The sequence below is a fragment of the Macaca nemestrina genome, chromosome 7, assembly GCF_043159975.1.
Source record: "Macaca nemestrina isolate mMacNem1 chromosome 7, mMacNem.hap1, whole genome shotgun sequence".
In the NCBI taxonomy this organism is placed as follows: Eukaryota; Metazoa; Chordata; class Mammalia; order Primates; family Cercopithecidae; genus Macaca; species Macaca nemestrina.
The window spans coordinates 137,954,160-138,097,533 of record NC_092131.1 but is presented as its reverse complement, the minus strand read 5'-3'; the positions used below and the strand labels follow the sequence as shown (position 1 = coordinate 138,097,533).

General features: G+C 45.2%; 3 protein-coding genes across 9 annotated transcripts in view; 1 reads left to right on the top strand and 2 right to left on the bottom strand.

Moving 5' to 3' along the window:
• LOC105488766 (death associated protein kinase 2) overlaps positions 1-34,101 on the bottom strand; it is a 141,458-nt gene extending 107,357 nt beyond the window's left edge. For 3 of the 4 annotated variants that reach the window (XM_011753188.3, XM_011753224.3, XM_011753171.3), the window contains exons 1-2: positions 33,969-34,101; positions 27,861-27,958 (exon numbers count right to left, since the gene is read on the bottom strand). In XM_011753188.3, the coding sequence (XP_011751490.2) occupies positions 27,861-27,952 (92 nt within the window). In that variant the 5' untranslated portion in view covers positions 27,953-27,958; positions 33,969-34,101. Of the gene's footprint in view, positions 1-27,860; positions 27,959-33,565; positions 33,822-33,968 lie in introns of those variants that run through there. The other variant, XM_011753178.3, reaches the window with a different exon arrangement.
• A 25,964-nt stretch (positions 34,102-60,065) lies between these two features.
• CIAO2A (cytosolic iron-sulfur assembly component 2A) lies at positions 60,066-87,127 on the bottom strand. Of its 2 annotated transcripts, none has more exons than XM_071099361.1 (5): positions 86,595-87,127; positions 81,369-81,533; positions 73,735-73,784; positions 66,056-66,101; positions 60,066-60,474 (listed from the first exon to the last, which is right to left on the bottom strand). In XM_071099361.1, exons 1-5 carry the CDS (start codon positions 86,716-86,718, stop codon positions 60,461-60,463), a joined length of 399 nt encoding a protein of 132 aa, XP_070955462.1. In that variant the 5' UTR covers positions 86,719-87,127; the 3' UTR covers positions 60,066-60,460. The 2 variants fall into 2 exon arrangements, with proteins under 2 accessions (XP_070955462.1, XP_011751426.2); XM_011753124.3 differs by lacking the exon at positions 60,066-60,474 and adding an exon at positions 60,569-61,032 and having other exon boundaries at positions 86,595-87,124.
• LOC105488745 (sorting nexin 1) lies at positions 86,984-134,499 on the top strand. 3 transcript variants are annotated; one of them, XM_011753145.3, is made up of 15 exons: positions 86,984-87,122; positions 104,155-104,266; positions 109,710-109,837; positions 110,378-110,444; positions 115,400-115,443; positions 117,577-117,718; positions 118,656-118,734; positions 119,201-119,276; positions 121,376-121,489; positions 121,684-121,777; positions 123,141-123,346; positions 126,423-126,566; positions 128,410-128,490; positions 128,944-129,015; positions 129,653-130,099. In XM_011753145.3, the coding sequence occupies exons 1-15, from the start codon at positions 87,108-87,110 to the stop codon at positions 129,701-129,703; spliced, it is 1,425 nt and encodes a 474-aa protein (XP_011751447.1). In that variant the 5' UTR covers positions 86,984-87,107; the 3' UTR covers positions 129,704-130,099. The 3 variants fall into 3 exon arrangements, with proteins under 3 accessions (XP_011751447.1, XP_011751462.1, XP_011751438.1); XM_011753160.2 differs by lacking the exons at positions 86,984-87,122; positions 129,653-130,099 and adding exons at positions 88,993-89,181; positions 130,127-134,499; XM_011753136.2 differs by lacking the exon at positions 86,984-87,122 and adding an exon at positions 88,995-89,181.
• The last annotated feature ends 8,875 nt before the right edge of the window (positions 134,500-143,374 follow it).

Here is a 143,374-nt window from a genome sequence, read left to right as displayed (position 1 = left end):
ACCCATTAACCACTGAGAGGCTGGAAAGAGGTGACCATACTGTGGGATGGAAGAACATCCACTGATTTATCAAACATTCAGCAAAATAGTCTATGTGCCTTACATGCCACATAAATTCAAGAAATGTCATAAATCGATGTGCTAAAAATTCCATTTCCAGAATTTCTCTGACAATTTTACCAGTACAAGGGTGACACAAGAGTTTGTCTTGTTCACAGTTAAACCTTTAGTGCCTAGAACCATACTTGGCAGACAGCAGATGAGCAAATGAGGTAGGCAGATGTATGTAGAAAGATGCGCATTTCAGCAACAACCTAAATGTCTATCGAGAGGGCACTGGTTAAATTACTTATGGTCCATCCATAATAGGTGGTCTATGCAGCTTTTAAAAAGATACACATACCCTGGTCTGGGAAAATATACAAGATTAAAATACGAAGTTACAGAACAACATTCTGATCCCATCTAAGTATATAGTCTGATCTACCTTTTTGAAAATATAGACTATGCATATGTATGTTCATATATACATTGACAATTTCTGGAAGGATATACAAGAAACTTAATGATCACTTCTGAGGAATAGGACTAGAGAGGTTCAGGAGGATGGTGGGAGGGAACTTTTAAATGCACTATTTGATTTTTTTATTAACTGATTTTCCTTCTTAACTATATAAGTTAAACACGATCATGTTAAACATTCTATCTGGGGCATTGCATAGCCAATGAATACATTTATATAGGGAATGACAGTAAAATGTTTACACTACAACATAATTAGGGAAATGGGATATAAATTGTATCTTTGATATGATCATGTCAAACAGACAAGAAAGAATTCACAGAAGCAAAACTATGACAGTCCCTACCAGCCTAGTCCCTGAAAGGAGGCCTGAGATCCCTGCCTCCCCACGCCCCCAGACAATCCACAAGGTGGCAACCAAATCATTAAAGAGCCGACTCATTCCACGGTGCAAGTGCACAAAGCAGTCACAATAACATTTCAGTTGTTCTGTAAAATGAGACCAGTCTAACACCCTTGTTCTGCACGGGATTATGGAAATGGGGTAACCTGCCATTACCTTTATACAAGGGTTAAGACCTTGTTCTCCATTACTGAGATTTTAAGCTGGGAGGCTGCAAGTCAGAAGACATTAAGTGAATCAGGGCAGTCTTAAGAGGCCAGGAACTAACAGCTTAAACTATACTACATAACTTTAAGACTTAGTAATTGGGCAGAAAAGTGAAACCAGGAGAGAAGCTTTCAACAGCTATGTCTGATTACCTCGCATTCAGTCCTATGGAAGCAAATACCTTAAGAAAACATGAGGAGAAGGGGCAAGAATTTTAAAAGCAAAAAAACTTAAGGGCTAGAAAGGCCCTGAGATACCATCTAGCCTAACCCCCACACTGCCAGAGAAGGAACTGAGCCCCAGATAAGAATGCATTCCTTCTAAAACGATTGCAGACCTGGGAAACAGGGTGCTATTAAGTGACCAGAGTTATAGGTTTCCTGGCAGCGGTGACTGAGAAAGCAAGCTGGATTTGAGAAATTATTCATTCTGGAAAACTACAGTTGGCTGCATATCACATCAAAGCCACAGGAAACATGGGCCCTGTCCTTGTAAGTGGTCCAGGCTCACATGAATAAATCATGATGCCATTATGAGCAGATAGAAATCTCCTGCTTCAGGACTAATTAGTCATTTCACTTAGCAAATGGGAGAGGCCTCAACCTTCTCTGGGTGTGGCTGGCAGCTGTGCCAGAAAGAAACACCTTCTAGCCAGGGCTCTGGCCAGGAGGTTAGGCTGCCAGAGGCCTTGCTGAGGTTGCACCAATACAGGTCAAGTGTTCATTTACTTGGTTTTCCTCCAACTAGGCTCCCAGATGGACTTCACCTACCCACGGAGAATCTGATCCTCGGGAAATGGGGTTATCACAGAGAACGCTTTACAGGGAAAAGCGTGGTCCATCCTGCAGTTTGGGTTTTTAGGAATACTACCTGTGGAGGCAGCACTGCTGGGGCCAGGATCAGGGAATGGGATCTCTGACCCTACCTTGGCCACAGGGAGAACATTCATGTTGGTCCAGGCCCTGGCCTTATCAGACATGCGCCTTCAGAGACCTGAGAGCTGTTGGGACAATCACACAGCATTCAGCCTGAAAAGGACCTTTGATAGTATCCAATAGTCCAACATTCCGGCTTCCCACAGGAAGAGATGAAAACCCTGGGAGTAGGTCACTTGTTCAAAATCACCCAACAATTTAGGAACAGAGGAGACGGGACCAAACACTTTCCTATGCCAGGTGAGCAGCCAAGGAGGCATTGACAGGTGTTTACCAAAGACTGCATGGTACTGCAGGGGGGCTTACATCTAATTGGAAAAACAAGGCCTGATCCCTCAGAAAAGTTAATATTATTACATAAAAATAAGACCTGGCCGGGCGTGGTGGCTCACGCCTGTAATCCTAACACTTTGGGAGGCCAAGGCAGGTGAATCATCTGAGGTCAGGAGTTCGAGACCAGCCTGGTCAACATGGTGAAACCTCGTCTCTACTAAAAATACAAAAATTCGCTAGGCATGGTGGCGGGCACCTGTAATCCCAGCTACTTGGGAGGCTGAGGCTGGAGAATCACTTGAACCTGGGAGGTGGAGATTGCAGTGAACTGAAATCGTGCCACTTCACTCCAGCCTGGGTGAAAGAGCGAGACTCCATCTAAAAACAAACAAACAAACAAACAAACAAAACTGACATTGTTGAAGGACAACAGATAAATTACCAGATGCATGGAGAGCCAAGAGGCTTGTAGTAAGGAAGAATGCTAAGAGGAGGTGCGCAGGGAATGATGGGGAGATCTGGACAGAAGAAGAGAGAAGAGTAGACTTTTGCAGAGTGGTAAGTAAGGATAAGGCAGCAGGAAAGGGTACCGTGTGGTCAGGGATCTGTGCCAGCTGCAATCTGGCAGGAGAACAAACAGCCTGGCTGACCCACAGGGCCCTGCCATGCCAAGGACATCCTCTCTCTCACGTATGCCACACAGGACAACAACAGCATGTTCGAGGTGGGAATTACCACTCTGACGTTCAAAAGTAGCTAATCCCAGAGCTCTGTGAGCTCTTCCTATAAGGTCTTCCCACTGCTGGTCTACAGGGGTCGAGACCACTTGACCACAACACTCAGGGCACTGCTATAGGCAGAGCAGAGGCAGCTGCTGTCAGCTTAGGGCCCAGCCTGCAGTGAGTGGATTGACCCCCAAAGTTCTCATGCAACTCCAAGAAGAAACAGGGGTGGGCAGTCATAGTGGGTTGAATAGTGGCTCCCCAAAATATATGTCCATATCCTAACCCCTGGCACATGTGACCGTGACCTCATTTGGGAAAAGGGCCTTTGCAGATGTAATTAATTTAAGGATCTTATAATGAGATCATTTTGGATTACCTGAGTGGGCCCAAATCCAATGACAGATGCCATAAGTGAGGCAGGCAGAGATTAGACAGAGGAGAACTCACAGAGACACATGGGGAGAAAGCAACATGAAGATGGAGGCAGAGACTGGAGTGACATGTCTACAAGCCAGGAACACCAAGGATCACCAGCAGCCACCAGACGCTAGGAGACAGGTATGGAACCGATTCTGTCTTGGAGCCTCCCCAAGGAATCAACCCTGCTGACACCTTGATTTTGGACTTCCGACCTCTACAACTGGGAAAGAATAAATTTATGTTGTTTGACCCAGTTTGTAGTCATTTGTTATGGGAGCCCCAGCAAACTAACACAGCAGGGAAAGGGGGCATAGGGAGGAAGGCTTGGGTTCTTCAGGAAAGCATCCGAGAGGACAAAGCAGCCTCTGCTCTTCAGGGCCCACACAGCACAGGGAGGGCTGGCTCCTGGGGACTGCAGGTCAGCAGGGCCATGAGCAGGAGAGCCCTCCTCTCTCTCAGGTACTGACGCCACCAGCAGGACACACGGCCTCTTACAGATTCTCTGCCCAGAGCCATGGTCCTGTCCACCTCTCCAGCACCTTCCACACCTGACCCCCCTTATCCATGACTTTCCCAAAGTAACCGGCACTATCCTTCTCCAGCTCTTAGAGTCCATTATCACACAAAGGCAGTGTAGTTCAGTGGAAATTGTTCTGGCTCTGCAGCCAAAGAGACCTGGATTTTACTCCCAGGCTGACTTGGGATATGAGTGATTTGACTTCAGTGAGCCTCAGTGTTCTCATCTGTAAAGTGGGGTAAATAATCGCTGCCTTAGAAGGTTATTGTGACAGTTAGAAATAGCCTAGGCTGGGTGCAATGGCTCAAGCCTCTAATCCGAACACTTTGGAAGGCTGAGGTAGGAGGATTGATTCAGGCCGGGAGTTCAAGACCAGCCTAGGCAAGTAGCAAGACCCTGTCTCTACAAAAAATTTAAAAATTAGCTGGGCACGTTTGCTCATGTTTGTCGTCCTAGCCGCTTCAGAGGCTGAGGCGGGAAGATCACTTGAGCTCAGGAGGTCAAGGCCACAATGAGCCATGACCATGCCATTGAGTTCTAGTCTGGGTGGCAGAGAAGAAAGAAAGGAAGAAAGAAAGAAGGGAAGGGGAAGGGAGGAAAGGAGGAAGGGGGGAAGGGAGGAAGGGGGGAAAGGAGGGAGGGAGGGAGGGAGAGAGGGACGGAGGGAGGGAGGGAGAGGGAGGGAGGGAGGGAAGAAGAAAGGAAGGAAGGAAGGAAGGAAGGAAGGAAGGAAGGAAGGAAGGAAGGAAGGAAGGAAGGAAGGAAGGAAATGTAAAATGCCCAGCATATGTTCTGCTATACAACAGGAGCACAATAAATGGCAGGAATTTTCATCACCATTATTTACATCATAGCAAAGTTTTTCTAGAACACTGGCCTAAGCCCAACTTGTTCTCATTGCTGTTGTGGATACAAAGAGAACCACAACGTGGGGGCTGTCCTCAGGGGCTCTCACTCAGCAGGGAGTTCTAGGGACCTACTGTGTTCTCTTTTCTTACTTGCCTTCAAGTTTCTTCTTCCCCAGACACTGGCTGTGACCTCAGTCCCCTAGGTACCTTCAGTAGGCACCTAATACATATTTGTTTTGTGACTAATGAATACATGATGTTGAGTGAGTCACCTAATCTTTTGAAACATCAGTTCCCTCATCTATAAAATGCAGTTAATAGTTGTCTACCTACCCTGCTGCCTCACAGGGCAGTTCTAAAGACCAAATACAGACAACAGCCAAGGAAGGCATAGGAAGAGAGCAAAGTACCACACAAAGCCCCACCTGCACCTCAAAGGCTGTCCCACCCTCCACTGAGGTGGCCCTACTGGGCCTAGGACAGTCACAGTCAGGTCTCAAGGTGCTTGCATCTCTTTGTGCCTAGAGAGCCGCATTCCAGGACACAGACAGGTCTACACCTTAAGAGGTGCAGACCTCCCTGCTTTCCCTGGTCTGGAGTCAGAAAGACTTGACTCAACTCTGATGCTGCCTCTTCCCAGCTGTGTGTCCAGGTCACTTAACGTCTCCAAGCCTCAGTTTTCTCTTTTGTAAAAAATGGTCAATTTTCCCTGCCTAACTAGAAATATAACCATGAGCATTGAAACAGACAATGCATGTCAATGTGCTTTGTAAACTATACAGTTCTGTACAAATTCAGGTGATTATTACAATGATTCCCATTGTGTTGAAAAGCAGCCACACTGGCCTGAGCCTCAGAGGAGTACAGACTCCTGGAGAAGGAAGAGAGGACAAATGCCACTGCTCCTTGCAATTCCTGTAACTTTGAAACCTGCTCCATAAAATTACAAAATCCTATATGCCTTTGCCAGGAGATCAAAAATATTCTAGCCACAACTCTAGAGAACCACAAGATGAGCCATTTCCATAATGGGTACTGCTGGGCTTCAATCAACTCAGTTGCCTGGGTCAAAAAAGTTATTTTTTAAAAACACCACATACCACAATTTGGCCTCTCCCCCAAAACATACATCCTTTCTCCTAAGAAATTAAGTGAAACCCAACTCTGAGGCATTCATTCTCGGAGAGCAGGCCCCTCGTTCCCTGGTGAGGCGGGCAGACAAGCATTTCCAAATGACAGTTTACAGGTAGAGAGATCTCCAGTGGAGGTAGAAGAAATCAGCACCTGGCCAGTCCCAAGGGCTGTGAGGACAGGACCTGTGAGCCCAAGGAAGTAACTGCTGCCTCAGACTCAGAAATTAGCTCTACCAACCCAGCGAGAAAGCTAAACAGCCTTAAGACCCTTTTACTGGTTGTTTTAATCAACCAGGTACGAAGAAGATGAGAGACCAACTCCTCCTCACCCACAGGCCTGGATGCCACAACCGCACACTCCAACTCCCTGCCCCTAAACAAATGGCCTCCCCCATCACACAGGCAGCCAGCAGATGAAAGTCCCTCCCAGACTGGAAATGGCCACCTGTCCCACAGTTCTCTGGGTCCCACAACCCAGGCCACCTGACCCCTCTAGGTTGCACCAGGCTGAGGAAGGCAGACACACCCAGTCCTGGGTTCAGGGCTAACAAGGCCAGGATCTTACCTGTAGCCCACCTTTTATACCTGGGGCTACCAATTACTTCAAAGGTCCTCAGTCCTGGATGGAGATGCATGCACCTTATTTGTTAGCTCAGGATCCCTTTAGCAGTTTCTGTTCTCTGTTGCAAAACTCTGAACCCTTTGAGAGACACCCTAGCATGGTAGAAAGAGCAAATGCTTTGAGGCCAGGTTTGAGTCCAGGGCCTGCTGCTGACTGCCTCTGAGGGTTTAGAGAAGTGACTTCTCCCGGCCTTGGTTTCCTCCTCCTTAAAAGGTGGCTAATGCCTATCCAATCAGGCTTTGTAAGGTTTAACAATATGTGGATGGTGTCTGGTGTTCGGTTGGTGCTTAACCAGTGGTAATTACTACTATAATGCCATTCTCAACCCCATTCCCACCCCAACACTCCAAACCCTGAGGTCTAATCAATCCTCCAGAACCGGTTCCTTCCACCTTCAGGTCACATGCAACCATTTACCAGAGTGCCTTGTCTCAGACCTGCCCACTTCTGGGCCAAGTGGAGCTAGCTGCTGTGAAGTACAGAATGCACTCAAAGCAGTTAAGTGTCTGTTTACACAGAAAAAGATTCTGAAATCTTATATGATTGCAATATTTTCCCACCACATCTGCTTTGATGGATATAAATCAGTAAACACACTTAGATCAGGATTTATTCAAAAGAGTAGCTTCTCTTACACGGACTTTTCTCTTTTGATAACTATGGTACTACCCAGTGTCCAGTAGGCAAAACACAAAGGTCCGAGGTACTTGCATGATTCTGAAAGCTCCTTCAGACTCTTCAGAAAGAATTATCTTATGTCTAATACATTGTCCTTTTCAGATTATAAAAGTAATATGTGCTCATTGTAGACCATGAGGAAAAGAGGCAAAGTATTTGAAAGTACAAATCTGTGGCAATTTCACTGTCTCTAGAGAATGCCGCAGTGAATGCTTTGGTGTATTTCTTTCTAGCCTTTTTTTCTATATGCCTGTGTGTATGTAGGTATCCATTCATTTTAAAGTGAAGAAATGAATAAGCCAGCCAGACAGTGCAGACAGGAAAGCATCTGTTAATTGCCCATGGAATGCTTCCTTGTCTTGTTTTCCATTCTCCCTGCCCCCAAACAACTTATTTATTAGTGACACACCTACGCGCTGCATAACTACATCTTGTCAGAGGTAGGTGAACTTCTATCCTCTGAGTGAGCTGACATAGTCATCTCTGCTTTCCATTTTCATGCCACAGAGTCAATATTTACTAGCCATGTTGCTAAAAACAGCCACTGGTCACAGACTTGGTGCCAAACCGCTGTGTCTAATCTCAGCAGAAGCAGTCTCAGTGGCACCCGCAGGCTTTACTGTGCCATAAGCCATGGCTCTAGATGAGTGATTCCTGCCCCAGCTGAGTAGACAGCCCATGGCCCAGCAAGAACACTTCACATAATCATGAAGTTGCAGGACGCTAAGTGCCAGAAGGCACTTATATGTTAGAGATGGGGAAAGGAAACTTAGGACTTGCCTAAGCACATGCAGCTCCAGAGTCAAAGCCAGGACCCCTTTCTCTCCTACACCAGCACACTCTTATTGCACTGCCTTGTTGAATGCATCAACATGAAGAAACAGCTGAGAAGGCAGTGGGGGACAGAACCCACTTCATCAGGACTGGAAACTGGGCACTTGCTCTGAGATGGTCAATTTCACAGAGGGTCTTCCCCAAGAGTGGCATGTTCTCTCGCAGTAATGATTAAGGTGATACCATGGCATCATCAATTCTCTTGCCTCTTGCTGTCATTTATTCATTCACATCACAGATTTTTATTAAGCACCAACTATGGAAAGGTATCACTTGCTTCACCAAAGCAGCACTACTTTGCCCATCTCTTCTGGGAAGGATTTATAGTTGACAAAAGAGACACACCCATTTGATAGCACAAAGAAATCTAGGCTTAAAGAAAAATATTTATAGAAAGGAAAAGTAGGAGAATCATGGAATGACGTCAGGGTAGCCCCTTGACAGCAGGCCTCTAAAGAAAGTCAGTGTTCTCAAAAGCACCTCAGGTACTAGAAGGAATAAATCAAAAGGGAAAGGATAGGTAACTTGGTATGATACCAAATGCCTACAGTGTTTCTGTGGAGTAATGAAAGGGCAAAGGACCTGGAGTGCAAAGACTCACATTCAGGTCTCACTTCTGCCACCAAAATGCCTCGTGGCCCAGAGACAGAAAGTGCCTTGCCCAAGTGCATTAACGTACTGGTAGCCAAAGTGGGATATGAAGCAAGTTCTTTACTCCAAGTCCATGGCAATGGGCCAGATGCCACAGATAAGTATTTCTACTCCTCTTATCATTAGCCTTAAAGAAAGCCACAACCCCGATCTAGAACATCCATGGCAACAAAATTTCTCTTCATCTTTCCCCTCAGTTGAGATCAGACCCTGCCCACAAGGGGAAGCCCTGGCATCTTCTCCTGGGAGTAGGCACTTCAGTAGGGTTCAGTTTCAGTCACTTTCTGGAGGAACAGGACAGAGGCCCCCAGGCTCACGTCAGCACAGGATGATACTGCAATGTGGGGCGACTCTGGCACACGAAAGGGAGCGTGAGTGAGCATTCCATACAGTTGCTGGGATGTCAAGCAGCTCTGCACACTTGGTCTGTTCCCCTGCCCCATCCCCTCCAGGCAAGAAAACAAAGAAGCTCATGTGAGCAGGGCCTTGATGAAAATGCTGCTGCTGAATTTCTACCTTCTCCTGGGCTTGTGGACACAAGCTGAGCGCCCTTGGGGCCTCAAAGCTGGCTAAGCACAGCTGACAGCTGAACCAGTCCCTGTGCTCATTGAGTGCCTACTGTGGATCCAGCCATATGCCAAAGGTGGAAGGGACACAAAGAAGGATAAAACGTGGCCCCGTCCTCAATGGGCTCACAATCTGGCTTGAAATACAGAATGAATCCCCAGAAAACCTTCTACTTTGGAATAACTGTGTATGAGGCACAGACACTAAGGGCTATGGATGCTCAAAGCTGGAGGGATAGATGGGGCTGGAAGGAAGAACCCATGGGAAGGCCTCAGAGGGACAGGAAGTATTTTCACTGGACTTGAGAACTAAGTAGAATTAGGTAAGTGGAAGACAGGAAGAGACAGGAAGGAGGAAAAGAACTTCTCAAAAAAAGGCTTAGACTAAGCAGCTAGAGAGGAGAAAGGTTGGAAGTATTGAGAGGTAAGTTTGGCAGCAGAGTGGACAAAGCAATGAGACTAAGTTGGTCACATCATTCAGTTTAATCTGCCAGCCACTTTCCTGACTCTGTATCAGACCCTGGATAGCGTAGAGATGGCCTGGACGTTGGTCTGGAAGCACTTACCCAGGAAGAGGAAAGTAAGGTAACAAAAAGGGAAGGGAAACATATTAGAAACACAAACCACAGGCACAGAGTACAATTTTCCAAGGGTAACCATCCAAATGCTGATGAATATCAACAAGGGAGCTAATCTTGGCAATGCTATAGGTAGTGGCTATTGGGTGATCTCACAGAGGCAAAAAGAAATGTACAATACCGTTATTACTAAAAGAGCATCTGCAATTATTAACATTTAAATAGTTTAAGTTATTTTTTCTGTTAACAGTCATTTTCTTCAAAGCATTAGGCAAAGGTTTCCTAGACTTATTTCTGAGAAGAGCTTCCTAAAGACAGCATTAGCTGGAATTAGGGCTTGAGCTAGAATACATACAAGTATTCTTCACTTCACCCAACAGACGAGTTCCCTTGTGCATGGTGACTACTTCTGTAAAGAACTGACTACTTAAAATTTTTAAATGATCCTAAAGAGTTCACAGCCCAATGGGCATGGTGGCTCAAACCTGTAATCTCAGCACTTTGGGAGGCTGAGGCGGGTGAACACTTGGGCCCAGAAGGTCAAGACCAGCCTAGGCAATATGGCGAGATGCCGTCTCTACAAAAACATAACAAAAATTAGCTGAGTGTGGTCATGTGCATCTATAGTCCCAGCTATAGTGGGAGGATCTCTTGAGCCCAGGAGGCGGAGGTTGCAGTGAGCCGAGATCATATCACTGCAATCCAGCCTGGGTGACAGAGCGAGACCAAGTGAAGACTACTTGTGTGTATTCTAGCTCAAGCCCTAAAAGAGTTCACAGTTCATCAAAGGGGGTTAGACAGATGATATCTTGGGGCCCTTCTAGTCTAAATTCTAAGATAGCATGATGAGAAATGACTCTTTCCAAACCCCCTTAGGGTATCTCTGCCACAAATTTTCTGGCGAAAGTGCTGGGAGACTCACTGTAGGTACCAGTATACAATCCTCACCATCTCTTTACCTTCCCTTTTAGTTGCTGCCATCTTAACTTATTCATCCTTCATTCAGCAAGGGTTTAGAGAGTCTCTTCTCTTTGTCAAGGGGCGATGTGGAGGAGGGTGAAAGCTGACTCTCAGGCAAAGAATGACAACAGGAATATCCACAACATGCTGTGGGAACACAGAACAGGCTTGCCCAGCCCTGCCTGCAGTAGTCAGGGCAGGCTTCCCAGAGGAAGCAGAACTTGAGTAGGGCTCAATGCATGGGTGAGACCTAGATGAACATAGGACTCTAAGGAAAAGGTGGCCGCTGATAGGCTACACCTAGGAGTGGGAAGTAAACCTAGAAGCCATAAAGGAATTGGCTTGTGGCGTCACTGTTGGGTGTGGTAGACACATATATGGTGGGGGAAGGGCAGATCCCAGCAGATGTCTAATGTGAGCAAAGGCAAAGAGAGAGAATTAACAGAGTTGGGACAGAGGATAATAAGCCGACTCACCCAATCAAAGGAGGAAAGGAATAAACTAACATCTCTGAGAGCCTCTGATGTGTCTCAAGTACCATTTTGAAGAACTGATGGTGGATCCAGTTGTACATTCTGCTCAAACTGGGGCATATAAAAAATACTGATGCCAGGGCCTCACTGCAACTCCTCCCTGTGAACTCTTCAAAACAACTGATGACCACTGGGCCTTTAAGGAAATGATGTTGATATCTGCAACCATTTGCTGGGCACTTCTCACGTGCCACGCTATGTCCCTTACATCTGTGGCAGGAATGGAAAAGGTGCTATTTTGAAAGGCTGCTCAAAACCATTACCATCTGCTACAGGAGGCAGAAGACTGCATTGTGCGGGGGTCAGAGATGGCTTTTTATTTCAGAAAAACTTTAAAGGACCTTTCGTTCTGCAAAAGAGAGGCCTGGGGTCCACTCAGGGAGGTGCCGCAACAACAAGGAGTTTAACTGCCTATGTGAAAGAAAAGGGGAGTCTACCTTGTGTGGTAAGTATAAAGGATGGTAGCAGATCCAGGGCCCAGGCTGGGGTCCTGGAAGGCCCTAGTATCACGGCAGAGGTCAGAAGTCAAAGAAGCAGAGGTTTTGCTACCCAACTTTAAGCCATTTCCTTCTCCTCTCATCAACCCCAAGCCTTAGATGAAAATCAGTTCATCCTGCAACCAGTCTCAGTGGCAAGGGAGGGACTCAGAAAAGGGCCAGGGTCCTTGCCTGAGACTCCAGGGTCACAGAGGAGGTGCAGCCTTGTCTCGAAGGAGGAAAGTGATCCTCAAGTTGCAAGGGCCTAGGGCATGGAGGAAGATGTAAGCATGCCCCGGGGAGGCTCGGAAAGCCTGGGTTGGGGAACAGGACTTCCTGTTGCCTGGAATGGAATGCTTGTTCTTATTTGGACATTAAAGGATGAAGACCCCAGAAAGCTGGAAAAGAATAGACTCAGACTCCACGTGTGGTATTTCAACAACCCCGTGAGATAGCAACCATCTTACGATGAAGAAACAGAGCCTATGAGTGCAAAGCATCAAGGAGCTCATAGTGGCAGAGCCAGGATCAAACTTGGACCTGGTGATTCCAATGCCCAGAACAGTCAATGCCAGGCTGTCCTGCCCTGAGCCTGTCCTTCTGCCTAGGTCTCTCCACTGCCCTTCTCCCCTCTGCCCAGTTCATCTTGTCTCTTAGCCTGCAAACCATAGACAGGGAGGAATGCTTCACCAACTAGAGCCACACCACAGCCCTGAGTAGCCAAGTTCAACTAGTGGGGTCTGCCCCCAGGGTGCTAAATAAAACTCACCCCAAGGAGAGGAGGATATTTCATCACCCTTCAGGCCCTGTGGCCAGGTCACCAGGGGCATTTCAGGATTCAAGATCAGGGTCCTAAGGCCTCAGGGTTAGAAGCTACCAGCAAGGAGGTGGAGGTGAGCAGGGAGGCAGTGCCAGCCCTGGAAATGGATTAGACACAGGACAACTGGACCCTCAGCAGGCTCCCCAGTAAACCACCAAGACCCCCAGACACCTTCCCTGTTCTCTGGAGGGGATCCCAGGGTCACAGACAGAAAGAAAATTCTAGGCAACTTGGTACTTCAAAGAGAGCACTGGACCAGGAGTCAGAAGTCATAGGTTTAAATCCCAGCTCAGACACTTACCAAGGTAAGTTAGTTCAATCTCTAAGATTCAGCTTCCTCATCTGTAAAAAGGGAAAAATACCTATAGTCCCATAGGACTGCAAGAGGATGAAGCCAGGTAACATACCTCAGAGCTTAGTGCAGGGCAGGACCAGGTATAGAGGAGACACTCGATCCCCAGGATCCAGAGCTCCCTTCCCTTCTTCCTACCCCAGCCACACTCCGAAGAGGGCAGGATTGACCTAGGTGGGCAGTGCTTCTGGGCTTCCCAGGGCCCTGAGTCCCTGGAGGGATGTCAGGGCGAGGGGCAGGTGGCCTCTGCTCACCGCTGCATCTTCCTTTCCCAACACTGCACCTTCACTTTGATCTGCACCCCATTCCATCATAAATTACTTTTACGGTTTTGCTGCTTCAATGGTAGACCCTACTGGAGTAGATCAGGAGTAGCCCACCTTTCCTGCAAAGGACCAGATGGTAAATATTTGAGGTATTGCAAGCCCAGAAGCAAAATGTAGGATATTATGTAGGCATCTGTATAACAAAGGAGAAAATGGAATTTCCACAGTTTTAAAGTTTTTAATTCATTAATTAATGAAATTCAAAATATAATAATTGAGTTTTATTTTGTTTTTATAATACAGGTATTCCAATGAGAAGAATGGAAATATGGACATTGTGGGGGATGGATAACATTTTGCTTAATTGGGGTCTAAAGTTAACATTCTCTATCATCAAATCTATTGGAAACGTTCCTCTGTAAAAGCCAATCTTAGCTCCAGGGCCACTCACACACAGGGCGCTGGCCTGATTTTGGCTACGGGGCTATAGTTTTCTGTGTCCCACACTCAACGATGTAGGAGCCCTTGCAGGTGAAAGTTCCTGGTTCTAGACCCTGTGGATGGCTGACTGGGGGTGAGGGGCAATCTCGAGAAGAGAGGCTGGGGCTGAGCCATCCACTCTGTGGAAGGCTCTGGAAGCTGCCGGGTCTCACACAATCTCCCACCTTCCCTACCAGAGCCCTGGGGTGCTTTGCTACACCTGAGGTGATAGGGTACCTCTTTTTTTTTAATTAAGTTCTTTTTTTGAGACAGTCTGTCACTCTGTTGCCCAGGCTGGAGTGCAGTGGCATGAACTCCATTCACTACAACATCTGCCTTCCGGGCTCAAGTGATCCTCCCACCTCAGCCCCCCAGGTAGCTGGGACTACAGGCGCATGCCACCACACCAGGCTAATTTTTGTATTTTTCGTAGAGTCAGGGTTTCGCCACGTTGGCCAGGCTGGTCTCAAACTCCTGGGCTCAAGCTATCTGCCCACCTCCACCTCCCAAAGTGCTGGGATTACAGGAGTGAGCCACCACACCTGGCCTGATAGGGTACCTCTTAAGCCTCACTTTGGTTTCCCTAACAAGGTGGGGGACAGAAGCTCTCCCTTTTGCCCTCTCAAAAGCACTCCCCATCCCAAGCACCCACTTCTCCCAATGGTACTCTCTCAGAAAACTTCCTAAGAAAATCCTGTGAGCCAGCTTCTAAAAGCAGAGACAAAGGAGCAGAGCCCCTGGCAGGAGTGCTAGGCCCCTTAAAGACATGTATACTCTACTTCTCAGAGAAGGAAGGTGACACCATCAGTCTATAGGGAAGAGCTCTGCCTTTAGTCCTGACTGGCCTGGGTTGGGTAGAGCCTCTGAGCCTCCTTTTTATCATTTACAAAATGGGAACTATTATGTTTGCCTTACCTATCTTGTGTTGCTACTGGAACTTCAAAATATCCATTAAAATATAATGGTGACTTACATAGTGGCTCATTACATTACCGCCTGTAATCCCAGCACTTTGGGAGGCCAAGGAAAGCAGATCACTTGAGCCCAGGAGTTCAAGACCAGCCTGGGCAACATGACAAAACCCTGTCTCTATAAAAAGTACAAAACATGAGGCCAGGTGCGGTGGCTCATGCCTGTAATCTCAGCACTTTGGGAGGCCAAGGCACGTGGGTCATCTGAGGTCAGGAGTTCGAGACCAGCCTGGCCAACATGGTGAAACCCTGTCTCTACTAAAAATACAAAAAACTAACCAGGCGTGGTGGTGCGTGCCTGTAATCTTACCTACTTGGGAGGCTGAGACAGGAGAATCACTTGAACCTGGGAGGTGGAGGTTGCAGTGAGCTGAGATTGTGCCACTGTACTCCAGCCCGGGCAACAGAGTAAGACTCTGTCTCAAAACAAAACAAAACAAAACAAATAAAACAAAAACTCCAAAAATTAGCCAGGTGTGGTGGCACATGCCTGCAGTCCCAGCTACTCAAGAGGTTGAGGTGGGAGGATTGCCTGAACCCAAGGAGGTCGGAGGCTGCACTGAGCTGTGATCATACCACTGCCCTCCAGCCTGGGTGACAGAGCAAGATCCTGTCTCAAAAAAAAAAAAGAAAAGATAAAAATGAAATGCAAACACCATGAAGAAAAGTAAGTGCAGGAGAGAATATGGTTTGAAATTAAGGAGAAAGTACAGAAAACTTGAACTACTTTAAATTTCCCTACAGTGAAAATGTTAATATATCTTTTTTTTTTTTTTTTTTTTTTTTTTTTTGAGACAGAGTCTCGCTATGTCGCCCAGGCTGGAGTGCAGTGGCCGGATCTCAGTTCACTGCAAGCTCGGCCTCCCGGGTTTACGCCATTCTCCTGCCTCAGCCTCCCGAGTAGCTGGGACTACAGGCGCCCACCACCTCGCCCGGCTAGTTTTTTGTATTTTTTAGTAGAGACGGGGTTTCACCGTGTTAGCCAGGATGGTCTCGATCTGCTGACCTCGTGATCCGCCCGTCTCGGCCTCCCAAAGTGCTGGGATTACAGGCTTGAGCCACCGCACCCGGCCTATATATCTTTACAATATTTATAAGCTATCAAAAATACATAAAAACAATAAAAGAGTATTGGCAAAGCCACAAGGAAATAAGTACATGCTGATGACACTGTAAAGTGATTCACTATTTCCAGTTTAAACCATTAAGCATATAAGTCATAACCTTTGACCTGGCATGCAACCTCTGGGAATACACCCAACAAAAATAATGCAGAGAGGAAATTAAACAAATATGTTCGTCGAAACACCAATATTTTTAGCAGTGGGAAACAGTAGGGGAAAGTGACCTAAATTGGGCATACCTGGATAGAATATTATAAAGTTAACAGAAGTACATAAACTGTATCTATCTATCTATTTATTTGTTTATATTTTTTGAGATGGAATCTCACTGTGTTGCCCAGGCTGGAGTACAGAGATGCTATCTCAGCTCACTGCAACCTCCACTTCTGGGGTTCAAGTGATTCTCCGGCCTCAGCCTCCTGGGTAGCTGGGACCACAGGCATGCACCACCATACCTGGCTAATTTTTGTATTTTTAGTAGAGATGGGGTTTCGCCATGTTGGCCATACTTGTCTTGAACTCCTGACCTCAAGTGATCTGCCCACCTTAGCCTCCCAAAGTGCTGGGATTACAGGCATGAACCACTGCACCCGACCCTATTTATTTTTTAATAGTGCAGTAGTCTTTAAAAATGTTAGTGTCATGAAAGTCAAAGAAAGGCTGTTCCCAGTTAAAGGAGACTGGAGACATATAACAACAAGATGCAACATATGATCCTGCCCTGGATCTTTCACTGTAGGGAGAAAAACAGCTATAAAGAACACTAATAAGAAAATTGACAAAATTAGAGCAAGAGAGATAGCTTAGGTAAAAATATTTTATCGGTATTAAATGCCTGAATTTGTAACTGTATAGTGGTTATGAAAGAGAACGTCCGTGTACTTAACACTTCACTAGGAAATCCATAATGAAGTATTAAGGGGTGAAGAGGCATAATGTCTGCAACCTATTCTCAAATGGTTCAGAAACTAGGATGGATGGATATGTAAGTAGGCAGGTAGACAGACAGACAGACAGACAGATAACCCACAGACAAAAAGAAGGAAGGAGGAAAGGAGGCAGGTAGAGAAGGGGAGAGAGAGAGAGAGAAATGACAAAATGTTAAAAACTGGTACATATAGGTCAAGGGTATACGGGAGTTTTGTTATTCTTACAACTTTTTTTATCACATTTCAAATTATTTCCAAACAAAAATATTTTTAAGTATATGAACTCTGGATTTGTGGAAAGGTACATATTTAAAAACAACATGGAGTCAAAAAACAACAATCCAACACAAAATGTACACACTGGCAATAAATAAGTAGAAAAGCAAGGCTATCCAGAAGATACAGGCACACTGGTGGTTTCCATTTCCCCCACAGAAGTACTGCCCCCCGCCCCCAGCTCTTCCAGTTTCCATAATGCAGACAGAGCTCAATGAGACCTACCCTTAGGGCAAGCGATTTGCACTGTGTGCTGAGCTTCTAACTCAAGCTGTGCAATGCAGCCACTTTGTTTGAGTGGCTTTGTGCTTTGTTTTCCTAACAATGGGTGATGAAAGCGCCTCCCTCTCTCATCCACAGCCTCTGTCACCCAGGGCCCCTTGTAGTCGTCAGTCCTGGCAGCCCCATCCCTTCACCCTCTCCACGTGCCCTCTTGCCCAAGCCTGGGCCTCTGTTCCTTGGTTGTGGCAGAGCCCTCACCCTTGAGGTAGTTACCGGCCTCTCTCCTGGATTAGACCCTGCCCCACCCAGGGTGATAGCTTCCTCCTCTGCTCTCCTGGAACGTGTTTTTGGGTTCCACTATTAGCACATGGTCTAGTACATCTCATTTCATTTGCTTAGCAGGAAAGTACTCCTGTGCCCCAACTGAGCCTTAGCTCTTCTGGGGCAAAGCCTGAGCCCTAAATCTCCTCCTCGACACACAGTGGGTGCCCAAGAATATTTATTGTTGACTGTGATAGTGACCTACATACAGTACAGACATGCACGTACTCATGAGCTCCTTCACACACACACACATCCACCACCCACTAACCTTTTGGAAACCACCAGCTTGTCTAGGGTGCTGCTGTGGTGGAGGATGCTTCCTTGCTATTAACCAAGTTCATCTAGCTCTCAGTCTACAACCTGAGTAACAAGAGGTCACTTGTACCGTTTTGCATTCGGCCAGCTCACAGTTCCCTATTCCCCTCAGGAGGACCAGTGTAGGGAGCCCCTCTCTGACACCCCTCTTTCTAAAGTCTGTTGTATGGCTGGGTGCAATGGCTCACACCTGTAATCCCAGCACTTTGGGAGGCCGAGGCAGGCAGATCACTTGAGGTCAGGAGTTGGAAACCAGCCTGGCCAACATGGTGGAACCAGGTCTCTATTAAAAATACAAATATTAGCTGTACTTGGCGGGTGCCTATAGCCCCAGCTACTGGGGAGGCTGAGGCAGGAGAATTGCTTGAACCCAGGAGGCAGAGGTTGCAGTGAGCTGAGATGATGCCACTGCACTCTAGCCTGGGCAACAGAGCAAAACTCTATCTCCAAAAACAAAAACCAAAACCAAAAACCAAAGTCTGTTGTGGTGTTGATAGGACCAAAGATGATGTAAATACAATACCCTTGCACCTAGATGTTGACGGGGCTGCTGCTCCCCTCACCTGCCTCTCCTGTTTGTGGCCACTCTCCAACCCTGAACTGGGCCATAGTCCTGTGGCTGCAAGTCTCATGGGTTTAAGAACCTCATCAAGGTGGCAGGATGGAATCCCACCAAGGGAATTTGGTGGCCTGGTGTGGTCCTCACTGCTGCCCTATGCAGAAAATGGATATATCTGCCCTGCCTCCCTTCCTTGCCTTCCAGCCCCTTTTACTGACAAACTCTTTGACCCCCCCACCCCTACTCACCCTCAACCACCCTGAGCCCTGGGCCTTTACTATAATAGATGACCTCTGAAGAATCTCCTGCATTGATTTTTATTAAATTATAGAATTAGGCTGAGGTGAGATCGCCTGAGGCCAGGAGGTCAAGATCAGCCTGGGCAATATAGTAAGATACCCATCTCTACAAAAAATTTTAAAATTATCAAAGTCTAGGGCACATGCCTATAGCCCTAGCTACTCAGGAATCGGAGGTTGGAGGATTGCCCCACCTCAAGCGATTTTCTCGCCTCAGCCTAATTCTATAATTTAATAAAAATTCACCTCTGTGTGACACAGAAAATCTCAAAGAATGTCGGAAATAAAAGCCAGAAACTTCCTCTGGGCAAAGCCCTGCTCACTACCCTGGCCTGGGATTTTTGTGCCTCTCCGATCACAAACGTGTCCACTTGGCGTCTCCTTGATGAGGTAGGTTTGTATTTCTTGAACCAGTTACCTAAAATTTTGGAGACTGAGTTTTCTTCTTCTATAAAATGGGAATAATAACTACTTCACAGGGTGTTATAAGAATGAAACACAATAATGTATGTCCAGTAAACAGAAGTGATTTCTGTGTTTTGTTTCCCACGTTGTGTTTGGGGAATCCTGGACATTCACGAATTCCAGGGTTTATGGGGGCTGTGAGCTTGCTTGGCTGAGGTTTTCTGCCTTAGATTTAAATTTAACTCAAGGCAGATCCCAGATGTTCTATAGTTAACTTATGGGTGTCTGTGGGTGTTAAGCACTTATCAAGTATAAAAGGCCTGGGCTGGACACCACAGCAGAGGAGATGGATGGATAAAAGCTGATGTACACAGGAGCCCAGCCTGGAAACCTTCAGTCCAACAGGGAGGATGACCAGGAAAACCCTATGTGTAACATGAGGTATGATCAGAGACGTGGTCCAGAATAAGAGGTAATTAAATCTGACAGAAGGGAGTGGGATGGATGGGACGGGGCATGGCTGCTTTTGTCAGAGTGACCGTGTTTGATCTGGACCTTGAAGAAAAAGTATAATTTTTCTAAGAATGAGGAAACAGCAAGAGCAAAGATAAGTCACATATGTTTTGGGGGCCTCTGGCCTCTGTCTGAGTGCTGCAGTGATAGTCCAAACAGGAGAACAGCTCTGAACCTGCTTTCAAAGAATTGATAAACAACTGCCAGATAAGTCTCATCTCATCACTGGCTCTTATACAGCCATTACTGCTACTCGGCCCAGCCTCTCCAATCTGCCCCCGCTTAGCACTTGGGGGAATGTGACAAATGTATGTGACACAGTAACTGCTAAGGGCAGGAGGTCTGTGGGTTTGAGAAATACCCCTGCAAAGATAGTAGGCAAGATTCAGAAATAAAAATAGCCAGGTGTGGTAGCTCACGCCTATAATCCCAGTACTTTGAGAGGCCAAAATAGGAGGACTGCTTGAGCCCAGGAGTTCAAGACCAGCCTGGGTAACATGGTAAAACCCTGTCCCTACAAAAAATTTTAAAATTAGGTGGGTGTGGTGGCTCATGCCTGTAACCCCAGCACTTTGGGAGGCTGAGGTGGGCAGATCACCTGAGGTCAGGAGTTTGAGACCAATCTGGCCAACATGGTGAAACCCCATCTCTACTAAAAATAAAAAAATTAGATAGGCATGGTTGTGCACACCTGTAATCCCAGCTAGTTGGGAGGCTGAGGCATGAGAATTGCTTGAACCCAGGAGGTGGAGGTTGCAGTGAGCCAAGATGGCACCACTGCACTCCAGCCTAGAAACAGAGCGAGACTCTGTCTCAAAAAAAAAAAAAAATTTAAATTAGCTAGTCATGGTGGCACATGCCTGTAGTCCCAGTTGCTTGGAAGGCTGAGGTGGGAGGATTGCTTGAGCCCAGGAGGTCAAGGCTGCAATGAGCCATGATTGAACCACTGCACTCCAGCCTGAGTAACAGAGAGACCCCGGGCGGGGGGAGGGGAGGGGAAGGGAAACGGGGAGGGAAAGGAAGGAAGGAAGGAAGGAAGGAAGGAAGGAAGGAAGGAAGGAAGGAAGGAAGGAAGGAAGAAAGGAAGGAAGGAAGAGGGAAGGAGGGAGGGAGGGAGGGAGGGAGGAAGGGAGGAAGGGAGGAAGGAAGGAAGATAGCTGCTGGGTTAACTCGTGACCTGGTGATCCACCCGCTTCAGCCTCCCAAAGTGCTGGGATTACAGGTGTGAGCCACAGCACCCAGCCTTAAATTTATTAATTTAAAAAAACCATTCATCCAAAATAAGTCTCACAGATCTCCCTGCACTGCTATAAAAAGATATTCAACAGATTTCATTAAGTGAGAAAAGCAAGTTGTTGACCATTATGGTCATATGGTCCCCTCTGTCCACACACACACTTGCTTCACTTAGAAAGGTTCTGAATGGCAATAGAAGAAAATTACCATCAAAGTCTACCTGTGAGGTATGAGACTCGGCAAGAGGGCAGAGGGAGTCTACTTTTTACTTTATACTCTTCATAATTTTATGACATTCACCTTGAATAACTTTTTTTTTTTTTTTGAGACGGTGTCTGACTCTGTCCCCCAGGCTGGAGTGCAGTGGCGCTATCTTGGCTCACTGCAACATCCGCCTCCCGGGTTCAAGCAATTCTCCTGCCTCAGCCTCCCGAGTAGCTGGGATTAAGGTGCATGCCACCACGCCCGGCTAATTTTTGTGTTTTTAGTAGAGACAGGGTTTCACCATGTTGTCCAGGCTGGTCTCGAACTCCTGAGCTCAGGCGATCCGCCCGCCTCGGCCTCCCAAAGTGCTGGGATTACAGGTGTGAGCCACCACCCCCGTCTCACCTTGAATAACTTCTATAATAAACAAACATCTTTTTAATTTAAAAGGGATCATAAAAGCCCCCTTGCTTCAGGGTTAGTCTTAGAAGCTCTTTTGCCAAGGGCTGAGATGAATAAATCTAACACCTATGTTTGTTGTTTTCTATAGTGCCCAGTGTGGCTAGACTGGGGTATTGAACCCAGCCTGGGAAAATTTGAACTTCACACATTTCCTAGAGGATGTTGTTTCTTTCCCCAAAGAGGTTATCCTGACTAAGCTGAATGTGTGGTGGCTGATCTTAACCACAGATGATCCCACTGGGAGACTCCAGTCTGGCTACCCCCTGCCCCCATCAACATGACTGCCTCAGGGAATCCTTTGTCCACGTTCAGGAAGGCTGAGGCTTTAGTGCAGAGGCTCCTTCCCCCACCCAAGTCTCTCATCCCCACCCAAGGAGACTGCAGGTTGGGTGGCTGGCAGGGTGTCTTGCATACATGAGCCTCTTCTAAGTGGTAGCAATTATATGGTTGCTGTCTTCTTCAGGGCAGAGGTGGTATGTGGGGTAATGGTAAGGTAAGATCCTTAAGAGAAGTGGGGGCTATGGATAAAGGTTGGATGTAGATTTAAATCAGTTCTTATCTCTTTCTTTGTTTATTTGTTTAAACCAGCACAGTAGTCAAGAAGGTTCTGCCTTTGAGTTCTGCTTCCTCCAATTCTTGTTTACGACCTTAGACAAATAACCTCCCCTCTCTGGGCCTCACTTTCCTCATCTATAAAATGGTAGATTTGGATTAAATTTTTGTTGAAATCCAGCTCAACAGAAACATGTTATGATTTTATGTTAATATAATGTAAGTAAAGAAAATCTGGCCCAGTGCGATGGCTCACTCCTATAATCCCAGCACTTTGGGAGGCCGAGGCAGGCAGATCACCTAAGGTCAGGAGTTTGAGATGAACCTGGCCAACACGGTGAAACCCCATCTCTACTAAAAGTACAAAAATTAGCCAGGCATGGTGGTGGGTGCCTGTAATCCCAGCTACTCAGAAGGCTGAGGCAGGAGAATCGCTTGAACCCGGGAGGCGGAGGTTGCAGTGAAGTGAGATCATGTGACTGCATTCCAGCCTGGGTGACAGAGTGAGGCTCCATCCACAAACAAACAAACCAAAAAAAAAAAAAAAAAAAAAAAAAAAAAAAAAAAAAATCCATCTAAGTAAAGGAAAATAATCAAAGGATAGGAAACAAGGAATCACTCTTCATTATATGCTGCTAACGTTAAATTACTTTATATCATCATGCATGCAGTAGTTGTCTATGCAGAAGTTCACGAAACCATCACTGGGTCTACCTACTAGCACCTTCCCTCTGAGAAACATCACTCCTTCCCAAAGGCTCGTTCTCCTAACTTTGACCGTGCTACACTACCCTCAAGTACAAACAGAAAAGACTTCCTTCCCTTATATTCTCTCCCACTGCTCAGAAGCATTCCAATTAAAGGAAGAAATGACTTTGTGTCTTGTGGGTCCTTAAGATGTGGTGGCCAGAGTCCTGGGCTAGGAGTCAGACCACCAGACCCCACCCTGGTTCTATCACCAGTTCACCACTTCTCCTCTCTGGCCTTAGCCTCATCTATAAAATGAGGAGTTGGATGAGTTTCTCTTTATGAGCCCTGCTCTAATGTTTCCCTGCTCTGCTCTACTGATTGCTACCAAGGCTGGGAGATGCCAACGTCTGCAAGCCAACATTTCTCCAAACACTCCCAGAAACAGCAGACAACCTCCAGCATCCCAAGCAGGCTGGTGCCAAAAGTGTGAGCACAGCCAACTGCCTGCACTCAGAGCTGGAAGCTAGAAATCAGGCAAATACGCAGGGCCAGGGAGGGTCCCAGCAGAGTGCAGGATGCTCCTGCCAGGGTATCCTGTTTCCATCCAAAGCTTTTCCTACAGAGATGCTCTTACTCATAGGATAAGGATAGACAAAGCCTCTAAAGGAATCAGAAACATGTGAACCAGGCCAGGGCAGGAAGTAGAGTTAAAGGTTATTTATTTTTCGGGGGATGCCGAGGCGGGCAGATCACAAGGTCAAGAGATCAAGACCTTCCTGGCCAGTATGGTGAAACCCCATCTCTACTAAAAATACAAAAATTATCTGGGCATGGTGGCACGCATCTGTAGTCCCAGCTACTCAGGAGGCTGAAGCAGGAGAATAGCTTGAACCCTGGAGGCAGAGGTTGCAGGAGGATAGGAAATAAGGAATCACTCTTCGTTATCTGCTGCTTATGTTAAATTACTTTATATCATCCTACATGCAGTAGTTGTCTATGCTGAAGTTCACGAAACCATCACTGGGCCTACCTACTAGCACCCTCCCCCTGAGATCTCACCACCGCACTCCAACCTGGCGACAGAGTGAAACTCTATCTCAAAAAAAAATATATATATATATATATATATATTTATATTTATATACTATTTTAGTTAAGGTCTAATAAACAGGAAAATGCCCATATGCATGTATGTCTTCATATAAATACTCATAAAATGAACACATCTGTGAAACTGACACCCAGATCAAGAAACAGGATACAGCACCCTTTTGTGAATCCCTTTTGTGCCCCTTCCAGTCACTAGTCCCTGAAGGATAACCACCATTCACACTTCTGGCACCATTGATTCCTTTTGCCCATTTTGAACTTTCACAAATGGAAAAAAGCAGCACAGACCCTTCTGAGTTTGCCTTCCTTTGCTCAACATTACGTGTCTGAGCTTTATCCATTGTTACATGTAACAAATTGTTGTACATTTTCATTTTTGCATAGTTAGGACTTAATGAAGAGCTAAAATCAATGAGAGGGCCCTGAGTCTACACTAGGGTGCTCACTGACAGCCAAGTAAGGAGGTTTACATTGAGCTCCCCAGACATCAGGATGATCCCCCTGCTCTTCTTCCTGCAGAGTCCCACCCCTTCCTCCTAGAAGGCTGCAGAGGCAGAAGATGGGGCCTTGACACTCCAAACCTACTTCAAAGGCTCGATCTGGTCACTGTTGAAAGCCAGAAGCTCTTGTTCATGAACACTTACCCCATGCCCAGCTCTGAGAGGGATTCCCCACTCAGCATCTCATTTCATCCCCATGACCATGAGCTAGGTGATGGTACTCTTTCTGTCTCACAGCTAAAAAAGCTGAGGCTCAGAGAGGGCAGATTGTCCTAATGTTGCACAGCTAGGACAGGGACCCAAACCCCAACCCATGTGACCGCAAAGGTCAAACCTCTCCACCACTCTGTGTTGGCAGGGAATTCACCAACTGGATCTGGTCCCCATGCCACCAGCCTCATGTAACACTGCTTGCCCCTGGCCCACTTTCCAAGGCCATACCAGCTTCCTGCCGGCTCCCCAGGTCCCAGGCACTTCCCCACTTCAGGGCTCATCCATGCTGCTGACTTGGCTTGTGCATTTACCCCTCAGTTCTCAAATGAGCAGTCACTTCCTCAGAGCAATCTTCTCTAACCACCCAGTTGGAACTACATCCCCCATCATTCCCTTGCAGGGCATCCTTTTCTCTCTTTTCTTAGCCCTTAACACACCTTATGGTGATTTATCCCTTAGCATCCACTTGTCTAGTGCCTTTCTCCACGAGCCTGGGGAGCATAAACTGCCAGAGGACAGGACTGTGTCTGTTTTGTTTTCCACTGCTTGGACGGTGCATGGCACACGGTAGGTCCCCAAGAATATGTTAAGTGAAGACCAGGAGGGCAGGAGAGAAGAATAGGACTGTCCCTTCAGAAGCTGAGTGGTCATCCAAAGGCAGCTCTAGTTCTAGCCTGTTCTGTGGCCCCAGGCAAGACCCTTCCCCTCTCTGAGCCTCCATTTCTTCAACTGTCAAGTGAGAGGCCTGAAAGACAGGACCTCTAAAGGCCTTCTAGGTCATCTGACCTCTAGACCACAAATCCTAGGACATCTGGCCACCCCAAAGGCCACTGGCCCCTAATCCCTGGGCCTCATCTGCTGCTTACTCACCTTTTGCCCCAGTAGCACTTTAGAAGAATAGGGGAGGTGAGAATCACCCCAAGACATCCCAGACTATGAGACGCATGGGATCTCCACACCCTGTTGCAGGTAGAGGACCAGAAAACATGAGGTCTCTTCTGGGTCTAATAGCACATGTCCTTGATATATGGAGTCAGGGAGAGACAAGACTAAGAAGGAATCGTAAATGCAATCCCCAGGAAGCTGCTTCTACTTCCTTCTTCAGAGTCCCACTCCCCACAACTTCTCAGTTTCTCTGCCCACCCAGACTCTAGTCCAATCCAAGAGTGCCCTTGTTAGCATGTGTGCAGCTGACTCGCTGCCAGGGTGGAGCTCCAGGAGGGCAGAGACTGTCTGATCTTGCTCGTCTTGGTACCCACAGTACTCAGCACAGACCCCTACACGCAGGGCATGGCCAAGTGAGGGCACTGAATCGAGCACCATTGGCAGGGCTGGCCGTGGTTTGTTGCTGAGAATGCCACCTTTCTGCTGGTGCCACCAAGGGCAGGAGAAGAACCTGAGGCAAAGAGAACCTGGCTTCCCACAAGGCAGGCTCCAGTGACCAACCCCAGCCTCTAGTCCTATGTTCTCTTCCTATCCCTTCACCAGGCCCAAGACTGGGAGAAGTCATCCCCCCTGGGTTCTCTGCAGTTCTTTGCTCCCCCACGCACCATCCTGCCAGCCAGGATGAACTCCCTGATCTTGAAGCACCTGCTGTCTCTCATTCTCTTTGGAGTGAAGCTCTTCTGACTTTGAAGCCCTGTTTTATCTTTGAAAGTTAAAAAAAAAGCAAGACAATTAGTCCTGACCTAGGAGTTCTATAAAGTGAAAAGAACTCCTGTTTTGCCTGTTGGATACAGTAGACACTTGCGAAAGGAAACTAAATCTTGGGGGCCCCACGTCCCTAAGCTAAAGAGAAAAGTCAAGCTGGGAACTGCTTAGGGCAAACTTGCCTCCTGTTCTATTCAAAGTCACCCCTCTGCTAACTGAGATAAATGCATATCTGATTGCCTCCTTTAGAAAGGCTGACCAGAAACTCAAACGAATGCAACCATCTGTCTCTTATCTACCTATGACCTGGAAGCCCCCTCCCCATTAGAGTCTTCCCTTTAGAGTTGGAGTTGTCCTGCCCTTCCAGACCAAACCAGTGTTCATCTTGCATATGTGATTGATGTCTCATGTCTCCCTAGAAGGTATAAAACCAAACTTTGCTGTGACAACCTTGGGCACAGGTCGTCAGGACCTCCTGAGGCTGTCATGGGCGTGCGTCCTCAACCTTGACGAAATAAACTTTCTAAATGAACTGAGACCCGTCTCAGGTTTTCCAGGTCTACACATTCTAACTTCCCATGTTTTCATGCTGCACTGTGTGTGAAGGGGTGAGGTTAGGTGCTCTGATGAGCATGTGTGAGTGTACAAATGCCAAGCTCATGGGAGAGGGCATAATAGGTGTGCAGGTACAAAATGGACTAGTCAGAACCTTGGCTATATCACTCACTGGCTCAGCAACTTTGGGCAACTTGCCCAAATGCTCACCACAGTTTCCTCATCTGGAAAATGAGAGTAAAAATAATGCCTATTTCATGCACTGTTGTGAGACTCAAACTTCAGGACTGGTGTTTTGTAATCACTACACTACCACTTAAATCTTAGCAGCTGGTAGAAATGGAAAGCAAGAAAAGAGCTTCAGAAAACCTTAATTTCTATCCAAATAGTAACTATAGTACTATCAGATCTGATTTTCACCCTGGCTGTGTTCTGGGCTCAGCAAACCTGAAAATGCACCAAGTAACAAAGATCCCAGGAAAACTTCATGACAGGGCCCGTGTGGCTGGTTACTCAACATAAATCCATTCTCAGGAGGATTACCTCACCTCCCATCCAGGTTCGGAGCTTAAAACAAAACCCTGGGAACCATGGAGAATCCCAAGTGAGACTCAGAAGAAAACCAACAAGTCAGGTCTCTATCCAGAGCCTGGGGGAACTTCATGAAAAAAGTAACAGATCAAACAAGAATCATGAAGGTTTTCCCTGCCAGCTAGATTATGCTGAAAACACAGAACTCAACAATTCTCATCCCTTTTACTGGCAAGTCATTATTTTCAGAGCAATGACTATGTGCAAAGTCACCCAGGCAGGTGAATAATCCTCAGGTTCATTTTTAAAGCTTCCCACTGGTCCTGTGGCCCTGCCTTCCAACACCAACTGACAATTGTGCTAGAAGCAGCATGACTTTGGCTCCCTCAGCATCCCCCCACCTCTTACACAGTCTCCTACCTCCCCAGCTCCTCTCCGATGTCATAAAAGTCCTCCACCTTCTGCTGCTTGAATGGCTCCATGTTTGGGCTCCTCATTGAGGTCTCGAACATACAACCCTGAAATGAGAAGAAACCTGTGGTTAGGACAGCCATCCAAATTAGCACAAGCCTAAGAGTCTAAGGCCTAAACATAATTGGCTGCAAGGGAGCTAATAATTTAGTAATAATCCACAGCCTTGGCTCCTCAAGAACTGCCCTGCTCAAGCCTTTTCTCACTTGCAGCTGATGATGTATGGTTCTTACTTAATTTACATGAATTCAAATTTGTTAAGGAGACAGGAAAGGAGAGCTCCTCAGGTCTTCAGATCTGTTTGAAGAAGTTCAGAAAAACATCCATGGTGAACTTCAGCTATTTGTTTTCATTAAATTCAAAACTACTGCAAAAAGAGGCAGCTATTGTACAGTTTTAAAAAAAAAATGGCCAGGCGTGCTGCTCACACCTGTAATCCCAGCACCTTGGGAGGCCGAGGTGGGTGGAGCACTTGAGGTCAGGAGTTCGAGACCAGCCTGGCCAACATGGTGACACTCCATCTCTACCAAAAATACAAAAATTAGTCGGGTATGGTGGCACGCACCTGTAATCCCAGCTACTCGGGAGGAGGCTGAGGCATGAGAATCACTTGAACCCGGGAGGCAGAGGTTGCAGTGAGCCGAGATCGTGCCACTGCACTCCAGCCTGGGCAACAGAAAAAATAAAAAAGCACTAGCTTTAAAGTCAGAAGTCCTAGATACAAGTTCCAGTCTTGCTTGGGTAAGCCACCTAAGCTGCCAAAGACTTAGCTTCTTCATCTGTAAAATGGGGCTAATGCTGTAAAATCAACTTCAAGTCATGAGATTATTTTGTAAACTAGAAAATGCTGTTAAAAGGTGAGATCACTATCATGATCTCAGCTCCCTCAGGGGTTGTACCACCCAACTGCGTGTCTGAACTAATCTGTAAACTCTCTCACTCATCACCCCCGAAAGAAAGATGGGCAGGAGGAGCGAGGCAAATTCCAAAAGGTGCCAGGAGTCAGGAGCCTGAGGTGCTAGTTCCAACTCTGCCTGCAACTAGCCCTGTGATCTCCTCTCTTGTCAGAAGGGCCTCAGTGTCCTCATCTGTAAAATCGAGCCAACTCTGCCTGCCCCAGGCATCTCATTAAAAGCCAGAGGCCAACTCTGAGCCATGGGGAGCACTTACCACTCTACCAGAAAAGACTGTCTGCATCCTCTCCTGGGATCCCTCTGCCCCAAGGGGCTTACCCATTCCTGGGACAGCCACGTGCCACTCTGGACAACACCCCAAGAGCAGGGCCCAGGGCACAGTCTGCAAATCGCAAGAATAAAACCAGCTGCCTGTGGATGTGTCTTCCAAGGGTCTTCAGCAAAGGCCTCTCGGAGCTCATTTTGGTTAGCACTGGCAGCTTTTCTGCTGACTGCCAATCAGATCCCAACCACATGTGAGCTCCATGAACCCCAAAAGACTATTTTCACCAGGCTAGGTGGAGGAACCATTCCATAAGGGCATATCTCATCAATGCCAAGTGGCTGGAGCTGTCCTAACTCTCAGAGGGTATATAAATTTCACCCTCTTTCCACCACTTTAGCCCCCTGCAAACCAGAGCTTCATTACCAAGATGCCATCTGCCTCTCTCCCTTCCACTGAGGCACACAGAACCTGAAGACCCTCAGGAGGAGCTGGCCTGGCTCACAGGGCTTACTCTCGGGGTCACCTGCCTGTGGGTGCCCAGGCTCCCTCATGCATCCTCCATGCTTGGCCAGGACCGGGGTAAGCATGAAAAGAGCAGGCTCTAGGAGCCCCAGTTCCAGACTAGTGTGAGTGTATATTAGCCTTGTGATCCACAGCAGGTGGGCACCCTCTCTGGGACTCATCCCCTCACCTGTAAACAGAGTGATACTATCTATATCACATACTTCACACATCCATGTGGGGATAAGGATATAAACTACTGTACAAATAAGAAAGATGATTATTGCTGTGATTTAACCCATGCCAGGGAGCCCTCTAGCAAGTTTGGCTTGACCATAATCAGAAGTTTGGCACCCCCTCACCCCCAACATCCTGGCAAATCTCCCGAGATTGGCCCAGGGAGTAAAGGGAGTACTATCTACCATCTTATTTTCGCTGAAAAAACAATTTTTCCTTCCAAATAAACAATTTGGGTCAGGTCCTGTGGGGTGGGGTTACCAATTTCACACAGCTAGATGGAAGCAGGAAACTCCAAAAAAATTCTGTTGGCAGAAACCCTGAGAGTGGTCCCAGGAACAGCTAAGATCTCCCATTTGGTGAGAGGCCAGCTCCATTTGCTGAGAGCAGGATTCAAAGAAGCCCCAGTTCCCAGGAAAATGGTGAGCCTCTGCCTTGGGTTCTACATCTTGGGTGGCCAGGAGTAGGGGGGCAGGTGAGACCCCTAGGGACAAACTAGGTCCACCAATTAGGCTTAGGTCATCTTTCTAGCCTTTGCCTCCTCCCTTACATATCCTATATTCCAGTCAAAGTTGACCTTTCCCATGCCCTTAAAACTTTCATCCCTGCTATGTCTTGGCTAAAGTGGGGCCCTTGCCAGGGCAGGCCCAGCTGGAAAGCCCTGGAGAGTGGGCAAAACTGCCCACTTCCCAAAAGACCCAGCCAAATGCTACCATCTCTGAGTGGCTCCATGATCCTTGCCCTCCCAAAAACAGATGACAATTCTCTAACCTCTTCAAGTTCCCCAAGAGTGCTCTTCATGCATTTTTAGGGCTCGAGTTGATCACATTCTGGCCATGTTTATGTCTAACCCAGAGAGAGAGAATAGATTCCATAGTCATCACACAGACCAGGGTTCAAATCCCAGCTCCGTCACTTACTGGCACATTGTGCTTAGCTGAGCACAGGATACCTTTTCTGAGTTTCACATTCCTTCCATGGAAAGTGAACGTAAGACAATGTCTAGTGTTGGTGAGTATGTGCGGCAACTAGAGCTCTCAAACACTGCTGGGAGGGGTATACACTGGGACCACCACTTTGGAAAACTGTTTGGCAATTTCTTTGGACATATCTAAGAGAAACGAATGCAGATGTTTTCCCAAACGATCCACGTTAAATGGTCACCGCAATACAATTAGTAATAACTAAAAACTGGAAACCACCGAACGGTTATTAATAGAAGACTGGATAAACAAATTGAGGTACTATATACCCATACAATGGAATCATTATCCAGCAATGAGATTAACAAACTACTGCTACCTGCAACAACATGGACGAATCTCAGAAACATAATGTTAAATGGAAGTAGCCAGACACAAAAGACGCGTACTGTGTGATCCCATTTAGGGAAAATTGATGCATGGTGCTAGACGTCACAAGAGTGGTTATCCCCTCACTCAGGATAGTTGGAAGGGGAGCTTCTGAGGCTTCAGAGTGCCGGCAATGTTGTTTCCTGATCTGCGTGGTAGTTAGACGGATATACGGGATGTAGGTTTATTTTGTATGTGGTCAAAATTTTACATAATTGTAAAAAATGAAACTAATATGAAACAAATGAGATAACTCATGTGTAATTTTTTAAATGGTCCCTGGATAACGTGAATTCCTTCCCTCCTCTTGCCCCATAAGGGCAAGAATTGTGACATTCTCGCCTCCGTCCCCTTGTAGTAGGCTAGTATACAGCAGGCACTATATAAGTGTTGGCTGATTTTAACTTAGCTCCCCAGCCTCCTTTCTCAAGGCCGCTGCTCAGATGCTCATCAGGTAAAACAACTGAGAGCCACTTTAAGCACTTTCCTAACACCACTCCTAAGGAGAATTTGCATTTTACCAGTTTAGAAACAAACTAAAGGGGTGAAACTGAGGTGGAATTATTGTCACCAGCTATGACCCAGATAAGGACCCAGAGGCACAAGGACCTTTCCAGCCTTGAAAAGCTGAAATCACATGGCAGAGGGGAGGGACACAGTTACAACTTTTGGCCAGAGGCACAGGCCATCAGCTCCAGACGCTTCCAGGATGATACCCACCTTAATGCCCACATTTCTCCTGATGGAGTCCTTGGAATTCAAATTCCTGCCTACAACTCTAATACTAGGCAACACTTCAGGGGGCTACCACAGATTTCCTAGAACCCCACAGAAAGGGATCCCACAGATCATCTATTTAGGGATTTTTAGACCTGCTCAGGATCACCAGGGTGCGAAGGGGAAGCCAGAGCAGTTCCATGTTATCCATACTACATGTTGAGGTTCTGGGTAAGAATTCACTGTGAAACAAGTTTGAAAACCACTGCTGTCTGGTCTAACCCACTTGTTTTTACAAGAGGAAGCTGAGATCCAGACAGGGAAGAGACTCGCTGAACATCACATGTGTGACCCATCCTACTCCTCTTCCCAGATTTTCTTCTGTTGATTGCCACCCCAACTCCTCCAAGATGGCACCAGGGCTGGCAAAGTCAATGGCTTCCTGAGGGACAAGCTAGGCGGAGGTGTCCAGGGCTAGAAGATCACCTCATAGGAAACTCTCAACACTCACGAAGCTCTCTCCCCCACTGGTCCAGCTCACTCTGCAAAGTGAACTCTCTCAGTTCCTCACCCCACCTCACCAAGTGCAAGTGAGTGAAACGGGACCACAGCAAGAGGGCAGGCAATGGTTGGGCCAAACACACACGATTGTCTCACTACACACACCCCCATTAGGAATCAGCATACTCAGGCTCTGGAGAGGCTGCCAACAGAAGGAATGGGGCGCTGGCATTACAGAGCTCCTCTATACATTCCAGGCTTTGACCCATCATGGTCTCTGATGAGGAAGCTGGGGCCCACAGAAGGTCAGCCACCTGCCTGAGTTGACCCAAGAGAAACTTGGTCTCTCTGGCAAAGATCCAGCTCCCTTGGGAAGCCTGCTTGTTCACCCCACAGCTAACAAATCAGGAGGCCTCAGGGAGGTGGGCAGGGTGGGTGCGGGTCTCATTCCTGCCAGCCAGGAACTTACCCCAGAGGAGCAGACCTCCAGCCACATCCACACACCCCTAACTCCTCTGCCCAAGTCTCCTCAGAAGCTGCTGAATCATCAGTGGTGCCACTTGAGGTGCTCAAAAAACATCTTGGGAGATGAGTGGTTTGGGGAAGGACAGGGCTCTGAAGTTAGCTGTGAAGAGGCCAAGGCGCCAGGGCCTCTTAGGTCAACAGGACTCTCCCAGGAATACCTTCCACAGAGGCAGTTGAGAAACGCAGTGTCAGAAACCAGAGCAGCTGCCCTCCAGTGGATTCCAGTGTACAAGAAGTCAGGCACTGTCCCTGCATCTGCCCCCGAGGCAGCCAGCTATGGTGCCCTCTCCTCCAGTGTGCACCCCTACCTTACCATTACCTGCACGGCTTCAACGAAGCTCACCTCTCTGGGCCTCGTTTTCTGTTTTGTAAAGTAACAATACCAGTTTCCACCGTGCAGAGTTATAGTGAGGGTTAGCCAGACCTATGCAGGCCTTGGGACTTCCACAATGCCTGGCTCAGAGTCCTAGACAACTGTTAGCAACGCCCTTCCAAGCCCTTCCACCCCAACCTGCAGCACGCGTGCTGGCTGCCCCTCGTCCACCCTAGCTCTGCCCCAGGCCGGGGCGCCTGACGGCGGGGACCACAGCTTCATTCGTCCCCACAGGAGGCTCAGACATCTGAGCACCCTCCTCGCATCACCTCCTTGTGCCAGGCGGGAGCAGGAGGTGAGAGAGTCGGCCCAAGCTGAAAAGACTTGGCCGGGAGCTGGGCGTGCTCTGCCCGTTCCAGGGGGCCTAACTCGATGGACGTTTGTGTCCCATCTCCCTGCTGGGTGCTTGGCTCTGCCCACCGCTCCCATCCTGTCTCCCAGGTCAAAGTGCCAGGCTCCGGAGGGCGCCCCAGGGCAGCAGCGGGCAGCTCCAGCGCTCCGGTGGCGGCCACAATGCCCCGGGCCACGGCGTCAGGCACTGGGGCGTCGGGCCCGGGATCTGCGAGCGAGTGCCCAGATCTCTTGGCCCCGCCAGCCCCAGCCCCGGGCGCTGCTGCTGTCAGGCCGCGCGCCCCGTCCTGCCCGTCGAGCCCGCAGAGAGGTGCTACTCACGGCGGGAGGCTGCGCTGCGGCGACCGCGGCGGGCACTGGGGACACGGCGGGGTGAGCTGGGCTCGGCCCTGCAGTCCTCTCCTCCCAGAGCGCCCGGCGCCCGCCCGCCGAGCAGCCGAGGAGCCGAGGGGGCGGAGCGGCCAGCCCCGTCCCAGGCGCCGGCTGGAGGCGCGCCCGACTGCGCGGGACGGGGCTCTGGGCGCCCCCTGCTGGAGCCCCCTCCGGACAACCCCGGGGCGAGAGCCCAGCTTCCCGGCCAGGTAGGGGACGCCCCAGGGCTCCCAGGCTCCCGGGAGAGCGGGGAGAGTCGGTAGCAAGACCCTCTGCGCGTCCCCACCGGCTCTGCCGCGCACATGCTACGTGGCCTTGGGCAAGTCGGCTACCCTCCCCCGGCCTTATCTGGAAATCGATTTGAATGAGCTTATATGTGTGATATGGTCTGGCACAATCCTCAGAAAAGGGCAATTGCGTGCCTCTCTCCCCACCATACACACCGTGAGCGAGGAAGCCCCACTGAGGAATAGGCCGCCTCCTCCCTCCCAGCCAGCTCTGCTCCCTACACCACAGACTCTCCTGGAAACCTCACGCCCACAGCGCATGGCAAGGTGGGGGCTGCGATGAGAAGGGCCGCTCTGCTCCTCACTGCCCCCGACCCAGCGTGGGAGCGGCCTGCCCTAGTTTGCCCTTTGTCCTAGCATGGTTGGTGAGTGAAGCCTCCATCTCGCCATCACGCCTTCTCTAATAGAGGACTTGGGAGGGGTTTCTCCTCTCTGCCCTCTGCCAAAAAATCCCGAAGAAAAAAAGGAATGAGAGTGGAGTGGGTGAAGGGAGGAAGGAAGGGAAAATAGAACTTAAGCCAAGTTCATTAGTCTTATTTCAAAACAAGAGGCTGTTTAGAGGAAGCAAATGAGGACCCCCCCAACCCCTGGAATTTCCATCCCTAAGTCACCCACGGGGCTCCTCAAAAGGGCCTTAGATTCAGTCCTACCACCAGGTTCAAAGCCCTGCCCTGCCACTCCGTATGTATGTTCTTGGGCATGGCTCTTTCTTCATCAGTAAAGTGGGAGAAACGCTCCTTCCGGTAGCTCCTAATGAAGCTATGGTGGGGTTGAGATGAGATGGAGTGTGTAAGATGCACCTAGAGGACCTCTACCAGTGTGAGCACACACACACCTTCAGCCTTTTGGACATTGGGACAAATACAGATGGACCCCGCCCTCCAGCTGAGCAGTGCCTCCGCGTCCAGGACATCCTTGAGAAAGAGTTCCTTGTTTACAAACTTCACAATAATCCAGAACAGTGCAGTCAGCGAGCCTCCTCTCCTAAGAGCACCATGATATATAGAGTAATATCCAAGACCAGAGGTGGCTTCTGATGTCGATGGACCTAGGGGAAGGACACCCACTGGTGAAGTTTCACCAACATGGGGAGTCCCCCACCAAACTATCCCTAAACACCTCTTCCTCCATTTCCATTTATCTGTCACAGTTGACAAACCATTACCAGCCTTGGTGGCACAGGACAACAATTTCATTAGGTTCATGCATTCTGAGGGACAGAAGTTCAGACAGCACAGTGTGTATGGCTTATTTCTGCTGTGCAGTGTCTGGGATTTCAACTGGGAACACCTGAATAGCTGGGGGCTGAAATCATCTGGAGGCGTCTCCATTCCCATACCCACCTGGGCTGTGATGAAGCCAAGCCCGGGCTCAGCTGACCCTGCTGATCACCTACATGTGGCCTCTTCATCTCTTTCCCTTGAGCCTCATGCTTAATACCTCATTTTCAGCAGCAGCAGCCCCTTGCATGAGTCAAAAGAAACATTCTTGGATTTAGCAATTGACAAAGTTAGTCAGAGTCCATTGCAGCTGGGAGGGTCATTGTCAATTGACCCATCCAGCCTGGCCACTTTTCAAATGAGGAAACTGAGGCTGGGAGAAGGGAAGTGACTTGCCCAACATCACACAGCTGATGAGAGACAGAGCTAGGATTAGAACGAGGCCTCCTCCAGATTCTGTCTGGTGCCCCTTCCACTGTACCTGTCAAAATGCAATTACCTAGGAAGGTACCATCTGGAGATGCATCTTATGCTTGAGGTTGGGGGAGTTCATCAGACCCTTACCTGAGGACAGCGACAGGGCACTGAACATAGGACCAAGGTGGACATCAGCAGCAAAAGGGAGGCCCCAAGGACAGTGGCAATGAAGACACAAACTCCAGAATGAAGCCAGAGGCAGTCCAGGTATTAAGAACTAAGAATTATCCAACCCAGCTCCAGTTCCTGCATGGTTCCCACGGCTGACCAAATCGAGTGTAAATGCCTCACCCTAGCATTTAAGGCTCCAACCCTGATTTTCCTGCCATGTATGCACCTTCTCTTCCCTCCTCTGCTTGCACATCCAGCTCTTTTGCCAGGTTGGATTATTGGCTGTTCCTGCCTCCATGCTTTTGTTTATTTCCACTACCACTCATCCCGTTCTACAGAATCTTATCTATCCTCTAAGGGCCTTCTAAAGTATCATGTCTTCCACAGAAACTTCCCTGGTCTGCCCTCTAAATACCTCTCTCATTTGAACCCCGCCACTCTTGGTTGGTAACCCTCTTGTCATCTTCCTTCCTCTATTTCAATTAGTGTCTACTTCTCTTTTTCTCAAGGGCAAGTACAATTTCTTGTCCATCTTTGAACCCATACAGTGCTTGATATCCCAAACCCAGTAAAGGTTTCTTAAACTGAATTAAGGAAGGTAAATATCACAAGATAAGGAGCCACAGCTGTCTTGTTTTCTATTGTGCCCTAAGAGCACCCAAGCACCTGGCACTTAGTAGATGCTCCATAATCTTACTTCAAGCACTTCCCTTCTAGGGGGATGTCATTATCCTCTTTTACAGATGATGTAACTGAGGCTTGGGAAAGTTGATTGACCCAAACTTATCCAATTTATAAGTGACTGAGCTGTGACGTGAATCTTGCCTACTGGTCTCCAAAGCTGTTCCCTCTGCTGCCTTCCCTCAACTGAAACTTCCAAGGTTTCTAAAACAGTGTTAATATGGGACTTTTCAGCCCAGGCAGTACATCAGAGTAACTGTGAATAACATGGGGTGTTTAAAATCCCCCATGCTCAGACTGTACCCTACATCAATTACATCAGAACCTCTGAGGATGGGTTCTGGATATTAGTTTTTGTTAAACTCCCCACATGATTCCCAGTGCACAGGTTGAGACCCAGATCCAGTCTGTTCATGTCACAGAGACCTGGGGAAATTCTCAACCCCTCAATGGCAAACGCATCTGAGTACCTGCTTTGTACAAGACATTCCAAGGGACTGTGAGATGGTAGAGTCACAGGAACTGTGCTTCCCAGGAATGAGAATACAAGCCCATAGATAAAGATGTAACCATGGTAGGCAGCAAAGGGCACTAGTCATGGTGATATCCTAAAGCATACTTTGGTGACTGGCACGTTTACAGAGCCTAAAAACCTCCTGACAAGGGGGCAAAGTGGGAATTAAGATGCTGCATGTGTTGGCCATGGCAGATGGCACCTGGGCTGGCTTACAGCATGTGTAGTGTGAGGGCTAAATGCAGAGACTCTGACGCCAGACTGCCTGGGTCCACACTCAGGCATCCCAGTATGTAGCTTACGTACCATGTGGTCTGGGGCAGGCTACTTGATCTCTCTGTGCCTCATTATCCCCACAGGTCAAATGGAGCTTATAGTAGCATTTATCTCTTGGGCTATTGTGAGCGTGCAGTTACTTTTCAATTAGATCAGTGTCTGGCACTTGGTAAAGTGCTCAATGATTGTTAACTGTTATTATTACTCCCTAAATGTCTGGCAGTAAGCTCCCCTGGGGAGGAAATGGATCTTATTCATCTCTGCGTCCCATCCCACCCCTAGCCGGGCCCAGAGAATTGCCAAATGCAGTCTGAAATGCAGTCTTCTTGACAACGGGTCCAGCCCTGACTCTCAGGCTCTCCGCCAAGGGAGTGCACAGGTGATTCCTCCCCAGCGGGCTTGCCTACTGGGTGGAAGGCCGGCAGGAAGCTTCTTCCTCCCAAACTGACCTGGTGGCCTGGCTTCTCAGCCCTTCCCAGCCATGCCCACTCTGCCCTGTGCCATCTGCCCTCCTAGATGGGAGGTGTGGAGCAGGCTTGGCTTGGCAACCCTTCCTGCTTCCCCCCTACCCCTGGGCCCACTGGTTCTTGCAGCCAGAGGCAGCTGCTTCAGCCTCCAGCCTTGCTGGACTCAGCACCACAGGGATGGGGCAGGGAAGGGGAGGAGAGAAGAGAGGAAGGAGGTGGGGGATGGGAGGCCTTGCCTCTCTCTCTAGAGAATCTGGGGGATGGGGATTTCCTGGACATGTGTACACACTCATTCACTCTGCAAACATTCAATAGGACCTCCTGGGGTTACGTGCTCGAGCAGGGGCAAATAAAGACCCAATGCCATGAAAGGTCAGATCTACTCCAGAAGGAGCCTTCAGAGAAAAGGGAGGCTTGAGTCAAGCTTGAAAGAAGAGTAGGGATCACCCGGAGGACCAGAAAAGTCCATAGTGGGGCAAGGGAGGCAGGGCACATGGGGTGTCAGCAGCTGTGCAGGTAAAGGGCTGCAGGTATGAAACCACTTGTCATTTACCGCCCCTATTTCCACCTAAGCCAGCACAGGGCCACACTATGGGATCATGACCCATCCATATGCCATTGCCTTCTATTCGGGACAGAGGCTGGTGACATATTGTGTGGCCAGGACCCCTCAAACTATGCCCACCTTTAGGGCTACAAAGTCCAACCACCTACTTCTTTAGGCTCAGAAATCAGACAGGCCTATTTGTATTCCTGCTCATCCACTTTCTGAGCCTCCGTTATCTCATCAATAAAATGGGAATAATTACATCTTTTTCTCAGGGCTGATGTGAGGACCAGACTCACAAACACTGTGGCAGATGTTTGAGAGAGCACTGGCTTAGCACCATAAGAAAGGTTTGAGAGAGAGAGAGACAGAGAGAGAGAGAACTGGCACAAATGTCAACCTCCCTCCCAAACCAGATCCTTCTGTCCCTCAAGACAAGTCGGTCACGTGTGCCCTATCTTTCCAGCCATGTTGTTCCTACCTCTGTCTCTGAAATGCTTTCTTCCTTTCTCCTTTATCTATCCAAGGTTCAGCTCAATTCCAACTTCATTCATTCTTCAAACCTTTCTCGGTGCCCTTTGGGCCAGACTCTGGGCTGGGCCCTGAGAGAAATGAGACACTGGCTCTGCCCTGCAGGAGCTCAGAGCCAAGCAGAGGAAATACCCTGGGAACAAAATGCCTGGAATTCTGTGCTCTGAGACCAGATCAGGGGCTGGGCAGATCCCAGAGGGAGCCCAGACATGGGAGGGGTGGACCCTGAGTGCCTGGAAGGTGGGCGGGGGGCAGGGAGACTCCTCAGAGGAAAGGACCTCTTCCTAGATCTCATTAGTTAAGAGTTCACAGCCATATCTGCTGAGCTGAAGATAAGATTTCACCTTTCTGTGTTTGCTAATGTGTCCCCTGAGTGACCCCTCTCACCCTCCCCACTGTGCCAGGGATGTAGTTGGAGTCCTCTGGAGCCTTTGGTGGATCCATGCAGGAAGGATGGGTAGGACAATGACTCCTTCCACACCTGCGCCTGAGCCCTGACCTCTGTGTGGGCTGGTCCTCCCACTTGGGCCCTGCTCTGCCTGGGGCCCTGCTCTGCCCTCCCTGACCTGCATGGTGACTCCATCTCAGCTGAGCCCAGGTCCTGACCCAGTTATGAACAGCTGCATCCAGGAAAACGAAGACACAGGAGGCCAAGTTCAACCATCTACAGTGGCCTCTGCCCCAAACAGGACTAGGCCCTGTTCTGCCCCCTCCAGATCTGCTCTTCAAGATAAAGGACTCCAGGCTCCCTCAGCCCTTCTCTTTCATGAGAATTTTTTGGGCTCTCAGCCTTAGTTTCCATCACTCCAACTACAGAAAATATTTTCATCCTTCCACCCAGATCAAATCAAAATTTGTAGAGAATTTATCATGAGCCAAGGCACTGTGCTGTTTTCTAATCATCTCACTTAATCCTCAAGCTGAATGCATTTTTGAGACCAATATGAATTGTTTTAAGTTATATAGATGGGGAAACATATTCAATCAAAGAGTATGGTGGATATTTACATTTAGTTTTGCTGCCCAATTTCCAATCCCCGCTTCCTATCTGGGAGGAAACAACTATGGTGGCTGTGTAAGTAGATATAATGCACCATCCCTCACCACCAAAGTGGAAGGAAGGCCAGGCATGGTGGCACTTTGGGAGGTCAAGACAGGCAGATTGCTTGCATGTAGGATGTCAAGACCAGACTGGGCAACACAGCAAAACCTCATCTCTATAAAAGAAAATACAAAAATTATCCAGGCCTGGTGGCATGCTGAGGCAGTGGGATCGCTTAAACCTGGGAGATCGAGGCTGCAGTGAGCTAAGATTGCTTCACTGCACTCCAGCCTGGGTGACGGAGCAGTAACACCCTGTCTCTAAAAAAAAAAAAAATTGAAGGAAGGAAATCTTCCTTCCTCATGTCCGTGAGACTTAGGCATGGCCAGTCAGATACTTCTGCCCAGCACTTTTGAATCCCAAATAAGTAATGCCAAGATGTTCACAGTGGGGTCAGCAGCAGTTGAGGCCTCCTGGACAGATGATTGTTCCAGCCTCGAGCCCCTTTGGTTCCTGCTGCTCCAGCCTCATTGATGCTGTGTCCCTCTCGCCCTCCAGCACATCTTTTGTGCTGAGTTGGCAAGAACCTTAATGATACTGGGAGACACAAGAATGTACTCAATGCTGAAGGGCCATGAACCATACATCTTCTTTCACACCCAGAGTAATCCACCTCATCATAGAGCTTCCAACACAGGAGAAAGGTGGAGAGAATTCCCAGGCTCCTGGGGAAGGGAAGCCTGGCATACAGCAGGGCTAGAGAGCAATCAGACCTGACAGCCCAGGGGCACAGCAGGCTCCAGGGGCAATGTCTCCAAGAAAAAAGTGAACCTCATACATCAGGTAATCTGTTTTCACCTACTGAGTGGCGCTCTTTGAGAGGAAATTTGGGGATGAATTTATTATAAGTACATAGAAAAATTAAATGAATAAATAACAAAGTGATTATTATTTCTAGAAAAAAACAAAAAGGTGTATAAGGAAATGTCATCATTTTACACTATGGCTCAGCTTTGAGTGGTGAATAATGTTTACATGTCATCATAATGTGAACAATAGATTTTTGTCTTGTCTCAATAGAGAGAAGGATGGGGTTGAGGAAAAGTATAAGAATTAAGTGGCTGGGCACGGTGGCTCACGCCTGTCATCCCAGCACTTTGGGAGGCCGAGGCACGTGGATCACGAGGTCAAGAGTTCGAGACCAGCCTGGCCAAGAGAGTGAAACCCCATCTCTACTAAAAATACAAAAATTAGCTGGGCATGGTGTGCCTGTAGTCCCAGCCACTCGGAAGGCTGAGGCAGAAGAATTGTTTGAACCCAGGAGGCAAAGGATGCAGTGAGCTGAGATCACACCACTGCACCCCGGCTTGGGCGACAGAGTGAGAGTCTGTCTCAAAAAAAAAAAAAAACAATTAAGTCCTCGTCTTTCATAATAGGAAGTCAATAGATACATGAAATTGAAAAGTCATGAAGCAGTATTATAATGTTTCTTGGAAATAAAAGAGTTTTCAGCATTGAAACTGGTGGTCTTGGGGCTCAAGTGTGGAACAAGATGGGCAGGGGATAATGGTTCTTAGTTATAAGACTTATAAAGTTTTTGCTCTTTAAAACAATATAAATATGTTACTTGGATAAAAAAATAAAACATAAAAAATGGGTAGGATCAGATTGATTTTTTTAAAAGAAAATAAAAATCACAACTCAAGATATCAGAGTTGAGCCAGGCGCAGTGGCTCACACCTATAATCCCAGCCCCTTGGGAGGTCGAGGCAGGCAGATCACCTGGGGTCAGGAGTTCGAGACCAGCCTGGCCAACATGGCGAAACCCAGTCTCTACTAAAAATACAAAAACATTTATCCAGGCATGGAGGTGCGTGCCTGTAATCCCAGCTACTCCGGAGGCTGAGGCAGGAGAATCACTTGAACCTGGGAGGCGGAGGCTGCAGTGAGCCAAAATTGCACCACTGCACTCCAGCCTAGGCAACAGAGCAAGACTCCATCTCAAAAAAAAAAGATATCAGAGTTAATAATCTTCGTAGTCACTAATAATAATTGAGCATTTACTGTACACAAAACACGGTATTATTATAATCCCCACTTTACAGATGATATCTAGTGAGACTCAGGTAGTTAACACGTAACAGAGACGGGATTTAAACCCAGGCAGTCTGACTTAGAGCCCCAATGACAGAATACGCTGAAGCTCCAAATTCTACATTAAACATTAGGAAGAGCAGAAGACCAGGACTGGGTGCTGACCATCAGGATAATGCACGAATTGCCATACTAGGCACAGCAGGGTCAGTAGGCTCCTCTCCCTTGTTTCCACCTAACAGTGGCTAGAGGATACAGCTTTGGATTTGGGGAAAAGCTGAATGAGAATAACTCCATGAAGGGAAGAACAACTTGACTAGGGGAACAAATAGGGCGGCCATAAGAGCCACAGGGAAAAGCAGAACAGAGGTAACTCCGGCCCTCTATGAGGGACAGAGGGGGAAAAAGACAAAGACAGCTTCATCTAGAAGGGAGATACACCACAGGGCACCTTACTCAGAGTAAAGCTCTATTTTTTGGCAGTTTGTCCCCAACCTGTGTGCTTCCCACCCAGTCCCCAACAAGAAAACTAGTCTAACACGCCCAATCCACTCCCAACCCACTTACGCAGTTTGTAAACTGGAAAATAAAGAAGTCTCAAGCCGGGTGCAATGGCTCATGCCTGTAATCCCAGCACTTTGGGAATCTAAGGTGGGAGCATTGCTTGAGCCTAAGAGTGCAAGACCAGCCTAGGAAACATAGTGAGACCCTGTCTTTAGTAAAGATTTAAAAAACTAATTAGTGGCCGGGCGCGGTGGCTCAAGCCTGTAATCCCAGCACTTTGGGAGGCCGAGACGGGCGGATCACGAGGTCAGGAGATCGAGACCATCCTGGCTAACACGGTGAAACCCCGTCTCTACTAAAAAAAAATACAAAAAACTAGCTGGGCAAAGTGGCGGGTGCCTGTAGTCCCAGCTACTGGGGAGGCTGAGGCAGGAGAATGGCGTGAACCCGAGAGGAGGAGGAGCTTGCAGTGAGCTGAGATCCGGCCACTGTACTCCAGCCTGGGTGACAGAGCAAGACTCCGTCTCAAAAAAAAAAAAAATAAAATAAAATAAAAAAATAAAAATAAAAAAAATAAAAAACTAATTAGTTGGGCATGGTGGCATATGCCTGTAGTCCCAGCTACTCAGGAAGTTGAGGCAGGAGGATTGTTTGAGCCTGGAAGGTCAAGACTGCAGTGAGGCATGACTGCGCTACTGCACTCCAGCCTGGGCAATAGAGCAAGACCATGTCTCAAAATAATTAAATAATTAATTTTAAAACATAAAAAAATAAAGAAAAGAAGTCTACCCGAACATAACAAAAACATGAAATATACTGACAAAATTTTTCAAGCAAGGAGAATATATCTAGGAAGTCTAGTATTTGTTTAAAATGAATACTAGGAGAGAAGAGAGAAAATTGAAAGAAAGAAATAGCAAAAAATATACCAAGAGTAAATTGTCTTTAGCTAAAAAAAAAAAAAGATAAAAATCTTCAGATTAAAGGACCCCACCAATTGCCAAGTATGGTTAAAAAGGGTTAAACAATGCTTATACCAAGGCACATCATGTTGAAGTTTCAGAACTCCAAGAATGTAGAAAAAAACAAGAATTAAGAGGGAAAAGTCGCTTGATCCCAGGAGTTCAAAACCAGCCTTGGCAACATAGTAAGACCTCATCTCTAGTGAAAACAAATAAAAATAAAAATGAAAAAGAGGGAAAGGCATCTTGCCTCAAGAATACATATCAGAACAACAATGGACTTTAGTCAAGCCAAACCGTCTTCTAAGTATGACAGCAAAATGAAGCCATTTTTGTAAAATGGCTCAGAAATTTTAACATACCAAACAGATATGAAAAAGTTACTCTAGAAAGTGTAAAAAAAAAAAGTTTAAAGAATCCAAGAAAGAAGGAATGTATATTCAGAAAAAAAGAAGAATCAAAGAAAGAGGGTAATATGGTATATAAGAAACAGTGTGGGCCAAATAAGACTCAAGAAAATACAGCTAGAAAGAAAACAGGCCGGGCGCGGTGGCTCAAGCCTGTAATCCCAGCACTTTGGGAGGCCGAGACGGGCGGATCACGAGTTCAGGAGATCGAGACCATCCTGGCTAACACAGTGAAACCCCGTCTCTACTAAAATACAAAAAAAATTAGCCGGGCGAGGTGGCGGGCGCCTGTGGTCCCAGCTACTCGGGAGGCTGAGGCAGGAGAATGGCGTGAACCCGGGAGGCGGGGCTTGCAGTGAGCTGAGATCCGGCCACTGCACTCCAGCCTGGGCAACAGAGCTAGACTCCGTCTCAAAAAAAAAAAAAAAAAAAAAAAAAAAAAAAGAAAGAAAACAGGGGCTGACATTTGGAGGACTCTTAGACAAGTTGCCAAAGTTTAATAGCATGAAATTACATTTCCTTCTTTCTTTGTATACCCAATAACATCTCTTCAGAATGTACTAGAATCACTGGGCCCCTTAAAATTGATTCAGAACTTCTGGGGCTAAGAAACGTGCATCTTCAATAGTCCCTGAAGGAGATGCATATCTACAAAAATTTGAGACCAAATGTGTAATTGGTTCTAGAGAAAATATTATATTGTATATATAAAATCATAAAATGAGTCATTGGTTTTTAATGTTTTAGAATCAGCCTATGAGCACAAGGGATTGACTAGTTTATAGGCACACATCAAAATGTCATCTTATTCATCATGACAATGAAAAAAATGCATAGCAAATTTGGGAAGTGGAAAGGAAAAAAGCAATAGAAGGAAGGGAATTTGCACCAGCATATGTTATTTTAAGTTATTAATGGTAGCCAGGTGTGGTGGCGTGCCTGTAGCCCCAGCTACTTGGAAGGCTGAGGTGAGAGGATCACTTCAGCCCAGGAGGTGGAGGTCACAGTGAGCCGAGATCATGCCACTGCACTCCAGCCTGGGCGACACAGTGAGACTCCCTCTCAAAAATAGATACATAAATCTAAATTATAATGGAAGATTCCTAACGGAAATGGCTGATACCAGGGCTGGAACAGGAAGAGTACAAAGTAACCTAGAGCATCTTGTGCCACAAAGTAAGAAAGTGCTCAAAAATGACAGTAACATGCCAAGAGGACAAGGAAGCCAACTTGAAAGGTCTCTCACTGGCCAGATTGGGAATTATTTCAGTATTGAAATAATGACAGGACCAGATTAGAACACATCAGATAATTTTTTTTTTTTTTTTTTTTTTTGAGTTGAAGTCTCGCTCTTGTCCCCCAGGCTGAAGTGCAATGGCGAGATCTCGGCTCATTGCAACCGCCATCTCCCAGGTTCCAGAGATTCTCCTGCCTCAGCCTCACAAGTAGCTGGGATTACAGGCGCCTGCCACCATGCTTGGCTAATTTTTGTATTTTTAGTAGAGACGGGGTTTCACCATGTTGGCTAGGCTGGTCTCGAACTCCTGACCTCAGGTGATCCACCTGCCTCGGCCTCCCAAAGTGCTGGGATGACAGGCATGAGCCACCGTGCCTGGCCACACATCAGATAATTTTAAAAGAATCTATGTGTTACAATCTATTTTAAAATAAAAATGTTTGGCCAAGTGCAGTGGTTTACATCTGTAATGCCAGCACTTTGGGAGGCCAAGGCAGGAGAATTGCTTGAGGCCAGGAGTTTGAGCCTAGCCTGGGCAACATAGCAAGACTCTGTGTCTAAAAAACAGAAAAACTTAGTTGGGAATGATAGTGCATGCTTGTAGTCTCAGCTACGTGGGAGGTTGAGTCAGGAGGATCACTTGAGCCCAGGATTTCAAGGTTGCAGTGAGCTATGATCACACCACTGCATGCCAACCTGGGTGACAGAGCAAGACCCTGTCTCTACAAAAAATAAAAATAAGCCCGGGCGCGGTGGCTCAAGCCTGTAATCCCAGCACTTTGGGAGGCCGAGACGGGTGGATCACGAGGTCAGGAGATCGAGACCATCCTGGCTAACACGGTGAAACCCCATCTCTACTAAAAATACAAAAAACTAGCCGGTCGAGGTGGCGGGCGCCGGCAGTCCCAGCTACTCGGGAGGCTGAGGCAGGAGAATGGCGTGAACCCGGGAGGCGGAGCTCGCAGTGAGCTGAGATCTTGCCGCTGCACTCCAGCCTGGGCGACAGAGTGAGACTTCATCTCAAAAATATATATATATATAAATAAATACTAAAATTTTAAAAAATTAATTTTTAAAGGAGAGGGAAAGAAAGGAAAATTATATTTTCAAGAAACATGTCAACCAATAAGTATAGAAGAAGTAATGGAATTTTTAAAATCACCACTTTAGCAGCACATAGTAGTAAGTGATTCAGGCAAGGAGCATCACTGGATAATAAAACCACTGAGGCCAGGCACGGTGGCTCATGCCTGTAATCCCAGCACTTTGTGAAGCCGAGGTGGGTGGATTACCTGAGGTCAAGAGTTCGAGACCAGCCTGGTCAACAAGGTGAAACCCTGTCTCTACTAAAAATACAAAAATTTAGCTGGGCGTGGTGGCGGGTGCCTGTAATCCCAGTTACTTGGGAGGCTGAGGCAGGAGAATTGCTTGAACCCAAGAGGCGGAGGTTGCAGTGAGCCAAGATCACGCCATTGCACTCCAGTCTGGGTGACAGAGTGAGACTCTGTCTCAAAAAAAAAAAAAAAAAACACAACAGAGTGAACGATTGTTGGAGAACAGGGTACTTATCTGGTCTCTAGGTATCACCTCACAAATTACTCATTTGTGAGTAATCTGGGAGGAATCTGACAAATACCTCCTTAAGGAAATGACCAAACTAACTTAGCATCAATTATAATAAGACAAACTGACACCATGTGCCTACTGGTGTGCAGCACTGAGATATCACATCATCGCTGTAGTTCTCCTGTCAAAAATGTAGACTCTGAATCTAATCATGAGGACACAATCAGACAAGTCCAGATTGAGGGATATTCTAAAAAACAACTGACCTGTACCCTTCAAAAATATCAGTGTCATGAAAGAAAAATATAGCTGAAGAGACATAACAAATTCAGTGTCATGTGTGATGAGTGATTGGATCCTGGATTGAAACAAATTATTTCAATAATGTTGAAAGAGACATTGAACAATTATGGAAATCTGAAAATGGACATTTTATTAGATAATCATGTCAGTGATAACATTTTCCTCAGTGGGAGAAGTATATTGTGGTTATAGGGGAGAATGTCCTTCTTTTTTTTTTTTTTTGAGAAAGAGTCTCACTCTGTCACCCAGGCTGCAGTACAGTGGCATGATCTTGGCTCACTACAACCTCCACCTCCCAGGTTCAAGTGATTCTCGTGCCTCAGCCTTCCTAGTGACTGGGATTATAGGCACCTGCCACCATGCCTAGCTAATATTTTTATTTTTAGTAGAGATGGGGTTTCACCATATTGGCCAGGCTGGTCTCAAACTCCTGGCCTCAAGCAATCCACCTGCCTTGGCCTCCCAAAGTGCTGGGATTACAGGTGTGAGTCACCACTCCCAGCCAAATATCCTTAATTCCTGGAGCATGCATATTTGAGGAAAAATGGCTCTATCTCTACATCTGTTCCTCAAATTATTCAGCAAAAAAGAAAATTTATATATATGTACAGTGAGAGAAAGCCAAATATGGCAAATTGTTAACAGTTGATAAGTGAATCTAGGTAAATTTTTGCAACTTCTCTGTAAGTTTGAATTTTTGTTGTTGTGGTGGTGGTGGTTGTTGAGACAGAGTCTCACTCTGTCGCCCAGGCTGGAGTGCAATGATGCGATCTTGGCTCACTGAAACCTCTGCCTGCCAGGTTCAAGCAATTCTCTGCCTCAGCCTCCCGAGTAACTGGGATTACAGGCACCTGCCACCACACCTGGCTAATTTTTGTATTTGTAGTAGAGACAGGGTTTCACCATCTTGGCCAGGTTGTTCTTGAACTCTTGACCTCATGATCCACCCTCCTCAGCCTCCCAAAGTGCTGGGATTACAGCCGTGAGCCACCATGCCCGGCCAGTTTGAAATTTCTTTAAATCAAAAGTTGGGGAACATAGGGATGATCACTCTGTGATCACCCCCATGTACACGTTAATAAAATGTGTATGTTTTTTCTCTAAACAAAACAAAAGGCCAGGTGTGGTGGCTCATGTCTGTAATCCTAGCACTTTGGGAGACTGAGGGAGGAGGATTACTTGACGCCAGGAGTCTGAGATCAGCCCAGGCAACAGAGTGAGACCTCATTGCTACTAAAAATTAAAAAAAAAAAAAGGTTGGGGGAAAATAAAACATAAAATTTACTACAGTAGGCTGGGCATGGTGGCTCACACCTGTAATCCCAGCACTTTGGGAGGTGAAGGCAGGCGGATCACCTGAGGTCAGGAGTTCAAGACCAACCTGGCCAACATGGGTAAAACTCCATTTCTACTAAAAATACAAAAATTAGCCAGAAGTGGTGGCATGCACCTGTAATCCCAGCTACCCAGGAGGATGAGGCAGGAGAATCGCTGGAATCCGGGAGGCAGAGGATGCAGTGAGCCAAGATCACACCACTGCACTCCAGCCTGGGCGACAGAGCAAGACTGCATCCAAAAAAAAAATTTACTAACAGTAATTAGCAGAAACAGCAAAACTAAAAATTTTTGAAAGTGGTTGTCTCTAGGGATATCTTAGTCTATTTGGACTGCTATAACAAAATACCATAAACTAAGCAGTTTAAAACAACAGAAATGTATTTCTTACAGTTCTGGAGGCTGGGAAGTCCAAGTTCAAGGCACTGGCAAATTGGTCTGGTGAGGGCCAACTCTCTAGCTCATAGATGGAGCCTTCTCATTGTGTCTTCACATGATGGTAGGGGCAATGTAGTTGTCCCAGGCCTCTTTTATAAGGGCACTAATCTTTTAAAAGGGCTCTGGGACAGGCATAGTGGCTCATGTCTGTAATCCCAGAGCTCTGGGAGGCTGAGGTGGGAGGATTGCTTGAGGCAGAAGTTTGAGACCAGCCTGGGCAACATAGCGAGACCCTCTCTACCAAAAAATTAAAATTAGCTGAGCATAGTGGTGTGCACCCATAGTCCTGGCTACTTGAGAGGCTGAGGCTGGAGGATTGCTTGAGCCCAGGAGTGTGTGATTTCAGTGAGCTATGATTGTGCTGCTGCACTCTGGCCTAGAAGGCAGAGTGAGACCCTGTCTCAAAAAGAAAAAAGAAAGCAAGGGGTGGGAAGAGGGGGTGTGCTCTGCTCTCCTAATATTCTAATAAATTCCCATCTCCTAATACCATCACTTTGGGGGTTAGGATTTCAACATATGAATTTGGAGGGTACATAAACATTCAGACCACAGTAGTGAGTATCACTGGGTTGGGCCAAAAGGGGTACTTCTGGTTTTCATCTTATATTTTTTGAACTTTTTTGGTTTTGCTATATTTCTGTATTACTTCTATGATTAAAGAAAACTAGGTTAATTAATAAAACAAAATATCTATAATAGAAGCTGTTCTGAGGATGGTAAGCTTATATCCATGGGGATCTGTTCATTCCAGAAAAAAAAAAGAATAAGCATTGCATTTAATGCCCGTTAATGCTCATTAAGTTTTTAGACCTACTAGTGAGTGCTGAGGTCCTTAGAGATCATGCAGGTTTCTTTGGCTTCATTTCTGTTCAACAACAGTACTTAGTAAAGGGTAATGTATTCTTCTGCGAAATCTTACTAAGAGGAAAATAATTGCCAAGAGCATCAAACATTGCTAACGTGAAGACACATTAAGCTGTAAATATCCTTCAGAAAATGATGAAAATGGCAAATGAGTAAAATCATATCTTGATTTTTGTGTCCAGCTCAGTCCCATTTATTTCACCAGGAAGTTCTATGTCTGTCAATCTACCTAGACCCTATTTTCAATCCACAAAATAGATAAGGAACCCAGAAAATTTTGCATTGTGTTCTGTTAATTCACTTTAATCAGTAGAGAAAATGACTTGCCCAAGTCACACTGCTGATTTTTGGCAAATGCTCAACTGGAAATCAGGCCTCTTCCGGTATATCCTAAGCCCATAGGTCCTGACCCCATGGGCTCTGATTCTTCCACGCTGTGTGAGTATGGACAGGTCACTCAACATTTCCTGGCCCTCAGTGTTCTTTCCTGTAAAATGAAGTTGTAGGTTTAGATTAACACAAAATTAGCCCTCGTTGTCCCTGATGCTAGCCACGTTTTTCAGCGGGAGAAATGCAGGTCTCACAAGGCTTTGCAACTTGGTAAGTTTCACCCTGCAAGGCAATCTTGCACACATATTCACTATACATTCTGTCTCATCTGAATAGACTCAGCTTAATGTAGCCAAAACCAACCAACCAACCAAACAAACAAACAAAAAAATCCCACAGTTGGGACAGCCTGAGGAATCCAGCTACAAGGAAACTCAGTTGATAGGACCCAGTTTAGCTAAATTTGCTTAATCAGAACAACAGAAAAAACCTAGGAACTATGACACTCCTTCAAAAACAAAAAGCAGGCCGGTAGCATTGGCTCACACCTATAATTCCAGCACTTTGGGAGGCCGAGGCAGGCGAATCACAAGGTCAGCAGTTTGAGACCAGGCTAGCCAACGTGGTGAAACCCCATCTCTACTAAAAATACAAAAAATTAGCTGGGCGTAGTGGCGGGCACCTGTAATCCCAGCTCCTCGGAAGGCTGAGGCAGAAGAATTGCTTGAACCTCCCGTTTGTTGCTAATGATGTTAAAGGATCCTTAGAACCCCTAGAAAGCCAAGATTTACTGTGGCTTCTACAGTTAGACATTCAAAATCAGAAGGAACTTTAGAGATCACCTAACACATTCACTTTATAGAAGACAGAAGGAGGCCCACCAGAGCAAGAGTGACTTACCCAAGTTCACACTTGTCTGGGGCAGAGCCAAGATTAAAAGTCAGGCCTCTTGACCCCCAGCTCAGTGGTATTCCTCATGTGAAATGCCAAAGGCTGAAGCCCTGGGTAAAGCCAGGTCCACTCATTATGACCAAGGTGAGCCTGAAATAATTCAACAAGAAATGTTGGAAGGCCAATATTCAAACACCACACAAGTAGCTGTAGGAGACACCTGAGGAGACATGAAATAGAAAACACATTCGAGATAGCCAAGAATGTGACCAGTGGGCTGCAGCACCAGTCCCCAGGAGTTTGGATAAAATCAAGGGAAATTTTCCCAAGAGGGAAAATACATTGTATTTCCCACCTTAAAAAAATATTTTTAAAAGTAGTTTAATATAAAAGACACATATACCACAAGAGGTGTTTTGGTTTTGTTTTAAAGACAAGGTCTTGCTCCATCACCTAGGTGGGAGTGCACCACTGCACACTGCAGCCTCGCTCCTGAGTTCAAATGATCCTCTGCCTTAGCTTCCCTAGTAGCTAGGATGGCAGGCACATGCCACTATGTGCAACTAAGTTTGTTTTTAATTTATTTTTGTAGAGACAGGGTCTTGCTGTGTTGCCCAGGCTGGTCTCAAACTCCTAGCCTTAATTGATCCTCCCGCCTTGCCCTCCCAAAGTGCTGGGATTACAGACGTGAGCCACTGTGCCCTGGCCTACCACACGAGTATTTTTTGGTGTTTTAAATAATACTTATTAGGGGTTATCAACTTATCAAAAGGAAACATTCCTTGCAGATAAACTTTTTAAAAGACAGAAATAAATACTCTAAAAATGTTGATATTCTTCTAGCTATTTTTATACATAAATGTACTCTTGTTTTTAATTGGGATCACTTGGCATATATTATTTTGTATCTTGCCTTTCTGTCTTAATTTTGTCTGGAGAATCTCCCATGTAATTAAAGAGTCTTTGAAAACACCAAGATTCCATTAAATAAGTGTAGTATCAATTATTTAACGCTTTACATATTGTTAGTCATTAAGTTGCACAATTTTCTTTACAAAAAATAATGCTGTGATCATATGATTCATAATGTATGGTTTGGAAATAGTGGTCATGGATAAGATAAACTATTCAATAAGTGATATCAAGACAATAACTAGTCATCTGGATACAAAACTGAGTTGATTCAGTATTTATACCAGTATAAATTCTCAGTAGTTTGGAGTATTTATACTGAGTATTTAGTAAATTATACTGAGTATTTATACTGAGTATTCTCAGAAAATAGTATTTATGCCAGTGTAAATTCCAAATGGATCAAAGATTGAAATGTTTAAAAATAAAATCATAAAAGTATTAAAGGGAACGATAGGAAAAATATTCCCCTAGGAGAGGGAAAGACCTTTCTAATTATGACCAAAAAAATCCAGGATACATAAAACTAAGGAATGACAACTTAAATCCCATAAAAGTATATTAATGGCAATTAAAAAAGTAAAAAAGGACAAACTGGACACGCATGGTGGCTCATACCTGTAATCCCAACACTTTGGGAGGCTGAGGCAGGAGGATTGCTTGAGGCCAGAAGTTCAAGAGTCTGGACAACACAGCAAAACCCTGCCTCTACAAAAAATTTAAAAATTAGCCAGGCATGGTGGCTCACGCCTGTAGTACCAGCTACTTGGGAGGCTGAAATGGGGGGATTGCTTGAGCCTGATGATTGTGCCACTGCACTCTAGCAAAACATATGCTAAAATGTAAGCAAAAAAAGGGCATATGTGTTTGTATTGGCTTTTACAGGCATAAAAAACTCTGAAGCTACAAGTACAGAGTGATTAATCATGAAACCTACTGGAAAAGGATGTGAACTAAATCAGGAAGGAGTCTTCACTGTATACCTTTGAATGCTTTTTGATGTTGAACCACCTGTGGTATTACTCATTCAAAAACTGAATAAAAGCCAGGCATGGTGGCACGCAGCTGTCATCCCGGCTACTTGGGAGGCTGAAGCAGGAGAATCGCTTGAACCCAGGAGGCGTAGGTTGCAGTTAATGGAGACTGCACCACTGCACTCCAGCCTGGGCGACAGAGCAAGACTCTGTCTCAAAAAAAAAGAAAAAATTGAATAAAAATATAAAAATCTCAGCTACTAGGGAGGCTGAAATGGGAGAACCACTTGAGCCGAGGAGTTCAAGACCAGCCTGGGCAACATAGCAAGACCTGATCTCTACAAAAAACATATACGGCCAGTCGCGGTGGCTCAAGCCTGTAATCCCAGCACCTTGGGAGGCCGAGACGGGCGGATCACGAGGTCAGGAGATCGAGACCATCCTGGCTAACACAGTGAAACCCCGTCTCTACTAAAAAATACAAAAAAATAGCCGGGTGAGGTGGCGGGCGCCTGTAGTCCCAGCTACTCGGGAGCCTGAGGCAGGAGAATGGCGCAAACCCGGGAGGCGGAGCTTGCAGTGAGCTGAGATCCGGCCACAGCACTCCAGCCTGGGCGACAGCGCGAGACTCCCTCTCAAAAAAAAAAAAAAAAAAAAACAAATACACAAAAATTAGTTGGGTGTGGTGGCTTGCACCTGTAGTCCCAGCTATTCAGGAAGCTGAGACAGGAGGATTGCTTGAGCCCAAGAGTTAGAGGCTGCAGTGAGCTATTATCTTGCCACTGCACCCAGCCTGGGCAACAGAGCGAGATCCTGGTATCTTAAACAAACAAAAAACCTGAATAGGGTTAAGTTTACACAACAAGAAAATAGGAAATATATTTGCAGTATATGTGACAGAAAATGCTAATATTTGTATTGTATAATTAGCTTTTTAAAACATGAACATTCCAGTAGAGGCCAGGCACAGTGGCTCATACACGTTATCCCAGCGCTTTGGGAGGCTGAGGCTGGAGGATGGCTTGAGCCTAGGAGTCTGAGGCTGTAGTGAGTATGAAAGCACCACTGCACTCCAGCCTGGATGACAGAGCAAGACTCTTATCTCAAAAAAATTTCTACATGTTTAACCTTACAAATAGATGCTAACGAAAAACCTTTTTAAAATCCTCCACCTTGGGCAATTTTGTTTAAATAATAATACCCAATATTAGTGTAGGGCAGGAACACCTATCCAACTCTTGGTTGGGTATCAATCGGTACAATTTCTCCAGAGGCCAATTCAACAATATGTATCAAAGCCTCAAAATCATTCACAATCTTTGGCAAAGTAGTTCCACATCTAAGAAAGTCATCAATGATTGGCCACACATGGAGGCTCACACCTATAATCCTAGGACTTTGGGAGGCTGAGGCAGGCGGATCACTAGGTCAGGAGATCAAGACCATCCTGGCTAACATGGTAAAACCCCGTCTCTGTTAAAAACACAAAAAATTGGCCGGGCGTGGTGGCTTATGCCTGTAATCCCAGCACTTTGGGAGGCTGAGGCGGGCAGATCACAAGGTTGGGAGATCAAGACCATCCTGGCGAACATGGTGAAACCCCGTCTCCACTAAAAATACAAAAAAATTAGCCGGGCGTGGTGGCGGGCGCCTGTGGTCCCAGCTTCTAGGGAGGCTGAGGCAGGAGAATGACGTGAACCTGGGAGGCGGCAGAGCTTGCAGTGAGTCGAGATTGCGCCACTGCACTCCAGCCTGGGCGACAGAGCGAGACTCCGTCTCAAAAAAAAAAAAAAATTAGCCGAGCCTGGGCGACAGAGCGAGACTCCGTCTCAAAAAAAAAAAAAAATTAGCCGAGCATGATGGCGTGCACCTGTGATCCCAGCTACTCAGGAGGCTAAGGCAGGAGAATCAGTTGAACCTGGGAGGTGAAGGTTGCAGTGAGCTGAGATTATGCCACTGCACTCCAGCCAGGGTGACAGAGCAAGACTCCCTCTCAAAAAAAAAAAAAAAAAAAAAAAAAAAGTCTTCAGTGATAATCACCCCGGTCAGAACAAAGGTGCAGGCTGCAATGAGTCCATGGTAGTCTGGTACCATTTAGCAGAGCCTGGTTAGAGCGGAAGTGAGTGTGCCCTCAGGGTCTTTGGGAAAACCCAGGGCAGCTGATGCAAAGTGGGTATGCTCTATCACCAGAAAATAATGCTTTGCTGCCATCTGGTGTTCTCCCAGGTCATCGCACCAACCCCAGAGGAAAAACTCTCCAAGTTAATTTAGCACCAAGCAGCCCTTTCCTCTATTCTTTCCTACCCCGGAAGTCGGGGGCCTCGCTCTGTCACCCAGGAGGGGGAGTGCAGTGGCGCGATCAGAGTTTACCGCGCCTCAATATCCTGGCTTTAAGCGATGCTCCCATCTCAGCCCCCCAAGCAGCTGGAACTACAGGCGTGCACCACCACGCCGTGCTAATTTTTTGATTTTTTGTAGAGACAGGGTCCTGCTATGTTGCCTAGGCTGGTCTCAAACTTTTTTTTTTTTTTTTTTTTTTTTTTTTTTTTTTGAGACGGAGTCTCGCTCTGTCGCCCAGGCTGGAGTGCAGTGGCCGGATCTCAGCTCACTGCAAGCTCCGCCTCCCGGGTTTACGCCATTCTCCTGCCTCAGCCTCCCGAGTAGCTGGGACTACAGGCGCCCGCCACCTCGCCCGGCTAATTTTTTTGTATTTTTAGTAGAGACGGGGTTTCATTGTGTTAGCCAGGATGGTCTCGATCTCCTGACCTCGTGATCCGCCCGTCTCGGCCTCCCAAAGTGCTGGGATTACAGGCTTGAGCCACCGCGCCCGGCCTACTGGTCTCAAACTCTTGAGCTCAAGCCATCCGCCCACCTTGGCCTCCCAAACGTTGGGATTACAGGTGTGAGTCACTGCATCTGGCCTTCTCTATTTTTAACAAACCCTAATAAAGCATTTACTAGGTTCCAGGCATTGTGCTCAGCACTTTACAAGCATTCCTTTTTAGTTATCATAAGGGCCCCATGAAATAGGTTAATTTTATCATCCCCATTTTACAAATGAGGGAACTAAAATACAGAGAGGCTAAGTAACTTGCCCAAAGTTACACAGCTACTAAGTGACTGAGTATTGGATTAGAACAAGATGGCATTTTGGCACCAGTTTCTGTGCTCTTGACCGCAGCCTTTGTGAAGAGGATCCAGAGTCTGTGTGCTGCTAACAGCACTTGGAGAGAACCTCACCGCCCATACAGCAGCATCCTCTCCACATCCAGTACATCTGCCCCAAATAAGTCCACACCAGAACTGGGTTCACCCATGCCCTATAGGCAGTCTAACCTGAGTCATGGACAACCACCAGTTCAGGCTAAATCCAATGGAGTTTTTTGGAAAAATCTTTATTTGTATTTCATATATACAAAAAGATATCAGAAATAATGTGGCTGAGCGCAGTGACTCATGCCTTTAATCCCAGCACTTTGGGAGACCGAAGTGGGAGGATCACTTGAGCCCAGGAGTTTGAGACCCCCTAGGCAATATAGTGAGACCTCATCTCTACAAGAAATTTAAAAATTAGCTAGCTTTAGTGGTGTGCATCTGTAGTCCCAGCTACCCGGGAGGTTAGGGTGGGTGGATAGCTTGAGCCTGGGAGATACAGCCATGATCGTGTCACTGCACTCCAGCCCCGGTGACAGAGTGAGACTGTGTCTCAAAAAAAAAAGTATTAACAGTAGTGGTGCATCAGTAATGAGTATGAACCCCAACAGTTCACTGGCTTGTTTTCTACCATGGTATTAACACATATGTGGAAAACCACCTGGGATATGAGTGCAATGAGACTTTTATAGCAATCCTGCCCCTTCCTAGTAAACTGTCCCCCACTAACTATAGTTAATTGTGTCCTGCTGGACCCATCTACAGTTTTGGTAGCAGTTGCTTCATGGTGGAGCTGAGAAAGCTGCTTTTTTTTTTTTTTTTTCTGAGATGGCGTCTCGCTCTGTCGCCAAGACTGGAGTGCAGTGACACAATCTTGGCTCACTGCAACTGCCACACCCTAGGTTTAAGCAATTCTCTGCCTCAGCCTCCCGAGTAGCTGGGATTACAGGTATGTGCCACCATGCTCAGCTAATTTTTGTATTTTTAGTAGAGATGGGGGTTTCACCATCTTGGCCAGGCTGGTCTTGAACTCCTGACCTTGTGATCCACCCACCTTGGCCTCCCAAAGTGCTTGGATTACAGGCATGAGCCGCCGTACCCAGCCTAACCCACCAGGCCCAGCCATAAGCTTCTTATTTGTAATGGTCTAAGAAAGTAGTTGATAAGGCCGGGCGCGGTGGCTCAAGCCTGTAATCCCAGCACTTTGGGAGGCCGAGACGGGCGGATCACGAGGTCAGGAGATCGAGACCATCCTGGCTAACACGGTGAAACCCCGTCTCTACTAAAATACAAAAAAAAATTAGCCGGGCGAGGTGGCGGGCGCCTGTACTCCCAGCTACTTGGGAGGCTGAGGCAGGAGAATGGCGTGAACCTGGGAGGCGGGGCTTGCAGTGAGCTGAGATCCAGCCACTGCACTCCAGCCTGGGCAACACAGCCAGACTCCGTCTCAAAAAAAAAAAAAAAGAAAGTAGTTGATAAATAATTAGCTGAGCCTAGTAGCTCTCATCTGTAGTCCCAGCTTCTTGGGAGGCTGAGGTGGGACAATTGCTTGAGCCCAGTAGTTTGAGGCTGCAGTGGTGCCTTTGCACTCCAGCAAGGGTGACAGAGAGAGACCCTGTCTCAAAAACAAAAACAAGAAGGTAGTGGCTCCTACTGGGGCTCAGAAAGCAATAATCCAAAATATGGCTCCTTGGCGTGCCATGAATTAAAGGAGAATAGAAAGCCTCAGAAGCAGCATCAAAAGCAAAGACTCTCTCACCATATCCTGCCCTCCTGTCTCCTGCCCCTTCCTCCTCCAAAGGGAGTCACAGAAAACAGAATCTCCCTTCCTCAAGGGAGGTAACAGAAACCAGAACCTCTTTCCAAAGCAAGCCATGCCAATCTGGGAAACATGGGAGAATCCCATCCCTACAAAAAAATACAAAAAAAAAAAAAATTAGCTGGGCATGGTGGCATGCACCTGTGATCCCAGCTACTTGGGAAGTTGGGGTGGGAGGATCACTTGAGCCTGAAAGGTTGGGGCTGCAGTGAGCCGTGATTGTGCCACTGCACTCCAGCCTGGGCAACAGAGCAAGACCGTCTCAAAAACAAAAACAATGACAACAATAACAACAAAAAGCAAGTCATAAAACCTAGAAATATTACTCTAAATTTCCCCCGCCCTTCTGTGCATGAGCTGGCCATAAAGAAATTCTCTGACCTACCTTATCTAACAATGGGTCGGTCATAAGACTGCTCCATACCCAGGAGAGAGGAATGCTACACAGAAAGGCCAAGAAGAATCTGAAGAGACAGGCCTTGCTGGGTTTCCCCACTTAGTCCATTACCATTAGATCGCACTCTTTTTGTCCAATCACATTTCTACACAATTGTCCACTCTTCATCAAACGTAAGCAGAAAAACAAGGCAGTTTTCCCTGGGTCTTTGGATTCTTCCTATCTGAAGCCTGCTGTGTCACATAAAACTTGGATTGACTACATTTGTTATGCTTTTCTCTTGTTATCCTGTCTTTTGTCACGGGGGTGTTGGTCATAACCTTTATGATGGGTGAGGAAAGGTATCACACCTTTCTGCTCCTACACTCCCAGCCAAAGCTGTGAACCCGCAGGGCTCTGAGGGGTTATTAAAGGAGGGGGAAGCCCAGTGACCAGCTAGCATTACTTGTAAAGCAGAGTTATTAACCCGGATCCACTGGCTCCTTAGCAGTCTGTGAATGTCCTGGAGTCACATGCAGAGTTTCATGTGAGTGCCTTTTTCCCCCTAAGGACAGGGCCCATTCCACATCTTTTATGTGATTTTCCAGTTGGTCTGACTTTCCAGAAAGGATAATCATTCTTGTAAATCAGGAGTTTGCTAATGGCACACAGGCCAAATCCAGCCCAATGTTGGAATTTTGTACAACTCACAAGCTAATATTGTTTTTATATTTTTAAACGGTTGAAAAAATCAAAAGGAAAATAGTAATTCATGGCACATGAAAATTATATGAAATTCAAATTTGTGTCCATAAAGTTTTCTTGGAGTGCAATCACACTTATTTGTTCACAGACTATCGGCTGCTTTTGTGCTACAAGGGCAGAGTTGAATAGTTACAACAGAGCATATGGCTTAAAAAGTCTAAAATAGTGCCTATGTGGCCCTTTTCCAAAAACATTTCCTAACCCTTGCCAAAGATGGACTATTAATGCAATAGACGTTAGTTTTTTGATCCCTGTCACTCTACTATAGAATTCCCACCATGTGAGTCTTTCTGGGGGGGACAGAGTCCACCTCTCCACACCAAAGGTCAGATTTTCTTTTCTCCTACCTCCTTGGCAGCCAGGACATGGACATGTGACTTGAGATCAACCGACTAGAGATCTCACCCAGGACTAGGAAGCTGGAGTGAGTCACACAAAAATGAGAAATCATTCTGGCAGTAGCAGAGACAACAGAAGTCACATCTAGCTTCCAGGAGCAGCAGGACCAGCAGCTCAGGTGACTCCTGTAGCAATAATCCACTTGGAGTTGCATGTCAGTAGCGTCCTCACCAGACAGTCCCTAAGGCATGGTTTTGTCTTTGGACCTGCTGCCTGGCTTCTGCTTCTACTTGGCCAGGGCTAGCTCAGGCACTAGATAAGACTGAGCCTGAATCACTTACTGCCTAGAGCAGAGAGAAGCTGAAGGTACAGGTTGATAAGTATGAACTCCAGGACAGACAATGGCTGATTTATCTTTGTGTCCTTGGCACCCAACACAGTGCTTAGGTCCAGACTTTGGGAGCTAGGCAGTTCTGGCTCAGGAGTTCACTCACATGGTTTGCAAACTGGCGCTGGTTGTTGCTGGGAGACTTCAGTTGCACTCCACGTGGAACTCTCCACAGGGTGGCTTGAGTTCTCGTGATATAGTAGCTGGATTCCCACAGAATGAGCAATCCAAGAGACTAAGGTGAAAACAGCAATACCTTTTATGATCTAGCCTCAGAAGTCACCCACTGTCACTTCTGTTATTCTGTATTAGTACATCCATCAGCTCTAATTCAATATGGAAGGAAACTATACAAGGGCATGAATACCAGCAAGTGAGGATCATGGGGGCCATGTTCGAGGCTACTATACGTCACATAACCATTAACCCCTAAAACAAACCAAATGAAGTACAAATAAAGTGCAGACCATACATTTAGGTTGGTTTAATCAAAACTTCTTTGGTGGACTTCTTGATCTTCAAAACTGTGTATGCCATCTAGCCTTCTCCACATTTGTTCCTTATCTATGAAGGGGTCCAGGACTCTCCTTGGAAGGAAGGTAGGCCCAATCTTAAGGGTTCCTTTTGGTTCTCACATCTCTGATTCTACAAAATAATCAGCAAAAATAAAGCTCTGAAGATATCTTTTAGGAGTTGACATTTACACTGGAATTTACAATCCAATAAAAACAGTGAGTCATTACAAGAATCATCTGTTTATTTTACAGAGTAATGATTTAAATTGAGTACATTTGCGCACAGTAGATATTTGACACGAAAAGTAGTTGTATCAGAATGAGCATCAGAAAAATAGCAACTCATCTTACACATAATAACTAGAAAATATTATTTTGTCTGATCATTTAAGTGTTACAAATCCTGAGAATGTTATACATTGAACAAATTAGATACTACCTTATAATTAAATCTGGCTTGGAAAGAATCCTTTAAAAAAATGCTCTGAGGTACAAATCACCTATGTATTAAACATGAGTCTTTGACATTATACAAAGAGTTTAAACAAATATATCAAACAATTACAGGCCAATGGCTCTTAAAACAGCTATCAGTCAGGTTCAAGGACACACTGTTCCACAATTTCCCGTAAGTTGGGGTTTTCCATTGCAGCTGCCACTCGCTCTTTGTCATTTATCTGCTTATTGACTGAAAAATACACAGACAAAAGTTAGCAGAAGAACTGTGTCAATATACAGCGCCAGACAGTATTTTTATTAGTCTGCTGAAACAAAAACTTGAACTCCTTGAGAACTTAAAGCTGTTTTTGGCTAATTATAATTTCCCATCTAGAAGGCAGACTTAAGAGAAAAATATCTACTAGAATTCTACTACTTACCACATCTATTTTTTTCTTTCTAGTCTTTGTCCATATATATATTTTTATACAGTTATATTCAGAGTAAATACAATTTTGAAAATTGCTATTTTTCATCCCTTAAGCCTGTATTTTAAACTACAGGGTTATTTAACATGGTAAAAGTCTTAAGTGTTCTAAAGTAATTATGAACACTATGCTACAATGAATACCTTTAAACATATAGCCTTCTTTTTGGAAATATTCTCAAAAATGGGATTTTTTTAAGAGTACGAATATTTTTATGGTGTGATTCATATCAATGATTTACTTCCCAAAATTACTCACCAATTTATATTGTCAACACCAATACATGAGCTATCAGTTTGGCAGCAATACCTGGTAGTATTATCATTATTATTATTATCCTTTGAGACAGGGTCCTGCTCTGTCATCCAGGCTTGAGTGCAGTGGTGCAATCATAGCTCACTGTAACCTCCCACTCCTGGGCTCAAGAGATCCTCCTGCCTCAGCCTCCCACAGGCATGAGCCACCACACATGGCTAATTTTCAAATTTTTTTGTAGAGACAGGGTCTCACTATGTTGCCCAGGCTACTCTTGAAATCCTGGCCTCAAATTCTGGCCTCAAGGCATTCTCTCGCCTTGGCCTCCCAAAGTGCTAGGGTTACAGGTGTGAACCACCATGCCCGGGCAATAGCTGGTATTATTTAATAAAAACAAATACACACATATACATACATAAAACAGGAGGTAGAAAACGGCTCAATGTTATTGTTATAATTTGCATTTCCTTGACTAATAGGAATATAGAACATTTTCCATGTGCATATATTAATTCTTCTTGCATGAATTTCCTGTTCATGTCGCTTTCTGTTAATCTACTAGATCTTTTTTGAAAATTAGTTTGAATGGATCTTCATATAATAAAGGTATTGGCCCATTACGTTTTCTGTAATTAGCTAACAGCACTCTTAACAGAAGAGTTCGAAAGAGAGACAACTATATTCTTTTTTTTTTTTTTTGAGATGGAGTCTCGCTCTGTCGCCCAGGCTGGAGTGCAGTGGCCTGATCTGGGCTCACTGCAAGCTCCGCCTCCCGGGTTCATGCCATTCTCCCGCCTCAGCCTCCCAAGTAGCTGGGACTACAGGCGCCCGCCACCACGCCCAGCTAGTTTTTTGTATTTTTAGTAGAGACGGGGTTTCACCATGTTAGCCAGGATAGTCTCGATCTCCTGACCTCGTGATCCACCCGCCTCGGCCTCCCAAAGCGCTGGGATTACAGGCTTGAGCCACCGCGCCCGGCGAGACAACTATATTCTTAATGTGGATTGAGTTTTCTGGGATGCTGCTAAAATGTCTCATGTAGAATACACACAAACATACACATATTCCTGTGAAAATATTTTCAATTTAGTTTCTTCCTACTACAATGTAGGCTCCACAAAGGCAGGAATGCATCTCAAAGGCTGAACTGTACCCACACATAGAAGGCACTTAGTAAATATTTACTAAATGTAAAACAAGAATCAGGCCGGGCGCGGTGGCTCAAGCCTGTAATCCCAGCACTTTGGGAGGCCGAGACGGGCGGATCACGAGGTCAGGAGATCGAGACCATCCTGGCTAACATGGTGAAACCCCGTCTCTATTAAAAAATACAAAAAACTAGCCGGGCGAGGTGACGGGCGCCTGTAGTCCCAGCTACTCGGGAGGCTGAGGCAGGAGAATGGTCTAAACCCGGGAGGCGGAGCTTGCAGTGAGCTGAGATCCGGCCACTGCACCCCAGCCTGGGCGACAGAGCAAGACTCTGTCTCAAAAAAAAAAAAAAAAAAAAAAAAAACAAGAATCATAAGGTTTAATATTATTGCTGTTGTAAAATCTCATCATTCAAGGAATTTCTTTTTTTTTTTTTTTTTTTTTGAGACGGAGTCTCGCTCTGTCGCCCAGGCTGGAGTGCGGTGGCCGGATCTCTGCTCACTGCAAGCTCCGCCTCCCGGGTTTACGCCATTCTCCTGGCTCAGCCTCCCGAGTAGCTGGGACTACCTCGCCCGGCTAGTTTTTTGTACTTTTTAGTAGAGAAGGGGTTTCACCGTGTTAGCCAGGATGGTCTCGATCTCCTGACCTCGTGATCCGCCCGTCTCGGCCTCCCAAAGTGCTGGGATTACAGGCTTGAGCCACCGCGCCCGGCCTATTCAAGGAATTTCAAAAGGATAACCTGAGTGGATTTACGGTACCTAAATTCTTATTTTCTAAATCAGAGGTAGAAGCCCTCAGCTCATGGGGTTTAAAGAAATTCAAGTCACAAAGAGTATAATAATCTACATGTCTAGAACTATAGATAGGACATGGTTTTTAATAGTTTTCATGACAGTACCTAAAAAGTTTCCTGGATGGGCTGTTCCTTTGGAAGCAGCAGGCTTCCCTCTCTAGAGCTGTCTTTTATGTAGGAGATTTTGTGTGTCTCTCTCCAGCCCTGTGCATGCCTTTCTGAGTCTTCTGGGTATCTATCTCACTGTCACCCTTCCTCTATTATCTCTTTCTTCCATTCCTCTGCTATTTCTTCCCACCTTCTCAATTTACTTAGTGATGAAACTTAAGTATAACGTGCCTTTTAAATGTATTTCTCATTACTTGCACTCTATCATTTGTAGATTAAAAACACTAAAATTCTATTTTTAAGGTAACACATGGCTCATACAGAACATTTTGTCTTTTGCTTTTCCCAAACCCCACTTCTGCTATTTTTAAGTAGCTACTGATTGATTTCTCTCTGTAGGCCAGAGGTCCTCTATATAAAACCCACTCCCATTCTAATATACTAACCCAGAGAGACAGCACCTACCCCAAGATTCACTAAAGCTCTACTTGCTAGACTTTCAATTTCAAGTACACAGCTCTTTCTATCCTGCCACCAAAGAAAAGAAGCCTACTTAGAGCTCGTAAGTCAAGGTCCCTAGCGCTGGATATTCTTTACAGATGTGTAGCCACTGGCCCAAACCAGTCAACATCCATGGGCTCCAGCGCACTCAAGAGTCCGCTGCAAAAATTACTACTTTGAAATGCCTAGGTTTCCTCACCTAGGAAGGAAGAGCTAATAACTAATTATGTACTTTTTTAAAAGTAACCCAGTAGATACTTGGCTGGCGGAAGAATCCAATATCCAAGATATTGGATCCAAATACTATCTGAAGTTGTTTTTCAATTATTTTTCCTTTTTTTTTTTTTTTTTGAGATGGAGTCTCGCTCTGTGGCCCAGGCTGGAGTGCGGTGGCCGGATCTCTGCTCACTGCAAGCTCCGCCTCCCGGGTTTACGCCATTCTCCTGGCTCAGCCTCCCGAGTAGCTGGGACTACCTCGCCCGGCTAGTTTTTTGTACTTTTTAGTAGAGAAGGGGTTTCACCGTGTTAGCCAGGATGGTCTCGATCTCCTGACCTCGTGATCCGCCCGTCTCGGCCTCCCAAAGTGCTGGGATTACAGGCTTGAGCCACCGCGCCCGGCCTATTCAAGGAATTTCAAAAGGATAACCTGAGTGGATTTACGGTACCTAAATTCTTATTTTCTAAATCAGAGGTAGAAGCCCTCAGCTCATGGGGTTTAAAGAAATTCAAGTCACAAAGAGTATAATAATCTACATGTCTAGAACTATAGATAGGACATGGTTTTTAATAGTTTTCATGACAGTACCTAAAAAGTTTCCTGGATGGGCTGTTCCTTTGGAAGCAGCAGGCTTCCCTCTCTAGAGCTGTCTTTTATGTAGGAGATTTTGTGTGTCTCTCTCCAGCCCTGTGCATGCCTTTCTGAGTCTTCTGGGTATCTATCTCACTGTCACCCTTCCTCTATTATCTCTTTCTTCCATTCCTCTGCTATTTCTTCCCACCTTCTCAATTTACTTAGTGATGAAACTTAAGTATAACGTGCCTTTTAAATGTATTTCTCATTACTTGCACTCTATCATTTGTAGATTAAAAACACTAAAATTCTATTTTTAAGGTAACACATGGCTCATACAGAACATTTTGTCTTTTGCTTTTCCCAAACCCCACTTCTGCTATTTTTAAGTAGCTACTGATTGATTTCTCTCTGTAGGCCAGAGGTCCTCTATATAAAACCCACTCCCATTCTAATATACTAACCCAGAGAGACAGCACCTACCCCAAGATTCACTAAAGCTCTACTTGCTAGACTTTCAATTTCAAGTACACAGCTCTTTCTATCCTGCCACCAAAGAAAAGAAGCCTACTTAGAGCTCGTAAGTCAAGGTCCCTAGCGCTGGATATTCTTTACAGATGTGTAGCCACTGGCCCAAACCAGTCAACATCCATGGGCTCCAGCGCACTCAAGAGTCCGCTGCAAAAATTACTACTTTGAAATGCCTAGGTTTCCTCACCTAGGAAGGAAGAGCTAATAACTAATTATGTACTTTTTTAAAAGTAACCCAGTAGATACTTGGCTGGCGGAAGAATCCAATATCCAAGATATTGGATCCAAATACTATCTGAAGTTGTTTTTCAATTATTTTTCCTTTTTTTTTTTTTTTTTGAGATGGAGTCTCGCTCTGTGGCCCAGGCTGGAGTGCAGTGGCCGGATCTCAGCTCACTGCAAGCTCCGCCTCCCGGGTTCGGGCCATTCTCCTGTCTCAGCCTCCTGAGTAGCTGGGACTACAGGCGCCCGCCACCTCGCCCGGCTAGTTTTTTGTATTTTTTAGTAGAGACGGGGTTTCACCGTGTTAGCCAGGATGGTCTCGATCTCCTGACCTAGTGATCCGCCCATCTCGGCCTTCCAAAGTGCTGGGATTACAGGCTTGAGCCACCGCGCCTGGCCTCAATTATTTTTCAATTATGTTTTAACATTTACTTACTGTCTTCTTCTGTTGAATGGGTTCCTTCAGAAATGTAGATTTCCAACTGGAAAGGGAAAAAAAAGTAAAAGAAAAAACATTAGCGCATTCTAAGATAAGAGAGTGAAGTGGAATGTACAGTAAATTCACACATCTAGGGATGAGGGCCCAAATCCTGTTTTTTTTTTTTTTTTTTTTTTCTTTTTGAGATGGAGTCTCACTCTGTTGCCCAAGCTGGAGTGCAGTGGCGTGATCTTGGCTCACTGCAACCTCCACCTCCTGGGTTCAAGTGATTCTCCTACCTCAGCCTCCCAAGTAGCTAGAATTACAGGCGCATGCCACCACACCCAGCTAATTTTTTTTTTTTTTTTTTTTTTTTAGTAGAGATGGGGTTTTGCCATGTTGGCCAGACTGGTCTCAAACTCCTGACCTCAGGTGATCCACCTGCCTCGGCTTCCCAAAGTGTTGAGATTACAGGCATGAGCCACTGTGCCCAGCAGCCCCAAATCTTGTTTCTAACATCAGAGACTTAGGGACAAGCCTCCCACATCCTTCTCTAAAGAAAAAGGACCAAAATGAGTAGGATTTTTTATTTTGGTCACCTGGGAAAGGCCTGCCAGTGGTACTTCCATTAATTTTTTTATGAATACACAAAAATACCATTTTACACAAATGAGATCTCATATATGTTGTTTTACTTAAGAATATCTCTCTTTGCACTCTACTTCTTCCCAACTCGGTATCTAAACTTCCTGCTGCCCTGCGACTGACCCAGGAAATCTACAATAATGATCTAGTGTGGTTTCTTCCATATTCTTCTCTATACCCACATAATCTTACACAGATTTTACATACACACACACACACACCAGGGTTGGATGTTTCTTCACATTGCTTGTTTTACAAAAATGGGATCACAATATACAGTTTTCAGCATCCTTCTTTTCTCATTCATTATTATCTTGCTAAATTTATTCTCAAGTATAATACTGGTTAAGCTATCCCTCCTGGCCCTGCTGCACCCATAGACATGAGCTACCCTCCAAGACCCAGAGCTTCTGAGACAACCTACAAAATTATTGCAAATCCTGTGGTAAAGACAGTATGCTGGAATAAAGACATCTACTTTCCAGAGAACATTGGAACAGATGAACTAATTTTTATTTACTTATTTACTACTGAGATGTTTCTCATGAGTGAGAAAAATCATAACTTATTATAGTTAAAAGGGACCTTAAAGGTCATCTAGGTCAATCTTTTTTTTTTTTTTTTTTTTTTTTTGAGACAGGTCTTACTCTGTCACCCAGGCTGGAGTGCAGTGGCGCGATCATGTCTCACTACAGCCTCGACTTCCTGGGCTCAGGTGATCCTCCCACCTCAGCTCCCACACTCCCACCCCTCTCCTCCCTCGTCTCTATTTTTTTTTGTAGAGATAGGGTTTCGCCATATTGCCCAAGCTGGTCTTGAATTCCTGAGCTCAAGTAATCTGCTCACCTAGGTCTCCCAAAGTATAGAGATTACAGGCGTGAGCCACTGCACCTGGCCCCAATCTCCTTAAAAAAACAAAACAGGCCGGGCGCGGTGGTTCACGCCTGTAATCCCAGCACTTTGGGAGGCCGAGGCAGGTGAATCACGAGGTCAGGAGATCAAGACCATCCTGGCTAACATAGTAAAACCCTGTCTTTACTAAAAATACAAAAAATTAGCCAGGCCTGGTGGCATGCGCCTGTAGTCCCAGCTACTCGGGAGGCTGAGGCAGGAGAATCCCTTGAACCTGGAAGGCGGAGGTTGCAGTAAGCTGAGATTGTGCCACTGCACTTCAGCCTGGGTGAGAGAGCAAGACTTTGTCTCAAAAAAAACAAAACGAAACAAAACAAAACACCTTTCTCCTACTCTTATTCTAGACCGCAAAGCAACAGGTATAGAATCACTCTATACCGATTTACTTCAGTATAAATTTATGCAGGACTCATTATTCTAAAAATGATAAAGGGGAAGAGGCAGCATTTATGCAGCTATTCCTATATGAACTATATTTTGGGGTAACTAAACAATTGATGAGGGGAGCTGTCACCAATAATGGAACAAACTGAATTTATAGGCCTCTGATGTGATGCAATGAGAACACATTTATTCAGTATTCTTGCCAAAAATGCATAAACTGAATCTAACCGTAAAATGCAATTTATGCATTTCAATGCATAAATTGAAAACTCAATTTGAGGGACAATCTATAAAATATCTGGTTTACATTCTTCAAAACTATCAAGATCATGAAACAAAGGCTAAGGAACTACTCCAAATTAAATGAGACTAAAAGACATGACAACTAATGCAATGTGTGATGGGTAGAGGACCAGAGCCAGGAGGAGGGACCACCATGAAGGATGTTACCAGACAACAGGGGAAATTTGAATATATGCTGTAGATTAGATGACAGTACTGTATCAATGTGCTGGTTCTGAAATTTCTACTGTGGTAATGTAAGAGAATGTCCTTGTTTTCAGGAAATACATCCTATGGTATTTAGAGTAACGGGGCATTACATCTGCACTCAAACATTTCCAAAAAATGTGTGTGTGTGTGTGTGTGTGTGTGTGTGTACATATATAGAGAGAAATTAATCATAAACCAAATGTGGCAAAATGTTAACAATTAGTGAATCTGAATCTGGGTGAAGGATATATGTAATTTCTTTGTACTATTCTTCACTATTTTATTTCTTTTCTTTCATTATTTTAATTCCAAATAAAAAGTTAAACACTGTAATTAAAACAGTTAAAAATGCAAAGTAGGCCGGGCGCGGTGGCTCAAGCCTGTAATCCCAGCACTTTGGGAGGCCGAGATGGGCGGATCACGAGGTCAGGAGATCGAGACCATCCTGGCTAACACGGTGAAACCCCGTCTCTACTAAAAAATACAAAAAAAAAAACTAGCCGGGCGAGGTGGCGGGCGCCTGTAGTCCCAGCTACTCGGGAGGCTGAGACAGGAGAATGGCGTAAACCCGGGAGGCGGAGCTTGCAGTGAGCCGAGATCGCGCCACTGCACTCCAGCCTGGGTGACAGAGCCAGACTCCGTCTCAAAAAAAAAAAAAAAAAAAAAAAAAAAAAAAAAGCAAAGTAAAATAAAATTCACCGGGCATCATAAACCACTAGTATTATAATTTATTAATTTACTCAATTTAAGACGTATTTATTGAGCTGCTAATATGTATAAGATCATAGCAGGAACACAGAGATGTATCATTTATGAATCTTGACTTCAAGAAGCTGACAGCTGGTCAGGTGTGGTGGCTCATGACTGTGAGATCCCAGCACTTTGGGAGGTTGAGGCAGGTGTATCACCTGAAGTCAGGAGTTCAAGACCAAACTGGCCAACATGGCGAAACCCTGGCTCTACTAAAAATACAAAAATTTGGCTGGGTGTGGTGGTGTGTGTCTGTAATCCCAGGTATTTGGGAGGTTGAGGCAGGATAATCGCTTGAACCCAGGAGACAGAGGCTGCACTGAGCCTAGATCGTACCACTGCATTCCAGCCTGGGCAACAGAGCGAGATTCCATCACAAAAAAAAAAAAAAAAAGCAGCAGCAGCAGCTGACAGTCCAGGAGGGAAGATGAAAATTAAATAGTTAGAACCCAAGTTAGAAAATGACACTCTCTACATCAGAAGACAAAGAAAGAGCCATGGGGCCAGGTGCAGTGGCTCACGCCTATAATCCCAAACACTTTGGGAGACTGAGGTGGGAGGACTGCCTGAGCCCAGGAGTTCGAGACCAGCTTGGGTAACATAGTGAGACTCTGTCACTATAAAATTAGCTGGGCATGGTGGCATATGCCTGTGGTTCCAGCTACTTGGGAGGGTAAGGAGGGAGGCTCACTTGAACCCGGGAGATCAAAGGTTCGGTGAGCTGTAATCATACCACTATACTCCAGCTTGGGCAACAGGGTGAGACTCTGTCTTTAAAAAGAAAGAAAAAAGAAAGAGCTATGGCAATTCAAAAAAAGAAATAGGTTTAGTTATGGAAATCAGGACTAGTAGTATGGAAAGGTGAATACAAAAAAATTTAAAAAAAAAATTAAAGAGGCCGGGCGCGGTGGCTCAAGCCTGTAATCCCAGCACTTTGGGAGGCCGAGACGGGCGGATCACGAGGTCAGGAGATCGAGACCATGCTGGCTAACACGGTGAAACCCCGTCTCTACTAAAAAATACAAAAAATTAGCCGGGTGAGGTGGCGGGCGCCTGTGGTCCCAGCTACTCGGGAGGCTGAGACAGGAGAATGGCGTAAACCCGGGAGGCGGAGCTTGCAGTGAGCCGAGATCGCGCCACTGCACTCCAGCCTGGGTGACAGAGCCAGACTCCGTCTCAAAAAAAAAAAAAAAAAAAAAAAAAAAAGCAAAGTAAAATAAAATTCACCGGGCATCATAAACCACTAGTATTATAATTTATTAATTTACTCAATTTAAGACGTATTTATTGAGCTGCTAATATGTATAAGATCATAGCAGGAACACAGAGATGTATCATTTATGAATCTTGACTTCAAGAAGCTGACAGCTGGTCAGGTGTGGTGGCTCATGACTGTGAGATCCCAGCACTTTGGGAGGTTGAGGCAGGTGTATCACCTGAAGTCAGGAGTTCAAGACCAAACTGGCCAACATGGCGAAACCCTGGCTCTACTAAAAATACAAAAATTTGGCTGGGTGTGGTGGTGTGTGTCTGTAATCCCAGGTATTTGGGAGGTTGAGGCAGGATAATCGCTTGAACCCAGGAGACAGAGGCTGCACTGAGCCTAGATCGTACCACTGCATTCCAGCCTGGGCAACAGAGCGAGATTCCATCACAAAAAAAAAAAAAAAAAGCAGCAGCAGCAGCTGACAGTCCAGGAGGGAAGATGAAAATTAAATAGTTAGAACCCAAGTTAGAAAATGACACTCTCTACATCAGAAGACAAAGAAAGAGCCATGGGGCCAGGTGCAGTGGCTCACGCCTATAATCCCAAACACTTTGGGAGACTGAGGTGGGAGGACTGCCTGAGCCCAGGAGTTCGAGACCAGCTTGGGTAACATAGTGAGACTCTGTCACTATAAAATTAGCTGGGCATGGTGGCATATGCCTGTGGTTCCAGCTACTTGGGAGGGTAAGGAGGGAGGCTCACTTGAACCCGGGAGATCAAAGGTTCGGTGAGCTGTAATCATACCACTATACTCCAGCTTGGGCAACAGGGTGAGACTCTGTCTTTAAAAAGAAAGAAAAAAGAAAGAGCTATGGCAATTCAAAAAAAGAAATAGGTTTAGTTATGGAAATCAGGACTAGTAGTATGGAAAGGTGAATACAAAAAAATTTAAAAAAAAAATTAAAGAGGCCGGGCGCGGTGGCTCAAGCCTGTAATCCCAGCACTTTGGGAGGCCGAGACGGGCGGATCACGAGGTCAGGAGATCGAGACCATGCTGGCTAACACGGTGAAACCCCGTCTCTACTAAAAAATACAAAAAATTAGCCGGGTGAGGTGGCGGGCGCCTGTGGTCCCAGCTACTCGGGAGGCTGAGGCGGGAGAATGGCGTGAACCCAGGAGGCGGAGCTTGCAGTGAGCTGAGATCGGGCCACTGCACTCCAGCCTGGGCGACAGAGTGAGACTCCGTCTCAAAAAAAAAAAAAAAAAAAAAAATTAAAGATTAAAAAAAAGAAAGAAATTTAAAAAGATAAATAAAAATTCATTTTAAAAAAGAGAAAGAAATCAGGACTGACATCATGGAAAATAAAAAAAGTATTTCACTGGGCCTTAAAATGTGGGTAGGATTTGGCCAGGCCAGTGGTTCATGCCTATAATCCCAACATTTTGGGAGGCCAAGGCAAGATGATCACTTGAGTCCTGGAGTTTGAGATTAGCTTGGGCAACAAAGAGAGACCTCATCTCTACCAAAAATTAAGAAAAAATTAGCCAGGCATGGCGGTACATGCCTATAGTCCTAGCTACCTGGGAGGCTGAGGTGGGAGAATCAGTTGAGCCTGGGAGATAGAGGCTGCAGTAAGCAGTGATCACACCACTGCACTCCAGCCTGGGAGACAGAGCAAGACGCTGTCTCAATAGCAAACAAAAAAGATGTGTAGGATTTGAACATATGAGATGGGAGGAAAGGAACTCCAAGTTAGACAGGGTACTCTGTGTAAAGGCTTGGCAGCAGCAAGATAGAGAAGGCATAATTGCCCAGCAATTACAAAAGGCAGTAAGAGACAAGCCCGAATCATTCATGAACTATAACCAATTACTATGAATTAACTGTGATATCCATATTCTTGCTCAATAGTAGGGTTAAAAACATTTTCCTCAGATATCACACCAAAAGCACAAGTAAAAAAATTAAAAACGAATGAGACTTTATCAAAATTTAAAGCTTTTGTACTGTAAAGGACACCTTCAAGAAACTGAAAAGACGACACACAGGATGGGAGAACATATTTGCCAATCATATCTGATAAGGGATTTATATTTAGAATATATAAAGAACTCTTATAATTCAATAATAAAAACACATCCTTATTTTAAAATGGGCAAAGGATCTGAATAGACAGCTCTCCAAAGATATACAAATGGCCAAAAAGCACATGAAAAGGTTCTCAACATTATTAGCCACCAGAGAAATAAAAATCACAACCACCATGACAGCAGGGTGTGGTGGCTCACGCCTGTAATCCCAGCACTTTGGGAGGCCGAGGCAGTGGATTACTTGAGGCCAAGAGTTCAAGACCAGCCTGGCCAACATGGTGAAACCCTGTCTCTACTAAAAATAAAAAAAAATTAGCCTGGAATGGTGGTACATGCTTATAATCCCAGCTGTCTGGGAGGCTGAAGCATGAGAATCACTTGAACCCTGGAGGAGGTTACAGTGAGTCGAGATTGCGCCACTGTACTCCAGCCTGGCAACAGAGCGAGACTGTCTCAAAAACAAAAACAAGGCTGGGTGTGGTGGCTCACCCCTGTAATCCCAGCACTTTGGGAGGCTGAGGCGGATGGATCACGAGGTCAGGAGTTAGAGACCAGCCTGGCCAATATAGTGAAACCCCATCTCTACTAAAAATACAAAAAATTAGCCAGGCGTGGTAGCGGGCGCCTGTAGTCCCAGCTACTCAGGAGGCTGAGGCAGCAGAATCGCTTGAACCCAGGAGGCAGAGGCTGCAGTGAGCTAAGATGGCGCCACTGCACTCCAGCCTGGGTGACAGAGTGAGACTCCGACTCAAACAAAAACAAAAACAAAACAAAAAACCATCACTTCATACTCACTAGAATGGCTATAATCAAAGATAATAATAAATGTTAGCAAGGAGGTAGAGAAGTGGGAACCCTCATACAGTGTTGGTGGGAATGCAGAATGGTGCAGCCACTGTGGAAAACAAACAATTCCTCAAAATGTTAACCACAGAGTTACCATAGGACTGGGCGATTCCACTCACAGGTGGAAAAGAAATGAAAACATATGCCTACACAAAAACTTATACATGAATGTTCATAGCAGCATTACTTATAATAGACAAAAAGTAGAAACAACCTAAATGTCCATCAACTGAATAACAGATAAGCAAATGAGTAACAGACAAGCAAAAACCACTGAAATGGTACACTATAAATACGTGAATTGTGTGGTATGTGAATTATATCTCAACAAAGCTGTTTTACAACAACAACAAAAACACATCTTTCTTACCTTATGTTTAAATGGTAAACATCGCTGAAGTTTTACTCTTAAGCACAGCCCTGTGGAGGGAAAAAAACACCTCCAGTCATCTCTTTATTGCTTCTTATTGGTTCTTGAAAAAGCATACAGCTTCGTTTATGTGCCCCCATACAACATAGTCGCTGAAAACAGCTTTGGCTCAATCCAGAGCAGAGCTCCTTTGAGTCTGGCACCACACAAGGACATTTACTATATAATCTTACATATTCCTTAGGATAATCCAATAAACTATTACTAACCCCCTTCTACAAATTTTTAAACCAAGGTCACAATGTAACTTCCTCAAGGTCACTGAGTTACAATAGTGGCAGAATTGGGATTGGAACCTATGACCACTAGAAAGCCCAGGCCATTTTTACTACATTAGTTGGCCTTCCAGCAAAAGTCAATTAACTCATTAAGCTTTTTTTTTTTTTTTTTTTGAGATGGAGTCTCACACTGTCACCCAGGCTGGAGTGCAGGAGTGCGATCTCGGCTCACTGCAACCTCTGCCTCTCGGTTCAAGCAATTCTCCTGCCTCAGCCTCCTGAGTAGCTGGGATTACAGGTGCATGCCACCACACCCAGCTAATTTTGTATATTTTTGGTAGAGATGGGGTTTTGCCTTGTTGGCCAGGCTGGTCTCAAACTCCTTACCTCAAGTGATCCGCGTGCCTCAGCCTCCCAAAGCGCTGGGATTACAGGCATGAGCCACCCCACCTGGCCAATTCAATTAACTTTTTAAAATGCCCCACAACAGGCCAGGCCACACAAAAAAATAAAACCAAGTCAAAGCCATTTTAAAAGGGCCATATAAAACCTCTCAAATTTGTAATCCTTTATGCCTGCAAGGTACAAATACAGTAACTTCTTTAAAAAAAGTTCCACTGAAGTTCAGTTTATCATCCCATGCTAAGACACATCAACAAAACCTCAAACCATACAGGAATACAGCAAGATATAATTGTTAGACTACTTATCTTTTAGGGAGGTAATAACTTGGTTTTGGTTTTCTAAGTACCATTTCGTTTTCTAAGAGAATTTTTTGAAAAATCCCAAAACAGGGAAAAGGAGTAGATGAGATATAATGAGGTGGTGCTTGCCACGGGGTCTTTATTTACTTATTTATTTTTTTTGAGACAGAGTCTTGCTCTGTCGCCCAGGCTGGAGTGCAGTGGCAAGATCTCAGCTCACTGCAACCTTCATCTCCCGGGTTCAAGAGATTCTCCTGTCTCAGTCTCCCGAGTAGCTGGGACTACAGAAGCAAACCACCACACCCACTAATTTTTGTATTTTTAGTAGAGACGAGGTTTCATCATGTTGGCCAGGCTGGTCTCGAACTCCTGACCTCAAGTGATCTGCCCGCCTCGGCCTCCCAAAGTGCTGGTATTACAGGCGTGAGCCACTGCACCTGGCCTCTTACAGTCTTGAATACAGTAGTTCTATAATAAATATTAGAGAATTCTAAAGAAAATATATCATTTCCTTAAGAGGGTCTCTCTTCAGAGGATCTGCCTTAAAGCATATTTGGGAGAGTTCCTCTTCGCCTGGCCCCACCATTGTCTCCTTAATTTGTTATCTGTGTACTGTCTGAATATCCTCATGTATTTTAGTCACTGTCGGTAGGTGTTTTACAATTCACAAAGCACTTTTTTGAGCATCATTATCCTCAAGAGAAGTAGTACAGCATAATTGAGATACTTTAGGTTTCAAAAGTAGCTTCACTACAGACTCGCTATGATCCTGCATAAGTTACTTAACCTCTCTGAGCTTCAGTTTCCTTATCTGTAAAACAGGTATTATAGTATCAGCTGGGCAAGGTGGCTCATGCCTGTAATCCCAGCACTTTGGGAAGCCAAGGCAGGAGGATTGCTTGAGCCCAGGAGTTCAAGACCAGCCTGGGCAATATAGCAAGACCCCATCTCTAAAAGTAATAATAATAATAATAATATTAAAAAATATAATAATATCACAATATATAGGGTTGCTATGAGGAATAACTTGTTATGTAATGTGTTTAAAACAGTACCTGACACACAAGTGTACAATAATAGTATAAAAACAGCTAATACTATTTTATACTATTTTATAATTTTCATTTTACAGCCAAGAAACCAAGGTAAGTGATTTGTTTAACATTAATTAGTTAACAAGTGGCAGAGGTAGAACCCAAACCTACACCTTCTGACCTCCAAACCCTATGACCCTTCCCATTGGACCACAGCTGCCTTCAGCCATTCTTATCTGGAATAAGTCACCACAAATGATTATCAACTTGTTTCCCTGCTTTACCCCTCTTGTTCCCTTGGAGTCTTGTCAATCACTTACCAAGGTAACACTGAATAGGTGATACTCTTACTCAGGCACCTTTCCGGGCTAGGACTACCAGCTCGGGAGGAGTATCTCTTAACACATCAGAGACAAAGGGCTCTCTCAAGTTTTCCAGCTGTGTTGACTGAACATAACTACTATGACACACTATTACACAATTCTCTAAAAAGCCAATAGGCTGGGCGTGGTAGCTCACACCTGTAATCCCAGCACTTTGGGAGGCCAAGGCGGGTGGATTACTTGAGGCCAGGAGTTTGCATGGAGAAACCCCGTCTCTATTGAAAATACAAAAAATTAGTTGGGCATGGTAGCACGTGCCTGTAATCCCAGCTACTTGGAGGCAGAGGCACGAGAATTGCTCGAACCCAGGAGGCGGAGGTTGCAGTGAGCCAGGATAGCACCACTGCATTCCAACCTGGGCAACATAGCAAGACTCTGTCTCAAAATAAATAAATAAATAAATAAAAATAAAAAGCCAATGGTCTTAGCTGAAATCCATAACAAAAGGGCTAAGACAAAACTTCCTTCAGGAAGTGTACATATCTGAAATACCAACCATAATCTCATGTTAGCACCCTTATAGAACAGTTATTTTTATTTCATGCACTCTCCTGATATTTCTATAACTGCAATCATGATGCAATTTGTACTTATTCAAATTTTTTTCATTTTTTTTTTTTTCTTTTTTAGAGATTGCTGGTTTCAAACTCCTAGGCTCCAGTGATCCTCTCACCTCAGCCTCCCAAAGTGTTACAATTACAGGTGTAAGCCACCACGTCTGGCGAATATTTTCTTCTATAAAATTATTTCCTTAACTCCTGCATCAAAAAGTATAAACTTCCAAATAGGGATTTACCAATATATACCATAAGGCTTCAAAATACGTACATAATCTAACCCAATTATTCCACGTATAGGAATTTATCCTGAGGCAATAATGAGATATATAAAAATATTTATATAAGGCCAGGCACGGTGGCTCACCCCTATAATTCCAGCACTTTGGGAGGCCGAGGTGGGCAGATCACCTGAGGTTGGGAGTTTGAGACCAGCCTGACCAACATGGAGAAACCACATCTTTTTTTTTTTTTTTGAGACGGAGTCTCACTCTGTCGCCCAGGCTGGAGTGTGGTGGCACGATTTCGGCTCACTGCAAGCTCTGCCTCCCAGGTTCACGCCATTCTCCTGCCTCAGCCTCCCGAGTAGCTGGGACTACAGGCGCCCGCCACCTCGCCCGGCTAATTTTTTGTATTTTTAGTAGAGATGGGGTTTCACCGTGTTAGCCAGGATGGTCTCGATCTCCTGACCTCGTGATCCACCCGTCTTGGCCTCCCCAATTGTTGGGATTACAGGAGTGAGCCACCGCGCTCGGCCTGAGAAACCACATCTCTATTTTAAAAATACAAAATTAGCTGGGTGTGGTGGCACATGTCTGTAATCCCAGCTGCTCAGGAGGCTGAGGCAGGAGAATCGCTTGAACCTGGGAAGTGGAGGTTGTGGTGAGCCAAGATCGTGCCATTGCACTCCAGCCTGGGCGACAGAGCAAGACTCTGTCTCAAAAAAATTAAAAAAAAAAAAAAAATTTATACATAAAGTTGTCCGGTCAGGCGCGATGGCTCACACCTGTAATCCCAGCACTTTGGTAGGCTGAAGCGGGCATATCACTTGAGGTCAGGAGCTTGAGACCAGGCTGGCCAACATGGTGAAACCCCATCTCTACTAAAAATACAAAAATTAGCTGGGAATGGTGGAGGACGCCTGTAATACTAGCTACTTGGGAGGCTGAGGCAGGAGAATCACTTGAACCTGGGAGGTGGAAGCTCCAGTGAGCCAAGATTGCACCACTACACTCCAGCCTGGGCGATAAAGTGAAACTCCATCTCAAAAAATAAAATAAAATAAAGTTGCTCATCACAGTATTATTTATAATTGCAAAAGGCTAGAAGTAGTCCAAATGGTTACAAAACTTACGATGTATCAATATGATTAGCATGTAACCTATAACTATATAATTAAATAATATTTAATGATGACCAGGTATGGTGGCTCATGTCTGTAATCCCAGCACTTGGGGAGGCTGAGGCATGTGTATTGCTTGAGCCCAGGAATTTGAGACCAGCCCAGGCAACATGGCAAAACTAGCTAGGCATGGTGGCGCCTGCCTGAAGTTCTAACTTTTCAGGAGACTGAGGAGGGAGGATCACTTGAGCCCGGGAGGTGGAGGCTGCCTGCAGTGAGCCGAGATTGTGTCACTGCATTCCAGCCTGGGCGAGAGTGAGATCCAGTCTCAACAACAAAAGTTTAAAAAAAGAAATATTTAATGAGAAAAATAATTCAGATATTTCATGTTATTACTTAACTCTTACAACTCTATAGATATCCTTAATATTCCTATTTTACAGATAAGGAAACTGGGTCTTAGAAAGGTCAAGTAACTTGCCCAAGCCCACAATACAGGACAGCCAATAGATCTGGAATTTTAGCCCAGAGCATATATTCTTTTTTTTTTTTTTTGAGACGGAGTCTCGCACTGTTGCCTGGGCTGGAGTGCAGTGGCATGATCTTGGCTTCCTGCAACCTCTGCCTCCCAGGTTCAAGCGATTCTCCTGCCTCAGCCTCCCACATAGGAGTCCAGCCACATTCTTTCATAATAGCTAATTTTTTTCTTTATGTTTTTGTAGGGTATCAAAATTACTGCCAATAAACATGTTACTTGTATAACTGAAATAAATGTTAATTTAACAAATGAATTTGCTGGCTGGGCATGGTGGCTCACGCCTGTAATCCCAGCACTTTGGGAGGCTGAGGCGGGCGGATCACCTGATATCGTAAGTTCGAGACCAGCCTGGCCAAAATAGTGAAACCCCATCTCTACTAAAAATACAAAAAACTTTAGCCAGGCGTGGTGGCAGGCGCCTGTAATTCCACCTACTTGGGAGGCTGAGGCAGAAGAATCGCTTGAACCCTGTAGGTGGAGGTTGCAGTGAGCCAAGATCACACAACTGCACTCCAGCCTGGGCGACAAGAGTCAAACTCCATCTCAAAAAATAAATAAATAAATAAATTTGCTATAGGTTCTTGAACTCTCTATTTAAGAACTCTTGCTCATATGTCAAAATATTTTAAGACACTGCCTCCACAACACCCATAGCAGTACTTTCAGTATCTGTTCATTCACAAATTGTCCAATGACCAAAAATAATCATGCATTCAACATTCAATAATGTTTTTTTCTAGCAATGGGATTTTTTTTTTTTTTTTTTTTTTGAGACAGAGTCTTGCTCTGTTACTTAGGCTGGAGTGCAGTGGCGCAATCTCAGCTCACTGCAACCTCCACCTCCCATGTTCAAGCGATTCTCCTGCCTCAGCCTCCTGAGTAGCTGGGATTACAGGTGCGTGCCACCATGCCCAGCTAATTTTTGTATTTTTAGTAGAGATGGGGTTTCACCATGTTGGCCAGGCTGGTCTTGAACTTCAGACCTCAAGTGATCTGCTGCCTCAGCCTTCCAAAGTGCTGAGATTATAGGCGTGAGCTGCCATGCCAACGGGAATTTTTTTTTTTGAGATGAAGTTTTTGCTCTTGTTGCCCAGGCTGGTGTGCAATGGCATGATCTCAGCTCACTGAAACCTCTGCCTCCCAGGTTCAAGTGATTTTCCTGCCTCAGCCTCTCAAGTAGCTTGGATTACAGGTGTGAGTCATCATGCCCAGCTAATTTTTTTTTTTTTTTTTGAGATGGAGTCTCACTCTGATGCCCAGGCTGGAGTGCAGTGGCGCAATCTCAGCTCACTGCAAACTCCGCTTCCCGGGTTCATGCCATTCTCCTGCCTCAACCTCCCGAGTAGCTGGGACTACAGGTACCCACCACCATGCCCAGCTAATTTTTTGTAGTTTTAGTAGAGACAGGGTTTCACTAGATAGATGCATCTCCTGACCTCATGATCTGTCCGCCTTGGCCTCCCAAAGTGCTGGGATTACAGGTGTCAGCCACCACACCTGCCCTAATTTTGTATTTTTTTTAGTAGAGACAGGGTTTCACCATGTTGGTCAGGCTGGTCTCGACCTCCTGATCTCAAGTGATCTACCCACCTTGGCCTCCCAAAGTGCTGGGATTACAGGTGTGAGCCACCATGTGCAGTCAGCAATGGGATTTTAATAACCACAATAATACCTATGGATTTACAGACCTCCAGTCCCTCAAGATGTGGCTTATATGGTGGAAACCACTAATAGAGGGAACCCAGGTCAACCAGTGAGAAAAGACAGAAATCACAATAGTGGAAATAATAATGAAATAGTGACCTTTTCAATATTTTTTATAAACTTGTTGATTTTTAATAGGTGAGATAGTCCCATGGTTCAAAAATGTAAAAACATAAAATGGTATAAAGTCTCCCTCCCACCCTTTCCCCCATCTGCCCAGCTCCCACCACCACTATTACCCGCTAACACCCTTATAGCTATTCATTTATGTATTAATATTATTCAGGCATATGCAATCAAATACAAATGTATATTTTTGCTTTTACACAAATGATAGCAAAATGATACTTGCTTTTATTTCTTAACAGTATGTCACAGAGATCTCTCCATATCAGTACATGCAGAGCTTCTTCATTCTTTATAGCTGCATAGTATTCCACTGTTTACATTCACTATCACTGATTATTTAATCAATCCCCTACTCATGAACATTTGGTTTGAAATAAAATCCCTTTATAACAAAGCATAAGTTCAAAGACACTTACTGTACCTGCTAACAAGTCCAAAATACTGGGAATCCATCCTCCTAACAGGACTTCTGCCCATACTATGTAGAAGGCAGAAGAGTCACTGAAAGGAGATGGTGATGGCAGCAATGTTAGTCTGACACCACCGACTCCAACCTCCACAACTGAGGAAAAGCACTGGCCCACATGCACTCTCCATTAATTGTGGGCATGTATACCTGGGAGGGGCAACCCGACATAACTAAAGGAGAAGCAGATTTGGAGTCAGGAAATCTGGGTATGAGCCTTAGTTTCACCATTTCCTGGCTACCTGATTCTGTCCAAGTCACTTAAACTCTCTGAGCTTCAGGTTCCTCATCTGCAAAATGAAGATAATAATATTTTAACTCAACAAGCTAATTGTGAGGACTACAGAAGATGAATACACAAAAATACTCTGTAAACCATAAATGTAATACATACACTGTATGATTTTTCAACAATGATGCAAATTGTTATTATGGGTCAATATCAGCAAGAATAATTTAGAATTTATATAAATATACATGTATGCACATAAAAACTTACCAATAAGAGTCGCCAAAGAGCAATGAGGTACTGTTGGGGTGAACCTGATAATAACCAGATATTCTTCTTCATTTATCTCCTGAACTTCCACACAACTTTCCGAGACCACTTCCAGTTCTTCTAAAGTATTGGGCTTTTCTGGGTCCCGGATAGTTCTAATCAAATCTAAAGAATCATCAGAGATAAGATATTCTATTAAAAATGACTATTCTAAATAAAGATGATTTTGCCAGGCCTAATTTAAGCACTGACTTCTCTTACATTTAAGCCAATACTACAGCAACTCCCAGGTTTCTGACAGAAATTTTCACTACTGGTTTCCTCTTGAGAAAACTGTTTTCTTGGATTACTATAAGACCATATCCAGTTTCTCTAATCGGACATTGCAGAGAAAACATAGTAAGAATGGAAACAGTGTCATGGAAGCTCAAGAGGAAGAAATAACTTTCAGCTTGAAATAATGTGGTATCAGGCTTCATAGGAGTGGAATCTGAATAAAACCTTGAAAAATAGGTAACATTATATTTGACATTTAAAGTGAAGGAAAGTAGCTGGGCATGGTGGCTCACACCTGTAAACCAAACACTTTGAGAGGCAAAGGCAGGAAGATCACTTGAACTCAGAAGTTCGAGACCAGCCTCAGCAACATAGTGAGACCCCCCCCGTCTCTACAAAAAATACACACAAAAATTAGCTGGGTGTGGTGGTACAGGCCTGTGGTCCCAGCTACTCAGGAGATCGCTTGAGCCTAGGAGGCGGAGGTTGCAGTGAGAGTGGAGATCGTGTCACTGCACTCTAGCCTGGGCAACAGAGCGAGACCCTGTCTCAAAAAAAAAAAAAAAAAAAAAAAGGCTGGGTGTGGTGGCTCATGCATGTAATCCCAGCACTTTGGGTGGATCACAAGGTCAGGAGATCGAGACCATCCTGGCTAACACGGTGAAACCCTGTCTCTACTAAAAATACAAAAACAAAATTAGCCAGGCATGGTGGTGGGCGCCTGTAGTCCCAGCTACTCAGGAGGCTGAGGCAGGAGAATGGCGTGAACCAAGGAGGTGGAGCTTGCAGTAAGCCGAGATCCAGCCACTGCTCTCCAGCCTGGGCGACAAGAGTGAGACTCCATCTCAAAAAAAAAAAAAAAAAGAAAAGAAGTGAAGGAAAGTAAAGAAGAAGAACCCTAGTTTGCCTGGAAGTAGGCATAAGTGAAAGGAGTATTAGAGTATGAGATTTGGGTCTGACCATTAAGTGTCTTTTACAGCCAGCTACTGGCAATAGGGAGTCCTCAAGAGGTTAGAGACAAGTGACATGCACAACACTGTGCTGTCAGTTGGTAACTCATCATCAGCTGCTAGACTCAGACTAAAAAGCAGAACCAATGACACCAGCTAAAAACACCAGGCCTAAAAGAGCACCTAGGAGAACACTGGCAGAATTAAGAGAAACAGAACAAGGGAGACATCTGGGTGGGGCATAGGGCAAATGAGTTCAATTTCATACAGAATGATTCTGAGGTGCTTAAGGGGTTATCCAGTGGAGTTTTCTAGCAAGCGGTGAACTGTAGCATAGGGTTTAAAACAGCACCAAAGCTAGAGTGGTTGTTAAACCCACAGGATTCACAAACAATAAGCAGAACCTTGGCTGAACATTGGAATTACCAAGAATGTTTCAAAACAAACAACAAGGCCCGGTGCAGTGGCTCAGGCCTGTAATCCTAGCACTTTGGGAGGCTGAGGCTGGTGGATCACCTTAGGTCAAGAGTTCGAGACTAGCCTGGTGAACATGGTGAAACCTCATCTCTACTAAAAATACAAAAATTACTCAGGCGTGGTGCTGGGCACCTGTAATCCCAGCTACTTGGGAGACTGAGGCAGGAGAATCACTTGAACCCAGAAGGCAGAGGTTGCAGTGAGCCGAGATCCCGTCATTGCACTCCAACCTGGGCAACAGAGCAAAAACTCTGTCTAAAAAACAAAAACAAACAAACAAACAAAAACTGATGCTGGGCCCCAATTCCAGAGACTCTGATTTAATTGGTTTGCTGGCCTTGAGTTTTAAAAATTCCTCAGGTTGTTCTTAGGTACAACCCAGTCTGAGAATCAGTGGTATAAAGAAAAAAGAGACCCAACAGATCCATGCGAAGCACCTAATTTAGGGATCAGAATGAGAAATAAAAGCAAAAAGAACTAGAGAAAGAAAGACAGGGATGGTTAATAACATTAAATGCTGCAGAAAAATTCAGGCTGATGAGAGCTAAAACAGGTCTTTCATTTGTCACCCCAGTCAGCTGTAAGAAAGCAGTTTCAATAGAGAGGGGGTGGGCTGAAGCCAGATTGCAAAAGGGGAAGCAAGCAAGAACTGAAAATGTCTTCCTAGGGCCTTAGCTGGGAAAGGAGGGACAGGAAAAGGACAGTGACTTTATAAGGAAGCTAGAACAATGACAAGTATAAGGGCAACTTTGAGAAGAGAAATTGAAAATATAAGTGGGGAGGAAGGGAGACTGGTAAAATAAGCAGAAGGGAATGGGATCAAAAATTCAGGAGTCTGGGTTGGCCTTGGAAAAGACAAGATTTCTTTCTTACTCTGAGGCTGGAGAAAAAGATGAAGGAAAGGAGAACAATAAGGAGAAATGGTGAGGTAGAAAGGAAAGAAGCAGAACTTTACATAGAACGTGCTTGAGGTTCTCAAATCTGAAGTTTTGCTCTATTATTTATCACACAAAATTATATGTAATCAGAAATGCAACTGGGAAAAACAAGAACAAACTCTATTTTCTCTTTAAGTTGCTCCTGGGCTTGTCACTTGATTAGAAACAGAATTTTGCCAAGCATGATGGCTCATGCCTGTAATCCCAGCACTTTGGGAGGCTGAGGCAAGTGGACCACCCACCTGAGTTCAGGAGTTCAAGACCAGCCTGGCCAACACCGCAAAAACCCGTCTCTACTAAAAATATAAAAATTAGCCAGGTGTAGTGGCATGTGCCTGTAATCACAGCTACTCAGGAGGATGAGGTAGGAGAATCACTTGAACCCAGGAGGCTGAGGCTGCAGTGAGCCAAAATTGTGTCACTGCACTCCAGCCTGGGTGACAGGAAAAAAAAAAAAAAAAAAAGAAAAGAAACAGAATTGGAAAATACAGGAAAGAAAGTGGATAAAGTTTCTCTTTCACAGAGCTGTGTTATCATGGGACTTAGGGAAACAGAGTTTTCTGAAAAGGAATTTTCTGCCTCTCATACTAGGCTTTCTCCCCATAAGGCTCATTTAACTGTATTATATTCTTTATATGCCACTAAACCCTGAAATTAAATCTCATCCTTATTACATTTCTCTAGTTTTCTAGTTTCTAGATTTGAGAGGTTTGGCTTTATTTCTTTAAAAAGAAAGAAGGGTCGGGTGTGGTGGCTCATGCCTGTCATCCCAGCCTTTGGGAGGCCAAGACAGGCAGATCACTTGAGCTCAGGAGTCCAAGACCAGCCTGGGTAACATAGCAAAACCTCATCTCTACAAAAAAACACGAAAATCAGCTGGGCATGGTGGTGCATGCCTATAGTCCCAGTGAGTCAGGAGGCTGAAGTGGGAGCATGGCTTGAGCCTCGGAGGTCAAGGCTGCAGTGAGCCGTGATTGCACCACTGCACTCCAGCCTGGGCACTAGAGTGAGACCCTGTCTCAAAAAAAAAAAAAAAAAAAAAAAAAAAAATTAAAAGAAAGCTCTCCTCATACTCCCCAGACTAATATTCTTCCACAGCCCTGCACTGATATTAAAATTCTTCATTTATATTTAAAACCTTCAGTATCCAATTGTATCCCACTACCTAAAACAATATTCAACCACATCTCCACCTTTAACCACAAACTCTATCCTATAGCCCCATCTATCTGTCATTTCCTATCTTCTTATCTCCATACTTTTAAGTTTCCTCTTAGTATGCCCTCTGACCCTCTACATATCTAGATCCTAATTATTCTTTGAGGCCCAACTCAAGTGACTCCTCTTTATTTCAAAGTCTTTCCAGATTCCCTCAGTCAGAGACCAGTATCTCCCCTTCTCTGAACTTCTGTATCTCTTTTTCAGTCTACGGCCTTCTATTACATACTCTATTTTTGCATAAATAGGTTTCCTTCAGTATCAGTTTGAAGACTAGAGTCACACTCTTCCAAAGTTATATCTCCACTGCCCTACCATCCCTAGATTATGTGGACAGAGATCTGGCACGACAGGGATGTGGTCTGTCTGCTTTGTGGAGATCATTTCACTCATAATTATCATCTGCCTGGGGGTTGATTAGGTAAGTCCTGCCTCCATTAAGAGAGGTCAACCAGATTAGCTCCCAAAGTATTCCCTAACCCTGGCGTCCTTCTACTGGCCTATAATCCTTACTTGAATTATATTTGTATTCTATGTTTAGATCTCTCAATATTATATCCAGTCTTTTCGGTTTTCAAAAACAATACAACATAATTTAAAAAACAAAAAACAGTTGTAAGTCAATCGTGAAATGGTTGAAAGTGCATTAAGTTTAGAGCCAGAAGGCACAGTCTTCGCTTTTTTGCGCTGCTCCTTACTGGCAGTGTGACCTCCAGGTAGTTCTTTAAACCTTCGTTTCCTTGTTTGTACAATAAAAATGGCCTCAAGGGTTAAACAGAAAATATTTAATATACAATATGTAAGACTGTGTATGTGTGTGATGTGTGTGTATACAAGGCCTCGCTACAAGAAGCCAATCTCGTTCTCTTCTTTCGGGGACCTCTGCTTACTGACTTTGCCGGAGAGAGAGGCTGTGACCTTGGGCCAGTCCCCAACTCGACTGTCACCTATAAGTGCCCTCAGCGGTAGCAAAAGTGTGTGTCCAGGAGCCAGAGAACGAAGCTCTAGTAGTGCAATCAGGCCAGTTTTGCTTCCTAACCAAGCACCCTAGACTTGTGCTCTTCCCACAAGTCTTGGAATGGTCACTAAGACGTAGGCCACACGTGGAGAATGAAGCTCTTAAGACCTCCGGAGTCGGCTTGCCCCAGGTTTACTTTCAGAGTCCAGTTCCCAGAAAGACCCACACTCCCACGTGACTTAGGACCCCGAAGAAAGTGCCTGCTACGCCCCGGACAAGAGCTGGCCAGAAAAAAAAAAAAAAAAACTGGTCTCCCCTCCCAGCCCTCAGGTGAGGCCATCATCCCCGCACCCCTCAGCTCTGGCCTGCACCTATAACGCCAAATGCTGAGCCGGGTAAAATTAATTACCATAAACCTCTAGCGCTTTCTCTTCCATGATCCGGGGCTGCCGGGCAGCTCCCGGCTCAGAGAGGCCCGAGAGCCACAGGACTCTGCTCAGCGTCCAGGAGAGCAGCCCGGACACCCGCTGCATCCTCACGCTCAGCCATCCCTGGCGACTGTCCCACTCGCGCCACCGTCTCTCAGCAGCCTCGGGATTGATCAACTTCCTGGTCTTCAAATGGGCCGAGATGAGCCTAAAGGTTCAGGAGAGCAGAGAATAGGCGGGGCCGGACGGAGTAGCTTGAAGGACATAAGGAAGGGGCCTCAAGGACTACAAGTTCCAGCGTGCTTTGCTCGGTTTCGGCGGGACAAAAACAATCTTCGCGGCCTCGTTAGCGCATTGCATGCTGGGATGCGTGAGCTATTTTCTTCGGAAGGCAGCGAACTGTATTCTGGGTCTTGTAGTGTCTGCCGGGTAGACGTGGATGTAACGGTCTGTTAACCGCGACTATCTCACTCAGTATCCGTGATAAGTTAAAGATGAATCCCGAAGAGGTAGGGGAAAGGAGATCTTGAGTTCTAGTGTTGGAGGAGGTTTCCAGCACGGAGACTCTTTACAGTTATTTCTCCGCGGGAGCCGCTAACAGGCAAAATCTTTCTTACTTCCTGATCGGACAGGAAGTGGGTTTCAGTTGCTGTGAAAAGGGACGTCAGGGGAAGCCAGTAAGGTCGTCAGGCATGGCGTGGGGAAGGCTTTTTGGCTTTCTCGTCTCCTAAGAAACTCAGTCCAGCCCAGCACAGCTTCCCACCTTTGAACGAATATTTCTTCTAATGGCCTCCAAAGACAACTTAGAACAGGAGAACTTTTCCTGTGTCTAATGTGTACAGTGGTGACATAATGGAGAGCGTCATCCTTAAAAGTGTATCTTGGCCCGGCCCGGTGGCTCACGCCTGTAATCCCAGCACTTTGGGAGGCCGAGGCGGGCGGATCACCTGAGGCCAGGAGTTCGAGACCAGCCTGGCCAACATGGGCAAACCCCGTCTCTACTAAGAAATACAAAAATTAGCCAGGCGTGGTGGCAGGGACCTTAATCCCAGCTACTTGGAAGGCAGAGGCAGGAGAATCGTTTGAACTCGGGAGGCGGAGGTTGCAGTGAGCAGAGATCGAGCCATTGCACTCAAGCCTGGGGGAGAAAAGCGAGACTTCTCTCGAAGAAGAAAAAAAAAAAAGTGTATCTTAAGCCCTCTGGTGTTCGTGGGTGTAATGGATGCCAGTAACAAAATCGATTTTATTTTATCCATCCATCCCTCCGATTAAATTTATAGGTACTAATTTGCTATAGGTGATCCATAGGCATGGAAGATACAAAGATAAAACGCTGCCCCTGCCTTCAAACAGCTCACATGACCTGTGAGGGAGTCCATCCCTGAATTTGCAGTTACAACCAAACTAACTAAACTTCTAGTCAAAGATGGTGACAAATGTCATCTCTATTGAGAAGACAGGATTATCTTGCAGAATTGTCCCATGCTAACATGCCCATTTATCTTTAAACTCCAGTCCTGTTTGTCTCGTTAATGTAGGCTTTAGGATCACCAGACAATGAATTGCTTAGGTCCCAGGGAAATTTTGATCAGGGTTTAATAATTTCCCTGCTGTCTATGCCACTCCACTTACTCCACAGCAATTGAGAGGATAATCCTAACATTTTTCCAGCCAAATCTAGGACACTGAGGTCTAACTTCCTCTGTGAGACCTCCCGACTTCTCCAAGTAGAATTGATAATCTCTTTCCCTGTGCTCCCACAGCACACCATAGCATTGAACATGTTGAACTGTCGATTAAATACCTTCCTTATTTCTGTATCTGAAACTCATAGCAAGATGCCAGGCATACAGTAGATGCTCAATATCTGTATTTCTTAATGAATTAACTGAATGTTGCTCAAGGAATAAGTGGCGAAGCTTTCTTCCAGTCTTGTTCAGATACCTCAATCGAAATATTTATTTTTGGGGGCGAGGAATCTAAGGCCAATTCGTGCTGACTTCTGTGAGGGCATTGTGCTTGGCATGGGTAGATGGCATGTAGAGGTTTTCAAACATTTTAGTTACACTCCTTCATTCAGACGAACTCTTAGAAGCCTGTTGGATAAAGCTATCCAGAGCACAAAGGGCCCTAGGAACCAGAGCAGCCCCTAACTCCTACTTTTCTGCCCCTTTGGCCCCACTCATTAATATCTCAGCATCGCGATCCAGGCCTCGGATTTGCCGGGCAGCCTCAGCTGGCCGGGTGCCGCCCCGCCCCCGGCGCCTAGGCCCCGCCCCTGCGCCTCCGCCCCTTGGATCCCACGGGTCCCTTGCGGCCCTCCCACTCCTCGCACCGTTGGATCGCTTTGCTCACGGCGCTATCTCTCGATAAAGTTGTTGTTGCGGCTTCCGCCGCGGGTGGAGGAAGATGGCGTCGGGTGGTGGTGGCTGTAGCGCTTCGGAGAGACTCCCTCCGCCTTTCCCCGGCCTGGAGCCGGAGTCCGAGGGGGCGGCCGGGGGGTCAGAACCCGAGGCTGGGGACAGCGACACCGAGGGGGAGGACATTTTCACCGGCGCCGCGGTGGTCGTGAGTTCTCATCCCTCGGGGTAGCAGGCGGGAGGACACCCCGAAAGGGAAGAGAGGCTAAGCGAGAATCGGGGAGGTTGGGCAGAGTGGGCCTGGTGAGACCTTGCCTCGGTGTCAGCAGTCCGGGCCCGGGGACCCTGGATGTGCTCAGAGCGGTAGGCTTGGCTTCCCGGCCCCCAGGCGGGAAGAGTAAAGAATAAGGGTTGTGGTGCCTTCTGCGGCTAGGTCCCCAGCAGCGGAGAGCCGTCGACGCCGTCCTTTGACCCTGCAGTATGGTAACTCCACGGATCCACGGGGTTATTTTGCAGGTCGTGTCCTGCCAAGGCTGATTTAGTAGGACCGAATAAGCAAATGGGATGCAAACCTTTCCCCGGTCTTATTGCTTCTAAGATGAATAGCGTTGTGTGGAGTAGCCTGGGGTGGTGACCCGCCCACCAATTCTTTCTTTAGCGCAGCGTTTACTCATAATAACCAAAGGCCCTTTCTGGATCTTAGTTTACAAAAGTTATGTTGATTCATCTGATCTTCAGGAAAATAAGGCTAGAGGCTGGTGGAGAGAAGGCACTGCCAGATAAATCACTACATAGATCAGAAAGCTTTCTCCTTTTTAAAGGGATGCGTTCAAGTGCCCAAGTACCTACCTCACTGGAAGCAAATCTGAAATGTGAGGAGGAAATGGTGTTTCCCGTAATGTTACCGGTAGGAGGCCCTTGAGTGTAAGTTGTCGAGGTTCTTGGCATTTTGAACAAATAATTGGACAAAACGCACAAAATAACAGAGGAATGAAACACGAAGCAGCGAAAGCAGGAATTTATTAAAGCGAGAAAGCACCCCACAGGGTGGGAGTGGCCCGGAGCAGGGGGCTCAAGAGCCCACTTACAAAGTTTTCTGGGTTTTGAGTGCTCCTTTTGTGGTTCCTATGGGTTACCCCTTATCTGGATGAAGGATTTGGTCTGTGGCTAAAGGCCGAGGTGAATTGGCGTCCTGTACAGATGAACGATGGTCCCTGCTTGGCCTGTGGCCAGTCTAAGGCACTCTCCCTTTCCATCTGAGATGTGGAAGGGGAGGGTTGCAGGGATAGTAGCCTTTGATCCTTTGCCACTCCAGCGTGGGGAGATGGGGTTTTTCCTTTTGGTTTAGCTTTAGGAAGTTGGCCTTAATTGGCCCTAGGTTCCCTGCCCCTAGACCCAGGGGGTTCCTTTTGGGAATTCAGCTTTGGGAAGTCAGCACGAATTGGCCTTAGATTCCTTGCCCCCAGACCTTGGTGTTTTCTCTTTTAGAAAGTTAACATAAATTGACCTCAGATTCCCTGCACCCAAACCTTGGTGTTTTTCCTTGATTCAGCATGAATTGCCCTTAAGTTCCCTGCCTGCTGACCCTATTCTTCTGCCGCAATAGTAAATATCCGGGTCTCTAATAAGAGTTAGGTATTGGAAAAAACTAATCCTTGTGATGTGGAAATCAGTAATCAGTTATTGGAACCAGTGGAGATGTTTTGGACTGTTTGATGAGAATATTTACTCATACCACTTGGTATAGGTTGTTCCAGGCTGTAAAATTCATTGCTGGGTCTGTGAATTTATCTATTTGGATGCTTCTCTTCATAATACTCAATGTGTAACCAACGAAATAAAACAGCTGTAAATTCGTTATGCAACATGCGGTCTGAAAAAGTTTGAGGCTTTCCTCATTTATGTCAGATTTTCCCTGTCCTGTATTCAGAAATTGAGTCTGTAATCTCAGCTCATAAGGTGCTTGATAATTCTAATATAACAACTAAAACTGTCAAATGAAGTCTGTTATTCTGAGAAATAATAAATCTTTGTGACTGTCATAAAACAGGAAAAACTTTTTGTCTGTTTTTAGAGACATAGTCTCCCTGTATTGCCCAGGCTTGTCTTGAACTTTTGGGCTCAATGGATCCTCCCTTCCTCCTAAGTAGCTGGGATTGCAGGTGAATTCCTGAGAAATAATTCTTGCTGCTAATTTAGTCTTTCTGTTTGTTATTTAAAATAAATATTTAGTCTGTTCCTTTAGTAATTCTCCTATAAGTCATGGAAGACAGCTACTGTTGGCAACTGCTGGAATGATGTACAGACTGAGAATATGAAAACAGAAACTCTGACACTGAAAGTGATTGGTCACGTAGGCAAACGTTGATTTATTTTCCAAAAAGGAACCTGGAAGGGTGAGGAGTTACTTTCTAGAGTTACCTAAAGCAGTGGCCAGGTGCCGTGGCTCACACCTGTAGTCCCAGCACTTTGGGAGGCCGAAGCAGGAGGATCACTTGAGGCTAGGAGTTTGAGACCAGCCTGGCCAACATGGCAAAACCTCGTCTCTACTAAAAATACAGATATTATCCGAGCATGGTGGCACGTGCCTGTAATCCCAGCTATGGAGGCTGAGGCACAAGAATCACTTGAACCCGGGAGGCAGAGGTTGCAGTGAGCTGAGACTGTGCCACTGTGCTCTAGCCCAGGTGACAGAGCAAGACTCTGTCTCAAAAAAAAAAAAAAAAAAAGAAATTTATAAAATAAATGTAAGAGGCTTCAGTTTGATTCATCTTACCATACTTTATGGAGTTATCAATACCTCTTTTTTGTAAGACTGTAAAAATCCTTTGCCTAATTTCCAGCCAAAAGGGGGGTGAGGAGGTCAGAATGACCTTGTTCTATCGCAGAAAGCATAATTATTTTTATTTAGGTATGACCCAGGAAAATTGAGTTGCTAAAGAAACTAAAATGCCACCTGTAAGCCATTTTTCAAGCTGCCCATCCTGATGTTAATCTTCAGGATGCCAAGACCCCAAGATAACTCACTAGTTTAACTGTCTTGTTAAACAACCATAAAGAACAAATTGTAATCCAATAAATACTTTAGTTGTGAGCCAAAGAAGATAGAGGATTGTAGCACTTGTGGTATTTTAAAGAACAACATTGAAGAACAAAGTAAGAGTGTGGGCTTTGAAGTCTGTTTTAAATCTAGGCTCTACGGCAGGCTAGCTTATCCCTGGACATGGTACTTAATTACTCTCTACAGTTTCCTCACCTGTAAAAAGTGAGTAATACTAGTATTCACCTCTACCACTATTGTGAAGATTAAATTAAAATGCCGTAAAGTGCTTAGAAGAGTTCCCTCCATAATAAACGTTTAAAGAGTGCTTACTTTTTGAGGGCATGAGATGTATTTGTTGGTGAGCATTTTGTAAACTGGAATTACTCAAAAAAACCCCACAACATCTAATAGTGGATTAGAAAAGTTAACCTTAAAAATGGGTAACACAGTTGATCAAAGTCGAAACTATTATTAACCTGGCATGGTGGCGTAAGTCTGTAGTCCCACCTACTTGTGAGGCTGAGGTGGGAGGATCACTTGAGCCCAGGAGCTTGAAGCTGTAGTGAGGCGGAATTGCACCACTGCACTCTAGCCTGGGCGAAAAAGTGAAGCCCCATCTCAAAACAACAACAAAACTGGTAACATTTATTTGATTAGCTAAAAGCCATCAAATAGACACTTAATGACTTCATTTTTCTGAGAGGGAGTCTCACTCTTTTTGTTCAGGCTAAAGTGCAGTGGTGCAATCTCAGCTACCTCCTGGGTTCAAGCGATTCTCCTGCCTCAGCCTCCTGAGTAGCTGGGGTTACAGGCACGCACTACCATGCCTGGCCAATTTTTGTATTTTTAATAGAGACAGGGTTTTACCATGTTGGCCAGGCTGGTCAGGAACTCCTGACATCAAGGGATCTGCCCGCCTTGGCATCCCAAGTGCTGGGATTACAGGCGTGAGCCACCATGCCCGGCCGACTTCAATAGCATTTTACTAATTTAAGTTAATCTTCATCTTTTATTTTGTTGCATGTTGGAGACAGAGAGGAGCATTGAAGAATTTTGAAGTTGAGGCATGTAAAGTTAAAACTAATTTATGGTATGCCTGTAATTTCCTGGGCATTGATACAACAACTGCTGCTGTTAATCATCCCATCTGCTCTTTTTTACAGCCCAAGAGGCTTTGTTAGTTCAGTAATTAAAATGTGGTTTCATTATAATTGAAAGAGCAGCCTTAGACATGCATCTCAGAATCTATAAACCAGTTACTTCAATTGGAGAGACTTGACCAGGCGCAGTGGCTCATGCTTATTATCCCAGCATTTTGACAGGCTGAGGCAGGCAGATCACAAGGTCAGGAGTTCTAGACCAGCCTGGCCAAAATGGTGAAACCCTGTTTCTACTAAAAACACAGAAATTAGCCTGGCGTGGTGGCACATGCCTGTAATCCTAGCTGCTGGGAAGGCTGAGGCAAGAGAATCGCTTGGCTTGAACCTGGGAGTTGGAGCTTGCAGTGAGCCGAGATCATGCCAGGGCACTCCAGCCTAGGCAACAGAGCAAAACTCCATCTCAAAAAAAAAAAAAAAAAAAGAGAGAGAGACTCAAAAAAATTACTGAAATAAATTTGAAGTCATTGCTTTAAAACTACAAATAGTTTAGAGAGTTATATAAGTTATGTATTAGCATTTAGGCAGGAAAGGACATGGTCTTTTCAGAAACTACTCCTAAATCTGTGATCACTGTAACATCTTGCGAGAGGAGGCGAAAGCTTTTTATTTGTTGATAAATAAATACAAGGTTTCTGTCTGTCTCCCAGGCTATAGAGTGCAGTGGTGCAATCATGGCTCCCTGCAGCCTCTACCTCTTGGGCTAAGTGATCCTCTCACCTCAGCCTCCTGAGTAGCATGTGCCAGCATGCCCAGCTAATTTTTCATTTATTTATTTTTTTGTAGAGATGGTATCTCCCTATGTTGCCCAGACTGGTCTCTTAACTACTGGGCTCAAGTGATCCTCCCACCTTGGCCTCCCAAAGTGCTCTAATTATAGGCGTGAATCACCACGCTTGGCCCAAAAAAAATATTTTTGAAAAAATTGAGGTAGAATTCACATAACAAAATTTACCCTCTTAATCATTTTTAAGTGTATAGTTTAGTAGCGCTAAGTATATTCACATTATTGTGAAACAGAGATCCAGAACTTCCTCATTTTGCAAATTTGAAACTCTATACTTATTAACAGCTCCCACAGTCCCTGGTAATCCATCACCATTCTGACTTTGTTTCTGTCAATTTGTATGTTTTCGATACCTTATATAAGTTGGAGTCAGACAGTATTTGTTTTGTGACTGGCTTATTTTATTTAGCACCGTGTCCTCAAGGTTCATCCGTGTTATAACATGTGACAAGATTTTCCTCTTTTTAAGGCTGAATAATATTGCATTGAATGTATATAGCACATTTTATTTTTCTGCCAGTGGACATTTGAGTTTGCTTCCTCCTCTTGGCGATTGTAAATAGTGCTGATGTCAATATGAGCGTGCCAATATCTCCTCAAAATCCTGCTTTTAAATCTTTTGGATATATACCCAGAAGTGCGATTCCTGGATCTTGTGGTAGTTCTATTCTCAATTGTTTGAAGAACTTCCATACTGCTTTGCATGGTAGCTGCACCATTTTATGGTCCCACCTCAGCTTTTTAAAACCTGTTTAATTTTGTATCCTAATCAACGTCTGGTAACAGATACCAAATTACAGCTAGATGAGAGAAATGAGCTCTCTTGTTCTGTAGCACTGTAGAGTGAATGTGGTTAACTATATTTATTGTATATTTTCAAAAAGCTGAAAGAGAGGATTTTGAATGTTTACAGCACGAAGAAATAATAGATGTTTGAGGTGTTAGATGCACTCATTATCCTGATTTGATCATTGTACATTGTATACATATATTGAAATATCACTCAGAATCCCATAAACATGTACAATTTTCAACTAAACATAAAAATTAAAAAAAATTTTTAAGAATGATGCTTGTTAAAGATTTTTTGTAGATATCACGTTTTTTTAAAAAGTTTCCTTCTGTTGCTGTTTTGATAAGAATTATAAAATATCGAATTTTATTATTTTTTGACATCCCTTGGTTATGGGGTTTCTGTCTTAAATCTGTTATATCGTGAGCTGCTTTACTGGAATGGACTCAACATGATTATGGTATATTGTCTTTTTTGTATTTTTTATTGATATCTTTTTATTGTACATCTTTTTGGGATACACATGGTATTTTGACACTTGTATACAATGTGTAATGATCAAATCAAGGTATTTGGGATATTCATCACCTCAAGCATTTATCTTTTTGTTGAGAACATTAGAATTCTTCTCTTCTAGCTCCTGAAATATACGATAAATTATTGCTAACTATAATCTTCCTACTATGCTATCAAATACTAGAACTTATTCCTTCTGTCTAACTGTATTTTTGTACCTATTAACCAACTTCTCCTCATCCTGCCCTGCCTTCTCTTCTCAGCTTCTGGTACTCACCATTGTACCCTCTACCTCCATGAGGTCCATGATTTTGGCTCCCACAGATGAGTGAGAACACTTGACATTTGTCTTTTTGTGCCTGGCTTCTTTCACTTAATGAATGACCTCCAGTTCCATCCATTTTGCTGTAAATAACAGGAGTTCATTCTTTTTTATGCCTGAATAATAATCCATTTTGTATATATGCCACATGTTCTTTTTTTTTTTTTTTTTTGGCACAGGTTCTTGCTCTGTCTCCTAGGCTGGAGTGCAGCGGCGCAATCATGGCCCACTTCAGCCTTGACCTCCTGTGCTCCGGTGATCCTCCCACCATAGCCTCCCAAGTAGCTGGGGCTACAGGTGCATGTCACCATGCCCAGCTAATTTTTGTATTTTTTGTAGAGACGGGGTTTTGCCACATTGCCCAGGCTGGTCTCAAACTCCTGGGCTCAAGTGATGCGCCCTCCTTGGCCTCCCAAATTGTTGGGATTACGGGTGTGAGCCACCGTGCCTAGCCTATACCACATATTCTTTATCCATTCATCCATTCATGGACACTTAGGTTGATTCCATATCTTGACTATTGTGAATAGTGTGCTGCAATAAACATGAGCATGCAGAAGAAATATATATACTTTGATATATTTCCTTTCTTTTGGATACATACCTAGTAGTGGGGTTGCTGGATGCTATGGTAGTTCTATTTTTAGTTATTTTAGTAATCTCCATACTGTTTTCCATAATGGCTGTGCTACTTCACATTCCCACCCACAGTGTATGAGTGTTCCCCTTTCTCCATTTCCTTGCCAGCATTTGTTGTTTTTTGCACTTTTAATAATACATTGTCTTTGCTGGGTTTGGATTGCTGTTATATATTCTTTTACATTTATGTTCATAAGATAAACCTATAGTTTCTTTCACATGAAAATTGTATGGTTTGAGGAATTAAGATTATATGGTACTTTTTCTGTTTCAAGAATGTTTATATGACTGGAATGATCTGTTTCTTAAAAATTGGTGGTACTCACCTGTAAAACTGTTTGGGCTTGGTATTTTTCTTTATGCTTTATGGAAAGATTGTTAACTATAAACAGTTTATTTCTTTTTGAGTGTTTACAGGATAACTTCTTTAGATCTGGACAGTTTGGTAGTTTTATTAAAAGCCATAAGAAAATTGATGGGTCAGCTTTCTCTGTTCTGTGAAACATGCATGGTGGTTGTTCCCAAATATGTAACACATCCTCATTAAGTTTCTTGATATTAGCCCTTCTCTGGTCTTAATCAGACTTCTGAAAGTGAATCTATGTAACAGTATCTTTAAACAAAGGTGTATCACTTAGTTTGTTTCCTTACTAGTTTAGTCACTTACAGCTAATATTAGTACAAAAGTCTAGTGTGTAGTGTTTTCTACAGGGATATTGCCTCAAACACTTGTTTTTGGAGTTAACATTACATCAAGTGGTCAGATCTGGTCAAATGATCAGAAGTTGAAATTCTACCATATGGTAAATATATTCTTAAAAAAAGTAATAGGTATATGCAGAGACTCATTTTAGTGCTCAGCTCAAATAGTAAAGTTTTACTCCTCATAAGTTTAGATTTCCCAGAAGAACATAAACTCATTAATTTCTTGATCATTTTATTGTACTAGCAGTTAACTTAGCTTTCAGAATTATGGAGGAAAAGCTAATAAAAGTAATTATAAAACACTACTTTTGGAGTAAAGGGAGAAGACTTTTAAAGATGGCTAATAAGCCAGGCGCTGTGGCTCATGTCTGTGATCCCAGCACTTTGGGAGGCCGAGGCAGGTGGATCACCTGAGGTCGGGAGTTCAAGACCAGCCTGGCCAACATAGTGAAACCCCATGTCTACTAAAAATAGAAAAATTAGCTAGGCGTGACAACGCACGTCTGTAATCCCAGCTACTTGGAAGGCTGAGACAGGAGAATCCCTTGAACCCGGGAGGCAGAGGTTGCAGTGAGCCGAGATTGTGCCACTGTATTCCAACCTGGGTGACAGAGCAAGACTTGGTCTTAAAAAAAAAATGGCTAATAACAACCTGACTTAAAATTTATTTAAAATTAGGGTTTGGTGCCGGGCGCGGTGGCTCATGCCTGTAATCCCAGCACTTTGGGAGGCTGAGGTGGCTGGATCACCTGAGGTCAGGAGTTCGAGACCAGCCTGGCCAACATGGCGAAACCCTGTCTCTACTAAAAATACAAAAATTAGCCGGGTGTGGTGGTGTGTGCCTGTAATCCCAGCTACTCAGGAGGCTGAGGCAGGAGAATCATTTGAACCCAGGAAGCAGAGGTTGCACCGCTGCACTCCAGCCTGGGGGATACAGCGAGACTTTGTCTCAAAAAAAAAAAAAATTAGGGTCTGGGGCTTATGAGAGAAACAATAAAGGTTGCAGTCAGACTTCCGGTTTCTGTAAGGGGTTGCCAACCCTTCGTTTACTTAGGCGGTAAGGCCACTCTGACAACTTAGCCATTTGCAGTTCATTAGGTTGGACTGGAGAAAAGAAAAAAAAAATCTGATATCTCTTCCTTGGTCCTCAAACTTCTCAGCACTCTTAAGTAACTTTTGACATAAATAAATCATGAGTAGTTGGTAGTTACTAGAGCAAGTAGCCATAAGTATCTCATCTCCAGGAAAAGCTGTTGCTCAACTTTTTCTGGCTTATTCTTGTGCTTCGTCACATGGACAGCTGGAGCTTCATTCTGCTTTCACAGTAGATTTGAACTGGGTTTGCTTTTTCAATTTAGAAGGTAATCTGCCCATTAGTACTGTGACTCTTCTGCAGTTTTCTGGGCCCTTCTAAGTTTTGTTAGGTTGAGACCCAAAAAGTTTAGTTGGGAAATTAAACCGGAGAATTCAGTAGAATGTGAGGCTAAATTTGGGGGCTCATGAGGTCTCTAATGGCCTTGCTTATGGTTTTCCTTAACTATCTCAGTGGTCAGCTTCATGCTATTTTCCCCATCCTTCCAGCTGTCCCTTTTCCATTTTCATTAGTCCCTCTACTCTGTGTCTCAGAAGTTCTTTACCTTATTTGTGCTGTGGGCCAATTGGCAGGCTAGTAAAGCCTGTGGACACATCTCCAGAATAATGTTTTTAAATGTATAAAATAAAATACATTAAATTGTGAAGGAAACCAATTATATTGAAATACAATTTTAATACATTAAAACAATTTTACATTAATAATGTACTTAGAGATGAGCATAAATGAGATTTTGAGATCTGTAAAAACCATAATCTCATGTAAAAATACCCAATATCAGTTACAGTCTCACGTACTGCTATTACTATTATGCTTTGTTGACTATGATTATTGGAAATGCCAAATTTCAGTTCAAGGTTAATGAAAATGAAATTATAATAATTTTATTCCCATCCAAGTTCATAGATTACCCCCTGAAGTATGTGGCTAATGGACCCCAAGATAACCCCTAGTTAACTCTTTAAGCTATGGAGTTAAACTCTAATTTGTAGAGTTAGATACACCCTATTCTGAAGTCCAGTGGACATTGAATGTCCATTCTCCCAAGCACAAATACTTGTTGTGCATCTGTGCCAGTTTTGAAACGTGGTGGGAGAGGAGTCACTGTCTGCTGTAGGCTGAATAATGCTCCCCGTCCTTTTCCCAAAGAAGTCCACATCTTTTTTTTTTTTTTTTTTTTGAGATGGAGTCTTGCCCTGTCGCCCAGGCTGGAGTGCAGTGGCGCGATCTTGGATCACTGCAACCTCTGCCTCCCGGGTTCAAGCGATTCTCCTGCCCCAGCCTCCCGAGTAGCTGGGATTACAGGTGTACGCCACCATGCCCAGCTAATTTTTGCATTTTTAGTAGAGATGGGATTTCACCATGTTGATCAGGCTGGTCTCGAACTTCTGACTTCCTGATCCACCCGCCTCGGCCTCCCAAAGTGCTGGGATTACAGTCGTGAGCCACTGCACCTGGCTGAAGTCCACATCTTAATCCTGGAACCAGTGAGTATGTTAGGTTATGTAGCAAGCGGGAGTTAAGGTTGAAGATGGAATTAAGATTGCTAATCAGCTGATCTTAAGATATGGAAGTTACCCTGGATTATATGGGCGGGACAGTGTAATCACAAGGATCGTTAAAAATGTAAGACAGGCTATGAAAGATGATATGGAAGAGACACGAAGAGATGCAGTATTGCTGGCTTTGAAGATGGAAGAAGTGGTCCGTGAGCCAAGGAACCCTAGAAGCCAGAAAGGGCAAGGAAACAGATTGTTTCCTAGAACCTCCAGAAAGGAACACAGCCCGACTGACACCTTGATTTTAACTCATCAAAACCCACTGGACTTTTTCAGAACTGTAAGATAATTTGCATTGTTTAAACTGTTAAATTTGTGATAATTTGTTGCAGCAGCAATAAAAACTAATAGGCTGTCCCGCCTCACTCATTTCTTCCTAGAAGTAAAGGTGGCAAAACCAACAGTATTTCATGCTAAGTTCTTCCAGGGTAATTTTTAAAGACTCCATGGCTGCTCCCTTATGATCTGGGTTTAGCTCCTGGGACAGACTTACTCCTAATTGTTCTTGTCTTATTACATCAGTGTGATCACACAAACTCCTTAACTCTATCTTGCCTTACTATAAAGTATACTAATTTTCCCTCCAAAAATTAGTTACCTCATCCTCCAAGAGCCGTGTTACCTTACCATTTAATTTGGATTTGACCTCTAAATACAGTTGAGTTTTAACAGTACCTCCCTTTTGAGATCCTTTGACTTTAATGTAAGGGTTCTGTGTGAGCAGAGAGCAGTTAAGCAACATGAGGAAGAATCACAACTGGACAACCTAAAGGGAAGTTGCCCAGAATCACAGCAGTACTTCAAATAGTGAATGGCTTCGTCAGCTCTGAGGGGCAACAAGCCCATATCTGTACTTCTCTGAGTTAAGAAAATGGTGCTAGTGGCCTAGAATGGCTTGAGGCTGGTAATTGTGGAGAAATACCTGCTCTTAACAAAAGTGCTCTCTCTTTCTGGCATACCTTTCTAGTACCTCTCTGCCAAGACCACACCACTACACAATTTTAAAAAAAGAAAAAGAAAAATGCACACCTAAGTAAGTAATGCCAACTTAGCATAGAAAAATAGGTGAAGAACATCAAGACAAGTCATAGGTTCAAATGACCAGCAAAATGAGTGGAAAGAAATTTTCACTACTCAATCTAGTGAAGATTTTTTTTTTTTTTTTTTTTTTTTTTTTTTTTTTTTTTTTGAGATGGAGTCTCACTCTGTCATCCAGGCTGGAGTGCAGTGGCTCGATAGCTCACTGCAACCTCTGCCTCCTGGATTCAAGCAATTCTCCCTGCCTCACCCTCCCAAGTAGCTGGGATTACAGGCACCCGCCACCACACCCAGCTAATTTTTGTATTTTTAGTAGAGACAAGGTTTCACCGTGTTGACCAGGCTGGTCTCAAACTCCTGACCTCAGGCTATGTGGGCGCCTCTGCCTCCCAAAGGTTATTTGCTCACCTCTGCTTCCCAGAGTGCTGGGATTACAGGTGTGAGCCACCGTGCCCAGCGCAAAGATTTTTTAAAAGAATGCTTAGTGTGGCCGGGCGCGGTGGCTCAAGCCTGTAATCCCAGCACTTTGGGAGGCCGAGACGGGCGGATCACGAGGTCAGGAGATCGAGACCATCCTGGCTAACACCGTGAAACCCCGTCTCTACTAAAAATACAAAAAACTAGCCGGGCGAGGTGGCGGGCGCCTGTAGTCCCAGCTACTCCGGAGGCTGAGGCAGGAGAATGGCGTAAACCCGGGAGGCGGAGCTTGCAGTGAGCTGAGATCCGGCCACTGCACTCCAGCCCGGGCTACAGAGCAAGACTCCGTCTCAAAAAAAAAAAAAAAAAAAAAAGAATGCTTAGTGTTGCTGTGGATGCTGCACTCATACTCACTTCTGGGGGAATGTAAATTGTTGGTCTTTCTGGAAGGGGGCGTAGCAGAGCCTTTGAAACTTTTATGTCCGACAATTCTACTTAAGAATCTATCCCAAGAAAATAATCAGATGTGGATTTATATATAGGATGGGACTTACAGTAGTATTTGGTGGAACCTGGAAACTGTCTAGCCTTAGGGGAATGATTATGTCGTATATCCATATAATGGAGAGTTAAATAACTAAAAGTGGGATTTTTGTACACTTTTTAATGACATGAGAAAATGCTCAGGTAGTAGAGGGGAAAAAACAGGATACAGAGTTTTACATAGGTAGATTAATCTTGTAAGAGAACTATAGAAAAAAGATTAGGATAGTAAGTATGGTCATGTCTATCTTCAGCTCTCTTAGAACTCAGCCATGTGTGATTTTTGGGATGGAGTCCCAGAGGATATCTGAGAGCAGTTTTCTGTTCTCACAGGTAGTTGTTATCTAGCTTACTAAGGGAACATAAGTCTGTTTTAATTACAGTTTGGGTTTGTTTTGTTTTTGAGACAGGGTCTTGCTCTGTCACCCAGACTGGAGTGCAGTGGTGTGATCATGGCTCACTGCAACCTTGACTTCCTGGGCTCAAGTGATCCTCCCACCTCAGCCTCCAGAGTAGCTGGGGCTACAGGTGCACACCGTCAGGCTAGGCTACTTTTTAAAAAAATTTTTTCTAGGGACAGGGCCTCACTGTGTTGCTGAGGCTGGTCTCCAACTCCTGGGCTCAACCAATCCTCCCACCTTGGCCTCCCAAAGTGGTAGGTTTATAGGTGTGAGCCACCACATGTGGCCACAGTTTGGGCTTTTGAAAAGGGTTAGGTGAAGGAAAAGAGGTATTAGTACTCTAGTTTTCACTGCAGTATCCCATTCGTGTGGGTCTGTCTCTTGAGGGAAAGATAGACTACTGTTCTAACACTGCTCCAGAAAATATTCTTAGTCATTAACCTTCCAAGTTAAATGGTGGATCAGAAATGGAAAGTTGGCTTTATTCATATTCATATCAAAGGAATGGGTCCTTCTAGGCATTTTTTAAATGACTATATTCTAACCTATGCCTTTTTCTGTTGTTTTAGTCTCCCCCGTGAGCTACTAGTAAATTACATTTGTATACATGTATCCTTAATGTATACTGGATTTTAATCTTTCATAGATCTCCATTTGGAGATGACTGGTGTCAGTGGGAAGTGAATGAAATCAGGTGGCTTCATATGAGATCTATGTACTGTACAAGAGTGTAGGAAGGAAATAGTTGTGGAAGAAGGTGGGTGGTGATTGGTGATGTGTGAAGCAAAAGGGAAATGCTGCTTTTGTATTTATCCTGTCTGTCTTTCTGCAGTGATTTTTTAGTTTTGTTTTTAAGATTGTTAAAGCAGCTAGAGGACAGGACCACTGTCTCTAACAGACTTGGAATAACATTTAAGCTTATACAACTAAGTGTTCGTGAAGCTTCATTAGCAGGGAATAGTTCCAGGAGAAGGATTGTTTGCTCATATAAGTCTAAATATTGGTATGTTTCTTTTCTTTTTCTTTTCTTTTTCTCAAAAAAAGATTTTTTTTTAAGACTACTCAAGTGCAGTAGTGAGAAGTGGGGAAATAACAAACAAGGGTTTCGATCTGTAACTGACTTAACAGTCAGTTAATTGAGATAACTCACTAGCTTCAGACCAGCTAACAGTTTCTTTTCTGAAAGGTGTCCCCAATATTTAGATGAAGCTGTTTGCAAATTTAGAGTACCCAAATAGATCTGTCGTTTCACTTTGTTCCTTTGGGTCAGAAAAGGTCTGTCTCCAAGGAACAAACTCCCTCAGATTTGTTAAGGAAATGTTTCATAAAAGGTTCCTTAAGCCAGGTCTTTTAACTGATTTGCCCTTAGGGTCTGACTTCAAAACCCTGCAGTACCATGCCACAGCTTTTGAAGCCAGATTCTCAACTTTCAGTTCATGTTCTGCACAATCCAGCTTTGTTCACTCTGGTACCGGTCTGGGGACTCACTCCACCCTTGTTTGCAACTGATCACTGAGCTTTGAATAAAGGCCATGGACTGACTGTATTTTCACCATGTGCCCACTAGGCTAAGCATGATTAGTTTTTATTCTCCTAGCTTAAAACATAATGTTATTGAAAATTGTATTTGTGTGAGTTAAGGATGAAAAGATAAATTATACTTTTAAACAGCATTAAAACGTAGTGTTATACCTTCCTTTGCGTGTTAGATGGGTCAGTAATATCCACACAACTGGGCTTCAGTTAACAGTTTAGCTGAGGCTACAAAGTGTCAAAGCTTGAATTTTGGACTCCAGTGCTGTATCCTGGTCACTAGAATGTGCACAGTCAGCATTTGAAAGAATAAAGGTCATCAGCAGAGAAAGAGAAATACATTTGGACAGGTTCTTTTGAAAATTATCTGTGTGTACACATACCCATGTTGGTATCATGTGCTTTGGGGCAGGGCATTTTAGCAAGGTCATGTTGTTAGAAATTAACCCTAAAATGTATGGACTTCTTTTTGCTCTGTCATTACTTGGGCAGCACTTACTTTACTAATAATGATTTGCTGCTTATTGAACTGGCTGACTGGTGGCAACTGAGGGAGGCATTAAAAGTTGCTTTCTAGGCAAGTTGGGTTTGTTTTTCATGATGATGTTTTATTCAGAGTATCTCTTTGTTTTCAGAGTAAGCACCAGTCTCCAAAGAGAACTACATCCCTTCTTCCCATCAACAATGGCTCCAAAGAAAATGGGATCCATGAAGAGCAAGACCAAGAGCCACAGGATCTCTTTGCAGGCAAGTTTGGACTCAAGAGTTGTTCTAGGAACCTCCTAAATGGCTTTGTTAAGTTGCTGAGTTAAAGTCAAAACCAAAGGTGAAAAAAAAATATTGGGAACATAACTTTATATAAAATACTTTTGTGGAGGATTCCAAAGTACATGAAATACAGGCCCTGCCATCAAGATTCTTTCAGATTTAGGGAGTAAGATATAAATACACAGTTGTTTAAGAAGGTGAGTTAAACTGTTGAAACAATAACAGAAATGCAGCTGGAAGAATGATAGAAATACTAAGTCACAGGAGCTCAGAGGAGTGTGAGACCAGTGTCTAAAGCAGTGCCTGTAGCCTTGTGTGACCAAGACTAGGAGTAAGAAATGCATTTGGTGTCATAATCCAAAATATGTGCATACTGGTACAAAACAAACAAAAGTTTTATTAAATGACTTGCCCTTACTACTTCTAATACAGCCTGAAACTTTTTCTATTGTTTCCTTTTTCAGTGCTCTTTGCAACACATGGAATTGATTTCAAATCTACCAACAAGCTGTAACCTCCAGTTTGAAAAACACTAGTATAGGACAGTTTCTCAACCTTGGCACTATTAACGTTTGGGGCTGGAGAATTCTTTGTTCAGGGGTGCTACACTGTTCTCAACAGAGGGGGTGCTTTTGCCCCCCAGAAGACATTTGGAAATGGTTGGAGACATTTTTGGTTGTCACAGCTGGGAGTGCTAATGTTATCTAGTGGGTAGAGGCCATGGATTCTGCTAAACACTCTATACACAGGACAAGCCCTCAGAACAAGGAATTATTTAGCCCAAAATGTCAGTAGTGCTATTGTTGAAAAAACCCTGTCTAAAGTGATCTTGGGCCGGGCACAGTGGCTCACACCTGTAATCCCAGCACTTTGGGTGGCCAAGGTGGGTGGATCACTTGAGGTCAGGAGTTTGAGACCAGCCTGGCCAACATAGTGAAACCCTGTCTCTACTAAAAATACAAAAAATTAGCTGGGTGCTGTGGCGTGCACCTGTGCTCCCAGCTACTCAGGAGGCTGAGGCAGGAGAATTGCTTGAACCCTGGAGGTGGAGGTTGCGGTGAGCTGAGATCGTGCCACTGTACTCCAGCCTGGGTGACAGAGCAAGACCCCATCTCAAAAAAATAAATAAAGTGATCTTGGAAGAAGCAGGATTTATGTAGGAGAAAAGGAAAAAAGGGCCCCATGGTTGGGCAGGAAGTGTAAGGTATGTTTGAGCAGCAGTCAGTAAAGTTGGTGGACCACAGCAGGACATTCTTGGAGAAGTCATGGAAGATAAGGCTGGAAATGTAATTTGGAAAGAGATTTGGGAGGACCTTACACATTAATAATTCGAGTCTGGATTTTCATCTTAATGCCAATTAAAAGCCTTTGGCAGCTTTGTGTAAGGGATGTGATATGGGCAAAGTAATGTTTTAGGAAGACTGACCTAGTGGAATTGGAATTATATTAAATTAATTGCAGTGGGCAGAGACCAGATAATATTTTAGAAGGCAGTCACAAATTAGTTCAAGAATGAAATGGCAAAGACTGAACATAAGGTAATAAAAGCAGGAAAGGAAAGGCGAAAACTTTTCAAAAGGGAAGTCAACAAAATCTGATTTTAGTGATCGAATATAACGGGTATCAAAAAAAAATGCGGATTGAAGACCAAGTCAGAGGTTTCAAGTCCAAGGATTGAGAAGAAAATGGCATCATTATAGAACCCCATTCTAAAGAAAAAATTGTCTTTGGGGAAAAAGTTAGCTTTGGTTTTAGATACTTTAAATTTGAAATGCAAAGGGAAATACCCAGGAGGTGACTTGAATTTTCTTTCCTACCTGAGGAAAGACAAGAACTGGACATACGGGAATCATCTTTCTAGAGGTGGTAGTTGAAACTTCCATGTGAACGAGAGCCTCAAAAGAGTGAATGATGAGGAGGGAGAAAGATGAGGGTGGAGGGTAAGATCTTGGGACAACTCTTACGTTAGAACTCTGGTAGGAAATTGAAAAGACATACAAGGAAAGGAGATTAGAAGAAGGAATATAAAAATTGAGATTTTCCACTTCCCTTCATCCCTGAAATTTGAATATACAGTATTTATTCTGGTACTGATTATTTTTTGGATAAAATTTCTGAAGGAGGCCAGGCACGGTGGCTCAGGCCTGTAATCCCAGCACTTTGGGAGGCCAAGGTGGAAGGATTTCTTGAGCCCAGGATTTAAGACCAGCCTGGGCAACATAGCAAAACCTCATCTCTATTAAAAAATAAAAATATAAATAAATTTCTGGAGGAGAAGTGATATGAAGGCAAATAATGAATTTTCTTTGGTTATATGGAAGATTGAAAAGAAAGTGAATTTTCTATCTCTGGGACCTTAACATTTATATGATCTTTCATTATAAGAAGACCTGACCTAACAGTTTAGTGTGATAGTTACCCAGTGATTGAGTTTTATACACATGAACTTGTAGATCTTTATTAGGGACATACTTGTTCGTAGTGAGGATTCTGATTTACTTCATTCCCCTACTAGTTTTATAAGTAGCCAATATCTGCTTCACTTCTAAGAAAGGAACATAAGATATCTCGAGAATGGAATGTCTGCAATGAGACGTTTAGTTTAGGACTTGAATAGCTTCCCAGTTGTTTTAGATATTTGACTGTGGAAACTTAAATGTTCTGATATCATTTTTAAATAATAAATCTAGTGATGATCAGAGTCTCTGATGGAGCCTGAATGCTTTTCCATTACTCTTAACAGGAGTTCAAAGAAAAAAGCATGTTTTAATATAAGTTTTGGCATCTTTATCATGTGAATTTCAGTAGAAGATACACAGTTCTTCAAAAGGCTGTTTTTTGTTTTGTTTTGTTTTGTTTTTTGTTTTTTGTTTTCCCCAAGGCTGGAGTGCAGTGGTGTGTGGTCATGGCTCACTGCAGCCTCGACCTCCCAGGCTCAAGTGATCCTCCCACCTCAACCTCCTGAGTAGCTAGGACCACAGGCGGGCACCACCACGCCTGGTTAATATTTGTGTATTTGTTTTGTTTTATTTTTTATAGAGACAGGCTTTTGTCATGTTGCCCAAACTGGCAAAAGGTTTTTAGTAGCATTCTAATAAGTCAAATATTTTAGATGAGCGATACTTCTTGTTTCATTTCCAAACATGTTTGTTAACTGAATTATTTGTGTGGGACCTGCATGATGTGAATATCCAATGCATATTTCAACTGGTTGCTTGTTTCAGAGACTCCTAATATCCTAACATGTTCATGATATGTATGGTTAATCCTCGAACAATGCAGGCGCAGCCAAAAATGTGTTTATAACTTCCCCAAAACTTTTCTAATAGCCTACTAGTAGCCTACTGTTGACTGGAAGTCTTACTGATAAGATAATTAACTAATCAGTTAACATATCTTTTGTATGTTACATGTATTATATACTGTATTCTTACAATAAAGTAAGCTAGAGAAAAGAAAATGTTATTAAGAAAATCATAGGAAGTGAAATGTATGTACCTTTCATTAAATGGAAGTGGCTCGTCATAAAGGTTTTCATTGTTGCATCCTCACATTGAGTAAGTAGGCTGAGGCAGAGGAGCGGTTGGTCTTGCTGCCTCAGGGTGGCAGAGGCAGAGGAAAATTCATGTATAAACGGACCCATGCAGTTCAAACCTGTGTTGTTCAAGAGTCAGCAGTACTTTTTTGCTTGTTTGTTTTATACTCCCACCCCAGAGTCAGATTATGTTACCACCTTTCTAGCTTTCCTCATAGGGATCAGATTTCATTTCTAACAGTGTGGCAACCCTGTTTGCATACTTGATTCACATTTAATGATTAGAATACTGATCTGGGACTTGATTATGCTATAGGCATGTATGCGTAAACCATAATCTCTGCTTTTGTTTAGCTCCAAATGAAAAAAGAAGAAGAAACAGCATTCTTTGAATTTCCTAAGATTAAAATAGAATACCTACTGATCAGACCAAACCCAAATAGATATTTATGTTTTCTGTTACTAAAAAAGAAAAAAAGTTTGTACTGTTTAGGCTTAGAGCATCTAGTTCCATTGCTCCAAGTTGAAAGTGCATTCTTTTTATTTGCATGAAAAATTTTGATGCCTAAAAATGGTACATAATGCTATTTTTAAAGTCCCTTCTCTGGAACACTGAGGGAATGAGTCGTTCTGTTCAACTTAGTTCTTTCCGGATAGACAAAGGCAGCCCTTAAGCACTGTTTTTTAAACTGTTTTGAATAGAAAGATTTTCAGATATTACATGTCTTTCTTCGCAAATTGGATAGCATATATTAAGTATATAATTTAACCTTTACAAGGAGATCTAAACCATTAGGAAAAATTCTTAAATTATGCTAAAATAACAGTGCTGTCATCAGGTGTGGAAAACTTCCCTTTCCCAAATGTTACTGTGTTTGTGTCTTGGCTCCATGTTTTTCTAGCTTATGGTTTTCCTGACTCTTCCTTTGATGTCATTTTTTTCCTGTCAGTATGCCTGCCTCTTCTATCATATTGGTGTGTAAAGCGAATATCTGAACTTTTTTTACAAACAATTTTTTTTTTTTTTTGGAGACGGGGTCTCCCTCTGTCGCCCAGACTGGAGTGCAGTGGTGTGATCTCGGCTCACTGCAACCTCCGCCTCCGGGGTTCAAGCAATTCTCCTGCCTCAGCCTCCCAGTAGCTAGGACTACAGGCTCAGCCCGTCACACCTGGCTACTGTTTTTTTGTATTTTTAGTAGAGATGGGTTTTCACCATGTTGCCCAGGCTGGTTTCAAACTTCTGAGCTCAGGCAATCTGCCCACCTTGGTCTCCCAAAGTGCTAGGATTACAGGCATGAGCCACCGCACCCGGCCCTTTACAAGTAATTATAATAAATAGGGCTCATATAATGTTCTAAAAGGAATACTCCTAAGATTAAAAATGACAAATAAATTAGCCAGGCATAGTGGTATGCACCTGTAGTACCAGCTATTCAGGAGGCTGAGGCAGGAGAATCACTTGAACCCACAAGGTGGAGGTTGCAGTGAGCCCAGATCGTGCCCTGCTGTACTCCAACCTGGGCAACAGAGTGAGACTCTGTCTAAAAAATAAATAAGATTTAAAACATAAAATTAATAAACTTATTTTGGCTGTGTTGTCTTTTTGCTTATATTTGGTTCTTGCCTAAATTCTAGGTAGGAGAGGGCAGCCAAGTGATTGTACTTGGAAAGGAGAAGGAGAGGTTGTTCTGCTAAGCCTGTGCTAGAAGAACACTTCCCTTACCTTCCTCCCCTTTTCTCCTTGTAAACATTTTTATGACTCTTAGTCTGACAGCCTCTGTGTATTAAGAGTGCTTGCTATTGTTCTTGTAAGTTCTTAGCCTATACAAGTTTAGCCTTCAAAGACCCACTACTGACCTTCATTTTAAAATATCAACTTCATTTTAGATGCCACAGTGGAGCTATCCTTGGACAACACACAAAATAATCAGAAGAAGGTGCCAGCCAAAACACTCATTTCTCTTCCTCCGCAGGAAGCCCCAAATTCTTCAAAGCACCAGCCAACCTATGAGGAGGTGAGAATCTGCACTGTTGGTCTCACCACTTTTAGGTATTTAGGACTGTGTACTGCCAGTCTGAAGTGTGGTTGAGTATAAACCCTGAGAACATAGTTATGACTCTTGAAGGAGATCTTTATGCTTAATGGACAGCCAGAATCCAATACAGGAGTCTTTCTTGGGCAGGGTATCTATTGCCCAGAGCACAAAGGCTTTCAATGGTTACTCAAGATACTTGGTGTGTGAAGCTTCCATATTCAGGAGTATAGTTTCTCCTCACTCCCTTCCTAGCCTGCAAGAGGCAAGTCTTTCTAAATCTGGCAGTTATTCATTGTCATCAAAATAAGATTTTAAGAGGATAGATGTAACAAAGACTTGTAAGCTGGCTCCTAATTTAAAATTTTGAGAGTTGGTTCATTGGGATTGTTGGGAATGGACAAAGGCTGAACACTGAAGGATACATCTTGATTTTATTAGATTGATATAAGGTTATTAACAGGGTAAAATTAATAGCTTTTTTTCATATCAACTCTCATGATTTGTCTTTTCTTGAAAAAGCTAGAGGAAGAAGAACAGGAGGATCAATTTGATTTGACAGTCGGTATAACTGATCCTGAGAAGATAGGTAAGTGGTTCTTAGGACTCCTTGTGATGTTAGGATGTGGCTGTGGAAAGCATAGGTAGCTAGTTTCAGGATGGCTACCCTCAGAGTTGAACTAGCCAATGTGAAGTACTTCATTAGTATCTTTTCTGTAAAAGTAGACCCCTTGCTATGTTTCTAAGGCCAGAGACTGCAGTTACTCAATGCATTAGTCAGTCTTTTCTTGACTTTAGGAAGAAAAATCAGAATCATCAAATACTACTAGAATCCCTTTTTATTTTTATTCTTTTTGTTTTTTGTTTTTTAGAGACAGGGTCTCATTTTGTCACCCAGAATGGAGCGCAATAGCACTATCATAGCTCGCTATCACCTCCAGCTCCTGGACTCAAGCAATCCTCCTACCTCAGCCACCCAAGTAGCTGGGACTACAGGCATGTGCTACCATGCCGACTAATTTTTTTTTTTAAGAGATGGGGTCTTGCTATGTTGCCCAGGCTGGTCTCAAACTCCTGGCCTCAAGTGATCCTCCTACCTTAGCCTCTTAAAGCACTAAGATTACAGGCATGTGCCACTGCACCCAGCTAGATTCTCTTTTTAAAAACCCAAACAGGCTGGCCGTGGTGGCTCACACCTATAATCCCAGCACTTTGGGAGGCCAAGGCAGGCAGATCACTTGAGGTCAGGAGTTCGAGAACAGCCAGGCTAACATGGTGAAACCCCGTCTATACTAAAAATGCAAAAATTAGCCAGTCGTGGTGGTGTGCACCTATAATTGCACCTACTCAGGAGGCTGAGGCCAGAGAATTGCTTGAACCCAGGAGATGGAGGCTGCAGTGAGCTGAGATCATGCCACTGCGCTCCATCCTGGGCGACAGAGCAAGACTGTGTCTCAAAAAAACAAAAACAAAAACAAAAAACCCAAACATTATCTCTCCTTCAGAGTTGATAAGACCCTTTTTTTTTTAAGATAGTAAATTCCATGTGAGTACCCTAAAAAATACATGTTCTCAAATTGGGAGACATTGAACTTATTTTTCCCTCAAGAAGTTTGAAACTCTCATTTATACATGTACTTTTGATAACCTTATGAGGTGGTGAAGTCTGTCTGTGGGGTCCAGGTTGAATTGTACTCAAATTGAAGTTAGATCTTCAAAAAGCATAACACTTAACTTTGTCTGAACTTGGATTTTTATGATGGCTTTCCCCTCTCCCAAGCTTGCAAGAGTTATCCCTGAGTGGAGAACAATAGGCCTCGTCTTTCCTTGTTCTAGCTGTAGTTCCTTACAGAAGAGGCTATACAGAGCCTGTCTTCCTAAACAGGAGTGTTTATACAGTTAAGAGGACAAATGTAATTCTCAACCCTTGGTCTGTTTGAAACTAGGGACAGGAACTTGTTAGACTTTATGCCAAAATGGTTATCTTTTTTTTTTTTTTTTGAAACAGGGTCTCACTCTGTCACCTAGGCTGGAGTGCAGTGGTACAATCACAGCTCACTGCAGCCTCCACCTCCCCAAGCTCAGATGATCCTTCCACCTCAGCCTCCTGAGTAGCTAGGACTACGGGTATGCATCACCATGCCTAGCTAATTTTTTTGTATTTTTTGTAGAGACAGGGTTTCACTATGTTGCCTACCCTGGTCTCCGGCCAAAATGGTTGTCATTAAACTGTTGATTTTAGGCCAGGTGCAGTGGCTCACGTATGTAATCCCAGCACTTTGGAAGGCCAAGGCAGGAGGATCACTTGAACCCAGGAGTTCAGGACCAGCCTGCCCAACATGGCAAGACCACGACTCTACAAAAAGTAAAAAATTTGCCCTGTCTCTACAAAAATATAAAAAATTATAGAGGCATGGCGGTACATGCCTGTAGTCCCAGGTACTTGGGAGGCTGAGGCGGGAGGATCACTTGAGCCTGGAAGGTCAAGGCTGTAGTGAGACAAGATAACGCTACTACACTCTAGCTTGGGTGACAGAGTGAGATCCTGTCTCAAAAAAAAAAAAAATTTTTTTTTATTTGAACTGTTGAGTTTTGCTTTTCCCAGACTGTTGCACTGGTAGGATGTTTTTGAGGTTCTTATACAGTTCTGTCATTTAACAGAAAAGGAAATTGAGGACCAAAAAGGAAGTAGCTTCCCTGTTAGGGCACAGTGTGGCCCATGGTAGAGCCTGGGCCAGGATTTTGGATTATATGTCTAGATTCTCTCTTGCTTCTCTAATATTTATGGATATTCTATAAACACATTAATTTTAAGCTAGTTATTCACTGCTTTAAATCCTTGGTGGAATAAGATGAATGAATGGCACTAATTCTCTTAAAATGTAATAAGTCATGATGTCTGAACCAGGAGAGGGAACATACTGGTCTCCTAAGGCTGCTGTAGCAAAGTACCACAAACTGGTTAAAACAACAGACATTTCTCGCAGTTTTGGAGGCCAGAAATCTCAAATCCTGGTGTCAGCAGGCCATTCTCCCTGTGAAGACGCTAGGGAAGGACTGTTCATGCCTCTCTCCCAGCTTCTGGCAGCCTCAGGCCTTCCTCGGCTTGTCGATGCATCACTTCAGTCTCTGCCTTTGCTGTCATGTGGCATTCTTCCTAAGAGTCTCCACATTGCCTTCCCTCTATGCATGTCTATCTCTGTGCACACATTCCTTCTTTAACAAATAAGGACGCCAACCTGAGTGGAGTAGGGCCCACCCTAATGTCTTCATTTTAACTTGATTGCATCTATAAAGACGCTGTTACTAAATAAGATCACATTCTGAGGAACTGGGAGTTAGAACTTAAAATGCACCTATTTTGAAGGGGACACAATTTATCCCATTACAGAGAGGAAATTAAACAGTCCATGGATCAGATGTATTTAAACACAAATCACTCTTGGTGATAAGTTTTCATCTCCTTGCACTGTAGTCTAGATTCTTAGTCATGTTGATGCCAAGAAACCAGCTAATTAAAATATTTTCATATTCAAGGCCTGATCTTTGTAACAACACATTCTGTTTGTGTGGGCTGTTTATTCAACATGTGCTTCTTGTTCCTGCACACATCTAAATAATCTAGAATTTAACTTTTACCAGGATATGCTTTTTAGAGCCTTGGTAATTTGCATGTGTTATCTTCAACTCTGAAATTATTCTGGAAATTTACGTAAATTTAAAACCTTGTATTACTAGCTCATTTGCAGATCTGTGTGCTCTCTATGTACATGCAGTATGTCTCTTTTCATGTTCATTGCCTAAGTAAAAGCAGCTGAGAAACAAAATATCTGAAGATCCTGCTTTTCTTTTTTCTCTGTGTTTGCATTTAGACTTTCTTTTTTTTTTTTTTTTTTTTTTTTTTGAGATGGAGTCTCGCTGTGTTGCCCGGGCTGGAGTGCAGTGGCTGGATCTCAGCTCACTGCAAGCTCCGCCTCCTGGGTTTTTACGCCATTCTCCTGCCTCAGCCTCCCGAGTAGCTGGAACTACAGGCGCCCGCCACCTCGCCCAGCTAGTTTTTTTTTTTTTGTATTTTTAGTAGAGACGGGGTTTCACCGTGTTAGCCAGGATGGTCTCGATCTCCTGACCTCGTGATCCGCCCGTCTCGGCCTCCCAAAGTGCTGGGATTACAGGCTTGAGCCACCGCACCCGGCCGCATTTAGACTTTCTTAATTGCAGGCACTAAATTATGGGATTCTTGGACATTTGACCATAACTATTCTGCTGTGAATGAAGTTTTGATATTACTTCTATAAAGTAAACTTAAATTTCTTTTTTTTTTTTTTTCTTTTATCAGTAGTAAACATCCTTAGTAGTATTGGGTAATGTTAGTAAGGTGGTTTAGAAGAGAACTAAAGTTGGTAATCAGTATAAAGTAATTTTTAAAGTTTAGCTTATGGGTTCTGTTTTATATACACCCTTTTGGTAGGGGCTGGGGAAGTACAACAGACAAGCCCTCTGTTCCTGTGTAATCTTCAAATTCTTGGTACATTTTGCAAAAAGCAGGCATTTCCAGCCATCTTACTGAAACCAAGTTGTAATGTGTGACCCTGCTGATCCAGTACTGCCTACTTTTCCTTCCCTTGGCCCCTCACCCATCCCCCCAGAACCAGTTCAGGGGCCTAAGCAGCTGGTAACTGTTGACCTAGGTTTTCCTGTTTGATGTGGGAAGGAATCAAGGGTGGGGGAGGCAGGGGACAAAACCAACCCCAAACACCGTAGTCCAGCACTGGAGCTGTGTCTGTTTGGATTCTAGAATATGTCTTTTCAGTGCTCAGGGTATCAATGGCATCTTTATCTCCTTAAGTGGTCTAGGTCAGGACATCACCACAGAGCAAAACAATAGCTTGAATCCCAAATTATTTAACAGTCAAAGGCTTTTTCATAAAAATAATTGCTCCAGGAAAGGGAGATTTGTGTGACATTAGGCAGCCAAAGTGTCTTCCTGCCAGACCCTTTGCTCTTGGTGAACATGCTAGATCAGAGAGGTCAGTGTCCCCCCCAGCACCAGTGGAGGGGGTTGTGACGATATTTCTGAAAGAGCAAATCAAGCCCAGAGCTACCCTAGGGTAGAACTACTTGTTTCCTTTTACATCAGTTGCTTCCTTCTCCTCCTGCTTTATACAGCAAGAGAATTGTTTGGTTTCGGACAGATGTGTGTAACCAGACCAAATATTGGCATGGTAACAACTGATGGATTGTCAGTATCCAGTGCTGCTTTGTGGAGGGTATAAATGGAGCCTGGCTTTGAAACAGAGGGCTGACTCTCTTGTGTAACTCAAACTGGGACCCAGCCAGCATCCATGGGGGCTTGCTATGTGCCACAGAGGCCCTGAGGCAAAGTAGGAACTGGATTCTAAGATTGCATATAAAGCTTGGAGATGAAACAAGTGTCCCTTCTTATCCAGGGTTCCTATGGCTTATGATTCCTGGTTAAATGTTAGTTGGATTGGCACTGCTTTGGTTTCTAAGATAATCTGCTCCTGCTTTCTTGTTCTCCCACAGGGGACGGTATGAATGCATATGTAGCCTACAAAGTTACAACACAGGTGAGTCCAGGTGGCCCTGCTGAAGACCATCTTCATAGACTTGGGTGCTTGTACCAACGTCATCATTCAGATTATTTCTGGGTATCTCCTTTGTTTCTTTGCCAACATCTTCATGTTTACTCAAGATGGAGCAAGCCTGCATCCCTTTGGAGATCTCATCTGGGTACTCCAGACTGAGTCTTTTTAATACTCTTCTAGAAAGCTAACATTTCGGTGTGATTCTGTGAAGTCGTGTGGTATATCTGATACAGCTCTTTTAGAGAACCATGTGGTGTGGAGCTAGATTCACAGATTGCCTTAAACTATCTTTTAAAATCTTCAATGCTTTTGAGGTTTCAGAGAGCTTCTTGTAATACTTAACCTTTTGCCTCTCTGGTCGGGTCTTCTTTCGTATATAATATTAATGCATAGAAAATGTACACAATGTGGTATACAAGTTATGAAGCATAATGAATGAAGCTCTAAACTTACCACTAGTCTTGAGTACCACTGAATCCACTTACGTGTTTTTCCATCATATCCCCTGCCTCACACCTTAGAGGCGCCCTTTCTCCTGAGTTGTCTCTCATTTCTTTTATAAGAAATCTTTACACACACACATATATATATATGACTGTTTTGCTTTGTTTTGAGTTTCATAAAAATAATATCATGCTGATAATTGTGCTTGCTTTATTTAGTATTGTTTCTTTCACCCATCCTTGATGGTCATAGCTGTAGTTAGTTCATATACCACAAAATATTTGTGTTTTCCTGTTGTGAACATTTTCTCCTGTCAACATGTTTCTGGTTTTTGTAACTGGGAACTTTCTTGCATGTCTCTAGTGCACATGTGGAAGGGTTTCTCTAGAGTATGTAACCAGGAGTAATTCCCGTGGGTCATAGGTACTGCAAATATTGGACACAAGGAATACAAACTGTTTTTTAAAGTCTTTGTACCAATTTATACCCCATCAGCAGTGTATAAAAGCTCCCATTGATTCACTTCCTTGCCAGCAATTGGTGAGGCCAACCTCCTTAAATTTTGCCTATCTGGTGAGTATAAAGTAAAGTCTCATCGTGATGTAGGCCTAACCTTTTTTGGTAGAAATCTGCTTTATATTGTATCTCTACTACTTGTTGGCCTGTGTCCTGTGAACTCTACATTATGATACTTTAGAGGTTACTGTCTACAGCTTAGACATTTCATCCAATTCCCACCCTGCTCCTCACCTGCTTCCCCTTCTTAGAAGCACTTTTTGTCTGTCTTTAGTTTGGCTGCTATAATTCCAGCAGCTTATACCCTTAAATAAGTCAGTGAGGCCTGGCGCAGTGGCTCACACCTGTAATCCCAGCACTTTGGGAGGCTGAGGCAGGTGGATCAACTGAGGTCAGGAGTTCAAGACCAGCCTGGCCAACATGGTGAAACCCCATCTCTACTAGAAAACTAGAAAAATTAGCCAGGCGTGGTGGCGGGAGCCTGTAATCCCAGCCACTTGGGTGGCTGAGACAAGAGAATTGCTTGAACCCGGGAGGCAGAGATTGCAGTGAGCCGAGATTGTGCCACTGCACTCCAGCCGGGCATGGTAACATGTGCCTGTGTTCCTAGCTACTTGGGAGGCTGAGGCAGGAGGATCGCTTAAGCCCGGGAGTTTGAGGCTGCAGTGAGCTGTGATCACACCATTGCATTCCAGCCTGGGCAACAAAGTGAGATCCTGTATCAAAAAAAAAAAAAAACCAATAAAAGATGAATGGGTTACTGTAGAATTCTAGCTTTAAACTAGAACTGAACATTTCTTTCTTTAGAACAAGAGTTCTTAACCTGGGAATGAAACTATATTTGAATTTTTATTTCCTCAAAGGTCACCATGGCTTCAGATGTATTTGAATTTAATTGATTGCCTTTATAATCCTATATATTTTTTGCATTTAAAATCATTATTGTGAGAAGAGCTCCTTAGGCTCCCAGACTGCCAAAGGGGGAACTATGGTTTTAAAAAGTTTAAAGACTCTCTGCCTTGGAGAAAGTTATTTACCAGGTGACTGAAGGGCAGGGATCTGGGAAATGGGTTTCTTTAATGTCAATTGGATGGCTTTCAAGACACCATCTCCTGTTTGGAATGAAATTGCCTTGTGTTTTTCCCCATCCCCAAGACGAGCTTACCATTGTTCAGAAGCAAACAGTTTGCAGTAAAAAGAAGATTTAGTGACTTTCTGGGTCTTTATGAGAAGCTTTCCGAGAAGCACTCTCAGAATGGCTTCATTGTCCCGCCTCCACCGGAGAAGAGCCTCATAGGTAAGTAAGCCTGTGGTCTTCCATTCCACTCGGATTGTTTTCCTTTGCATTCTCTCCAAAATTCACTTACTGTTTAGTATATGAGACTACTTCTATTAACAGTCTTGTGGTGAGAAAAGAGACATTTCCAGTGTTTTCCAACCCTGGAGGTCTAGAGAAAAATACAGTATTTTGGCATGTTCTCTTCTTGGGTGCAGTAGGAGCTCTGGGTTTAGCCTCCAGAGTTGTTATGTTCATTTGTTTTCTAGGGGTCTTCAGGAGTCTTAAATGATTGCGGTTCCCTCCAAATTGAAATAGACTACACTGGATTGGGGTCAGAGGGTCAGAGGAAGGAACCTCTTCATTTTTTTGGGGTTTTTTTTTGTTGTTTTTTGGTGTTTGTTTTTGAGGTGAGTCTTGCTCTGTCACCAGGCTGGAGTGCAGTGGCGTGATCCCAGCTCACTGCAAGCTCTGCCTCCCAGGTTCAAGTGATTCTCCTGCCTCAGCCTCCTGCATAGCTGGGACTACAGGCGCCCACCACCATGCCCAGCTAAGTTTTGTATTTTTAGTAGAGATGGGGTTTCACCATGTTGGCCAGGCTGGTCTTGATCTCTCGACCTCATGATCCGCCTGCCTTGGCCTCCCAAAGTGCTGGGATTACAGGTGTGCACCACTGCACCCGGCCAGGAGCTTCTTCATTAACATCAGTTGATGTTTGTACTCAGGGTTCCATGGCCGCCATTTTAAGAAAATGTATTATCTGCAAATCCTAGAGTTTAGAACCTTCAGCACTTAGAGACTAGTTTTCAAAAATGGCTCTCAAGTAAAGAACCTTTTGTTCATCCCTGCACATGACATAGAAGTGGCTTAGGTTGTATGCATTGCCTTTCCTCCTGCTGACACTTGAAAAAAAAGAAAGATCATTTATGGTTATTTTGCTTTTTAAATTCCATTCTAGGGATGACAAAAGTGAAAGTTGGGAAGGAAGATTCTTCTTCTGCAGAATTTCTTGAAAAACGGAGGGCTGCTTTAGAAAGGTAAGTTCCATACAGCCATTTTCCTGAATAACGTGAGGACAAATGAGAAGCTGAAAAGTGAGTCTAAATGATGAGACAACCCATTGAGTTAGAGATGAAATGTGAATGCATTGAAGTTCCTCACCTCCATATTATCTCTCAACTTTTCCTGAGTTGCCTATTTTCCCACCTTGGGAATAGGCCATCTTCTGTTTTTTTCCCATCCCGAGTGAGCAGGCAGTCATGTTCTTAGACAATCAAATATGAATGGCTCTGAGGTTTCTTTCTGACCAGTTATTTTTCTCTCCCTTTTTGGAAATGTCAGGAATGTGAACTTGAATATGCTTACAAGGAGAGTCCTACTTAAGTACCTTATCTCAGGGTACTTTAAGTAACAGAAGACGTGGTATCACTGCCAGCGCCGTGTGACGCCCAGAGCCTTCTGAGGCCAGCTCAACTAACCAGATGGTAACTGCTTACCTTGTAGGTACCTTCAGAGGATTGTGAATCATCCTACCATGTTACAGGACCCTGACGTCAGAGAGTTCTTGGAGAAAGAAGAGGTTAGTATTCAGTGCAAACTGAATTTCATAATTTATGTCTGCTCCTAGTGAAATGAAACTAGTTCATTCCAAAAATATGTGAGCACTTAACATGACTAGTACCAGACTGTATCCTAGTTTTGGGTGAACCCCTGAGAGTGACAAGTATTTTTCAGCCTTTGAAATAAAAGAAGCTCTGCCTGAAGTCAAAAGTAGTTAGTCGTAGGGGTCAAATGGCAGCTTAGTATTGTCTTATTGGATCAACACAGTGATCTATTTGGCAGGTCCTTGGCATGTTGTAGGTTACTTCTTGGCTCAGATTGAATGCATATTTTATGCCAGGCGGGGCATTGGTTAAAAACCAGTTACCACAAACCACAGAACTGCTATGTAGGAAAAGTGTTGATTGAAGTAGACAGTCTTTTTTACAGGCCATGTGTAGGCTAGTCATGATTGTCAAAAATTGAAAACAGCTCAATTGCTAACAGTGGAAGAATTAAGTAAAATATATCAATATAACCAAATATTTGATTCTCATCATAAACAAAGTATACAGAAATGTTAGTACATGGACGTGTATGTTAAAAGAATTATAAAATGTGAAACATGAAATAGCATGTAAATACAGCTGTAGAAACATGTGAGTCATTAAGGATCAAAAGAAACACTTGAGTGAAATGTTTTATCTCACAGGAAAGCAAAGTAGAAGGAAGGAAGTGACTGCATAGGGCTATCATTTTGCTTTAATTTTTATTTTTAAATTTTTCTTTCATTTGTATATAGTATGTGTTATTCCAGTGAAGAAAATGATAATAAATGAGTTTTTTTCTCTGAAATGAAATGTTTTAATTAAAAATTCCCTGTCAAATGCTTCAGATCTTTTAGTCTTCTCTTGTGAATATTCTTAAATCCCTTCTTCCTTTTCACCCTCTCATCTTTACTCCATACCCCTAAGCAGGGTATGTCTGTAGCAGCACTGTGGACCCTTTGGGTAAGATAGTTCTTTGTCGTAGGGATTGTCCTCTGCATTGCAGGAGGTTTTAGCAGCATGCCTGGTACCTACCCACTAGATCCAGGTAGCACCCCCTCCCCAGTTATAACAACCACAATCATTTCCAGACATTGCCAAATGTCCCCTAGGACGCAAAGTGGCCCCAAGTTCAGAACTACTGCCAGGCCGAGCACGGTGGCTCACGCCTGTAATCCCAGCACTTTGGGAGGCTGAGACAGGAGGTTGACCTGAAGCCAGGAGTGCGAGACCAGCCTGGCCAACATGGCAAAACCCCATCTCTACTAAAAATACAAAAATTAGCTGGGCGTGGTGACGGGTACCTATAATCCCAGCTACTTGGGAGGCTGAGGCAGGAGAATCACTTGAACCGTGGAGGCAGAGGTTGCAGTGAGCAGAGATCGTGCCACTGCACTCCAGCCTGGGCGACAAGAGCAAGACTCCATCTCAAAAAAAAGAGCTACTGCCATAGAGTCCTGAACACTAAAATCTGACTTTTTAGCATAGTATGCTGTATATGCTATAGATTTTTCAGCATCCTTTCCATGCCCTAGGAGAGTACTGGGGAGACTGAACAGCAATCAGATTGTTTCTAAATATTTGGCATGCTTGGCTACTAGGTCATCTCTGAAAGTAGCCTTGATCTGAATCAATAATTCTCTTGTCCTTGGATATTTGTTCGCTGAAGAAAATTCGAGGACAGCAAGATTTTAGTGTCTTAAGACTTTTAAGTCCAGTTGTGTACCAAGTATGCTAATCCAAGGGAACTTTTGACTTTTAACAAGAGTGTGCTTGATACTGAGGCAGTTCATGCCTGGGTAGGCAGACAATCTCAGTTTGAGGTCACCTGACTGCATAACACCCCAGTCTACTTTTTTTCTGTATAAAATATCAAAAGCTGAAAATATTGGCTGATTCTTTTTAATGTGGTTCTTTGATTTTTCTTTACGGACGTGTTGTGGATTCCTCAGACTGCCTTTGAAAAAACAATTTACAGTTCACATAATTTGTCTGGCAAGTTTTGGGCTTGCCATCTGATGGATACTAATTCTTCTGAACCTAAAATAGGGGCAGCAGATAACTTGCCATCCCTGCCTTCTTGGTCTTGTAGCTGCCACGTGCCGTGGGTACCCAGACATTGAGTGGTGCTGGTCTCCTCAAGATGTTCAACAAAGCCACAGATGCCGTCAGCAAAATGACCATCAAGATGAATGAATCAGACATTGTGAGTAGCCTTGTGCCTCTTACCTTCACCTACACCTCAGGCTTATAGGTCAGAACCCCTAAGGAGTCCTGAGATTTCTGAGATTAGAAAGTTTTTTTATAATTTAGTCCCTTTTTGAAAAACAACTGCTAAAGAAAGACTGCACTGCACCTATAGAAGTAATCTCATTAAAGCTCTGGGCTTTTGTGTTTCAGTGGTTTGAAGAGAAGCTCCAGGAGGTAGAGTGTGAGGAGCAGCGCTTACGGAAACTGCATGCTGTTGTAGAAACTCTAGTCAACCATAGGAAAGGTAACAAGCTCTGAAATGCACTTGGAGCTAGGGGAAATTGTTGTCTCTAGTGAACTGGAGATGGGAGGGCATGCTGTTCCAGTCCTCTCAGCCATCCAAGTTGAAATTCTCAGCCCACCAGGTCCTTGATGTTCTGATAAAAAAAAGGGATGCCCTGCATCTCCTGGCAGAAAACATGGTTCAACCACTGTGGGCATTGTACTTTCTACCTGGGAGGGGTGCAGGGAAGCTGTCCCAGATACAGCATGACCTGGGATGCCGGCTTCTGTTGATTTTGAGTTGATGGCTTGTATCCAAAATGATGTCATACATGCTTTAGCTACGTGGTCAAACCAGCAATGCGTAAATGCAAGGAAACCACCTGTCTCCTAATCCTTCTGCGTCTCTCTTTAGTGAAATTTGCTTACAAGCTAGTGAAATTTTCCCAGTTTGAATCTTTTCCCTCTCTGCCTTAAACATGCTGATAATTAGAAATCTAAACAGATAGAAGATCCACAGCATAAGGCCAGTGTAAGTAAGGGTTGGCAAACTATAATCTGGCCCATGGGCCAAATCTGACCCTTGTTCCTATTGCCATGAGCTACAAATTTAGGTTTTTACTTTTTTAAAGGAATGAATTGGAGGTGAAAAGAATCTCTAGCAGACTATGTGTAGCCTGCAAACCCTAAAAAAATTATCAGCTGGGCACGGTGGCTCACACCTGTAATCCCAGCACTTTGGGAGGCCAAGGCGGGTGGATCACGAGGTCAGGAGTTCAAGACCAGCCTGGTCAAGATGGTGAAACCCTGTCTCTACTAAAAATACAAAAACTTAGCCAGGTGTGGTGGTAGGCATCTGTAATCCTATCTACTTGGGAGGCCAAGGCAGAGAATTGCTTGAACCTGGGAGGCGGAGGTTGGAGTGAGCTGACATCGTGCCACTGTGCTCCTTTACAAAGATTTTGCCCTACTCTAGAACATTCAAGACTATATGGTGTGCACATATATTCACTCTTCTCTCTTGTACAGAGAGGCTACCACTCATGAGCTTTAACAAAAATATAAGAATAGTTTATTTGGCCTGTTTGTTATTTAATAAGTGGGCTTTGGTTCTTCAGGGATATTGGAGCTGCTTCCTTCAGGTAGGCCTAACCCAGTGAAACTCAGGACAAGCTGGTGCCTCTCCCTCCTGCTTCTGTGACCAAGCCACATTCTCTTTACTCTCTGAATACAGTTAATCGTGGTGTAAGTGACTGGGTTGCGGAACCCTCGTTTCCCAGATATGCAGTGGGCGGCATTGCTAAGACATGCCATGTGGTGTCAGCTGATTTGTCCCTTTTCCTTGTGAGATCAGAGAGGCCTCTGCTGTCTTTTCCTCCTTCCAGAGCTAGCGCTGAACACAGCCCAGTTTGCAAAGAGTCTGGCCATGCTTGGGAGCTCTGAGGACAACACGGCATTGTCACGGGCACTCTCCCAGCTGGCTGAGGTGGAAGAAAAAATTGAGCAGCTCCACCAGGAACAGGCCAACAACGACTTCTTCCTCCTTGCTGAGCTCCTGAGTGACTACATTCGCCTCCTGGCCATAGTCCGGGTAAGCTTCTGTTTCCTTTTCTCCTCCTTCCCTTGATTTGATTTGTTTTTCTTTTGCTGGTCCTCTTCCCAAGACAGTTTCATCCCATTATAGCTTGTAAAAAGGTGTCACTTTTTCTACTTTTAAGAGGAAAGGTATCCTATAAACCAAGCAATCTGTTCACCTGTTAGCTAGTTATCATTGACTCATTTTGAGCCCCACAACCAAGATTCCTAGATGGCATTTGGAGAAAAGATCACTCTTGAATCTCCAAATAGGTTGCCCTTCATTGTTGAGGCTGGACGGTGTCCTCTGTGGTCCTTTCTTTTCTTTTTTTTTTTTTTTTTTTTTTTTTGAGATGGAGTCTCGCTGTGTCTCCCAGACTGGAGTGCAGTGGCGCAATCTCAGCTCACTGCAAGCTCCGCCTCCCGGGTTCACACCATTCTCCTGCCTCAGCCTCCCGAGTAGCTGGGACTACAGGCGCCCGCCACCACGCCTGGCTAATTTTTTGTATTTTTAGTAGATACGGTGTTTCATGGTGTTAGCCAGGATGGTCTCGATCTCCTGACCTCGTGATCCGCCCACCTTGGCCTCCCAAAGTGCTGGGATTACAGGCGTGAGCCACCGCACCCGGCCTGTGGTCCTTTCTTGCAGGAACTTACAGACCTGATCTCTTGGCCCCCTGGAGCAGTGACTTCCTCAGTCCTTTGATCTTTGCCTCCTTAACAGTAACTGGTGGCTTTGGTGGCTTCCACTTGTCCTTCCAGTATGGGCAGTCAGGTAACTACATGGAACTGGCTTGGCATTGCATGGAGGAGTGTGGCCAGGGGACTGAGAGAGCTCATCACCAGAGCCTTCCTGTGCTGTGCCACCCCCACTGATAACATTCCAGCCTGCCCCTCATCAAGCACCTCACTCTCTCCTGGTGATCTAGCAGTGTGGTTTCCCCATGAGCACTCCCAGGGGTTAAGGTTAAGGAATTGTGACAGTGGTATTAGCTCTCGCATGGCCTCCCTAAGACAGAGGAAAGAACCAAGAGGAAGCCTGGCGCCTACACTCTAAGGGCTTAAGTCTGTCCCTGATTCGGCTTGGGATCAGGATGTGTTGAGCCTCAGAGTTAGAACAGTGCCACCCCTCGGTCCCCATCCCCAACATATCTCCCATTAGGGAGCTTGTGCGTTGTGTCAGGAGCTGAGCTGCTCCCAGGCTGTCGCTTCCTCCGTGGTGGAGTTGCCTCATAGAGCCTGGGAGGTTACTCATTTTCCTCTCCCATTGCTATTTGGTTTGCTGCTAACTCCAGAGTGATAAGAGGTTTTAAAAATAACCTGCTATGTAATTCTTAGAACTGGTCAGGCTACTTAGACTGGAGAGCAAGCCGCAGGAAGGGCACTCTCTGGGGGAAGCTTTCTATGAGGAGCGTTGTTTGGGATCTCTGGGGAGCACAGTTCTTGGATATGGCGCCCAGGCACAGTGAGCTTGTACCACAGGGATGAGGGCCTTGCCTAGAGCTCCATGGGCTGGGGCTGGGGAAGGATGCCTCACGGCACAGAACTGCGAATGGTCTTTTCTCAGAGACCCTCCATCTGCCTGCCTCATGCTTATGAGCCTGGTGGTGGGATTGGAGAGAAGAACAAAGGTTTCTTTTCTGCTCTTCTCTGAGCGTGGAGCCGGACCACTGTTAGGCCAGTGGGTTGGGCTTGAGTCTGACTCGGATATGAGGTCACCCTTTACCTCATCTTTTGACATTGAGGTGTTAAGATGCTGCAGGGGAACAGCAGTGACAATAGTGGGGCAGGTGAATTTGGTGGCATTGCATTCCCTAAGGTTCAAGTTTTGGCATAAACCTATGCTAAGGAGTCATAGACAATATTCAGGGAAGGCCAGGCGCGGTGGCTCATGCCTGTAATCCTAGCACTTTGGGAGGCTGAGGCAGGTGGATCACCTGAGGTCAGGAGTTTGAGACCAGCCTGGCCAATGTGGCGAAACCCCATCTCTACTAAAAATACAAAAATTATCTGGGCATGGTGGCGGGCGCCTGTAGTCCCAGCTACTCAGGAGACTGAGGCAGGAGAATCGCTTGAACCCAAGAGGTGGAGGTTGCAGTGAGCCGAGATCGCTCCATTGCATTACAGCCTGGGTGACAAGCGTGAAACTCCGTCTAAAAAAAAAGAAAATATTCAGGGAACTTTTGCAGGACAGCGAGGGAGCCGATGGAACCTGGCTGGGTGGCTGGCCCCAGGCACAGATCGTTGATCCAGGCTGCTGCTTGTGGCCTATTAAGCAAGTCCGGGCAGGTGTGGGTTAGTCAGGCCAGCAGCTTCCTTCCCTGGAAATGTTGATTGTGGTCAAGAAACTGGAAACAAGGAAAACTAGCAAATAGATTTTGGGGAGCTTCTTGGAGGCCTTGGTAGCCTAGAGCAGGTGAGTGTGTGGTTGGGAAAAAGCAGTGTGGCCCTATGGTGGGTTTAGGTGTTGATTTAAAGATTTGTTAAGCTAACCTTGTAGATTATTTGGGTGTCAGTTTAAAGGTTGGGTCCTTAGGGTGGACTTCCCTGACATCTTTCCCAGGCTAAGCTAGGTCCCTGGTTTCATGTTATAGTACCGTGCTGCATTCCCAGTAGTCTGCATACTTGTAATTATCTATTTTAATTGCGAATGTAATGTTGGCCTTTTCCATTAGATGACAAATTCCATGAAAATGGGACCATGAGTTTCATCCACTGTATTCTTAGCTCCTGGCACATGGCAGGCACTCAGGGAAAGTATGTAGCCTTATGAACTGACTGATCTGAGGGAGGTACTTTTGTAAGCCATAGTATTGGTCACTGGCATAAGGCCACCTACTGGCTCCCTGCCATCCAGCCCTGGGAGTAGCGTGAAGCAGCATGGCACTGGCCTCCTGGAAGCTTGGAGAGAAGTATTACCCAAGCTTTGCTCCTAGACATTGAACTTCCCAGCTGGGCACTAACATGCGGCTGCAGAACCTGCCCTTGCTCAGTCTGTCCCTGGCGCAGCTGCTGGGAGAGCCTGCCCTGAGGAAGAGCCAGTAGAGCTCTTGAAGAGCTGGTTGTGGTCCTCCTCAACCCCAACCCCACAGGCTGCCTTCGACCAGCGCATGAAGACATGGCAGCGCTGGCAGGATGCCCAAGCCACACTGCAGAAGAAGCGGGAGGCCGAGGCTCGGCTGCTGTGGGCCAACAAGCCTGATAAGCTGCAGCAGGCCAAGGACGAGATCCTTGAGGTGAGTCCCCTGAGGCAGCCCAGCCAGGGGTGTTCTGCTAGTTCCAAATGAACCCAGGTCCCATCCCACCCAGAGGCTTGGAACCCCACAGTGGGCAAGAGCGCTGATGGAGTCTAAAGGGCCGTGGCTGCTGAGGAAGCCTCTGAGAATGACTCCAGGCCTTCCTGAGGCCTAGTCCCCCTGTTCTTTTCCTACTCTACCCAGACTTGTCAAATCAGAATCTCTGGCCCGGCACGGTGGCTCACGCCTGTAATCCTAGCACTTTGGGAGGCCAAGGTGGGCAGATCACTTGAGGTCAGAGTTTTTTTTTTTTTTTTTTGAGAAGGAGTCTCGCTCTGTCGCCCAGGCTGGAGTGTAGTGGCGTGATCTCGGCTGACTGCAAGCTCCGCCTCCCGGGTTCACACCATTCTCCTCCCTCAGCCTTCCTAGTAGCTGGGATTACAGGCGCCCGCCACCACGCCTGGCTAATTTTTTATATTTTTAGTAGAGATGGGGTTTCACCATGTTAGCCAGGATAGTCTCAAATCTCCTGACCTCGTGATCTGCCCGCCTTGGCCTTCCAAAGTGCTGGGATTACAGGCGTGAGCCACCACGCCCGGCTTTTTTTTTCTTTTTTTTTTTTTCTTTTTTAGATGGAATCTCGCTCTGTCGCCCAGGCTGGAGTACAGTGGCATGATCTCAGCTCACTGCAAGCTCTGCCTCCTGGGTTGATGCCATTCTCCTGTGTCAGCCTCCCAAGTAGCTGGGACTACAGGCTTCCGCCACCTTGCCTGGCTAATTTTTTGTATTTTTAGTAGAGACAGGATTTCACCGTGTTAGTAGCCAAGATGGTCTCGATCTCTTGACCTCGTGATCCACCTGCCTCAGGCTCCCAAAGTGCTGGGATTATAGGTGTGAGCCACCGTGCCCGGCCGAGGTCAGGAGTTCTAGACCAGCCTGACTAACATGGTGAAACCCTGTCTCTGCTAGAAACACAAAAATTAGCCGAGGCCGGGCATGGCGGCTCACACCTGTAATCCCAGCACTTTGGGAGGCCAAGGCGGGCGCATCACGAGGTCAAGAGATTGAGACCATCTTGGCTAACATAGTAAAACCCTGTCTCTACTTAAAAAAATACAAAAATTAGCTGGGCGTGGTAGCACCCGCCTATAGTCCCAGATACTCGGGAGGCTGAGGCAGGAGAATCGCTTGAACCTGGGAGGCAGAGGTTGCAGTGAGCGGAGATCACACCACTGCACTCCAGTCTGGTGACAGAGCAAGACTCTATCTCAAAAAAAATTAGCCAGGTGTGGTGGCACACGTCTGTAGTCCTAGCTACTCAGGAGGCTGAGGCACGAGAATCACTTGAACCCGAGAGGCAGAGGTTGCAGTGAGCTGAGATCATGCCACTACACTCCAGCCTGGATGACACAGCGAGACTCCATCTCAAAAAAAAAAAAAAAAGAATCTTGGCAGGAGGGGTCCTGGCTGGGTCTTTGAAAACCTACGTAGCTGGTTCAGATACGCCTTCTCATGAGAACTAAATTAAGTTTTCCAGGCCTTCCAACTCTGCTGGTGAGTACCTAAACTGGAGGCTGCTGGAGTATCAGAGCCTTCTTGAAGGACCACACTTGGTCCCAAATGCCTGAAATACAGGCATCTCTTTTCCAATCAGCCCCTAAAGTCGCCTTCTGCTGGACTCTGACTTACATGCGAAATCCTCTGTGACACCTCATCTTACCCACAGGGACAGACAGACATGATGATCAATTGAGGCCTCATATGTAAAATTGATGTCCAAATGTGAAGGCTTAGTAATGATGCCATAATATGAGGTGATCCTTTCTTTCTTCTTTCTTCCCAGTGGGAGTCTCGGGTGACTCAATATGAAAGGGACTTCGAGAGGATTTCAACAGTGGTCCGAAAAGAAGTGATGCGGTTTGAGGTGAGATAGAAGATCCTACTTCTCACTTAGCATGCAGTGCATGTTTTAGAATGCTCTTGGTGTTGTCCAACTCTACTGGGTGACGAGATAGAGGTACCAGTGACTTGGCAATTTTCGTGAGCAGGCGTGGCCTTCTTTGGGGAGTGTGTGTTTGTTCCTAGGCACAGTGGCAGTCTTACATTTGTGGCTGGACCAGAGCAATTAAACACAAAGCTTGCAGCTGCCACATAACCTCGGCCCCCAGTCCTTTCTTCTCCACTCTCCTCCATCTCCTGCCCTCCCACAAAACCTTTCAAGGCCTTGGCAGACTCTCTTTGGCTGGAAATTACAGCTATTCCACCTGCTGCCTCTACTTTCTGAGACTGTGTTTGGCCTTGGTCAGCAATAAACACCACTATCCCATCGAAAGGGAAAGCGAAAACTGGATGGTCAGTGTAGAATCTTGTCTCCTAGAAAGAGAAATCCAAGGACTTCAAGAACCACGTGATCAAGTACCTTGAGACACTCCTTTACTCACAGCAGCAGGTATGTAAGTTGTGTGTGACCTTCGTCCTCTACTGTCCGCTCCGAAGGCCAGCTGCCTCCTTGGGGCTTCTATGACAAGATGTGCAGGCCCTGCTTCTGAGGGGCTGTGCCCTCCTCTAGTCGATCATTGAAAATAGGCCCTGTTGCTCTGACATGGAGCATCCAACAGGGTCTTTTACTAAGCAGGAGGGCCAGGCTCTGCTGCCCTCATTCTGAGGTGAGTTAGTTTTTGAGGACAAACCCCATCTCCCTGTAACTGCTTACCCTTCGAGGAGCCACCCCATGGTACCACCTGGCCTTCCTGAGACTGAGGCCTCATCAGTATGTGAAACAGTGGCCCCACTGTGAGGAGCTAACCGAGCCAAGCAAAGCTGTGGCCAGCACAGGGGTGCTCCCTCTCGGGTGGAGCCAAGACTGTCTTCAGAGACTGGCCTTGCACTTGGGGCCCAGGAACTGCTGCCTTCCCTGTCGAGAGGGAGGTGTGAGGGTCGTGTGGCCTGTGCAGCTGCTCAGAGCTTGCCTTTGTGGGGCAGAGGCGCTTGGCGAGCGCCAGGGTACTGTGCTTGATTCCTCCCAGGCTGGCTTAGGCTCTGCCACTAGGTGGGGGCACTTGCTTACTGTCCCCACTTCTTTGCAGCTGGCAAAGTACTGGGAAGCCTTCCTTCCTGAGGCAAAGGCCATCTCCTAATGGACCAAGGACCCCAGAGCCCACCTGTGTGACGCTGCCTTTTTATACACTGTCCTCCTCCACCTTGATGGACCCCCGGTGATGCATCCTGCCTAGGCTGGACTTAACCCCTTCCTCCCTGTCCCCACGACCAACTGTCCCCAGTTACTCTAACCGTTATTTCATTTAGCTTCCATATATATTTTCTTACCTAAGAGAATAGTTTCCTGCTTTAAGCAAAAGACCTACAATAGGTGGTGGAATTATGGAATGGGGTGGAGTATTGATATAAATATATAAATACAAATGTATATTTTTCAGGATGTGGTGTAGGAACTGGGAATAACGTTTTCTGTTACTCCTGATGGTGCCATGAAAAGGTTATGTAATAAAATATTTTAAAATCAGGTCACATGACTCAGAATGTTGGTGGTTTTTGCTTAGGCTGGGGAGCAGTTGGGAATCAGGTCTGGAATACTCCTAACGAAGAAGTTGCCCAGGTATAGTAAGTTTTTCTCTACCGTTCATGAGTTTTTTGCTGCTGCTTCCCTCTGGAAATGGGGTTTCTTTCTCTCTGCCTACCTCAGCTACCTGTTCTGAGGGTCTCAATCTGTTTCATATTCCCACTTCTTTAGGGAAGGAGTTTTAAAAACATCTCTTAAAATAAGAGGAGCAAAATCTATTAAAACCTATTCTCCTGCAAAGGAGGCAGAGACTTTCTCACTCTTCTTCTTCTTTTTTTTTTTTTTTTGTATCCCCATCATTAAGCAAGAGCCTTTCTCTTTTGTTCTTCCTGTTTCCCTAAGCTGCTCAGGGTTCTCTGAGTCTTGCCCTCCAATGGCAAGTCTTATTTATAACTAAACCTATTTTTGTCACCCATCAGAACACATCCTCAGTAGACTGTGTGAAGGTCTGATAAGGACTTGATGCTTTATCTCTATAGTCATGAAAGCCATGCCCTCTGCCTCTAGATAGGGTGATCCAAGAGCTCCTGAACCTTAGGAGGTTCAAAGAAGCTCTACTGTCTGTGCCCAGGAGGTAGCCTGCCAGCAAGAGCCCCCAGGAGTTGCACGCACAGCCAAAGGGTGTTCACACAGATCTCTGCCAGTCTAGCCAGGGGACGCCAGAGTCTCAGGTCAGTCAAGGCTGGGCTTCCCCCTTAGCTGTGTCCACAGCTGCTCAAGCTGTACTGGTCAGAGTGGGCTTTGAAGCTCCTTTGTTAGCTCGAGCTGCTGACTGCCGCTATGGGAGCCTTGAGACCTCCAACTCCTCCAACCCAAAGACACTCCTGCCACTGGGGCCCCAGGTCCTGCTCTATCAGTTCTCTTTGGTGGGGGGCTAGGGTTTGGGGTGAGGCAACCTGAGGCAAGACAAGGCAGTGAACATTCTGATTCCCTGTACACTGACGCAGCAGCAGGGGAAGAGCCAGTGCTGCAAGTACTTTTTTTTAACAGGTGAATTTTTTGGAAAAAGTCACTCTCCCTACCCCTCAGTATCCTTATCATCAACTTTGGTTTTATCCTTCCAGTCTTTATTATATGCTTGCTTTTACGTAGTTGTAATAATATACACATAAAATATTTTGTATCCTGCTTTTATCATTCAACATTGTACATGTTATAAGCATTTTTCTATATTGTCATATATCTTCACAAAGTTGATTTGTAAAGCTGTGTTATTTGAAGGCCTCCATAGGGTGACTGTACCATAATTTTGATTGATCCCTTGTTGTTGGATTCTTGGTCGGGGGTTGTTTGTTTTGTTTTGTTGGTAACCTTAAAATTTGTAATATAATTTCAGATTTACAGAAAAGTCACAGGAATATCACAAAGAACTCCTATATATCTTTTATCCAGATTTACTGAGTGTTTACATTTTATCCCATTTGCCTTATCTACTTCATGTCGTATTTTCTTAATCATTTGAGAGTAATTTGCACAGATGCCCCATTATGCCCATAGCGGTATGCATTTCCGTAACAACAGGACATTCTCTTCTAAGAGAAGAAGAGAATTGTTTTAAGTATTATTCAGTATTTTTTTAAGTATTATTGTCAAAATCAGGAAGTTTAACAGTGATTTAATACTGTTATCTAACCCATGATTCATATTTAAATTTTGTCAGTTATCCCAATAATGTCTTTTGTAGCCATTCATGCAGGATCGTGTGTTACATTTGTAAACGTGTATCTTACTACTGCAGATTCCTCAGCCTTCTTTTGTCTTTCATTACCATGACATTTTTGAAGAATACAGACTATTTTGTTGAATGTGCCTCAGTTTGGATTTGTGTGATGGTTCTGCATGGCTAGGTGAGGGTTTTGCATTCTGGGCAGGAACATCACAGAAGCAATGTGTCCTCAGTGCATCATGATCAGCATATAATGTCAGCTGGTCCCATTGATGTTGTTAACTCTGTTCCCGGGTTAGGTTGGTGTCTGCCAGATTGCATTTTAAATTTACGATTTCCCCTTTGTAATTTACAAGTAATTTGTGGGGAGATACTTTGAGACTATTTAACTATTTTGTTCCTCATTCATGAGTTATATAGTATCAGTTGATTAGTCTTGTCCGAGTTATTACTGTCATGATTGACCAGCATGATTTCCTAACTCCGTAATGCCTTGTACATTTATTGGTTGGCATTCTACTGTAAAGAAAAACATCCTTTCTCACCATTTATTTTTTCACTTGTTTATCAAGATGGATGCAGGGATTCCTATTTTACTCAGAGTTGCAAGCCATTGCTTTGATTTTATCTTGATTCTCAAATTGTCCCAGATCTATAGCAGCCTCTTGTGTGTTTTTAGCTTGCCCCCATCATGTTTTGAGTACTTTCTTACCTTCTGGCATAACAAGATGTTCCAGGCTAATCTTGAATGTTCCCTGCCCCAGCCCTGGAATCAGCCATTTCTCCAGGGAGTCTTGGTTCCTTATAATGGAGAATGGTATTTATTTTTATTTGATTTGATTATTATTACTATTTTTGAGACAGAGTCTCGCTCTTGTCACCCAGGCTGGATTGCAATGGCACAATCTCAGCTCACTGCAACCTCCACCTACCGGGTTCAAGCAGTTCTCCTCCCTCAGCCTTCCAAGTAGTTGGAATTACAGGTGCCTGCCCCCGCACCTGGCTAATTTTTGCATTTTTGGTAGAAACAGGGTTTTACCATGTTGGCGAGGCAGGTCTTGAACTCCTGACCTCAGGTGATCTGCCCACCTCAGCCTCCCAAAGTGCTGGGATTACAGGTGTGAGCCACCGTGCCTGGCCAGAGAATGTTATTTAGAAACCAAGATCTGGATGCCAAATGTGCTTCTTGTTACTGGAATGTCATTGCCTCTAGGCTCTCACCATACAGTGCAAAGATACATATATAGAGATAGATAATTATAGAAACAAGATAGGGTATTGGGAGGCCGAGACGGGCGGATCACGAGGTCAGGAGATCAAGACCATCCTGGCTAACACGGTGAAACCCCGTCTCTACTAAAAATACAAAAAATAGCCGGGCGTGGTGGCAGGCGCCTGTAGTCCCAGCTACTCGGAGGCTGAGGCGGGAGAATGGCGTGAACCCGGGAGGCGGAGCTTGCAGTGAGCCGAGATCGCGCCACTGCACTCCAGCCTGGGAGACACAGCGAGACTCCGTCTCAAAAAAAAAAAAAAAAGGCCGGGCGCGGTGGCTCAAGCCTGTAATCCCAGCACTTTGGGAGGCCGAGACAGGCGGATCACAAGGTCAGGAGATCGAGACCATCCTGGCTAACATGGTGAAACCCCGTCTCTACTAAAAAATACAAAAAACTAGCCGGGCGAGGTGGCGGGCGCCTGTAGTCCCAGCTACTCCGGAGGCTGAGGCAGGAGAATGGCGTGAACCCGGGAGGCAGAGCTTGCAGTGAGCTGAGACCCGGCCACTGCACTCCAGCCTGGGCGACAGAGCGAGACTCCGTCTCAAAAAAAAAAAAAAAAGAAACAAGATAGGGTAAAGATACCTGACATAAATAGATATTAAAAATCATGAATTCACACTGATGCTTTGAGTGCGGACCTGTAGGTTTATTCCAGTCTGCCCCCTTTTCCATGTTGTTAACTCTTTCCCCCAGAGAGACAAAGATTTCGGGTTGCTTTGTTAAGTTCCATCTGATGATCATTCTGACTTAAGTCTTACTTTTTTTTCTTATTTCCTTGGAATGATGTCTCCTCTGGTTTCAGAACTTCCTCCTCTGCTTCCTGTATCTTGAGGCTGGCGGGGCCAGTTGTCTTTACGGCTTGTGCATTTTTGTAAAGAGCTTGCACGTGTGGAAATCCAGTAGGCCAGTAGTGGGTTAGGGGTACTGAGCCAGAAGCCTTTACAAGGAATAATAGGAGCACAAAGGAAGAAGGTGGTATTCCAGCTGGGGACCCAGCGGGGAGAACTTTGTGGAGAACCTGATACTTAAACTGAGTCTAAAAGGTATAAAAGTGTTTGTTGCTTCTACCTCCCTGTCTGTCTGGCAGTGTGAGGTAGGCGCCTCTAGGGAAATGTGGTTTGGTGTGGGTGAAGTCAGTGAGGCCCATGGAGAAAAATGAGCAGGAGCCACATCACAGGGGTGCCTGATAGGACCAGGGCGGCACTTTCCACATTACCATTGTCGCTTCGTGATCTGGACACACCAGAAGGCGGGAGACTGGAGGCAGGAAGAGCAGGCAGGCTCATCCCTACCCTCAGGAGAGCTGAGAAGGGCAGGTACGGTGGGGCCAGAGCTCAGGAGAGTTTCGGAACCACTGAGATCCGGTCCCTGATTTGATGAGAGGCCTGAGGGGAGAGGGAGGTAGCTAGCATGCCCTGCAGCCTTCTGGCTCAGACACTGGGTAGACAGTGAAGCCCTTTGTAACACATGAGGCAATAGGTTTGGGGCAGATGGGAGGGGAAGCAGTGGTGGGGGCAGTGAGTGCTGAACGTGTTTAAGAAGCGGCTCTGGGCCAGGCACAGTGGCTTACGCCTGTATTCCTAGGATTTTGGGAGGCCAAGGTGGGAGGATCACTTGAGCCCAAGAATTTGAGACCAGCCTGGGGAATATAGTGAGACCCTGTCTCTACAAAAATAAAAACAACTAGCTGGGTGTGTGGTGGTGCATGCCTGTAGCCCTAGCTACGCAGGAACATCGCCTGAGCCCAGGAGGTTGAGGCTGCAGTGAGCTACGATTGTGCAACTGCACTCCAGCCTAGGTGACAGAGCAAGATCTTGTCACCAAAAAACAAAAACAAAAACAAAAAAAAAACCGCTCTGGACTGGAAGGGAGGCCAGTTGCTTTAAGTAGGGGAGATAGAGTAAAAGGAGGCTTTGATTTATTTAAAGGTGGGGCAAACTTAAGCATGTTAATAAAATTCAGAGAAGGCCGGGCGCGGTGGCTCAAGCCTGTAATCCCAGCACTTTGGGAGGCCGAGACGGGCGGATCACTAGGTCAGGAGATCGAGACCATCCTGGCTAACACGGTGAAACCCCGTCTCTACTAAAAAATACAAAAAACTAGCCGGGCGAGGTGGCGGGCGCCTGTAGTCCCAGCTACTCAGGAGGCTGAGACAGGAGAATGGCCCGAACCCGGGAGGCGGAGCTTGCAGTGAGCTGAGATCCGGCCACTGCACTCCAGCCTGGGCGACAGAGCGAGACTCCGTCTCAAAAAAAAATAAAAATAAAAATAAAAAAATAAAATTCAGAGAAGAGAAAGAGAATGACTGTCAGAGCCATGTTTGGAAGAAAATGCAGTCCAGAGCACAGGAAGGGGACCTGTGTTCAGAGGGTGCCTCACTGCTGAGGCCACAGGAAAGAATCTGTAGGTGGAGGGGAGGCCGAAGTGGGGAAGTTTCATGCTTGATTATTAAAATTTTCTGAGATAGGAATGTCGTATTTACCTATTTAAGCCAAGTGGTTTAGATAAAAGGTATGGAGACAAGTCGACATTTCCCTGCTTTCCCCTTGGCTAGTTCAGCATTTGGGCTCCAGAGTGCTGAAGATGAGGACTGGACTTCGAGCTGGTGTGATCCCAGTATTCGCTGTCAGTACTCAGTGACAGAATAAATGAGAGAAATGGGAATAAGACAGAATTGTCGCTTATACAAAAATGCTAGCAACTAACTGTTAGCTCTTCCCAGAAGATTTTCATTCTGAATGCTCCTGGAGCTGGGAACCCTAAAAAAAAAAATCTTTGAAGCAACTCAAGTTTTAAAAAAGGAGAGGAACTCATGGAAATCTCAGGATGGGGCCAAGATGTGGCTGGAGAGTGCGTGGTGCTGGAGGGCATGTCCTTGGCCGAGCACACTCAGGGCCCACGGGAAGCCCATAGACTTCAGGGACATGAAGGCCCAAGGTGGTGGGATTTTCCCCAGCAGTACTTGGCAGCCTAGGGGGAAGGTGAGGGCGGGAGAAGATGATGGGGATCCCCGGCTCCAAGCATAGGAGGACACATCTGTGCTACAGCGTGCACATGCCTGGCTATACACTCTGTCTTTGGAGACACTGGCTAAGATTCTCTGTTCCGTGTTTGGACGGGGTCATGCCTGATCTGAGATAAATGGACAAGAACAACTGAACCTGTCTTCTGGTGCACGTGTCACCTGCCGATATGGCATCTTGTGATAAAGTTGGGTGATGTACAGTCTCCATCAAATGGTAAACTCTGGGGTCTTATGCCTTTATAATTCCATGGCCCCGGCAAAGGTTCAGGCTCAGAACAGGTATCAAATAGATAACTGTCAAATGATTGTTCCCTAGTCACAGGCTCTGCCACTTGGCATTCATACTGTCTGTGAGAGGACCCAGGTCACCCTTCCCTCTTTATCTCCCAGTGCCGACACCTCATGGAAACTGGTTGCAAATGTGCTACTTCTCACTTCTGTGTGGCCCGAGGAGGCTGGGTTAATGCTGGGCTTGGTACCTTAAGCACCCTTTCTCCCTTCCCCATCTTCAGTCTCAGAATTACCCCTGGCTGAAGCAGGCATTTTCCAATGCCCTAGATGAGAGTATAGGTGTAAGGAGATGGGGCGCATTTGCCTGTGTGTCAGAGCATTCACCGAGGATCCTCACAGGCGCTTCTAGAAACCAAATCCTTGAAGATGACTAACCAGAAATGCCCATCATAGCACTGTTTACAGTTGCAAAAACCGAAGCCAATTAAAATGTCCATCAGGAGGGGATTAAATGAATTATGGTACAGTTACACCGTTGAATATTTTACAGCCATTGAAGATGATATATAGCTCTATTCATTGACAAGGAAAACTCATTTTTGAGTGAAAAAAGCAGGTTATAGAATTGCATGATATTCACATTTATATAAAACTTTATGGGAAGGATGTTGATTGAATTGTTAATAAATATGGTCACCTCTAGAGATGGAAGTTTGCATTACCTTTAATTTTTAATACCATTTTGTATTGCTTAAAATTTCTATGTATTATCGTTAAAATGAGAAAAATCAAATAAAGCTATTTTCATTATGGGAAAACAATCCAGTGCATCCTTTGAGGCCCGCGTGACATACCTCTTCTTCGGGCAGCTTCCCCTGACCCGCCCCTCTGCCCTACCCTGACTGGCGGTGGGCCCCGTGTCCGTCGTCCTCTTCAGCCTCTGGTTTTCCTCTCCTGTGTGGTGTCAGCTCTGAGGCGGTCTCTGCAGCCTGCTGAGCCCGGACTCCCTGGGGTCCTGGACTGCACTGTCTCTGCCCATCCCGGTGTCCTCCTCCACCTGCAGAGGAGCCTCCGGGGCAATGGCGGCTCCTCAGCTCAAGATCATTGCCGTAGAAGCCTGTGGGCCACTGAGGCCAGATCTGGGAATTTTTCAAGAGATCCAGAAATCTGGCCTAATTTGAGGTTTAATAGGCCTCACCATGGTTGGTAAGACTGGTGCTCAGTGCCCTGGGGAAGCCTACAGGCCCCACAAGGCTTGCCCCAGACAGGCCTTTCACTCCTTTGGCCCTTGTCCATTGTGGAAATGCTCCTCTGGCTCTGATGACCAGACCTCGGGTTTTCACCCACCCAAGGCTGCTCAGAGGAAGCCAGCTGCTCGCCCTCCACAGGATGCTCTTTGTCTGGGTCCAGAAAAGAAACAGAAAAACCCTGTCCAATCCGAGACAGGACCTTTCCATAAAGAGATCTGACTGTTTCCAAATGACTGCCCCCTCGGGGCTTCAGAGCTCGCTGCTTCCTCTTCCATTATGAGCGGCAGTGGCAATGGCCACAAGGGCCCAACCCGCAGGTTTCCCCTTAGGGGAGCACCAGCAGCCTCTCAAGAAAAATAGACGAGGCTCCTGCGGCCAGAAGCATGTTCCGGAGCAGGGGAGAGACTGCCCATGACCGCCCCTTCTCACTCTCGGGCCTAATTATTAACTATAGTAAGAACTGCCTCTGGGTCCTGAGGTAGCTCAAATCCAGTGCTGTCACCCTGCAGGGTATACTCATGACCCACACTAAGGACAGGTTCAGGGAGCTGAAGCAGCTGGCCCAGGTCACACCCCGGAGCTAAGACGAACTCAAGCTCTTCTCATGGCCTCTCTGCCACACCCTATCCCACACAGTCTAGGTATCTAGATGGGGACAGACAAGAGGAACCTGGAAATCAACCCGCTAAGTTTTTTTTTTGAGACGGACTCTCACTCTGTCTTCCATCTCTGTCTGGCGCATCTCAGCTCACTGCAAGCTCCGCCTCCCAGGTTTACGCCATTCTCCTGCCTCAGCCTCCCGAGTAGCTGGGTCTACAGGCACCTGCCACCACACCCAGCTAATTTTTTATATTTTTAGTAGAGACAGGGTTTCACTGTGTTAGCCAGTATAGTCTCGATCTCCTGACCTCATGATTCACCCGCCTTGGCCTCCCAAAGTGCTGGGATTACAGGTGTGAGCCACCACGCCCGGCCCTCAACCTGCTAAGTTTTTTTGTTGTTTTGTTTTGTTTTTGTTTTTGTTTTGAGGCAGAGTTTTGCTCTTGTTGCCCAGGCTGGAGTGCAATGGTACAATCTCAGCTCACCGCAACCTCCGCCTCCTGGGTTCAAGCGATTCTCCTGACTCAGCCTCCCGAGTAGCTGAGATTACAGGCACATGCCACCATGCCTGGCAAATTTTGTATTTTTATAGAGACGGGGGTTTCTCTATTTTGGCCAGGCTGATCTCGAACTCCCCACTTCAGGTGATCTGCCCGCCTCAGCCTCCCAAAGTGCCGGGATTACAGGCATTAGCCACCATACCCGGCCCTAGGTTGTTTTCTTAAAGACCTGAAGGCATCCACACAGTAGGCCTGTTAAGGACAAGTCCCATTTGTGTACACACCTGAGCTGGTGAGCATTGGAGCTTTTCTGACAGCTGTGAGACACTCTTTTCCCCAGATGGGCAGGGGTTGCCCAGTGGAGTAGTAGCAGAGGCTGGAAGACAGAAGCAGCTTTGGTGAGTAACTGGGGAGCTTAATGGCAGACATGAAAAACTCCACTTGCTGAGAGGCCACCGGCAGCACCCTGGGGATGGCTAGCATATGAGGCAGGGCCGCCTCCCTTCCAGACCTCGAAGCCTGGAGTTCCTGCCCTTCCTGGCTTCTGCCTGTTGTCCCCAGTTCTTGGTCCCTTATCTGTCTTCACAATGAGCCCCTATTACTTGAGGGACCCGAGTATGTCTTTGTTTCTTGAACCGCAGTGCTTGGCACACCAGAGGGCCCGCTTGGTTGATTGGCTGACAGGGCTCTGAAAGGCACTGGGAGTTGCTGTATTGCCACACGCAGCCTGGAGAGCTGTGCCGTCAAAGTGCTGGGGTGGCCTCTGCCAGCTCTCCCTGTGCCAGACCTGAGTCGTGTTGTCTGAAGCAGCTGAGCTGCTGCTGTCCTATCTGGGCAGGGGATAGGAGACTTCTAGAAGTGGCATTGCTGGCTGGAGTCCCGGGTCTGGGGCCTGCCTGTCCTGGGCCAAGCTTTGCTCTAAGGACTTGGACGAGTGCCGTCTAACACAGCCGCTTCCAGTACCCCACCCCCTCACACCTCGCTTCCCCCTGTTGACAGAAATGAAGACTTTTGACCAACTCAGTAACAATGCTTTTTAGTAGCACTCTTTTTAAAGGACACGTTACACCAAAATCTAATAAACATAATGATGTTTTTAAATGTTCTATTTTATTATTTTGTAGCAGGACGAGCCGCAGACAAAACTCCTCAGACACCGAAATGAAGGAAGGGGTTTATTCGGCTGGGGGCATCGGTAAGACTCTTGTCTCAAGAGCCGAACTCCCCGAGTGAGCAATTCCTGTCCCTTTTAAGGGCTCACAACTCTAAGGAGGTGCGTGTGAGAGGGTCGTGATCGATTGAGCAAGCAGGGGGTACATGACTGGGGGCTGCAGGCACCGGTAATTAGATCGGAACAAAACAGGGATTTTCACAGTGCGTTTCTATACAATGTCTGTAATCTATAGATAACGGAACCGATTAGGTCAGGGGTCGATCTTTAACTGCCAGGCCCAGGGTGCGGCGCCGGGCTGTCTGCCTGTGGATTTCATTTCTGCCTTTTAGTTTTTACTTCTTCTTTCTTTGGAGGCAGAAATTGGGCATAAGACAATATGAGGGGTGATCTCCTCCCTTAATTTCAATTTATAAAATGTACTTATTAACAAGGTAATCAGTAGGAACTCTGAGGCTGTTCTGATGAACAGCATAGTTGGTGATTTATATCAACCTCTGCTTCCAATTTATTTCTTTACTATTTTTGGTTGCACAATATGGAGGAAATCAGAAAAATCCTTATTGCAGTGTTAGTAGTTGAAATTATTAATTTTTTTTTTACGCTGACCTTGCCGTCTCAGGGTACGGAAGAAATAGGAGAATCTGCTTTTGTTGTCAGTGAGTCAGTATCCATCAGGATGAACCATGTCATTGGTAAGACCCTGCCGTTTTTTGCCTACGAAAACAGCAAATTCACATAATTCAGTCAATAATAGCTAACATCTCTCTGCTGTGTGCTGGGCCCCATGCCAAACGCTGTGGAAGCTGCTGTCATTTAATCCACACACCACTCTTGTGTGAGGACCCTGGATAAGGACAGATAAGAACCCTGCGCCTCAGGGGGGTTTGTCCAAGGTGATACTGGTGACCTGAGCTGGGCTGGGGTGGAGCAGGCAAGGTCCACCGTGGCTCAGACAGCCCCCAGTGGCTGGGCCCCTCCTGGCCAGTCCACCTCTCCGCTGCCACCCGCCTAGCCCGGGCCCAGAGAAGAATCCCGCCTCTGTACCCCGTGGCGCCCACAAGCTCGTGGTCCAGGGGCTGTTTGTTTTCCTAACGAGGTTAACCAAACCTCCTGAGCAGCCTCTGTGGCGCAGCAGAAGCCTTGCGGGTGAAAGGGGGCTTTGTGTGACTGCAGTGGGAGCCAGGGCCTGAGCTAAGGCAGGGGCTGTGGGCCAGCCTACCCGGGTGCAGGAGTGGGGCGAGTCGGGGGACATCTTCACTCCCCAGCCCTTCCTGCCCTCTGCTCAGGCCTTGGTTCTATTTCCAAGTGGTAAACTGCCAGCTCCATGCCTGCATAGAGGAGTGAGTGGATCCCGGCCCCCGGCGGGGCTGCTGCAGCCATCAGGAGACCGGTGCTTGCTTAGTGTGATCTCCAACCAGGAGCTTCAGCGCCACCAGGGAGCTTGTTGAAGATGACCGCTTCAGGCTCCACCCCAGCCCAGGAATTAGAAAATCCGGGGCCAGGGCACTCAAATCTGAGATGTCATAGCCCTACAGGTGGTGAAGATTGCTAAAGTCTGATAACTACCATAATCTAATATGGAAATACAATCCACGTGCTAGATCGTGGTGGAGAAAAGACAAAAGCTTGTATCGTAAAACAGCTCATTCTAAAAACAGAAGTTACTTTGAGGTCTGCACACCCGTCACATAGAGTCTGGAATATGCTGTTCATATGATGAGCTGGCCAGCGCTGAAAGTGTACAGAAAGCAAACTTTCTTTGATTGTAATAACTGCTATGGTATTTACATCATGTCATGTGTTCCTCTTTATAGGAAAATATTTGGCCGGGCACGGTGGCTCACACCTATAATCCCAGCACTTTGGGAGGCCCAGGCAGGAGGATCAGTTGAGCCCAGGACTTGGAGACTAGCTTGGACAGCATTGTGAGACCCTGTCTCTACAAAACAAAACAAAACAAAACAAAAATTAGCCAGGCTTAATAGTGCATACCTGTAGTCCCAGCTACTCGGGAGGCTGAGCGCTTGAGCCTGGCATGTCAAGACTGTAGTGAGCCACGATTGTGCCACTGCACTCCAGCCTCAAAAAAAGAGTGAGACCTTGTCTCAATAAATGAATACATCATTGATTTTTAAAAATTGGAAAACATTCTCCAGACCTTGTTTTATCTCCCCAAAGACATCTGAAATGCCTCCGTGTCAAGGATCTTGTTTTTCTTCGTTTGTACCTGCACTCTTGTGCCGTGGAACACTGTGCAATTAGGAGCTGCAGGTTCACTGTCACATGTTTGACAAGTCAGCTGCATGGAATCTCTTTCCACAACTGGTGATGAAAATCCACTGATCTGAGGCTTCCTGGAACACCTGAAAATTAAGTGAATGGATAAAGTAGACAACGATCTGCCAAGGGAGAAGAGAGGAGAGGTGTGTTTAACTCTGGAGGTGGGAAAAAGATTCTTGTCCCATCTTGCAGGCAGCCTTTAACCCTTCAGCAGCCCCTGCTCCTTCCCCTCCCTAGTTTTTTCTCAACATACCCCTACTGCCCATTCATTCATACAGTCTTTCAGTCACAAATACTCACATAGTCTTTCAACCCAAATGTTTTTGAGACACACAGTAACCAAACAGTAATTGCAGACTGTAATAAGTGCATAGAAAGGGTCATATGATAGGAGTCAAGAAGGAAGCCTTAGTCAGGTGCGGTGGCTCACGCCTGTTATCCCAACACTTCGGGAGGTCAAGGTGGGTGGATAGCTTTAGCCCAGGAGTTCGAGACCAGCCTGGCCAACATGGCCAAACTCCATCTCTACAAAAATTAGCTGGGTGTGGTGGTGCGCACCTGTAGTCCCAGTTACTCAGGAGGCTGAGGTGGGAAAATCACCTAAGCTGCAGTGAGCCCCTTGATTGTATCACTGCACTCCAGCCTGGGCGACTGGAGTGAGGCCCTGTCTGAAAAAAAAAAAAAGTCTTTTTGAGTTGAGTTTTAGGCTAAGAATTGGAGGATGAGTCCAATCCTTGAAGAGTCAAGGAAGAGTGTCCCCAGGTGGAGCAAACAGCCTAATGCAAAGGCCCTGAGGCAGGAAAGAGCTTGTCAGGTTGGAAGAGCCTGGTGCATGATGGGGAGAGGAGAGGAATGAGGTGGAAGATGGAGACTGGGCTGGGTGGTTTACAGCTTTGTGGATTGCATAGGGAGAGTGGGTTTTATTCTAAGTGCAGTGGGAAACATTGGAAGGTTTTAAGCACATGCCTTGATAACAGTTTGTGCTGTAGGGTAGAGAATGGACGTTCTATTGGGGATGAAGGCAGGAAAAAATGGAGACCCAGAGACAGAGGGGCAGACAGTCATTAGGATGGGGACCAAGAAATCTGAGGATCCCAGGAGAGGCCTCTCTGGACAGCGGCAGTTGGGGAGGCCCTGTAGGCCAGGGAAAGCTGGGTCCCTGAATGATGGGGCCCTAGGGAGGAAATGAAAGCATAGCACTTCTCCTCACTCTGGGCTGCTTTTCTTC

Coding starts and splice junctions, on each gene's coding strand:
- CIAO2A (XM_011753124.3), bottom strand. CDS start 86,718: ATGCAGCGGGTGTCCGGGCTGCTCTCCTGGACGCTGAGCAGAGTCCTG. Junction 81,534..86,594: donor GAAAGCGCTAGAGGTTTATG/GTAATTAATTTT, acceptor ATGATTCTTTAG/ATTTGATTAGAACTATCCGG. Junction 73,785..81,368: donor CTCTTTGGCGACTCTTATTG/GTAAGTTTTTAT, acceptor TTCCCTCCACAG/GGCTGTGCTTAAGAGTAAAA.
- LOC105488745 (XM_011753160.2), top strand. CDS start 89,023: ATGGCGTCGGGTGGTGGTGGCTGTAGCGCTTCGGAGAGACTCCCTCCG. Junction 119,277..121,375: donor AGTTCTTGGAGAAAGAAGAG/GTTAGTATTCAG, acceptor TTGGTCTTGTAG/CTGCCACGTGCCGTGGGTAC. Junction 121,778..123,140: donor TCTAGTCAACCATAGGAAAG/GTAACAAGCTCT, acceptor TCCTCCTTCCAG/AGCTAGCGCTGAACACAGCC.